At 42.2% G+C, this 114,604-nt stretch overlaps 2 protein-coding genes and 2 non-coding genes across 9 annotated transcripts; 3 read left to right on the forward strand and 1 right to left on the reverse strand.

Moving 5' to 3' along the window:
- Window positions 1-46,431: 46,431 nt before the first annotated feature.
- On the reverse strand, window positions 46,432-81,103 carry BTG4 (BTG anti-proliferation factor 4). Of its 2 annotated transcripts, none has more exons than XM_024975740.2 (6): window positions 80,895-81,103; window positions 63,789-63,892; window positions 61,314-61,512; window positions 60,526-60,663; window positions 50,797-50,995; window positions 46,432-46,937 (listed from the first exon to the last, which is right to left on the reverse strand). In XM_024975740.2, exons 3-6 carry the CDS (start codon window positions 61,484-61,486, stop codon window positions 46,758-46,760), a joined length of 690 nt encoding a protein of 229 aa, XP_024831508.1. In that variant the 5' UTR covers window positions 61,487-61,512; window positions 63,789-63,892; window positions 80,895-81,103; the 3' UTR covers window positions 46,432-46,757. The 2 variants fall into 2 exon arrangements, with proteins under 2 accessions (XP_024831508.1, XP_059731066.1); XM_059875083.1 differs by lacking the exon at window positions 80,895-81,103 and adding an exon at window positions 75,562-75,660.
- On the forward strand, window positions 72,880-112,182 carry HOATZ (HOATZ cilia and flagella associated protein). Of its 5 annotated transcripts, none has more exons than XM_005215872.5 (7): window positions 72,880-73,263; window positions 77,624-78,097; window positions 78,563-78,601; window positions 79,104-79,174; window positions 106,800-106,859; window positions 107,865-107,917; window positions 111,986-112,181. In XM_005215872.5, the coding sequence occupies exons 2-7, from the start codon at window positions 77,872-77,874 to the stop codon at window positions 112,041-112,043; spliced, it is 507 nt and encodes a 168-aa protein (XP_005215929.1). In that variant the 5' UTR covers window positions 72,880-73,263; window positions 77,624-77,871; the 3' UTR covers window positions 112,044-112,181. The 5 variants fall into 5 exon arrangements, with proteins under 5 accessions (XP_005215929.1, XP_005215928.1, XP_059730973.1 ...); XM_005215871.5 differs by lacking the exon at window positions 72,880-73,263 and adding an exon at window positions 75,253-75,401; XM_059874990.1 differs by lacking the exons at window positions 72,880-73,263; window positions 111,986-112,181 and adding exons at window positions 75,253-75,401; window positions 111,645-111,973.
- Window positions 75,873-75,956, forward strand: MIR34B (microRNA mir-34b). The gene has a single exon (NR_031292.1). It is a non-coding gene; the product is annotated as a microRNA mir-34b (primary transcript).
- Window positions 76,574-76,650, forward strand: MIR34C (microRNA mir-34c). The gene has a single exon (NR_030942.1). It is a non-coding gene; the product is annotated as a microRNA mir-34c (primary transcript).
- Window positions 112,183-114,604: the final 2,422 nt, after the last annotated feature.

Here is a 114,604-nt window from a genome sequence, read left to right on the forward strand (position 1 = left end):
CTTGACTTCACATTCCAGGATGTCTGGCTCTAGGTGAGTGATCACGCCATCGTGATTATCTGGGTCGTGAAGATCTTTTTTGTACATTCTGTGTATTCTTGCCACCTCTTCTTAATATATTCTGTTTCTGTTAGGTCCATACCATTCTGTCCTTTATTGAGCCCATCTTTGCATGAAATGTTCCCTTGGTATCTCTAATTTTCTTGAAGAGATCTCTAGTCTTTCCCATTCTATTGTTTTCCTCTATTTCTTTGCATCGATCACTGAGGAAGGCTTTCTTATCTCTCCTTGCTATTCTTTGGAACTCTGCATTCAAATTGGTATATCTTTCCTTTTCTCCATTGCTTTTCACATCTCTTCTTTTCACAGCTATTTGTAAGGCCTCCCCAGACAGCCATTTTGCTTTTTTGCATTTCTTTTTCTTGAGGATGGTTTTAATTCCTGTCTCCTGTACAATGCCACGAACCTCCGTCCATAGTCCATCAGGTACTCTGTCAGATCTAGTCCCTTAAATCTATTTCTCACTTCCACTGTAGAGTCATAAGGGATTTGATTTAGGTCATACCTGAATGGTCTAGTGGTTTTCCCTACTTTCTTCAATTTAAATCTGAATTTGGCAATAAGGAGTTCATGATCTGAGCCACAGTCAGCTCCCGGTCTTGTTTTTGCTGATTGTGTAGAGCTTCTCCATCTTTGGCTGCAAAGAATATAATCAATCTGATTTCAGTGTTGACCATCTAGTGGTGTCCATGTGTAGAGTCTTCTCTTGTGTTGTTGGAAGATGTGTTTGCTATGACAAGTGCGTTCTCTTGGAAGATCTCTATTAGCCTTTGCCCTGCTTCATTCTGTACTCCAAGGCCAAATTTGCCTGTTACTCCAGGTGTTTCTTGACTTCCTACTTTTGCATTCCAGTCCCCTATAATGAAAAGGACATCTTTTTTGGGTGTTAGTTCTAGAAGGTCTTGTAGGTCTTCATAGAACTTTTCAGCTTCTTCAGTGTTACTGGTCAGGGCACAGACTTGGATTACCATGATATTGAATGGTTTGCCTTGGAAACAAACAGACATCATTCTGTCGTTTTTGAGATTGCATCCAAGTACTGCATTTTGGACTTTTTTGTTGACCATGATGGCTACTCCATTTCTTCTAAGGGATACCTGCCCACAGTAGTAGATATAATGGTCATCTCAGTTAAATTCACCCATTCCAGTCCATTTTAGTTCGCTGATTCCTAGAATGTCTATGTTCACTCTTGCCATCTCTTATTTGACCACTTCCGATTTGCCTTGATTCATGGACCTAACATTCCAGGTTCCTATGCAATATTGCTCTTTACAGCATCGAACCCTGCTTCCATCACCGGTCCCATTCACAACTGGGTGTTGTTTTTGCTTTGGCTCCATCCCTTCATTCTTTCTGGAGTCACTTCTCCACTCATCTTCAGTAGCATATTGGGCACCTACCAACCTGGGACTCAACCAAACTTAAAAACTTTTGCACAACAATCATCAGCAAAATTAAAGACTATATACAGAATGGGAGAAAACATTTACAAACGATGTGACTGACAAGGGTTTAAAATCCAAAATATACAAACAGATCATACAGCTCACTATTTAAAAAAGCAATCTAATCAAAAATGAGCAGAAGACCTAAATAGATATTTCTCCAAAGAAGACACAGATGGCCAGCAAATACAAGAAAAGATGCTCAACATCGCTAATTATTATAGAAATGCAAATCAAAACCACAATGGGGTATCACTTCACACTGGTCAGAATGGCTATCACCAAAATATCTGCAAATAATAAATACTGAAGAAGGCGTAGAGAAAAGGGAATCCTTGTACCCTGATGGTAGGAATGTAAATTGGTGCAGCCACTATGGAAAACAAATATGGAGGTTCCTTTAAAAACTGAAAATAGAGGTACCATACCATCCAGTGGGCTTCACTGTTAGCTCAACTGGTAAAGAATTCACCTGCAATGCAGGAGACCCTGGTTCAATTCCTGCGTGGGAAAGATCTGCTGGAGAAGGGATAGCTACCTACTCCAGTATTCTTGGGCTTCCCTGCTGGCCCAGACAGTAAAGAACCTGCCCGAAATGGGCAAGACCTGGGTGCAGTCCCTAGGTTGGGAAGATCCCCTGGAGGAGGGCATGACAACCCACTCTGATATTCTTGCCTGGGAAATCCCCATGGACAGAGGAGCCTGGCGGGCTACAGCCAATAGGGTTAAAAAGTCAGACACAAGCAACTAAGCACAGCACAGCAGCATACACACACATACACACAGGTATATATACCATATACAGTGGAATATTACTGAGCCATAAAAAGGATGAAATATTGCCATTTGCAACAACATGGATGGACCTAGACAATATCAAGGTGAAACAGAGATAGAGCAAATCAGGTAGAGAAAGACAAATACTATATGGTACTACTTATTTGTGGAATCTAAAAAATAATACAAATGAATCTATATACAAAACAGAAAAAGACTTAGAAAACGAACTTGTGGTTACCAAAGGGTAAGAGGGAAGAGGACAATTAGGAGTGTAGAATTAAGAGATACATAAAATAGGTAAGCAAAAAGGATGTACTGTCTAGCACAGAGAACTGTATTCAATATTTTATAATGAACTATGATGGAAAATAATCTGAAAAAATATAGAACTGAATCACATTCCTATCTACCTTAAACTAACACAATATTGTAAATCAACTATACTTCAATTTTAAAAGATGTGACATGTATATTAGAGTTTTGAAATAATAATGGGCTATTGTTCAATCAAGAGAATAAAGGAAACCCTGCCTTTTGTGACACGGATAAACCTGGAGGACACTAAGCTAAATGAAGCAAACAAGATGGGGAAAGACGAATACTGCATGATCTCACTTACATGTGGAGTCTCAAAAAAGTCAACCTCAAAGAAGCAGGAAGCATGTGGTGATTATAAGGGGTGGGAGCAATTGGGAAATGTTGGTCAGAGTGTACAAAAGTTTCAGTTACGTCGGATGAATGAGTCTAACTAATGCACAACGGGATGACTATAGTTAACAACACTGTACTGAATACTGGAGACAAGTTGAGAGAGTAGATTTTAAGAGCCATTATCACACAGCCAAAAAAAAAGGTAACTAAGTCAGGAAAAGTGAAGTGCAGTGAAAGTCGTTCAGTTGTGTCTGACTCTGCGACATCATGGACTCGTCCATGGGATTTTCCAGGCCAGAATACTGGAGTGGGTAGCCTTTCCCTTCTCCAGGGGATCTCCCCAATCCAGGGATCGAATCCAGGTCCCCCCCTTGCAGACGGATTCTTTTGCTTAATTAGCTTAACTGTAGTAATCATTTTACTATATGTGTGTATCAAATCATTTTGTACATCTTAATTACATACAATTTTATTTAAATATATATATATAAATAAAAGAGAAATATGTAAGTAAATAAAAATTAAAATTTTAAGTAAATATAAAGATCACCTGATGATTGGTAGTGATAGTCAAGTTTAAGAAGAATGTAAAGCACTGTACAGACATTAATCTTAATTTCCACCAAAATAATTAAAGTAGTGATGCTAATTTACGTATACATATGCACACACACTCTCCCTTGCGACTGCATTTCTCCACTTTCACCACTCCCCTCTCCCCATCTCACACACACACACACACACACACACACACACACACAGTTTCCCGTGAGCTCATAGAAAGAAAAGGGCAGGAGGACTGTGCCATTCAGCAGAGATCAAAGCAGATGACAGAGGAATGTACTGGGCAGGGGTCCCTCACAGGCCTACAGAACCCCTGAGAGAAGTGACTTTGGAAGATGTCATCTTGCTCTGTTCACTTTGGCAACCACTAGCCCAATGAAGCCACTGAGCACTTGAACTTGTCCAGATTGAGTGTGCAGTAAACATAAAATGGATTTCAAAGATTTAATACTAAAAAAAAAAAAAAATCAGAAATAACATTATTTTTATACTGATTACGTGCTGAAGTAACAGTTTAGATACATTAAGTAAAACATATTATGATTCAATTTATCTGTTACTTTTTACTCATACTGTGGCTACTAGAAAACTGTAGAGTACTTGATTCCCATTGCATTTCTATTGCACAGCATTGATGTAAGCTATGTTGCTTCAGAATACATGTTCCTAGGAATCTTAATTTCTTCCACCTTCAATATATCTGCAAAAGAGGCTTTGCTTCTGCACCCCAGTAATTCTCCTTCCAGCCCCAGCTCCACAAGCAGCATCCAACTATCCTTTGGAGTTTGCAGCTCTTTCTGTTAGATACCAGGAGCCCAGGAGCCCCAGAAGAGAGTATGGAACACAGTTAAGACACAAGAAATATCTGTGGAATGAATAATGAATAATAAATAAGGGAGCAAGGAAGGCACTCCACCGCACAGGGACACCTTGTCCTAGAAAACAGATCCCTTTTTAGAAGCAATCAAGCCAAAAGTCATTCAGGGGAAAATTTGCTGAATTATATCAGATACACAATTTACTATTTTCAGAACCAAGGCCTGATTACAAATCCATGCAACAAGTTCTCTGAAGGCTCTCCCAATGCAGCACTATTCAACCTTGAGATCAGGGATCTTATTTAACAATTTAAGTTCCGAGGACAAGTCGGGTGGCCTCGAAGCCCTGGAGCTTCAGTTAGTTCCCTGTCCCTGGAAGCCACACCTCCTCTTACAACTGACTTTCATTAGCACTTTATGGCTTTCTAAGCATTTCCTCACCTGTTAGCTTGATGATTTTCACAACTGTAAGGAAGAAAGCCACAGAGTACTATTTATTTCCATGTTTTTTATAAGTCTTAAGTCAACTGATCATCTGATTTCCAAGGGTAATTAACTACAAGGCCAGGATGGCCCCTTCTCTCCACCATATGTTGTGTGCTTTATCCATCACATCTCTTGGGTATTCCAAGGGCTCACCTGCTGTTTTATAGGTTTCAAGTGCTTCATGGACGCATATTCCTTAAGCACATGGTTTGACAGGTTGTGTAAGTTTGTTCAAATTTTCCATCTTTCTGACCGCAGTCTTCTAATCTGTAAATTGGGAGGATAGAATGAAATGATCTGTAATGTTAAAATGGTATGTATCTCTGAAACTGAGCAGAAGCCTTGGGTTTCATTTCCTTGTCCTCTTGCAGATTTTGCACATGGAGAGTGCTTAAATGAGGTTGACTGGCTTTGCCTTACAAAGGGAAGGAACTGAAATGTTCCTCCCCAGCATACAGCCCAGTTCTAAACACACACACACACACACACACACGAGGCTGCTTTAGGAAGGAAAATTGGAGAGAAGAAAAAGAGGGTGGAAATATTTCAGTGTCTGGGCCAAAGCCTCCCAGAGGACCGGTATCTCAGATTTCCTTTCATGAAATATTCAGTGAGTGCTTCCCCCAGCTCCTGTGAGTGGCAGAGGCGACCCTCCGGGGCACTTCTCTCTGCCTCCCCGGTCCAGGCAGGTCTCTCTACGCCTCTCCTGTCCTGGGGAGGCTCTGTTACTGTGTCTTTGCCTTGTGCTCCCCTCTCTCTCCCTGTGTCCCCAGGGGTCTTCCGTGGTGTCTGTCCTCCCCCACCTCCATGTCTGCCTCCCTCCGTGCCACCATCGCCCTTGCCCAGAAGGTGAAGATTCTCCCCTTGCGGAGCACCCCAGGGACATGGACCTGCGTGCTTCTCTTTGGCGCCGCCCTCCAGAACTCCATGTGCCTGAGCGGGGAGAATCCTCCGGACTGTGGGGACCAGATGCCTTGTGCAGAAGAGCCGGACCCACCAGGGTGCCCAGAGGGTAGGGGCTGGGGCTGCATCTGTGCCAAAGGAGTTGGGGCTAAAGTTGAGGAGGGTGATGAAAAATAGCCCTGAGGGAAGATGATGGCTTCAAGAGACCCCTGGGCTGGGCGGGGGTCAGAAGCCCTTTAGTGGGGGAAGAGAGCCCCTGGAGGGAATCAGCAGGGGATCCCAGCCCTAGAAGCTTGGTCTCAGCCCTGACTCCTGTTTGCATATCACTCCACAGGTGGACTCTGTCCTGATTCCCCACCTGCCCACTGCCCCCCCGGAACGTTCTTTTCTGGAGCCAGTCCCCACAATGCCTCCTTCTGCCACCTCTGCCCTCAGGGATTCTTCAACCCCTGGCCTGGCCAGGATGCCTGCTTCCCCTGTGGCTCAGAGGCCACCCAGACAGAGGAAGGCAAGGACACGTGTGTATGCCTGGGGTCTGGCCGAGTGTTCCAGGTATGTCCTCTGGCAGGGAACCCAGGAACAGGCTGCATTGTCGTGACTTGTTCTTGAGTCACGTGCAGCTCAGGAGTAACCCGATCAGGGTTGTTAGTTCAGGTTTCCAAGTGACAGGGTTGCCAGGTTAAATAGAGGATGTTCAGCAACACTTGAATTTCAAATAAATTATGGATACATTTTTAGTGTGTCTCAAACATTGAATGGCACACACTTATGCAAAATTCAAGTTTGAGAGCTCTATATTTTTATTTGCTAAATCTGACAACCCTACTTGGAGAAAAGGGCAGACTTTTTGTTGCTCAAATTTGCCCTATAAGCCAACAAATGCGCGTGCGAATTCTTCCTTTCCTGAACTTTCCATGTCTTATTGACTGAAATGATAGCATCACTTGGACCCTAAGAAGCATGTATCAGTAAACTCGCCTCTAATCCGACCCCCCTCCACCCTGGTGATCCCTTACTTCCCCTCCCCCTGCCCTTATTCTCTGGTCTATCTCGGGCAGGGTCACAGCCAAAGAGTCCTGTGTGGTCCCTTGGTTTCACAGCAACCAAGTACCACCAGCCAACCTGAAATTGCATCCCTTCCCACCCAACCCCCAGCCCAGTGACGGGAAGTGCCCCTGCCTCCCAGGCTACCAAGATGTTGGAGAGCCAAGGGGCTGTGTCCAGCGGGAATACAAGACTTGTAAGCATGGGGCCACCCGGAACCAGGAGGGGCTCTGTCTGACCAAGGATCAGTGGAATGACCACTGTGCCCATGAGGTAGGAGGCATCCATATAGGGCACCTCCCCCACTCCTGGACCTCTGCCCACCTGTCCACCTGCCCAAGCTCCTAGCCACTGGAGGCTTATTCCTCTAGTCCTCCCTCTGGGGAGCCAGAGACCTGTGCTCTGCACTCTGAAGCTGGAGAGAGTTGGGTGCAACTTCCCCCAGGGACATGTCACCAAGAAGCTTAAGCCTTTCTGCAGGTTTGCGCCGCTCCAGAGGACGCACGTGGCTATGACCCGGGCCTGGGGCTCTGTCTGTGCTGGGGACCTCACTCAAATGAGATATGCGGTCCCCTGTGCCCCAAGAGACAGAGACAGGTCCTGCAGCTCAGCTGCCCCGAGGGCAACCCGCAGATTTCCATCACTGAAGACACCGGAAGCCAGGTACAACGTCCGGGTCTCATGTGGCTGATGACCGCAGACCCAGCCCGGCAGGCCCTGCCTCTTTCCTAAGAGGGGGTGGGTGACATGCTTGTGCACTGGGTCTAGGGTCCTGCCCATTGAGCCACATCCCTGACCCAGCCTCTGGTGCCAGAGAAAAGTCCCAAATGTTGATTTAATTTCATCCTAGAAGACGGCTTGGAAAAATCACTGGGAAAGTGTTATGGAAATCTTCCCACATGGAAGCAAGGGACCGTATTCAGAGTCATGACTCGAGGTTACCCCTGCCGCCCCCAGGGCTCGGAGACTTATTTCCACTGCAGCCTCCCCTCCAACCCCCTCAGGACACTCGGACAGGGCTTGAGAAAGGACCTGTACTCTCCCTGCCTCCCTGCCAGGTGAGGGGTTACTTGCCAGGTCTTAAGGGAAGAGCTGACACCGCACCTCCTTGTTCCCAGGGGTTTTTCCTTCCAGACGGGCCTTCTTCACCCCGTGCTGTGGGCCACCCCTGCCACTTGGACCAAAGGCAGAATCCTGTCCCGCTGTACATGGTCAGGGTGGATGGTAAGAGAGCAGGATAGAAGGAGGCCCCAGGAAGGCCCACGTCAGCAAGTCTCGCCCTTTCTACAGCATGAGCGTGGCCCTTGCATGTGGCAGCTGGGGGGTAGTGGGCAACTCCTACCCCAGAGAGGGCTCCCCAAGAAATGCATGTGGATCCTGACGTGCTTCCCCTGGTTTTATAGAAAGTCGACTCCTGCCTCGTGCGAGTCAAGGATGGACAGCTTCTGCTGTATCCACGCGCCAGGGCCAGCTCTCTCCCCAGCCCTGCAGGTTCAGGAAGATGCCCGTCTTGTTCCAGGGATCGGCTTCCTAGGCCTGACCAGACCTGGCAGGGAACTACTGCGCTCTCTCGGCCAGCCCCTCGGAGACCTGGGGATCCTGGGCCAGGAGGCAGGTGAGCATCAAGGCTGATGCATGTTGCCTCTCATCCCCCTCCTCCACCCCCCTCCAGGCCCCTGAACGATGACTGCCCTTCCTCACGTTCTGAATCTTGCCCAGGAAAGTCAGGGGATGCACACCTGAGCTCTCCTTCATCCCTAAGCCTCAACTCCTCGCACCCTGGGAATCTGTCATCCCCAGAGGCAGGCATCCGAAACCCCACGGTCTGCCTCCAAACCAGGGATACACTGGCCTTCCTGGTGACCCGTGAGCATTACCCTGAGTACGACCTGTGAGTGTCAGAGGGCCCGGCTCCACTCCCACCGGAAATGCTCCTTGTGTCTCCAGCCAGGAGACAACATGCCCCCTCCTTCCTCTACCCCAGGGGCCACTTCTACAACACGCTGGGGCAGTTTGACTGGGGGCGCTTTCGGGCCCTGGCTGAGGAGTCCCAGCTCCAAGATCAAAGCCCCCACCTCTTTCTGCAGCAGTTCCAGGAGCCTGGGGTCTATGTCTTTCGTCTGAACAGCAACTGGCATCGGAAGATGGTTTGTCTGTGATGGTTTGCCTTGTTTAAGACATTATCCTGACATTTCCCCTCTCTCTCTTTCAAAAATAGTGCCTCATAACTACCAATGGCAACCCACTCCAGTATTCTTGCCTGGAGAAGCCCATGGACAGAGGAGCTTGGTGGGCTTCCAGTCCATGGGATTGCAAGAGTCAGACACAACTCAGCAACTAAACTGCTACTGCTAACCACCCCTAGATAGCACTCCAGGGAAGGAGGTGCCCCAAATACCCGTACAACGTCTCGTGGTCTCACGGCCCTAACTGATAATTCTGGGGATGCCAAGATTCATCCCACGGCAACCCAACCTGTGTGTATAAGGAGGGGATGAGTGTGAGGATGCTGAAAAGACAGTGTGTCTCAAAGGACATCAGAATGTCTAGCCATCTCTCACAGCTGTCTACTTCATATCCCAGGCCAGTCTATGCAGGGTTGTATCTACATGACCTCTGCAAGATGCCACCACTGAGCCAGAACTGGTTACACACAAGATTTAGTATCTCAACCTGTCAGTTCAGCTTCCAAGAGGTTGTGCTGATGTAGCCCCAGAACATGCAGACTGCTTCCCCAGACAGCTATCTGATATGAATTCATTTCCCAGGGAAAATGCAAGTATGCACAAAGATCTGGGCTATTTGGTGAATGTCCACAGGCTTGGGTTCCCACTCTGTCCCCCAGCCAGGCTCCGGCAGACAGTGGGACAAGGACTAAACAGATTTCTTTCCACCCAGTACGTCCGCACCCTCCCACCAGGTGGCCAGTGCTTTGGGGAAGGGCCCTTTGTCCCCACAACTCCCAGGTACCTCATCCAAACTGGTATCGCCAAGACCCCCAGGCCCCTGAAGAGGTCCAACTGGCCAGGAGTCCTGGGGGAGATTGTCCTGCTCCTGGGGCTCTGCCTGCTTCTGTTGGTAAGTAAAGCTGGACAGATGCTCTTAACCGCTATGTGGGAATCCCTCTCCAATGCTGTGGAAATGGGTCTTCCACTTCCCATCTGCAGTAGGCATTATCCTAGTTGCTAAGATACCGAAGCGATAAAGGTCCAGCCTCTAGCCTCAAAGTTCAATAAGGAGAAAATAGACAAGGAGACAAATAAGTGCCAGCGAGTGTTGTACAGCTCTGGTGAGGGTGTACCAAGGGGCCCTAGCTGCACAAAGGAGAGGCATGACCGTTCCCCCTGGGTGGTAAAGACAGACTTTCCTAAGGAGGTGATCCCTGAAAGAGGCTTGAAACATGTTTGGATCCTTGACGGACAAAGGGGTTGGTGAGTTGCGGGTAGGAGAGTAATGAGCTTGGGAGGCGAGGTGGGGGTGAGGAAGGCAGCGTTATGAGTCAGGCAAAGTGGCATGAAACAACGTTCGCCTGCTCAGGGAGCCACACTTGGTCCCTGGGCCTGCAGCTTCGGGCACAAGGACAGGGATGAGGCTGAAGCCAGGAGGGAGACCAGACTGTGGGTGATCTCATGCACTTTACCCTCTAGGCAGTGGGGATCAATTAAGAATTTTGAGCAAGGGAGAAAATCTGGTAACACTTTTATGCTTACTCTAGCAATATGGTGGAAGATAGAGATGGATTACGGAGAGAGGTGGATTAGAGAGAGAGACAGGCTGTTAGAATGGTCCAGCAAGAGAAGATGGGGTGCTCCCTAAGCACACTGAGCAGGATGCTCCTCCTCTAAGAGTCTGAGGGAAGGATGCTTCTCCCTTTCCTTCACATCACCTGTGATGCACCCTATAGATTCAGTGTCACAGCCTGAGCTGGGCCCGGAAGGCTGCTCCCCAGCCCATCTTCAGGAAGCATCAGCAGGGCTACAACCTGGATGCCTACACTTCCCCAAGAACCAGGATAACATCAGTGAGGCGAGGCCAACCATGCCAAGACTCTGATGACCCCAGGGTTGAGGGAGGTCATGGTGAGTGAAAGGCTTGAGCTGGAAGCCCAGAGATGCCCCCACATTCAACTGGCCAGCTCCTGCTTCCTTTGTTCACGGTTCCATTCCCCTCCACTCATTCATTTATTCAATGAATAAGGCAATGTTTACTGGGTAGCCAGTGTATGCCAGACACTGCCAGGTTCTAGGGGTGTACAGTGTAGAAGGGCACAGAGACACCTAAGCACAACTTGCCAAAAGAAATGTACTTGCTGGGAAATGACCAGTCCCTCTACAGATGGTGTTATGAGTCATGCGGAGGTGTTCTACCTTCTACTGTGGCTACTCCAAGCATGGGCCTCAGAAAGAAGTAGTTTGCCTTTCACAACTTCAGGATGATTATGAATTAAGTGGGGAACTCCTGCTATCATAGGTCTGGGACTGCTGCTGCTGCTGCTAAGTCGCTTCAGTCGTGTCTGACTCTGTGCGACCCCATAGACGGCAGCCCACCAGGCTCCGCCGTCCCTGGGATTCTCCAGGCAAGAATACCGAAGTGGCTTGCCATTGCCTTCTTCGATAGGTCTGGGACAGGGGCCTGTAATTCTACATTTTTAGCAAGCTCTTCAGCAAAGTGCTCTCTGAATACCATAATTTTAGCAGTTAAGACTGTGAGGCAGGAGGCAGATACACTGGGACTCTGTAGGGAAGGTGCTAATTGCATTTCAGGGGGAATAATCCTGCTCCCTGTCCCCTCCCACCCCCTGCCCATAGGTGGGAGCTGGGAGGCCAAGGACCAGGTGGATCTGGAGGGGTTTGACACAGAAACCTTCTTCAGGATCTTGCTCAGGCAGTCTCTGTCAGTGACGACCAAACTCAGCCAGACCAAGGAGGAGGTGAGTGGGGAAGATGGGCAAGCCAGCGAATTTGTCTCTGGGAGAGTTGGTGATGGGACAGAGAGCCTAAAGAAATCCTTAGTGTATCCATAATGAACCGGGGCGGGGCGGGGGGGAATTATTCAGGGAGGAGAAATAGAAGATTTCAGACTAAATTTAGGGGTGAGCCCTCACATCACCGGTAGGAATCTAACCAGGTCATTTCTTGAGTGTCTTAAGAGTCCCACTCGTGATCCAGGTAGCCCACCCGGGTGAGCTAATGCAGACCAGTAAGGGACAGGTATTGGGAGCAAAATGATCACACTAGAGTCCAAGTCCCTAAGCTGGACCAAGGGTTCCCTGGGGGAAGGTGCGAATTGTGTCTTGCCCGGGGTGGGTCTTCACCACATCTCCCAGTGGAAGGGCACTTTGTCCCCTGCAGCCCCACCCCAACCTGGCAACAGGGGGCATTGCGACCACAGCCGTGAAAGCGGCTTAGCGCCTCGGAACGAACTCTGTGCTCCCTCGCACAGCTCAAACTCCTCTGCCTCCAACTGGGAAGCGAAGCGCGGTCTCTCCAGCAGCTGTGGGATCCTGAGCACCGCATCGCAGCCTCCGCGGGCCAGCTTCTGGGGAGCCCCCAGAGAGAACAACAGCAGGTCGGACCGTGTTCACGCTTCCCACCTCGTCCCTGTGCCCACATGCAACTCCCCCTCCTCACTGAGGCCAGAAGCCCCTCAACACCTGTTTCCCATCTCCCGGGCCCCGGGGGTTTTAGCCCCTCCCGCTGCGCCCCCGGAGCCTCTGCTGCACGCCCACTCGCAGTGCTCCGCAGCGCTCAGGAGGAGCGCTCAGGGGGAACCCCTGAGCCGCGGTCCCCGAGGCTGTGGTGCCTGCAGCCTTAAGCAGGCAAGGTGGTCTCTGACCCCAGGCTGCAGAGGCAGCCGCCAGGGCCGCGGAGGAGGAGGCCAGACGGAGGGGGCGCCTGGCAGGCGAGTACGCAGCAGCCCTCGGTCACCAGCTGGTGCTCCTTCGCCAAGACCTCCGTGCAAGGCAGGAGCAGTGGGGCTCCTTCTGCTCGGCGCTGATGGCCGCTCGGCGGCTGCTGAAAGCACATTCAGGCTCCAGGCCCGCAAAGTCCTCCCAGGCTGGGCAGAACCCAGAAGGGTGTGTACCTGGTAACTCTGAGTCAGGCTGCGTGGGATCAGGGCTAGGGAGGGGCCGCGTGGCTTCGTGGGGTCCCAGGGCTGGCCACGCCAAAATGTCCTTCTTGCATCCCTAGTTGTCCCGCCCTCTGATTTGGTCCTCCCCCACCCCCACCCCCGCAGGGAAGTCCCCCAGCTGGACGCTCTTCTGGGCAGCCTGTCCCAGGTCGTGCTGCAGGAGGGCCACCGCCTGAAAGCCTGGGGCATCCTAGGCACAGGCACTGGGGCGGAGCTGCTGCAGCCAGGTGAGCCCTGCTCGGACTCAGCCAGGACCACCCCCTTCCCCAAAGAAACCTGGCCCTGTATCAGGTGGGAGGAAGGCTAAACCAAGAGGAAATCCCCAAGGTTGGGAGGGGCTTCCTGTGCAGCGTCCTGGGCAAACGGCTGTGTTACAGAAGAGGGAACCTCCGCAAGGGGAACAACAGAAGAGGAGACAAACAAAACCGCCACAGAGCATAGCTTTACATATAAGGTAGCACTTCCTGAGAGCAAAAGCCTGACTATTGAATGCAAAAGGTCAGGTTTGGAAAATGCTGGACTTGCCATGAAAGAAAGACGTGGGGGGTAGGATCCTACAATTTGATGATGTCAGGCTCACATCCCAAATGTGGAGCCCTGACCTGGACTCGGGAAAAAAAAAAAGTGTCCTTCCCAAGCACCTGCTACACCCTCGTACCAGGGTTGGTTTGGTTAGGGGGTCTCACCGGCTCCTTCCAGTCCACTCCCCCCAAGGGAGCCCCTGACCTCTCAGATGTGGCCTCAGACCCAGGGCTAAGCCGGTGTTTGCATTCCTGCAGCCTCAGCAAGCTCTCCAGGGGGTGCCAAAAACATCGGTGTGCATCCTGTCACCAAGTTGATGGTCCCTGGCCCGGACTGTGTGATGCTCCCAGCCAGTGGCCAGGCAGCGCCCATACCCCAAGGCTACTTCATCCACCCTGACACGGGGCGGGTGCTGCCCGAGGCTGGAAATCTGGGTTACGATGTGCAGGAAGCAACCCTGGTGCCCACCACTGACTGCAGTTCTGGTGAGACTCCTACCACTCTGTAACTCCACCCAGTGTGGGCTATCCGGAATGAACCCGCCCAGGGGCACAGCATGGGAAGCAGGGCTCTGGCCTTGGGCAGTGGGGCTTGGGGACACAGAGCAGTAAACACCTTCTCCCCCTCCCTCCCTTTAACATCCTTGCTACAAAGGTACCGTGCTGGAGAGAGCAGTCAGATGAAAGAAACTCATGCCAGAGGCTCTCTGCCCCTGCCCTGCTGGGCTCAGGAGGGATGCAGACAGGCCAGCGTGTGTTAACACCTCCTTGTCTCCCTGTCCAGGTGGTGTCCGAACCTCAGAAGCTGCCATCCTCCCCTACGTGCCCTACCCAACCTGTCTTGCCACAGGCTCCCTGCCAGCCACCCGCCTGCCTGTCCTGCAGCCGAGAAGGACATCACAGTCAGGGGCTCTCATGACAGACCCCATAACGGGCATCGAGGTGCCTGTGCTGGCTGTGACTCTGCACCCACAAACAAGGCAGTGGCTCACTCTTGGGGGGACATACTGCAATCCGCTCACCCAGACCCTGGCCCCTTTGGAGCTGGGGGGCCCCATGGAGGATCCTGTCACAGGAGGCATCTCGCCAATCCTGGGAGTCGGGTTGGATGAAAACACAGGTCTGCTGGCAGCCCTCGTGCCTTCCTTCTGCCCTTCCTCCCTCTGGTTTGGCTTCCCAAGCCCCTCCCCTCAGTAGCCCAGACCCTCCACATTCTGGTCCAGTCTTCAGCCTCCACCCCAAGCCCACCTGTATTTCCACCCTTCATGCTCTGGCCACCTTTCCTCTCCTTCCCGGTTTCCCTCACCCTCATCTTCAGCACAGTGCCCCCGCCCCGCCCAGGGTGGGAGGCAGAGACGAGAACTGAGCTGCTTCTGCAGTAAAAGCATATGGATGTTTTTCCATCAAGAAAGACATTCCTTCTCCCCTCTGCCCTCCCTTCTCCCCTCTGCCCTCCCTCACCCTAGACTCTGCCCCATCCCTGACCTCCACCCGCATCCTGTCACTCACTCTGTCCTGGCCCCCCGGTTCTCTCTTTTGCCTCATTCACCCCCATCCCTTCCCGCATCCCCCTCTCTCTGGTTCCTGCCTCCAGGTCAGGTGCTTGCACTGGGAGGACTGCAAGATGCCTCGGGGAACCTCCTGCTGCCTGGTGACAGCTTTGTGGAGCCACTGAGCAGGAAGCCAGCCCGGCTCCAGGGGGCTTCCCTACAGGAGGGCCGGACTGTGCCCCATACAGGAGGGCCCCAGGACCTGCTGGATGCCAATGTGCTGGCAGCCCAGAGGCGAGTGATTACAGTGCTCCGGAGCTCCCAGGAGAGGCCAGGGCCGAGGGGACAGGGGCTCCTGGAGGCTGCTATCAAGGACATGAGACAGGCGCTGGCCCTGAGCCTGCACCACCTCCTGCAGCAGGCCTGGCGGCTGCAGAGACAACAAGAGGCAGCAGAGAGCCTGGAGGCCAGCGGCGGCAGGATAGGTACGGCTCCCCGGCCTCGAAAGCCCAGAACCAGAACGACCTGGTGCTTTACTGTCCCTCAGCCCATAAGCTCAGAGACAGGCCTGCAGCTCCATTGGCCAGTCACACATGGGATCGAGGGAAGAGAAAGAATTTGGTGACTTCATGCTGTGAGCTCAAGAATGCTTGGCTTTCAATCTCAGTCTTTTAACCTCTGGCCAATTCCACTGGGTCTTATATTTGATGTTAGTAAAGTGGATATTCTCTGGTAATTTCATAGGACCCCCAAGCACCATAACATGTGATGACGCCCACTTTACATTGCAGAATCTGAAGCCAAGGGAGCTTAGAGACTCACCCACCAGGGTCCCATAGCTAGTTCAGTTCAGTTCAGTTCAGTTCAGTCGCTCAGTCGTGTCCGACTCTTTGCAACCCCATGAATCGCAGCACGCCAGGCCTCCCTATCCATCACCAACTCCCGGAGTTCACTCAGACTCACGTCCATCGAGTCAGTGATGCCATCCAGCCATCTCATCCTCTGTTGTCCCCTTCTCCTCCTGCCCCCAATCCCTCCCAGCATCAGAGTCTTTTCCAATGAGTCAACTCTTTGCATGAGGTGGCCAAAGTACTGGAGTTTCAGCTTTAGCATCATTCCTTCCAAAGAAATCCCAGAGGGGCTGATCTTCAGAATAGACTGGTTGGATCTCCTTGCAGTCCAAGGGACTCTCAAGAGTCTTCTCCAACACCACAGATCAAAAGCATCAATTCTTCAGCGCTCAGCCTTCTTCACAGTCCAACTCTCACATCCATACAAGACCACAGGAAAAACCATAGCCTTGACCAGATGGACCTTTGTTGGCAAAGTAATGTCTCTGCTTTTGAATATGTTATCTAGGTTGGTCATAACTTTCCTTCCAAGGAGTAAGCGTCTTTTAATTTCATGGCTGCAGTCACCATCTGCAGTGATTTTGGAGCCCAAAAAAATAAAGCCTGACACTATTTCCACTGTTTCCCCATCTGTTTCCCATGAAGTGATGGGACCGTAGCTAGTTAGCCAGGCCTAAAGCCTGAGTCTCTGGAGTCCCCAGTCTCCTTGTCAAGAGCCTTCAACTTCCCGTGAATAAACTCAGGAAAGGAGCCCACCCAACTCCTGTACCTCCCCTACAGCATCAGCACAAGGAAAGGCAGGGAAAGGAAGTAGCAGTGGCATCTTCCTGGAGCTTATCTCACACACTCCTAGAAACTTCTGCCCAGGATGTGTCAGAAAAGAACCAGGCTTTGGGATCGGAACTGACTTGAGTATGAAGACCTGCCCCACCGTTTATAACCTCTTTTACCTTGGGCAAGTTACTAAACCTCCCTCTGCCTCTGTTTACAGCATCTTTAAAATGAGGATTAAAATAGTACATCCTTTAGAGATTTAATTGTAGTACCAAATAAAATACATTTTATATGGAGTTCTGAGCTAAGATTTTGGCACATGTAGGTGTTTCAAGAAAGTCTGTCCCCTGTCTTCCACCTTTTCAGCCTAGCCTAGAAATTGTTCTCAGCTCCTCCCAAAGACCTCCTGCCTTGTTTTTAAGTATTCAGTCCTTCCTTGATGAATTCAAAATGCTAAGGTGGGCAAACAGAGGCAGTCTTAGCAGGGATGAACAGAGACACAGCCACTCGAACCTTGGTGTGGCCCTCCACCCTCACCTCCTGCCGCTGTGTCCCTCACCTTGTTTTAGGGGTGATGCGCTATCCGGGGACAGCACTGTGGGTCCCTGCCCTGTATGGGATGGAGATCCCAGACCCTGAGGGCTCAGGGCTCATGGTGCCCATCCTGGGCATGGAGAGTGACAGGGATGCTGGCCCTGCCACACCCGTGGCAGGTTCGATGGAAGATGCAGACGGCAAAGGTAGGAGGGAACCTGGGGGTCTCTGAAAGCTCTGGGGGAATGTGACTGAAGACCCTGTAAAGCTTGGGAGGGGGTGCCTGCAGCCTGCTCCCTCATGAGCCAAGGAATGTGGTCATTCTGATGCTACCACCAGGGCTGCTGAGACCCAAAGTAGAGGAGCTCAGAGATTCTAGAACCCTGGGACCATAGATCACTTACCCCCCACTGAGAAAATTCAAAGATGAGCACTTCAGAAACCCCACTCCCCCCTCACCCTCAGGGACCTGTGGCTTCCAGGAAACCCTCTAATCCAGCTCGGAGCCCCTCAAAGGATCAACATGTTTCCTGGGGCTCCTTTAGCTCCCTCACAGCGATATTTCCTTCTTCCCATGACTACCCCTGCCTTCTTTCCCCATCTCTGGTTCCAGAAACCAGTGGTGGGCTTGGCATTCCACAGGTCTGATCCCAATTGCAATTGGGGCACAAGCCATAGACCCCTTGACTGGGGAACCTGGTCCCGTCATTGGCGCTCAAATGGACCCTTCCACCGGGGTTGTGGTGCCCATTGTCCAGGTGCTGGAGGCCTTACCCCGGGGAGTGAGAGACCCTGGTCTGGTATGTAGGAGGCATTTACCCTATTTCTTCATTCACTCAGCAAATACACATCAAGAACCTCCTGTGTCACAGGCACTGTGTTAGGTGCTGAGAAGCAGGCAACTAGACGGGGCACTGGGCAGCCATAGGTGCCAGCCATGGCCATGGTTCACAAGGGTGTGAAGGGAGCACAGAGGAGGGACATCTAAATCACAGGGTGAGAGTTCTAGGAAGGCTTCCCAAGGGGCAGCCCTGCTGAAACCTGAAGAAGGACTCAGAGAAGGGCCTCAGGGACCAGCAAGAGTAAAGGCAGCAGGTGTGAGACCATGAGTGTTCCAGGAGAATGAGGAAGGCAGAGGGGCAAAGGCAGCAGGTGAGGCCAATGGGGAAGGCAGGAAACGAAGCATAAGCAGCCTTGGGTGCTTGGCTGAAGCCAAGAAATGTGATTTAGCTTGAAAGCCATTGAAAGATTTGAAGTTGATATGATCAGAATCCAAGTGAAATGATCAGACATGCATGTTTTCAAGGCCGTTAAATTTGGAAATTTGGGGACAACACAAAAGGAAAACAAATTACTCAGAAACCTACTATTAATACATTGTTTAAAGTATCCAAATAAAGATGAAAGCGCTTCCTGCTCCCAGTTCCTCTCACTCCATCTGCCATCAACAACTCCCTCCCCGCAGTTTGCTCCTCTATCCAGACACTACACACTTCTCCTCCCATCTCTCCCTCCAAATGCAGCCACTGTTAACAGGTTGGCACACCTCCTTCCAGACATTTTTATGCTTGATATGTGTATATATGGGGCTTCCCAGGTGGCACTAGTAGTAAAGAACCCGCCTGCCAATGCAGGAGACATAAGAGATGTGGGTTCAGTCCCTGGGTTGGGAAGATCCCCTGGAAGAGGGCATGACAACTCACTCCAGTATTCTTGCCTGGAGATTCCCATGGACAGAGGAGCCTGGCGGGCTATAGTCCATATGGTCACAAAGAGTCAGACACGACTGAGGTGACTTAGCACGCTCGCACATGTGTACGTATAGTCAGCATTCTAGAAAGTTCCCTCTGGCAGCAGTGCAGAGAACAGATGGGAGCAGGGCCAGACTAGAGCAGGAGGTCCCTGCAGTAATTCAGCCTTTGGCAGGTTCTCCACTGAAATGAAAATGATTTAGGGCCCTCCCATGCATTCTCAGCCTAGTTACACTTTCAGAAACAAAGATGGACAAGTCATAAAAGATTCTGGTTAGAAGCCAAGAAATTTAATGCTAGCCCCGACTCCCAGGGTCACAGATGAGCATTAAGGGGCAATACAAGCATCCGAGAACAGTTTCCCGCTGCCTCCTGCCCATCCCTGGCTCCCCAGGAGACAGGTGGGCAGGGGACAGTGACCCGGGAGAGTCTAGGTGTTAGAAATAGGGACGGAAGGCCTGGGAGCTTGCAGAAGGTGCATGGTGATTATTTTTCCATCTCCCACGGAAGCAACTGCCTCACCAAGCTTAGTCATGGATGCCCAGGAGGGGGAAAGGCCAAGGCTTAAGAGGCTTTGAGGGGTCTGAAGCCAGACCCCAGGCTGGGAGGAGAGAAAGTGTCCGGGCCCTAAACAAGCTGAACGTTGTAGCTGGACACCCTGGAGAAGGAGCTGAGAGCGCGGGAGCAGTACTGGCGCTGCCAGGAGCAGGAAGAGGTTCGGCTGGCGGAACAGCTGGGCGCCATGAGCCGGGGGCTGCTCTCCACGCCCGGCGAAAACCCGGGGCTGCAGGTGAGCCCAGAGGCCCCTCCTCCCGGCCCCAGACCATACGGGTTTCTCCTAGAAGTGGGGAGCATTTTTCTCCAGCCAACTGCAGAAATGGAATCCATCTCAGGGCAAAAAATGTCCCCAGCTCCAAGCCCAGACTTTGGGGCTTTTGGTGGCTCAGACGGTAAAGCTTCTACCCTCAATGCGGGAGACCGGGGTTCGATCCCTGAATCGGGAAGATCCCCTGGAGAAGGGAGTGGCAACCCACTCCAGTATTCTTGCCTGGAGAATCCCATGGATGGAGGAGCCTGGCGGGCTACAGTCCATGGGGTTGCAAAGAGTCGGATAGACTGAGCGACTTCACTTTCACTTTTCTTTCCTAAGTGTCTCAGCAGGATTGGCTGGGAGGGGGGTCGGGGGGGAGGGGAGCTGGCCCAGCCCCCAACTCCTGCCTTCCCCTCCTGGACCCATCGCTCTGTGCCCCTCATCTCCCCCTCTCTCAGCTGAGGGCTGCTGAGGAGGCCTGCGCAGCCCTGGAGGCCCGCTGCCTGCAGGAGACTCAGAGGAGAGCTGGAGCCCTGAGCGGCCAGAGCAGCCAGAGAGAGCGGGACCTGCTCGCTCAAGGTGGGGCGCCCATCCTCGATCGGAGCAAAGCCTCCCGGGAGGGGTGCCACCAACCCCAGGTCCCCAGCCGGGGTCCCTCCTGCCCTCTCATGTGCTTCTGGGCCTCCCAGGTATCCAGCCAGTACCGGGCTCTGACCCTGCAGGTTCCTTCCCTGGGCTCCAATAAACCACCGTGTCTTTCCTTCTCCTCCCTCCCTCCAGAGGGAGGCGCTGCCACGTGGCTCTTCTCTCTGCCCCTTGCAGCAGACAGAGAGGAGTGGGAGCAGGAGGCGCAGGTGATGCTGGGCCTGCAGCAAGTCCTGCAGAGTTTAGGGCAGGCGGCAGAAAAGCTCAGGCAAGCGGCAGGCCGGCTGTGGGCCCAGGAGGAGGAGATGCGGCTACAGTGCAGCAGGGATCAAAGCCCACAGGTCTGGAGCCGCTCCAGGAAGGTGAGACTCAGAGGCTGACCAGGGGATCGCGTGAGACAGCACGTTCACCTGTGACATCAGATGTGGCTCTTCAGCGGTGGGCTGGGAGGGGAGCAGGGAGAAAGAGAAAGACTCTCCCTTCTACTCAGAGCACTTCACTTCCTGTGTCCTAGGTGGTCCAGCATCTCTCCGATGAGCTTCAGAAGGTGGTGAGGGAGCGGCAGAGCGTCCTGGATAGGGCCCTTGGTCAGCTGCAGTACCAGCGGGAGCTGAGCCGCCTCCAACTCTTGCACATCCAGGTACTGACCTCTGGCCTTGGCCAAGGAGATGTGTGTGTCCAGCTTTTGTTGTAGGCTCCCCAACAGAGAGAAGCTCCAGAGAAACCACATGGAGCCAAGCACAGGACTTGCTTCTGACTGTTTCATCCTAGATTGTTGCCTCGGGGACCCCTGTATGTTTGGAGAACTACCCTGGAGACAGGTTTTATGGAACCATCACCACTTCTCCCAGGGACCAGGCTGCTGCCTGCCCTCTGCTGATTCCCTTCCTGAAGAGCCTCACTGCAGCGCTAGTGGGAGATCAAGGCCACGGCCTAGGACTGGAGGACAGGGGACCAGGAACAGGTGAGGTGGATTATGGGGCCAGCATTTCCTTTTGCTGCCAGTCCTGATCATGTGTCATAAAGCGCTAACACTACAGTTAGAGCTTCGAGCTCCGTAAGAGTGTGGCGATGGCAGGTTCTTTAAGACCTAAAAGAAACTCAATGTATTATTTATACATTGCTGTGAAACAAACTGCCCCAAAGTTGTGTGGCTTGAAACAATGAACATTATCTCACAGTTTTTCTGTGGGTCAAGAAGCTTTGCTAGTGGCCTCTGGTTCAGGGTCTCATACCAGCTCCATCAAGGGATCAGGCCAGGCTGCCATCATCTCCAGGTTTGACTGCACAGTCCGAGTTCACTCTCATGGCTGTTGGCAGAACTCAAGTCCTCAATGACTTGTGTCCAGAGACATCAGTTCCTTGCCACAAGGACTTCATAAGGCATTCACAACATGGCAACTGGTTTCCTTCAGAGCAAGTGAGAAAGGCCCCCCAAAAATTGAAACAACAGCCTTTTTGCATCCAGATCTCATCACTTTTGCCATATTCTATTCATTAGGAGTAAATCAGTAAATCCAACCCACACTCAAGGGGAGGAGATAACCCAAGGGCACGGATACACATAGGGGTGCATGGAGGCCACTGTAGAGCCCCCTGTCACACCCGATGCTCTTCTTGACTTTGGCCACAGTCCTCTGCCCTTACTCACAATAGCTACTTTCTTCTCTGTTCAGATGCAGATAAAGTTGACTTTATATGGGCCTCACCACTCTTCTCTGCCCTGAGGAAAGTAGACATCAGGTCCCAAGCTCACAAGGATGAAGCTGAACTGCAAGGACAGGTGCATCACAAACCAGGTGACCTCCTCCCCCTGGGGGCCCTGGTTTATAATTACCATGACACACTGAAGGTGTTCAGTGGTATAACCCGCAGGACCAGAAGTACCAGAATCCCAACTTACCAATCATCCCTTTCTCCCCACCCCCATCCTAAGATCCAAGGAATTTTCCATATGAGGAATAATGAATAGAAATCAAAAGTCCCACTGTAATTAAAAACTTGGCCATTTCCCCAAAGGGAATTCCTAAAGGCCCTCTATCTACCCACTAAACACTGAATCTAAATCTTGAGATTCTGTCCCAGTCATGTGTTACAAGCAGTTAATGGAAGAGTGTGAGATACAGGGAGATGGAGGAGACAGAGAGAAAGAAGACCTTGCCCCAGAAAGGGACTCCAGATTACTTTACCAAAACCACCCCCTTGAAACTGGAAAGGGAACATGGCTGGCCTATCTGAACTGAAGACTCGAGTCTGTTTCAACTCACCTACATCCCAGGTGGGAGAGGATTAACGGGAAATGAGTGTATGTCTTTCAGCTGACTGTGATGCAGGCCACTAGTACGCACAGTTCCAAAAACATCTTCGAATCTGACTTCACGTCAGCAAACCATTGCCCACAGGCCAACTCCAGCTTGCTATCTGTTTTCATGTGGTCCATAAGCTTAGAATGGTTTTATATTTTTAAATGATTAGAAAGTGAAAGCCAAAGTGGCTCAGTCATGTCCGACTCTTTGCGACCCCATGGACTATACAGTCCATGGAATTCTCTAGACCAGAATACTGGAGTGGGTAGCCTTTCCCTTCTCCAGGGGATCTTCCCAACCCAGGGATTGAACCCAGGTCTCCCGCATTGCAGGCAATTCTTTACCAGCTGAGCCACAAGGGAAACCCAAGAATACTGGAGCGGGTAGCCTTTCCCTTCTCCAGGGGATCTTCCCAACCCAGGGATTGAACCCAGGTCTCCTGCATTGCAGGCGGATTCTTTACCAGCTGAGCCACAAGGGAAGCCCAAGAATACTGGAGTGGGTAGCCTATCCCTTCTCCAGGGATTAGGGAAAATGTCAAAAGCATAACATTTCTACAGAGTGCTTTACAATATACCCTGTGGTATTCTAAATCTTTGGTTCTGTTAGCTCATTAAATCTTTACAACAACCCAGCCAAGTACGTGGTGCTAGCCATTTCATAGACAAGGAAACTGAAGCTTCTGAATAGGTCAAGTAAACAGTCAAAAATCATATTGCTAATGAGGAGTTCAGCTGGAATTCAAGCCCAGATTCTCACCCCCGAGTCTGTGTTCTTAACCTCTTCCCCACATGAAAAATTATCCAACATTCTAAAGGCAGTGCTGCAAGGGAGATGAAGGCCGCAATTTCAGTGAGTGCTCAGGAGGGCAGATCTCCGTGTCAGAGAAGCAAGGGAAGGTTTTGTAAGGGAATAAAGCCACACTTCTACCGTGATGATCGGGAACACTAAATGTGAACCCCAATCTTGTCTCTTGGTTGTAAAAGCCTAAAATATTTACTTTTTGACCCTTTACAGAATTTGCTGTCCCCAGAACTTGATCATTCTCAGTATTAATTCTGCCTCCCCTTGGGGTAAACTAAGAAGAATACAGGCAGAGAGTGAGCCTTCCTTTGAGGGGTCCCACCACTGCTTCATCATTCATTGTCTTTATAATGAAGTCTATATTGACTTTATAATGTAGAAAGCAATTTGTATACATCGTCTTGTTTACACATGGTAACCCAAATTCTGATTCTATGAGACAGTGGAATATTTTTTTAACAGTGGAATTTTTTTATAGATGAGATAACTGATACTCAAAGTGGTTAAGTGACTTTCCCAGAGTCTTACCAAACCTGGACCAGAACCTCTGACTGCTCCTTCAGCATTCTTTCCTATACCATGCTACTCAAGTCTTTTTTTTTATTGTCCTCTCAAGAATAAAAAGAAAATAGAAAATGTTTTAAGACCCAAGGCTCAATAGAGACAATTTTGTGGGGAAGTGAGACTGTTAATACAATTAACATTTACTGAGTGCTTACTGGGTACCAGACACTGTTCTGAGTATATTACATTTTAATGCTCCAAACAACCCTATGAAATAGAAGAAAATGCGTTGCCATCTTTTCTGGACCCTCACTCTGTTGTTCTGGTGCCTTTGTTCCTAATGACTGGGACTCAAGTTTCTTTTCCATGAAGACTGGCAGAGGGCCTGAGCCACAATGTACATATAGGAGGCTTTAGCACAGGAGGATGGATGGATGGATGGCTGGATGGATAGATCCAAATACACCTTTTCCTAAGTTGAATTGCGTCGTTGTTGTTTAATTAGTGTATTGTTACTGCACAGAATAGTCAGTGAAGTCTTACTGTCTGCAGCCCTCAAAAGCTCTTTGCAAGATCTCCCCAAACCTCAGATAACGCAGAAGGAAGAGCTGATACCTGTGCCGTCCACAGACCTCTCTGCCAGGGAGTTCGTGGTTTACCAACATGGCCTGTCCATCCTCCACCTCCTCAGCCCCCAGCTTCAGGTGAGTCTGGTTCTGGTCTCTGTGGAGCAGTCATCCATGGAGTTTAGAAGGGCAGGGTCACCAGGAAGGAGGCTTTGAGGTAGTAGATATTCCTTAGGCTGAAGCACCGGGGACAGAGAACATTCTAAGTCTCTCTTCTGAGTGAATCATTTTACCAATTGAAAGCCTAATCTCTCAAATGATAGGATAATGGGAAGAAGAATACAGGCAGAGAACAGACTCTCCTCTGATTTGAGAGATCCCACCACTGCTTCAACATTCATTGTCTTTAACATGAAGTCTGTATGGACTTTATAATGTAGAAAGCAACTTTGTATACTTTGTTTTGTTTACACCTAGTAACCTGAATTCTGAGTCTATGAGACAGTGGAATGTTTTTTTGACAACAGAATTTTTTTATAGGTGAAATAACTGATACTCAAAGTGAATGACTTACATGACACAAAATGTTCTATTGATCATGCATACGCATGCTCAGTCACATCCAACTCTTCTGAGACTCCACAGACTGTAGCCCACCAGACTCCTCTGTCCATGGGATTTCCCAGGCAAAAGTACTGGAGTCGGCTGCCATTTCACTGTTATATTAATCTGTCTGAATTAACTCACTTAATCTTCACAAAATCCAAATGGCATAGATACTATTTTTTTTTTTTCTCATTTTAAAGTTAGGGGAAGAAGATACAGAATGGGTGAGGAAACTTTTCCAAGAACACACAACCAAAAGGGTTAGAAGGCAGGCATCCTGGCCCAAGAGCCTTCATGCCTAATTGCTACTGAACCTCTGTTTAGAAAAGTGGCAAATCAAACCTTGTAGTTAGCATAAATTTCCATCACCAAGTTAATAAATACTCCTTCCACTTTCCTGTAGTCTACACTGAATCCACTTATCCTGTTATAATTTAAATTGATACCCCGGTTCATTTACTTCCCATTATTGGTTGGTGCTATGAGAATGTTTTAGCAGAGGGATAGGTTTCGTTTGTATTTGTTTTTATTCTTTTCAGGCTCCAAAAATCACCCTGCAGATTGCTTCTCGTCTTCCTGCCATGGGAGCCTCAGACAATGCCTTCCAAGGTTCCTTCTTCTTTCAGGTATTTCAAATTCCCAATCCCAGGTGTGAGGTTTGTCAAATTCTAGGTTTAGTAAAGACAGGAGCAAAAAAGAACAAATGTTATAGAATATTTTTCTCTCTAAGTTCTCAGATGTTTTACTCCCTCTAGGTAATAAGTCATCTGGCTAAGGCATAATAAATGTCCCCATGTAAGAGCTTTCTCTAATTAGTGAAATGGCTATGTCCTGGCTTGTGCCCAGAGAATCACAATGGCTTTGTGCCCATTAATGAATCTGTCCATATCGAAGCCAGTGGTTCCAGACTGGTGTTTCCCGTAGGAGGCATGGTTCCAAGCTCAGGAAATCCTGCACAGTCAGCATCTTTCTATGGAGAAGGATCTAAATTGTTCCTGTCCTGGTAGTTCCTCCAACATGTAGACTGGCAGTGCCATGGTGGTCCGCTCAGCTGGTGTATATGGACCTTAAACACTATGACAGAAAACAGTGATTGTGAGAGGGGACTGCTAACCAAGGTTAGAAGACAAGCAAGTGGCTTGTACTTGGCTAGCAAGTTGTTCAGTTCAGTTCAGTTCAGTCGCTCAGTCGTGTTCGACTCTTTGCGACCCCATGAATCGCAGCACGCCAGGCCTCCCTGTCCATCACCAACTCCCGGGGTTCACTCAGACTCACGTCCATTGAGTCAGTGACGCCATCCAGCCATCTCATCCTCTGTCGTCCCCTTCTCCTCCTGCCCCCAATCCCTCCCAGAATCAGAGTCTTTTCCAATGAGTCAACTCTTCGCATGAGGTGGCCAAAGTACTGGAGTTTCAGCTTTAGCATCATTCCTTCCAAAGAAATCCCAGGGCTGATCTCCTTCAGAATGGACTGGTTGGATCTCCTTTCAGTCCCAAGGGACTCTCAAGAGTCTTCTCCAACACCGCAGTTCAAAAGCATCAATTCTTCGGTGCTCAGCTTTCTTCACAGTCCAACTCTCACATCCATACATGACCACAGGAAAAACCATAACCTTGACTAGACGGACCTTTGTTGGCAAAGTAATGTCTCTGCTTTTGAATATGCTATCTAGGTTGGTCATAACTTTCCTTCTAAGGAGTAAGCATCTTTTAATTTCATGGCAAGTTGTTAGGGGATTTAATAAGACCAAAAATTACCCATGTATGATATTCTCCAGGTATTATTTCACTTGATCCTCAAAGCATCTATGAAGTAAGCAATCTTGACTCCCATCTTACTGATGGGGACACAAACTCAGGAGTCATGGAGTGTCATGTGCCAGGAACTTGGCCATATGTCTCACATGCATTATCTCATTTATAATTTATAGCCACCTAACCCCAAGGGTTGGGGAAGAGTACTCCTATTGTTTCCATTTTATGCATTAGGAAATTGAGTCCCAGAGAGGCCAAGTTACTTGCCCAAGATCACAATGTGCCAAGAGTCAAAACTCAAGTCCAGATGAATTTTACACCAAACTCATTTTTTAACCATGCATCTGTGCTGACACCTGCAGCTAATTCCAGAAACTGATCTCAGACTATCTGATTCCAAATTATCTAAGGTTTTTCCATGCCAACCTATCACCTCTTAAGAGAATTAACAAGGAGTTATTTCAAATCAATTAGGCAAGACAAGAGATTTGAGAACTTGATTACAAAAAAGGCATGAAAGACAAAGAAAATCTGAGAGCCCCATAAGACAATGCTTCTCAAACTGTGGTCCTTGGACCCTCGTCTATCAATCACCTGGGGAGTTTGGTAAGATGGAAATGGCGAGTCCACCTAAAGCCCACAGAACCAGAAATCCTGGGATGGGTCCCCAAAATAGAATCACGCCCAAATGATCCTTATTCACACTAAGTCTGAGGACCACTGAGTAAGGAAACAGTACTTGGAGTTCATGGATTAAAAATAAATAAATAAACAGAGATACATGAATAGGTTTTCTCTGAATTTGCAAGTTTGTTTTCTGTATTTCTGTAAGCCAGGCATAGGAAAAAAAAAAAAAAGATGGGAGATGATGGAGAAAATGACTTATTCAGACAGTTAAGCTAAAACAATTTTCCCTTGCCCTCTGAATCTTCCCTTCAATAAATTTGCACTTAACCCAGAGAGTCTCTAACTTTATGATTCCCAAAGTTGTTTTAGATCAGATAAAACTAGAAAAAGAGAGAGGCAGTGGAAATATTCCCTGAGGTTGACATACCCATGTTTGGGTATTTTCTCCACTCAGAGAGCTGAAAACACACTGTTTGTTGGGAGAGAGTGTTTGGCGTCGGTGGGAAGCTTTGTTCTGCTGTTGATCCACTGTCTGGCCCACATCGCTGCCGATGACCTCCACCAGGACTCCAACCCTGCCTTTCTGAGGTCATTTTACAAGGTATTTATAACATGCAGAGGGATTTTTGCTTCTCTTACTTTATGACTCACACCCATTCCCCAAGATAGTAAATGCTATAAGCTTTGAAATATTTCGGATCTACTTAAGTCCCACCGGTGGCCCTTGGTTCCTACTGCCTGGCTAAGATTTTCCCAAACAAATTTCCCATGGCAGCATATGAAAAATGCATACAGCTCTCTAAGAATTCTGGAGAGAAGTGGCCTTCCTCTGAGAACAGCATCACCCCTTCCTGTGGATATTTCATTGACAGTATTTGAACCTCACCAGAATTACAAGCGGGCGAGTAAAGATGGTCCATCTCAAGCCCCATTTCTCTTTCAACTGTAATTTTAAAGCTTCACCTGCCATTTCCTAGATGCCAGACTGATCTGCCGCTCTCACTTTTCCCGACCAGGGGCTGAAGGCCTATTTCAGGGAAGCATTCTCTATCACTCTGCGAATGTCGACAGTTTCCCAGGACAGTAAAATTGGCCAAAGCATAAGTGCTCTTCTGCTGGGAGAGCAGCCCATCTCTGAAAGAGGAAGAGACCTTCTCTCTAAACTCATTGTAAGAAAGCATGAGCCCCACTTGGAGCCAGAGTCGTCGGAGGAGGTAACTGACTTTAACTTGTGTAGCCCGTGGTTTTGTTTTTGTTTGTGCTTTTTGTTTACACTTTCTATTTTATATTGGAGCATAGCTGATTGACAATGTTGTGGTAGTCTTGGGTGCACACAGAGCGACTTAGCCATACATGTACATGAATCCATTCTCCCCCAAGCTCCCTGCCCATCCAGGCTGCCACGTAACACTGAGCAAAGTTCCCTGGGTAGCACATGGTTTTAAAATTGACTCCTTCACAGATTAAATGCCTCCGTGAATGACCTATGCAGGTGTTTCTTGCTTCCCTAGATGGCACATTGCCTTGACATTCAGGCTGCTTCTCAAACCACATATGACAGTATTTTTTAAACCCTGTGTTCTACAGGGCAGACAGGGGGGACCTGGCTCATGGGGATTGCAAATATGGCTCCACAGTTCATTCATGTCCCATTAACATATTATCAATAAATAAGCAGAATTCCATCTATAAAACTTGCTGTGACTTAAAGACTACATTTAGATGCCCAAGTGGTAGCTTGTTTACCCAAACTTACTGTATGCTCTTTTCTGCGCAAGTTTGACAATGGCATTCTTAATACTTATTAAGTACTTTTATAACAATATTATCTCAGCTTTTTAACTATTAAAATATAAAATTTGAATCTACGATGTTAAAAAGACTATCTTCTATTCTTCCATTAAAGGTCAATTCATTGAGTTATAAATGAGCATATCTTTTTTTCCTTATGTATATAAAATTTCATACATTTTCAAGGCATATATATGTGTGTATACACGCACACACATACATAGTCTCATTCAAGCCACCGAGCAATCTTGGTAGCCTACATATTTTTAGTCACATTTGTATTTAAAGGTAGATTAAGCAGTTTGCTCCAAACCATACAGCTATTTGTAGTGGTAGAATTGAGACTAGATTCTTGATCACCTAAATGCTAAGGAAATAGTCCATATACATCTCCCTGTAATTAAATCTCCATTAGTTACTGATTTATCTTGTGGCAGTTGATGGTGATAGTGATGTTGGTCATCCAGATTACAAAAGGGTTGCTGCTGCTGCTGCTAAGTCACGTCAGTCGTGTCCAACTCTGTGCAACCCCATAGATGGCAGCCCACCAGGCTCCCTCGTCCCTGGGATTCTCCAGGCAAGAACACTGGAGTGGGTTGCCATTTCCTTCTCCAATGCATGAAAGTGAAAAGGGAAAGTGAAGTCGCTCAGTCATGTCCGACTCTTCGCGACCCCATGGACTGCAGCCTACTAGGCTCCTCCATCCATGGGATTTTCCGGGCAAGAGTACTGGAGTGGGGTGCCATCACCTTCTCCTACAAAATTGTTACTGCTGCTGCTGCTAAGTCGCTTCAGTTGTGTCTGACTCTGTGCAACCCCATAGACGGCAGCCCACTAGGCTCCGCTGTCCCTGGGATTCTCCAGGCAAGAACACTGGAGTGGGTTGCCATTTCCTTCTCCAGTGCATGAAAGTGAAAAGTGAAAGTGAAGTCGCTCAGTCGTGTCTGACTCTCCACGACCTCATGGACTGCAGCCTACCAGGCTCCTCCATCCATGGGATTTTCCAGGCAAGAGTACTGGAGTAGGGTGCCATTGCCTTCTCCTACAAAATTGTTACAGTCTAGCACAAATCTCAGAAAACAGTCAACGCTCTGTCCTCACCTAATAGCAGCATTTGACACACCTGATCACTTTCTCCAATTCGATCTACCTTCTTTACTTGAGTCCCAGGACACTGGCCGCCTCTAGTTTTCCTGCTCCTTCTCTGACTGTTCCTTCTCAGTCTCCTTTGCTGATACTTCCTCCTCTCCCTGGCCTCTTAATGTTCAAGGGACGGGATTCAGTCCTGTACTCTTCTATATTCACTCCCCTTGGGGATCTCATCCAGTCTTCTTACTTTAAACCTCATCTAAATGAGATCTATATGTCATCTAAATCTCATCTATATGTCAACAACTCTCAAATTTTTTCTTCACCCTCAACCCAACTCTATCTCAGCTCATATATCCAACTGCTTACTAACCATCTGGGCTTCCCTGGTGGCTCAGTCAGTAAAGAATCTGCCTGCAATGCAGGAGACCCAGGTTCAATCCCTGGGTCAGAAAGATCTCCCGAAGAAGGAAATGGTAACTCACTCCAGTAGTCTTGCCTGGAGAATTCCATGGAGAGAGAAGCCTGGCTGGCTACAGTCCATAGGGTTACAAAGGGTCAGACACGACTGAGTGACTAACACCCACACTAACCATCTCCAGGGGAATGTCTTATAAGTAGCTCAGACTCAACGTGCCCAAAGCCAACCTTCTTTCCAAAGCTGCTCCACTTAAAGGGTTCCCCATCTCCACTGATGGCAACTGTGTTCTGATTTTTCAAGCCAAAGTCTTCTCTTCAGGCCAAACGTCTCTGTTACATACACCCCACAACCAATCCATCAGGAAATTCTTCAGAAACTCATCCTTCACAAATTGTACATTCAAGTATATCTATAATTGATCACTTCTCATCACTTGCACTGCTGCCAACCTGATGCAAGGCATCTCTTGCTTGGACTACCATCAGACCTACTAACTCATCTCCGAGCCCAGGCTCGTCTCTCTTCAGTCTATTCTCAGCACAGTAGTCATAATCATCCTTTGAAAATAAAAGTTGGGATTGCTCAAAGCCCTGCTGTGTTCTCTCAGTTCACTGGGGTAAAAATTAAGAAGTCAGGTCCCCTTTGTGTCTCACTCTGTCACTTTCTACTCTTCCCCTCATTCATTTACCTCCAACCACATTTTCCTCCTTGCTGTTCTTCAGACACTCCAGGGACAGTGATCTTAAGGGTTCTACCTGCAATGCTCGTTCCTCTAAGGCAGTAGCTCCCAACAGAAGCAATTTTATTCCTGACAGGACATTTGGCAACCTCTGAAGACACTTTTGATGGTCTGACTCAGAGGAGCTGGTGCTACTGACTATTAACTAGTGGCCAGAGGCCACGGATGCCCCTAAACAGCCTACAGTGGATAGGACAGCCCCACAACAAAAAGTCATCCATCCCCAAATGTCAGTAGCACTGAGTTTAAGAAACGCTGGTCTATGCCTGACTCCCTTGTCTTCTTCATGTCTTTGTTCAAATGTCACCTCAGTGACTATCCTGACAAGCCTGTCTTACTCTGCCACCCTCTTTACCTTGTTCATCAGCCTCTCTTTGCTCTACTTTTCTTTATCCTATATCATGTCCTAACATAGTACAGAATTTACTTTTGCCTGCACGTGTGCTCAGTCGCTCAGTCATGTCCAACTCTTTGCAACCCCACGAACTGCAGTCCGCCAGGCTCCTCTGTCCATGGGATTCTCCAGGCAGGAATACTAGAGTAGGTTGCCATTTCCTCCTCCAGGGGATCTTCCCAACCCAGGGACTGAACCCATGTCTCCTTTGTCTCCTACATTGGGAGGCATATTCTTTACCACTGCACCACCTGGCAAGCCCCTCAGGATTTACTTACATTTGCTTATTCCATTTTTCCCCTGCTAGAATATAAGCTCCATGAGGGCAGAGTTGTTTGCTTTATCTGATATAACCCACATCCCAGCCTCAGAGCAGGCTTTTAATATGTTTACTGTGCTAATGAATAGATTTATGTGGACACTGATGCTATGTCACAAAACTTTTCAATCTAGGAGGCAGATACTAGCAAACATTACACATTTGCCATGTGTCAGGTGTTCTGTTGAGAGTTTTACATACATTATCTCATTTAACCTTCCCCATGCGACTTCACTTTCACTTTCATGCATTGGAGAAGGAAATGGCAACCCACTCCGGTGTTCTTGCCTGGAGAACCCAGGGACGGGGGAGCCTGGTGGGCTGCCATCTATGGGGTCGCACAGAGTCGGACACTACTGAAGCAACTTAGCAGCATGCTCTTATAGGGTAGATGTTACTTTTATTCTTAACTTACAGATGAGAAATCTGAAGCTTAGAAGTATTAAAAGCCTCTTTTCCAAGACAGAGATAGTTGTGGAGCTTGTATTAATTAGTACTCTGCCAACCACCATTTATGAAGAGATCTCATTTTATTTTAAGAAAGCAGAACTGTATATAGTACTCTGAGGTACTGGCGAGAAGATTCAAGAGTGCTTAGAATAAATGAGAGCAAAGATCTTAAGTTTATTATAATTCATCTTTCATACTCTCTACAGTATATTAAGAAAAACAAAGATCTTCTCCTTTTTACCCACATGGAACACTTCCTAAAAAGCATCCTTGCTGCAGAGCAAAAACTCCCAAAAGAAACAAGAGATCAGCTTGCAGATGAAGATAAGGTGAGATGTTCGGGTGACCTACAGCACTGAGACCATACTTTGCTATATACTTTGCAACATTTTTGTTGTAAAGTATTCTGTGGTACAGACATATCTTAATTTATTCACCATATAGTGATCTACAGGTGGGTATTTTCCAGCTTGGGGTTATGTAAATAGTTCTGTGCACCTTTTGATGACTCTACCTGGTCAGGTATTAACTTAGGACAAGCCCTGCATCTGAGGATATGGAGATGCTCAACGCTAGTACCTACTATCAACCGGAGTTCCGAAGTGATCACACATGGCCACCAGCCGTGGATCAAAGTTCGGACTGCTCTCCATCCTTATAAGAACTAGCATTTCCCGTCTTTTTTACTTTATCCATTCTCCTGGGTGTGTGTTTTTAATTTGCATTTTCCTAATGGCCAGTGGAATTGAGCATCTTTCATGTATTTATGCAGCATTTGAAAATCCTCTCTCTAGAGATGCCTATTCAAGTCTTTTGCTGATTTGTCATTGGATCAACTCTTTTTAATTGATTTGCAGGAATTTTTTATTTTGCAACTATTTTTCCTCATTCTGTAGACTGCTTTTTTATAGAAATAACTACATGTTTCTTTTACTGTTTTGTTTTTATATCTAGAAAAATAAAAAATAAAAGTCTGCATATTAAAAGTTGTTAAATATGTCAGTATGCCATCCAATGAAGTTGTTAAGAGAACATGAATGTAAAAATCACGTAAATATATATTATAATTTGGGGTACATATATAACATAATGGGCTAGTTCTTGACACAGAAGAAAAACATGCTATTTTCACTATGACTAAAAGATTAAATCATGTATATTATTATTATATTCACTTAAAGATATAGGCTAAACCTCTTTATAAAATGTAAAATTTGTATATATCATCAATTTTCAGGCTGACTAACTTACTTAAAATTGTTTGTTACCAAGTCACACAAAAGGAGATGGATGTATTTGGAAAACATTTGGTGATATGTACTGAGAATACATAAAATATAGCCTTTGTGGCATGTGCAAAATTCACTTTGGAGGCCCTGACTGGAAAATTTCAAAGAGATAAGCAGTTATCCAAAACGGAAGCTTCAGGGTAGATTTGAATACTAATTAGGAGATATACAACCATGACGAATTCAATGGAAGCCAAAAAAATTTTTATACAGACTCCAAACCTCAGATTACAAATCTGATGTCTGCAATTCAAGCTGTTTCTCACATGGATAAATTTCTCATTGTATTTCAAGATGAGTAGCAAAAGGGTTTTTTTTTTTTAATATCTAAACTGTTACTGAGTCTCTGAAGCAATGTAAGGAAGGCAGACAAGTGCAGAATTAAGAGTCTAATTTAAACAAGCATTATATGGGTGGATTATTTAATTCAGTGACTATCTTATAGTCAATATTTTTAGTCCTACAGGTCTTTGTCCTAATTACAACATGTTCAGATATGGCTAAGGATTTAGCTCTAAATCTAACCAATCAAAACACTAATAGTAAATTACTTTAGAGAAAAATCAAATCACAGACAACATGACAAGAAAATTTATAATTAAGTTCTAAATCAAGCCATAAGGAACATCTGCTCAGAATCAACTCACTGTATGTAGCTTCTCCATTTCTTCCACCTTACACTATCATTGAGTTCTCATTATTGGTTGCTAGAGACTGGTCACTTAGGCTTCCTAAATGATTTTGTTTAAATCATTAGATTAACCATCAGGCAAAGTAAGTACAAAATTTGTCAGCCTTTAAAACTGTTTCATTAGTTACGATCTCAATTAAAATTCCGTGCTCCCTTCATAGATCAGATAGCGATAAAATGATAGTCACCCTTAATAATGGACTATGTGGCAACTTTCCTGTCTCTTTCATGAACTGGGAATTCTTATGTAAAGCATACTCCCCAAATCATTGCATAGTAACTGCATAAAATTAAAGACTTCCCCAATACTTTGAGAAGGTAAATCTTATTTTGATATGATAAATATTCAGTATGTGTCAAGAACGTCATCTACTCACATAAATTATGAAATGTATTTCCCAGAAAACACAGTAAACATTAATTAAGTCAGACATATAAGACTATTTAGAATAGTTAGGTTAAAAGTCCAAGTCTTCAGAGAGGTGGCAAGGAAAAAAGTCGTGAAGAAATTAAAGATCTTTTTCCTATGTTCTTCATTCTTTGCTGAACAAAGCACCTACTAAAACATGATTCTATTAGCTTCCTGGCTGACTTCTTGGGTCCTCCATTTGATTCTATTAGTATACTAACAGCTGGGGGTTTTACTAAGCACATGCTTTTTAATGGAAATGCCACAGATTATAAGGCAGGGATCATGTTCTCCTTCCTGCTGCATTATGCGTTTATTGCTGAATCAAATCAATAGTACATTTTTGAAGTTTTGAGACTCTAATTATCTTTAAGGAATTAGTAGACACGCACAGCCCACTGATGAGAAAGAATAAGAAAACCTCAGTAGACAGAGAAGCCATATTTTACCAACTACCAACGAAAAGAATATTTCCCCAAAAAATACAATGCTTAAAATAATTCTTTTTAAAACCATTTTTATTTCAAAAGTGGTACAGACTTCTGTTTCCAGAAGGATGAAACAGATAAACTTTTCCCTACTCCTCCCACCAAGAACAACTAAAGCCTCTGGACATTATTTATTAAAACAAACAAGCGGATTCTGAAATGTGTAGAGAAGAAAATAGACCAGCTAGGGACTTCATAACTCAGGGTAGGATATGGTGGTGAACTTCACAGATTCCCTTTTCCCTTAATATTCCAGACTTGTAAATAAAGAAATCAGCAACCCATAAATACCAATAAGCACAGACCAAAAAGCCCCCCAAAAACCTGCTCTCTCCAGCCAAAAGACTACGGAAGGGACAGCTTAGCAAGACAGAAAACTTTGAGACAGTAACTGCTTTACTCCAGTTAAATATCAGAAAAAAACTGACTCCACCCATGCCAGCAAAAGTTGAGTGGGGAGTCCAGACTTCCACTCTTGCTAGGCTGTAATGAAGTACCCCAGTCTCCTTCTGGGATAGTGCCAGAGAAGACAAAGCAGATAACTAGGAGGTTTTTTCATCCCCTCAAGGCAGTAACAAGCCCCTCTATACCCTATGTTATCAGTGGTGACCACATGGAGAATCTACATCTACCAACATATGGCACCACCTCCCTGCTGGAGTAGCATGGGTGGAGGCCAACTGGAGGACTGGAGACTCAAGACTTTTACCATTGCACATTATTAATGGGATCACCCTCATTTAAGTATTAAAGGACACCTCATGAGGAGCTGGAATTTATGAGAAACCCCTTCCCTGCGTATCAGTGGAGACAAAATGGGGAACCTGGATCTCTGTCTCTCTAATCAGGCAGGAACAAGGCATCATCTTCTACCCATCCCCCACAGTGGGTGGAATGGTGTCAAAGGAAATCAGGTAAAACCAAGCTTAAATAGGCTCTCAAACCTTATAATATCAAAAATGTACAGGTTTCAATCAGAGAACCAGAAAGATATAAAACTGAGTGAAAAAAAGACAACATATGCCAAGACCAAAAGGGCAAAATATTAGCATTATATTTCAAAGAGTTTAAAGGAGCCATCATAAAATTCTTTAACAAGCAATTATGAACATTCTTGAAACAAACGAAAAAAAAATGGAAGTCTCAGCAACGAACTATAAAGTTAGCAAAAGAAATAGAAGATGGAGAGGAATCAAATGAAAATTTTAGAACTGAAAAATAAAAGCCAATGAAAACCTCAATGGATAGGCTCAACAGTAAAGTGAAAGGGATAGAGGAAAAAATGTGAATTTTTAGACAGAATAATAGAAATGACCAAATGTGAACAACAGAGAGAAAAAACCTGAACAAATGAATTCATCAGTGCCTCAGGGACCATAACAAATAATCTAGCATTCAAGTCATCAAAGTCTCACAAGGAGAAGAGAAAGAAGACAAACTATAAAAGTATTCAAAGAAATAATGGCTAAAACTCCTCAAATCTGGAAAGAGATAGAAATCTACAGATCCAAACAGCTGAGTGAATTCCAAACAAGATAAATCCAAAGACATCCATACCAAGATGCACCATAATTAGACTTCTGAAAATTAAAAGCAGAGAAAGACTTTTGAAAGCAGCCAGAGAAAAATAATACCTTACCTATAGAGGGAAAAAAAAATTATATGACATTAGACTTCTCATTAAAACCATAAAAGCCAGAAAGAAGTGGCACCTTTTTCTAGCACTGAAATAAAAGAACTATCAACCCAGAGTTCTATACTTGGTGAACATATTCTTTAGGAAAGAAGAGAAAAAATCAATACATTCACAGATAAAGAAAAACTAACCCAAACCACCTTAAAAGAAAAGCTAAAGGAAATTCTCTAAAAATAAAGGAAACAAAAGAAAAGATGTTGGAACAGCAGGAAGAAAACACAGTAAGCAAAAATAAGGGTAAAAGCAATCTTTCTTTCCTTCTCCTTTAAGTTTTCTAAAATTATATTTGACAACAGGATAATGAAATGAAGGGGGTTCAGATTTCTGTACTTCATTTGAGTTGATAAAATAACAATGATAGACTATGACAAGTTATATGCTTATAAATGCAATACCTAAAGCAACAAATGAAAAAAGAAAGCGAGAAGACAAATGAAAACAGAAAACAAAAATTAAACAGCAGACTGAAGAACTACTTATAATTACAATAATGTAAACAGTCATTCAGTCATGTCTCACTCTTTGGGACCCCATGGACTGTAGCCCTCCAGGCTCCTCTGTCCATGGGGATTCTCCAGGCAACAGTACTGGAGTGGGTTGCCATGTCCTCCTCCACAGGATCTTCCCAACACAGGGATCAAAGCCAGGTCTCCAGCATTGCAGGTGGATTCCCTACCTTCTGAGCCACCAGAAAAGCCCCATACTACTGGAGTGTGGTTGCCATGCCCTCCTCCAGGGGATATTCCCAACCCAGGGATTGAACCCAGGTTTCCCACATTGCAGGCAGATTCTTTACTGACTGAGTCACCAGGGATGCCCAAGAATACTGGAGTGGGTAGCCTATCCCTTCTCCAGGGGATCCTCCTGACCCAGGAATTGAACCAGGGTCTCCTGCATTGCAGGAGGACTCTTTACTAGCTAAGCTACCAAGGAAGCCAAGATATTAAGAAGACGTGGCAAGAATACACAGAAGAACCATACAAAAAAGATCATAATGACCCAGATAACCACAATGGAGTGATCACTTACCTAGAGCCAGACATCTTGGAGTATGAAGTCAAGTGAGACTTAGGAAACATCAATATGAACAAAGCTAGCAGAGGTGATGGAATTCAAGCTGAGCTATTTCAAATCCTAAAAGATGAAGCTAGTAAAGTGCTGCACTCAATATGCCAGCAAATTTGGAAAACTCAGCAGTGGCCACAGGACTGGAAAAAGTCTGTTTTCATTCCAATCCCTAACAAGGGCAATGCCAAAGAATGCTCAAACTACCACACAACTGCACTCATCTCACACTAGCAAAGTAATGCTCAAAATTCTCCAAGCTAGGCTTCAAGAGTACGTGAACCGAGAACTCCCAGATGTTCAAGCTGGATTTAGAAAAGGCAGAGGAACCACAGATCAAATTGCTGACATCTGCTAGATCGTAGAAAAAGCAAGAAAATTCCAGAAACACATCTGCTTCATTAACTACGCTAAAGCCTTTGACTGTGTGGATCACAACAAACTGAAAAATTCTTAAAGAGATGGGAATACCAGACCAGCTTACCTACTTCCTGTGAAACCTATATGCAGGTCAAGAAGCAACAGTTAGAACAGGACATGGAAAAATGTCCTGTTGGACTAATTCCAAATTGGGAAAGGAGTAGATCAAGGCTGTATATCATCACCCTGCTTATTTAACTTATATGCAGAGTCAGTTCAGTTCAGTTCAGTCACTCAGTCATGTCCGACTCTTTGTGACCCCATGGACTGTACCACACCAGGCTTCCCTATCAATCACCAACTCCCAGGACTTGCTCAAACTCACGTCCATTCTTTGCATCAGTTGACCAAAATATTGAAGCTTTAGCTTCATCATCAGTCCTTCCAATGAATATTCAGGGCTGTTTTCCTTTAGGATTGACTGGTTTGATCTCCTTGCTGTCCATGGGACTCTCAAGAGTCTTCTCTAACACCATAGTTCAAAAGCATCAATTCTTTAGCACTCAGCTTTCTTTATGGTCCAAATCTCACACCCATACGTGACTACTGGAAAAACAATAGCTTTGACTAGATGGACCTTTGTCACTAAAGTAAAGTCTCTGCTTTTTAATGTGCTGTCTAGGTTTGTCATTGGAGAAGGCAATGGCACCCCACTCCAGTACTGTTGCCTGGAAAATCCCATGGATGAAGGAGCCTGGTAGGCTGCAGTCCATGGGGTCACTAACAGTCGGACACAACTGGGCAACTTCACTTTCACTTTTCACTTTCATGCATTGGAGGAGGAAATGGCAACCCACTCCAATGTTCTTGCCTGGATAATCCCAGGGACAGTGGGGCCTGGTAGGCTGCCATCTATGGGGTCGCACAGAGTCAGACACGACTGAAGCGACTTAGCAGCAGCAGTAGCAGCAGGTTGGTCATAGCTTTTCTCCCAAGGAGCAAGCATCTTTTAATTTCATGACTGCAGTCACCATCTGCAGTGACTTTGAAGCCCAAGAAAATAAAGTCTGTCACTGTTTCCATTGTTTCCCCATCTATTTGCCCTGAAGTGATGGGACTGGATACCATGATCTTCATTTTTTGAATGTTGAGTTTTAAGCCAACTTTTTTACTCTCCTCTTTAACTTTCATCAAGAGGCTCTTACTTCCTCTTCACTTTCTGCCATAAGGGTGGTGTCATCTGCATATCAGAGGTTATTGGTATTTCTCTCAGCAAGCTTGATTCCAGCTTGTGCTTCATCCAGTCTGGCATTTCACATGATCTACTCTGCATAGAAGTTAAATAAGTAAGGTGACCAATACACAGCCTTGACCTACTCCTTTCCCAATTTAGAGACCAAGCCATTGTTCCATGTCCTGTTCTAACTGTTGCTTCTTGACCTGCATACAGATTTCTCAGAAGGCAGGTATGGTGGTCTGGTATTCCCCTTTAAGAATTTTCCAGTTTGTTGTGATCCACACAGTCAAAGGCTTTATTGTAGTCAATGAAGCTGAAGTACATATTTTTCTGGAATTTTCTTGCTTTTTCTATGATCCAACAGATGTTGGCAATTTGATCTGTGGTTCCTCAGCCTTTTCTAAATCCAGTTGAACATCTGGGAGTTCTTGGTTCATGTCCTCTTGAAGCCTAGCTTGGAGAATTTTGAGCATTACTTTGCTAGCGTGTGAGATGAGTGCAATTGTGTGATAGTTTGAACATTTTTTGGCATTGCCCTTGTTAGGGATTGGAATGAAAACAGACCTTTTCCAGTCCTGTGGCCACTGCTGAGTTTGCCAAATTTGCTAGCATATTGAGTGTAGCACTTTAATAGCATCATCTTTTAGGATTTTAAATAGCTCAGCTGGAATTCCATCACCTCCACTAGCTTTGTTTGTAGTGATGCTTGCTAAGGCCTGCTTGACTTCGCACTCCAAAGTATCTGGCTCTAGGTAAGTGATCACTCCATTGTGGTTATCTGGGTCATTAAGATCTTTTCTGAATAGTTCTTCTGTGTATTCTTGCCCCCTCTTAATACCGTCTGCTTCTGTTAGGTCCATACCGTTTCTGTCCTTTATTGTGCCCATCTTTGCATGAAATGTTCCCTTGGTATCTCTAATTTTCTTGAAGAGATCTCTAGTCTTTCCCATTCTATTGTTTTCCTCTATTTCTTTGCATTGATCACTGAGGAAGACTTTCTTATCTCTCCTTCCTTTTCTTTGGAACTCTGCATTCAGATGGATATACCTTTCCTTTTCTCCTTTGCCTTTCACTTCTCTTTTCTCACTATTTGTAAGGCCTCTTCAGACACCCATTTTGCCTTTTTGCATGTCTTCTTCTTGAAGATAGTTTTGTTCACCCCCCTCCTGTACAGTGTTACAAACCTCCATCCATAGTTCTTCAGGCAATCTGCCAGATCTAATCCCTTGAATCTATTTGTCACTTCCACTATATAATCATAAGGGATTTGATTTAGGTCATATCTGAATAGTCTAGTGGTTTCCCCTACTTTCTTCAATTTAAGTCTAAATTTTGCAATAAAGAGTTCATGATCTGAGCCACAGTCATCTCCTGGTCTTGTTTTTGTTGACTATATAGAGCTTCTCCATCTTTGGCTGCAAAGAATATATCAATCTGATTTCAGTATTGACCATCTGGTGATGTCCATGTGTAGAGTCTTCTCTTGTGTTTTTGGAAGAGGGTGTTTGCTGTGACCAGTGCATTCTCTTAGCAAAACTCTGTTAGCCTTTGCCCTGCTTCATTTTGTACTCCGAGGCCAAACTTGTCTGTCACTCCAGGTATCTCTTGACTTCCTACTTTTGCATCCCAGTCCCCTATGATGAAAAGGAAATCTTTTTTGATTTTAGTTCTAAGTCTTGTAGGTCTTCACAGACCATTCAACTTCAGTTTCTTCTGCATTAGTGGTTGGGGCATAGACTTGGATTACTGTGATATTGAATGGTTTGCCTTCTAAACAAACAGAAATCATTCTGAAAAACCTAGACAGCATATTAAAAGCCGAGACATCACTTTGTCATCAAAGGTCCATATAGTCAAAGCCGTGGTTTTTCCAGTAGTCATGTATGGATGTGAGAGTTGGACCATAAAGAAGACTGAGCGCCAAAGAATCGATGCTTTTGAACTGTGGTGTTGGAGAAGACTCTTGAGAGTCCTTTGGACTGCAAGGAGATCAAACCAGTCAATCCTAAAGGAAATCAATCCTGACTATTCATTGGAAGGACTGATGATAAAGCTGAAGCTCCAATACTTTGGCCACCTGATGCAAACAGCTGACTCATTGGAAAAGACCCTGATGCTGGGAAAGATTGAAGGCAAAAGGAGAAGAGGGCAGGAGAGGAGGAGATGGTTGGATGGCATCACCTACCCGATGGACACGAATTTGAACCAACTCCAGGAAATAGGAAGGACAGAGAAGCCTGGTGTGCTGAAGTTCATGGGGTCACAAAGAGTTGAACATGACTTAGCAACTGAACAACATAGTGTCTATACATGTAATTATATATTTCTGTTACATTTTTAAATATATATATAATTATTATTATTATTATTACCCTGATACCAAAACCGAAGACAGCACAAAAAAGAAAAACTGCAGACCAATATCCTTTATAGTATAGATGTAAAAATTCTAAAGATACTGTTAATATCTAGAATATACAGCATCTAGGAAATATAAATAACTCTCAAACTCAATAACTAAAAATTTAAAAAGCAACAATCCAATTAAAAATAGAAAATATGCACAGACATTTCACCAAAATGAAGATACAGATGCAAATAAGCACATGAAAAAAATTGTTCAACATCGCTAGCCATCAGGGAAATGTAAATTAAAATTACAATGAGATACCTTTTTAAAGCCATTCTGATATGTGTAGTGACAATACCACAGACTGGCACAGATGTGTGGAAAAACTGGTCACTCATGCATTGCTGGCATGAATATAAAATGGTACAGCCACTCTATAAACGGTAATTGCACTCTGACACATTTATAAAAGAGAAATAAAAATTTAGGTTACACATTATGTACACAAATGTTTACAGCAGCTTTATTCATAATCCTCAAAACTAGAAACAACCCAGTTGTCATCCTTCAGAGGCAAATGGTTATACAAATTATAGTACATCCATACCATGGAGTATGACTCAGCAATAACAAGGAATGAAGTACTGCTACACACAACAATCTGGATGAATTTCCAGAGAACTAAGCATAGTGAAAAACAGCCAGTTCCAAAATGTTACAGTATGATTCCATTTATAATATTTTTGAGACGACAAAATTATAGAAAGGAAGAATAGACTAGTGACGGCCGGGGGATAAGGGATGAATGTGGGAGGAAAGTGGGTGTGATGGTTGTGGTGATGGAAATGTTCTGCATCTTGACCACATCAATGTCAGTATCTGCTTGTGATGTTATAGTACAGTTTCATGAAATGGTATCATTGATGGAAAGGGGTAAAGGACACACAGGCTCTAACAGCAAGTGAATCTACAGTTCTCAAGAATTTTAATTTTTTAAGAGAAAAATGTAGTACATACTCAGTTCAGTCCAGTCGCTCAGTCATGTCCAACTCTTTGTGACCCCATGAACTGCACCACACCAGGCCTCCCTGTCCATCACCAACTCCTGGAGTTTACTCAAACTCATGTCCACTGAGTCGATGATGCCATCCAACCATCTCTGTCATCCCCTTCTCATCCCGCCTTCAATCTTTCCCAGCATCAGGGTCTTTTCCAATGAGTCAGTTCTTCATACCAGGTGGCCAAAGTATTGGAGTTTCAGCTTCAACATCAGTCCTTCCAATGAACATTCAGGACTGATTTCCTTTAGGATGAACTGGTTGGATCTCCTTGCAATCCAAGGGACTCTCAAGAGTCTTCTCCAACACCACAGTTCAAAAGCATCAATTCTTCGGCACTCAGCTTTCTTTATAGTCCAACTCTCACATCCATAAATGACTACTGGAAAAACCATAGCCTTGACTAGACAGACCTTTGTTGGCAAAGTAATGTCTCTGCTTTTTAATATACTGTCCAGGTCCATATTCAGAGAAATTCAAAATGAAGATTAGAAAGACCCAATCTGGTTATTATATACTGATATACCAATAGATGTATTCACTTATTTGGGAACTTGAACTATACGGACTACTTTTAATCACAGAAAAATATATGTTCCTTTTATTTTCCCCTATACATTTGCTTCAGGGCCACATGAGAAACTCTAGAGAATTTTATAGGGCTGGAAATCACAGATGGCTCATTCTGGGTCAAGTCCTAAAGTAGTGATGGGATTGATTCCTTCTTGAAGACTGACTTGGAACAATGCATTCAGTGGCTGTCTCTGGTACTGTGTTACACAGAACTGTGAGACAACCTCTGTAACCAAACTAGAACACTGTGGTTGATTAGCACATCTATCATGGGCAAGAGCTACAGGAGCAGCAATACATGTGATGGTAAATACAGAGATTTACCATCTCTGTTCACTACAAAGTTCTTTCAAAACAACCTCACGAATTTCAAGAGACACTTTGCTAGTAAAATTCTCTGTATAAAGGTTCTTAGAAACCCATTCTCTGTCACAGCTACATATTATGTTTTAAATAGAGTAACTTTTACACAGTTTTCTTTCACTTCTCAGTCCAACAAATTTTACATGTGAATAAAACCTACAGAAAAAATTGTTACATGAAATCCAAAATAACATTATGGAATGTATAAGATAGAAACAAAAAAGTCTAGACAGGACTGAGAATCAGATTAGTAGTAAGAAAGTTTAAAAAATCATGGTTTAAAAGGGAAAGATATGAAATCAAATAACAGTTATGACAAAGCAAGTGATCCAGCATAAAGTGTTGGTATCCCCGAAATGGACAAAGAAAGCATTCAAATATAGTATTGCAAAAGAATGCTTTAGAAAAATTAAAATCTACAGATCAGAAAGAGGCACAATGCTTCAGGAAAAGAACGATACAGAATGAATGACTGAGACGTAGACTCCAAGTACAGAGAAAGAATTTTTCAGACTATCAGGCAATGGGGAGCCACCTACAAAAATAAATGCACATGTTTCTGTGAGTGGTGGGGAGTTGCAGAAATCAGGCAGCTCTCAGGTTTCTCCATGGCGGCGTATAATGCCACAATCATCAGATTGGAGTGATGGCTATGAAGCTACAAGGGAACGAAAACATGACCTAAGATTTTTTTTTAATTATGTATTTATATTTTGGTTGCACCGGGCCTTCATTGCTGCATGTGGGCTTTCTTTAGTTGTGGCAAGTGGGAGCTATTCTTGCTTGCACTTCATGGGCTTCTCATTGTGGTGACTTTTGTTGCAGAGCACAGACTCTAGACACACAGGCTTCAGTAGCTGAAGCACACGGGCTCCAGAGCACAGGCTCAGTGATGGTGGCGCACAGACTTAGTTGGTCTGCAGCATGTGGGATCTTCCGGGACCAGGGATCAAATCCATGCCCCATGCATTGGCAGGCAGACTCCTATCCACTGTACCATCAAGGAAGTCCATGACCTAAGATTTTAATACTCAGACAAGTTGTCCTTCAAGTATAAAAGAACAAAGAACCTCAGGCATAAATAACCCCCCAAATAGAACACCTATGAGTCACCTGTGAAAAAGTTGCTTAACAATAAAATGCAGTTAATCAAAGATGAATCAAAAGAGATTTCACATATAGAAAAGACTGATGAGCATTTATTGAATCAGTTGAAATATACAACTAAGCAAAAACACCTGTGGAGAATAATTATTCCAGGAGAGAACATAAAGGTTAAATCTTGACATTAAAAAGTGTCATATTTGAAAGCTGCCAAGAGTAAAAAAAGTTCCCATTACAAGAAAAAAAAAAAGTACTTAGGCTGACAGTTAACTAGACTTATTGTGATAGTCATTTCACAATATATAAATAGTAAATCATGTTGTACAAATGAAACTAATATTATATGTCAATTATACCTCAATTTTTAAAGTGACATGGAAAATAAGGGGCAAGGAAAAAATGAAGAATGCTAATTTCTGCAGCTTTCATAGCAACAAATAAGCAATACAATATTTTTTTTCGAAGTTTTAAAGACTATTCTGGCCTTCTGGTGTTTCTTTTTTTAAAACCATAATAGAAATCTTTCAAAAAATAAAATACTTTGTGGTAGACAATCATATGAATATTTCAACAGCTTCAGTTTCACTTTAGGTTTCGTTGTTTTTCTAAGATCAAGTAAAATTAAATCCAAATATCTAACAAATAGCTCATGTAGTATAGTTTTCTTGTTAAATTGTCTGTATATCAATTCTTACATTTATATGTATATTAAGAATGACTGGAAAGATGGTCATCATTTAATGTTAACAATGGTAATTTCTGGTTGGTGGGAGGGATTTTTATTTCCTTGGTATTTGTATTTCCTGCTTCACTTGAATTCTTCATAATGAGAGCACTCATTTATAGCACTCACAAAATGCCATAACTAAGGCTACTAAGAGGCTTAGTAATAAACCAAATGTTTTAAAGGGAGTTTCGTATTTTAAAATGTAATTTTCAAAGATGCTCTAATTGACCTTATGAAACAGAAGAGTTATGGCAGATAAAAGAGTAGAACCAGAATACTATTCACATATTGTGAGGATCACTCTTCCCCAAATGAAGGTCTACTTTTTTTTTAATGGCTAATGAAAAACAAGAACTTTTAAAAACTTTCTTGCAACAGACTCAACTAGGAAGGTATTAAAAACACAGCACATTTATTTAAACTGTTACTTTTGATAATTCATTGACTCTTATGACAGGTCAGTATCTTCATTCTATTACCTTATAGGGGACATTCATTAGTGTTACATAAAATTTCAAGTAAAATTAAACAATTAAAAGTACAGTTAAGAACATAGTCGATCTGCATGAGAGGATTCACCATCATGTACCCTAGTCCCTAATGCAGTTATTTTTTCTGTTTCCTGGGCCTCTCCAGCTTAGACTCATTTTCATTTCAGAGAATATAAAAGTGGCTCCACTGAGCTCTCGCCCATGAGGGCCCAGCCGCTGCATATCAGTGTGTGTTGACCCAGTGGTACCTGTCCACCCGGTGCCCAGCAGTAGGCCTGTGGCCTTTAGGGGTCTTATGCAACGCATGATAAGCATTTCCTAGGAGGCCCATCCGGCCATCCCTCGTATTCTTTTTTCGGGGAATTCGGAACCAAGATTGAAAGGGCTGTTTCAAGTTTTCAACCTGGGGAGAAAATACAAAGGACCATGATGATTTGCTAATCATCTAATAAGCCAGCTTTAAGGATTAACTATAAATGCATAACTCACAGGTATTAAAACTTTTAAAAGCATAGCAAATACAAACATACAGAAATCAAGTTAATTATCATCTTTGGAAAATTGACTTGATGGAGGTTATGAAATAAGTCACTTCATGTCTTTTAACAAAATTCTTTACTCCAACTAAAACTTTTAAAAACACATGTATTCAAATTAGTATATATTCTGTATTCTCACCTATCCAACCCCCACCTCACTCAATCCAAACTGTTTAATCACAATCTCTGGGGCTGAGGTGTAGAAACACCCATCTTAAACATTCCAGATGGCCAATACAAATGTTTTGCAGACCACACTTTGGAAGGACATTGCTCTGAAAGAATATAGCTGACTACAGATCTGATCCTTAGATGAAGATGATCTTTCTAAGGATCAGAATAGAATTAAGGGCAAATATTTCACTACATCATTTAAAACTTATATATTTATAGAGGCTTCCCACCTAGCTCAGTAGGTAAAGAATTTGCCTGCAACGCAGAAGACCCTGGTTCAATTCCTGGCTTGGGAAGTTTCCCTAGAGAAGGGATAGGCTACCCACTCCAGTATTCCTGGACTTCCCTTGTAGCTTAGCTGGTAAAGAATCCGCCTGCATTGTGGGAGACCTGGGTTCGATCCCTGGGTTGGGAAGATCCCCTGGAGAAGGGAAAGGCTACCCACTCCAGTATTCTGGCCTGGATAATTCCATGGACTATGGAGTTGCAAAGAGTCAGACATGACTGAAAGACTTTCACTTTCACATATAGAACTAAATGCTATGCTATGCTAAGTCACTTCAGTCGTGTCCGACTCTGTGCGACCCAATAAATGGCAGCCCACCAGGCTCCCCGTCCCTGGGATTCTCCAGGCAAGAACACTGGAGTGGGTTGCCATTTCCTTCTCCAGTGCATGAAAGTGAAAAGTGAAAGTGAAGTCGCTCAGCCATGTCCGACTTCTAGCAACCCCATGGACTTCAGCCTACCAGGCTCCTCTGTCCTGGGATTTTCCAGGCAAGAGTACTGGAGTGGGGTGCCATTGCCTTCTCTGATAGAACTAAATACAAACAATATATATAATTTAGAAAACTAAACAAGCTAGGGGAAAAAAAAAATTGCCAGTAATATGACCAGGGGTTAGAGGGGTTGAACCTGTGTCTCTTATGTCCCCTGCATTAGCACTTTCTTATGTCTCCTTAATTAGCAGTTGGGTTCTTTACCACTAGTGCCAGCTGGGAAGCCCCAAAAATATTCCTAACCCTTGAAAAGCCTATAACAACACATTAGGACCTCAAATGATAAATGGGTGAAGAAAAAATTCATTAGATAGTACCTACAACATTTAGGTACATGGAGTTTTTGTTTTAATGTTTAATTAGTAATATAATCAATATTGTAATAGTCAAAGCTATGTTTTTTTCATGTAGTCATGTATGGATGTGAGAGCTGGACAATAAAAACAACTGAGCGCCAAAGAATTGATGCCTTCAAACGGTGGTGCTGGAGAAGACTCGAGAGTCCCTTGGACTGCCGGGAGATCCAACCAGTCAATCCTAAAGGAAATCAACCCCGAATATTCACTGGAAGGACAGATGCTGAAGCTAAAGCTCCAATACTTGTGGCCACCTAATGCAAAGAACTGACTCATTGGAAAAGACCCTGATGCTGGGAAAGACTGAAGACAGGAGGAGAAGGGGATGACAGAAGATGAGATGGTTGGATGGCATCACCGACTCAATAGACATGAGTTTGACCAAACTCAGGGAAATAGTGAAGGACAGGGAAGGTTGGCGTGCTGCAGTCCATGGGGTTGCAAAGAATCAGACATGACTGAGCGACAGAACAACATAATTAATAAAATGCTATTGTTCAAGGAGAATATCCAATCTTAGGGAAAATGATAAAACAAACACTTTCACATAGAGCTAGTGAGACTACAAATAAAGACATCTTTTTAGAAAGTACTTTGCCATGGGTTAACTTGTAAAATGCCCATACTCAATGACCTAATAATTCCGTGTCTGAGAACCAAATCAAGAAACAACTTACAATTCAGACATCTCTGTAAAAATTAGCTTTTTTAATACCACAACAATGTGAAAGCAACCTAGATGTCTGCCAATAATGTGTTAGCTAAATAAACTATAAGGGAAGCAAGTGGTTTAAAGTGTTAAATAGTTAAATTGCTTTAACGTGTCCACACATAAGTGGTTAAGAAAACAAATTACATACAAAGTGTCAGAGAGTCTCCCTAAATCAGTGTTTTTTCAACTGTAAGTTGTCACCATTAGTGGGTCATAAAATCAATTTAAATGGTTGATATTAATTTATCAAAGATTTGAGGCATTGTGCCTAGTAAGTATGTCATGAAACCTATTTCTAATATATAGATATGCATATCCTCCTATGATCATGATTGTGACTTAAAAAATAAAAAATGTTTGTTGGGTTTTTTTTTTGAAAACTGCTCTGGTGGTGGAGTCACAGCTCTTTGATCATCACTTAATATTCCAAATGTTCTACAGGTGGTATGTTATTTTCCATTGTCAAAAACTACTAATTTTAATATCTAATTCTGAAAGAATTTAGGTGAAAGGAAATTTGTGTTGTGTTGTGTTTTGCTTAGTCACTCAGTCATGTCTGACACTTTGCGACCTATGACTATAGCCTGCCAGGCTCCTCTGTCCGTGGGGATTCTCCAGGCAAGAATACTGGAGTGGGTTGCCATGCCCTCCTCCAGGGGATCCTCCCAACCCAGGGACTGAAGCCAGGTCTGTTTCATTGCAGGCAGATCCTTTACCGTCTGAACCACGAGTGAAGCCCAAAAGAAAATTTACATATGTTCAAATACTATATGGAGAAATTCGACTAGAAAAGATGGTGTATATCCTGAGCACTCAGCCAAGTTGAGGGAATAAAAAGAGAGAAAGAAGAAAAAAATAGAAAAGTTTTGCAGCAAAAGAGACACTGATGTATAGAACAGTCTTATGGACTCTGTGGGAGAGGGAGAGGGTGGGAAGATTTGGGAGAATGACATTTAAACATGTAAAATATCATGTAAGAAACGAGTTGCCAATCCAGATTCGATGCACGATACTGGATGCTTGGGGCTAGTGCACTGAGACGACCCAGAGGGATGGTATGGGGAGGGAGGAGGGAGGAGGGTTCAGGATGGGGAACACATGTATACCTGTGGCGGATTCATTTTTATATTTGGCAAAAATAATACAATTATGTAAAGTTTTAAAATAAAATAAAATTTTTAAAAAAAAGAAAAGAAAAGTTTTGCCAGAATATCATTATTGTGATTTAAATCTTCATAATTTGCTTTTCCATGTTTTCCAATTATTTTGTTTCTTTGCTTTTACAGTGAGCGTACTCTTTTTTTTTTCCCCCTATTTTAATTCTAAAAAGTGGGCTTCCCTGGTGGCTCAGGGGTGAAGAATCTGCCTGCAGTGCAGGAGACACCCGTATGATCCCTGGTCTAAGAAGATTCCAGGTGCCTGGGGGCAGCTAAGCCCCTGCATCACAACTACTGAGCCTGTGCTCTAGAGCCTGGGAGCCGCAACTACTGAGCCCATGTGTGCAGCTAATGAAGCCCGAACACTCTCGAGAGTGTGCTCCAAAACAAGAGGAGTCACCGCAGTGAGAAGCCCGCGCACCACTCCCAGCACCACTCCCAGCACTAGAGAAAAACCTGCGCGGCAACAAAGACCCGACACAAATAAATAAATACAATTATATTTTAAAAGACGGAAAAACTACAGAGGAGAAATGGAAACACTTTACCTGATAAATACTCTTTGGATTGCTGACTTTAGGAATTATCTGAGGTTCTTTGTTACAACTGTCTTCATCAGAGGAAGCGCCGGAGGAGTAGTCTAACGTGGCTCTATTAACAGCATCACTGATTTGTTGGGATAATTTCCATTCCTCCCATCTGCCTTTGAAAGAAGCAATTGTAAATGGATGATTTTTCTCACCATACCTAAGAAAGAAAGGAAAATAATGCATTCATTAGGGACTCAAATTCTCACAGGTTTTTATTTCTAATCTTTTCTGGAAACAGCTCAGTAACTTACAAGAAGAGTTACTTGAAAACAACAACAACAAATTGTGAGAATTAGGCCAAGAATTAGTAGCAAGACCCTGAGCTTACCTTCTCTCCTGAGCACACCAAGATTACAACTATTTAGACAGCAGTTATTGATGACAGACTGAAATCTAGCAGAAAAGATCTTCTACAATTAAAGTGATAAAGAAGGAACCACAAAGAGACAGGTAAGAGGAGTGGAGTACAGTCCAGACGCATACCTGCAGGTGGGCAACACACAAACAGGGGGATAATGACAGCGGTTCTCCCAAAGAGCATTCAGTGGGTGAGCCCCACATCACACTCCCCAGACCAGGGAGCCGACCCCAGGAAGACGAGCCCCCAGAATGTTTGGCTTTGAAGGCCAGGGCGCTTACTTTCTGGAGAGCCAGATGGCTGTGGGAAACAGAGACACCACTCTCAAAAGGCTCACACAAAATTTCACATGCTCTGGGACCCAGCGCAGAGGCAGCAGTTTGAAAGGAACCTGCGTCAGACCCACCTGCTGATCTTGGAGAGCCTCCCACAGAGGCAGGAGGCTGTGGAGCTCACCCTGGGGCCACAGAAACTAGCAGCAGCCATTCCGAGGCGCTCGTTCCACCATACGAACACTGGTGCTGGCGAGGGCCGCTTTGAAGTCCTCCCTCTAGCTGACTAGATCTAGGACCCAGACCCGCCACTAGCCCATCAGCACCAGTGCTGAGCCTCAGCCCAAACACCTGGCCAGGTGGGGAAACAGTCCCACCTACTGTCAGGCATAATGCCCAAAGACGAGCCCACAGCCACCCCAGAATACTACACTGTCCACCAGAGGGCGCAGCACCTGGCCCCACACACCAGGGCACCAGCACTAATCCCAGGACCCCCAGGGCCCTGCAAGCAGAGACCTAGGACCCAGCTCTGCCTACCAGTGTTCTGGAACCAACCTCAAGACCTCCTGACCCCTGGGCCCACCTGACAATGAACCAGCACTAACCTGAGGGCCAACTTCACACACCAGTGGACATCAAGACCTCTGGGCCCTGGCCTTACCCACCAATGGGCAGACACCAGCTCTAGGACCACTACAGGCCCACAGCCTACTATGACAGGACCAAGCGCACCCACCAGCAGGCTAACACCAGCTCCAGGATCTCCTGGGCCAGGCCCCACCCTGGCTCTGAGACACCTTGGATCCCTCAGTCAGCCAATCAGATATCTACCCCACCCACCAATGAGCCAAATCAAGCTATGGAACACCCTGGACCCTGTAGCTGGCTATCTCAAGTTGCCACCAGCAGACCTGCAGCAGCTAAATCCAGGACCCCCAGGGTCCTGCACCCAGAAATCTCAAGACATAGCTCCACCCACCAAATGAGCTAGCACTAGCCCCAGGGCACGCTGGGACTCTGGGACCCCCCATCCGTACCTCCTAAACCCCCATCAACAGCCTGCCACCAGTTCTGAGTCCCTTGTAGCAAGAGAACTCAGGCCCTGGTTCTGCCTGACAGTAGGTCAGCACTAGCCCTAGGATCTGGCTACACTCTTCAGAGGGTGGGCACCAGCCCCAGCATCCCTTGGGCCTTAATCCTGCCCACCAGCAGGTGGACACCACTTCTGGCATACCTTGGGACCCTCATCCAGCAGCCCCAAGACACAATCCCACACTCAGTGGGCTAACACTAGCTTTGTGACCCCCAGGCCCTGCAGCCAGAGATCCCAAGACACAACTCTGCCCACCAGTGAACCAACACTAAGCCCCAGCACCCTCTTGACCATCCCCCACCCACCAGCAGGGCAATACCAGCTCTAGGACATCTTGAACCTCCTCAGCCAGCCACTGTGGGATCCAGCCTTACTCACCAATGAGCCAGCACCAGCTGTGGGACACTCCAGAACCCACAACCAGTTGTATCAGAAAGCAACCCCACCCACCAGCAGGCTGACATTAAAATTAGAAACCCCAGCCCTGCATCTCTACCACCTCCACCCCCCAGCCCCAGAACCCAGCTCTGCCCATCAGTGAGCCAGCACTAGCCCCAGGAGCCCCTTCCTCAGGGTTCCACAGACAACTGCCTCAACCCAGCCCTGAAAACCACCAGCTGGCAGCTCCATACAAGGCAGGGCCTGGCAACCAACCAGACCAGGGGCCAGCCACACCTACCAGACCATCCACAGTAGTCATCCCACCACAGCATAAGGGCCCACATAGGGGCCACCCCTAGAGCATACAGCACTGGTGACCAGAGGGGACAGCACTGCTGCGATGCCCTGGATGTCTCCTACAAAAGGCTACTTCTCCAAAGTCAGGAAATACTACCAACCAACCAGGTACATAGAAATAAAAACAAATTAGGCCACAAATGAGGGAACAAAGAAACATGTTCCAAATGAAGGAACAGGATAAAACCCCAGAAGGTAAGTGGGAAAAGGCAATCTACCCAATAAAAAGTTTAAGGTAAAGATCATAAAGATAAACATAAGAACTTGGGAGAAGAATGGAGGAAAATAGTGAGCAGTTGGGAGAAGAATGGAGGAAAATAGTGAAAAGTTAAGAGTTAGAAGATATACAGAAGAATCAAACAGAGCAGGAGAATACAGCAACACTAGAGGGACTCAACAGTAGGTTGGGTGATACAGAGGAACAGATCAGTATGCTGAAAGACAGAGTAATAGAAATCACTGAACCTGAACAGAAAAAAGGAATAAAAAGAAATTAGGATACTTTAAGAGATCTCTGGAACACCACCAAGCACACTAACATTTGCATTAGAGAAGAAAAGGGTCAGAGAACGTATTTGAAGACATAATAGCTGAAAACTTCCCTACTTGGGAGACGAAACAGACATCCAGGTCCAGGAAGCATAGAGAGTCTCAAATAGAATCAACCCAAGGAGGACCACACCAAGATCCATTGTTATTAAAATGGAAAAGACAGAAAATATTAAAAGCAAGAGAAACGCAACAAGTTGCATGTAAGGGAATCCCCGTAAGGCTATCAGCAGATTTTTCAGCAGAAACTGCAGGCCAGAAGAGTATCATGTAATATATTTAAAGTGATGAAATGGAGAAATTATGGCCAAGAATACACCACATGGCAAAGTTTACTATCACATTTGCAAAAGAGATCAAATGTTTTACAGACAAGCAAAAGCTGAAAGAGTTCAGCACCACCAAACCAGTTTTGCAAGAAATGTTAAAAGGGATTCTCTAAGTGAAAAAGGAAAACCACAACTAGAAACACGAAAATTACAAAAGGAAAAAGCTTATTGGTTAAAGGAAAATATACACTAAAAGCAGCAAGATGAACCACATACAAACCTAATAGGAAGACTAAAAGACAAAAGTAGTAAAATTGCCTAGACCTGCAGTAACTAATTAAAGGATACATGAAACAATTAGATGTAAAATATGATGTCAAAAACAGTAAGCATGAGAGAGGAGGAGTAAAAGTGAAGGATTGTTAAAATGCATTTAAAATTAAAGAGATCAGCAACTTAAATAATCACATTTATACACACACACTTTTTTTAAAAAGCAATGGAATTCCAGAAAAACATCTACTTCTGTTTCATTGACTATGCTAAAGTCTTTGTGTGGATCACAACAAACTGGAATGTTCTTAAAGAGATGGGAATACCAGATCAACTTACCTGTATCCTGAGAAACCTGTTGCAGGTCAAGAAACAACAGTTAGAACCTCACATGGAACAACTGACTGGTTCAAAATTGGGAAAGGAGTACGACAAGGCTGTATATTGTCACCCTGTTTATTTAAATTATATGCAGGGTACATCATGTGAAATGCTGGGCTGGATGAGTTACAAGCTGGAATCAAGATTGCTGGGAGAAATAAACAACCTCAGATATACAGATGATACCACCCTAACAGCAGAAAGTGAAGAGGATCTAGAGAGGCTCTTGATGAGAGTGAGGAGGAGAGTGAAAAAGCTGGCTTAAAACTCAACATTAAAAAACAAAGAGTATGGTATCTGGTCCCATCACTTCATGGCATACAGAAGGGGAAAAAGTGGGAGCAGTGATGGATTTTCTCTTCTTGGGTTCCAAAATCACTGCAGATGGTGACTGTAGCCATGAAAACAGAAGATGCTTGCTTCTTGGAAGCAATGCTATGCTAAGTCACTTCAGTCGTGTCCGACTCTGTGCGACCCCATAGACGACAGCCCACCAGGCTCCCCCGTCCCTGGGATTCTCCAGGCAAGAACACTGGAGTGGGCTGCCATTTCCTTCTCCAATGCATGAAAGTGAAAAGTGAAAGTGAAGTTGCTCAGTTGTGTCCAACTCTTAGCGACCCCATGGACGGTAGCCTACCAGGCTCCTCCGTCCATGGGATTTTCCAAGCAAGAGTACTGGAGTGGGGTGCCATTGCCTTCTCCGTCTTGGAAGCAAGGCTAAGACAAATCTAAACAGCATATTAAAAAGCAAAGACATCACTTTGCCAACAAAGTTCTGTATAATCAAATCTATGGTTTTTCCAGTAGTCATGTATGGATGTGAGAGTTGGACCATAGGAAGGCTGAGCACCAAAAAATTGATACTTTTGAACTGTGGTGTTGGAGAAGACTCTTGAGAATCCCTTGGACACCAAGGAGATCAAACTAGTCAACCCTAAAGGAAATCAATCCTGACTATTCATTGGAAGGACTGATGATGAAGCTGAAGCTCCAATACTTTTTGGCCACCTGATGCAAACAGCTGACTCATTGGAAAATACTCTGATGCTGGGAAAAATTGAAAACTAAAGGAGAAGAGGGTGGCAGAGGATGAGATGGTTGGATAGCAGCACCAATTCACAAACCTGAACTTGGACATGAACTTGGGCAAATTCCAGGAGATGGTGAGGGAAATAAGGAGGCCTGGTTTGCAGCAGTCCATAGGGTCACAAAGAAACAGACACGACTCAGAGACTAAACAACAAAAATACATATAAAATACATATTGCTATATAAAAACCTCATGGTAACCAGAAATCAAAATATATCATAGATACACACACAAAAAGAGAATGAAGTGTAAACATCATCCAAACATAATTTGAAGATAGTTAACTAACAAGGAAAGAGAGCAAAAGAAAATGAATTACAAAAACACCAAAACAATTGATAAAATGACTGTAAGTACATACAAAGCAATAATTACTTTGACTGTAACAGGAGTAAGTGTTCTAAAGACAGAATGAAGATACAAAAATAACACCCATATATATGCTATCTATAAGAAACTCACTTTAGATCTAAAGACATATAGACTGAAAGTGAGAGGATATAAATAAATATACCATGTAAATAGAAATGAAAAGAAAGCCATGGTGGCAATATTTACACCAGAAAAAGTAGACTCTAAGACAAAGTAGACTTTAAACAAAGACTGTCCTACTTGGTGATACCTATGAATGAGAACACAAGAGTATCAGCTAAAGGCAGGTGGAGTTATGCTCTTATAATGTGATGATCTGTTGTCTTTTTAATGAATATGTGTAAGCCAACATCCAATTTCTCTTATTACAATTAGATTTCTTGTAGCTGTTTATGTTATTATGAAGAGGGAAAATATATTGGCCTATTTTTCTGACTTTTCCCTTAAAAGCAGAAAGCTGGTTTTTTTGTTTGTTTGTTTGTTTTGCTTTAGTTAGAAAGAAGAGGGAATACATGATAAAGTAACAGTTTGATTTCTCTTTTATTGTACACTGCTTCTGAACATCTAATTGTTTTTAGTTGTCTCAATAAAATGGCTCTAAAAAAAAAACAAAAAAAACTGTAACAACAGACAAAGGAGGACATTATGTAATGATCAAGGATCAATCCAAGAAACTAACAATTATAAATATATATGCACCCAACATAGGAGCATCTAAATATGTAGGCTAATATTAAGAGATAAAGGGAGAAATTGACAGTAACACAATAATAGTAGGAGACTTTAACACCCCACTTTATCAATGAACAGATCATACAGACAGAAAAATCAAGAAAGAAACACTAGCCTTAATTGACATAAGAGATCAAATGGACTTAATAGATATCTACAGGCCTACCATCCAAAAGCCACAGAATACATGTTCAAGAGCATGTGGAACATTCTCTGGGACAGACCACATGCTAGGCCACAAATCAGTTCTCAGTACATTTAAGAAGATTGAAATCATATTGAGCATCTCTTTTGATCACAATGCTATGAAACTAGAAGTTGCTATAAGAAAACTGCAAAAAACACAAATACATGAAGCCTAAACAATATACTTCTAAACAACCAATGGATCACTGAAGAAATCAAAGAGAAAATTCAAAAAATACCTATAGACAAATGGAAACAAAAACACAATGATCCAAAAATCTATGTGATGCAGAAAAAGTAGTCCTAAGGGAGAAATTTATAGTGATACAAGCCTACCTCAGGAAATAAGAAAAATCTCAAGCAACATAACCTTACACCTAAAGGAACTTTAAGAAAAACAAAGCCCAAAGTTAGTAGAAGGAAAGAAATATAAATATCAGAGCAGAAATGAAACAGAAACAAAAACAGTTTTTAAAAAAAAAATGAAACTAAGAGCTGGTTCCTTGAAAAGATAAATAAAATTGATAAACCTTTAGCCAAATTCATCAACAGAAAAGGAGACAGCCTAAATCTATAAAATCAGAAATAAAAAGTTAACAACAATACCAAATTACAAAGATTGTAAAGAGAGATTACCATGACTATAGTAATCTATATGCAAATAAAACGGACAACCTAGAAGAAACAAATTCATAGAAATGTACAGTCTCCTAATACTGAACCAGAAGGAAATAGAAAATATGAACAGATCAATTACAAGTAACGAAATTGAATCACTAATGCAAAAAATACTCCCAAGAAACAAAATTCCAGAACCAGACAGCTTTACAGGTGAGTTCTAACAAACATTTAGAGAAGAGTGAACATCTATTCTTCTCAAATTATTTCCAAAAATTTTCAGAGGAAGGAACACTTCCAAACTCATTTTATGAGGCCACATCACCCTGATACCAAAATCAGACAAAGATATCACAGGAAAAAAAATCACAGGGTCAGTATCATTGAAGGAAAGTTATGACCAACCTAGATAGCATATTCAAAAGCAGAGATATTACTTTGCCAACAAAGATCCATCTGGCTGAGCATCGAAGAATTGATGCTTTTGAACTGTGGTGTTGGAGAAGACTCTTGAGAGTCCCTTGGACTGCAAGGAGATCCAACCAGTCCATCCTGAAGGAGACCAGTCCTGGGTGTTCATTGAAAGGACTGATGCTGAGGCTGAAACTCCAATACTTTAGCCACCTCATGTGAAGAGTTGACTCATTGGAAAAGACTCTGATGCTGGGAGGGATTGGGGGCAGGAGGAGAAGGGGACGACAGAGGATGAGATGGCTGGATGGCATCACTGACTCGATGGACGTGAGTCTGAGTGAACTCCGGGAGTTGGTGATGGACAGGGAGGCCTGGCCTGCTGCAATTCAAGGAGTTGCAAAGAGTCAGACATGACTCAGTGACTGAACTGATCATTGATGAACAGAGATGCAAATCAATAGAAGAGAATAGAGAGCCCAGAAATAAACCCATGAATCTATGGTTAATTAATCTATAACAAGGAGGCATGACTATCCAATAGGGAAAAGAGAGTCTTCAATAAGTGGTGCTGGGAAAATACAGCAGCTACTTGTAAAGAATGAAATTGGAGTTTCTCATGCTATTACAGAAATAAACTCAAAATGGATCATAAACCTATATGTAAGACTGCAAATCATAAAAACTCTTCAGAAGATAGCATAGGCAGAACTCTGATATAAATTGTAGCAATATTTTCTGGATGTCTCCTAAGGCAAAGAAAACAAAAACAAATTAACGTTAAAAGCTTTTGCACAGCAATGGAAACCATCAACAAAAAGATTACCTACTGAATGGAAGAAAATATTTGCAAGTATAACTGATAAGGGGTTACTATCCACAATATATAGATAGCTCATACAACTTAATATCAAAAATTTTTCATTTCAAATTTTAATTCAAAATTGATTTCAAATTTTAATATCAAAAAAATTTAATTTCCAACCTAAAAATGGATCTGAATAGACATTTTTCCAAACAAGACATACAAATAGCTCACGGGCACATAAAGAGATGCTCAATATTTTATATTATTTAAAGAAATGCAAATCAAAACAATGAGACATTACCTCACACTTGTCAGAATGGCTATCATTAAAATGTCTACAAATATCAAATGTTAGTGATAACATGGAGAAAAAGGACCCCTTGTACACTATTGGTGGGAATATAAATTGGTGCAGCCACTATGGAATATGGAGATTCCTCAAACTAAAAGTAGGATTACCATATGATCCAGCAACTCAACTCCTGGGTATATATCCAGGAAAAATAAAATCATTAATTTGAAAAGATACATGTACCCCAGTATTCAGAGAAGCACTGTTTACAATAGCCAAGACTTGGAAGTAACACAGATGTCCATCAATAGATGAATGGATAAAGAAGATGTGGTATATGTACGTACACACTAGAGTACTACTCAGCCATAAAAAAGAATGAAATTCTGCCATTTGCAGCAACATGGAAAGACCCAGAGAATATTGTGGTTAGTGAAATAAATCAGAGAAAAGTCAAATACTGATGATATTATTTATAGGTAGAATCTAAAAAAATAAAATATATGTATATAGCAAAAAAACTGACTAAACGGATACAGAAAACTATTGGTTACCAGTAGAAAAGAGGGAAGTGAGAAGGGGCAAGGTAGGGGTAGGTACAGACTACTATGTATAAAATATAAGAATATATTGTACAACACAGGGAATATAGCCAATGTTTTACAATAAATTTAAATGGGGGTATAATCTGTAAAAAAAAAAACTTTGAATTACTATGATGTATACCTGAAACTAATATAATTTTGTAAACCAACTATAGTTTAAGAAAAAAATTGAAATGGCTTGTCAGCAAAGCAAATTGAAAGACATTATGACCTTTTGCTACTATACTGTCATAATTGGTGGAGATCAAGGATTCTATAAAAGCTTTCTAGGAATTAGCTAAGGAAAAGACAAACTTTTTTTGATTCAACTAATGGACTGACTGGCTGATGACAGATAATTCCTCTTTCCCCTTGATACTGCCTAAAATGCTTGGACTTTATGCAATTGGAAATAGGATGCCATGTTTAAAGTCAAATTTCAAATACTATGGAAAAATCTTTGTGCTTCCCACCCCATCCACCCTAAAATGAAGTCTGTGTTGTCTGATATAGCTTGCATCTAGTCTTAATGGGCTTGTGCCCTCATTGCTAATCCAGGGATTGGTAGCATCACCTTTCACAAAGATGCATAGACTAAATAACCTAAGGTTCCCAAGGGTCACAGACCACACAAACTGGCTCCAATAAGATTACTCACCGGCAGCACACTTCAAAGGGATCTACCCATATGGTCATCTCCTTTGGAAGTCCCAGGTAAGAAAAATCCACGTTACTTTCAGCACAAGCCCTTTCTAGAATAGGATCTTTATTCTGATTATTGTTTATCCGGATACACCTTTAGAAACAAGAAAAGGGAAACGACGTGGTGATAGTTGGAGAATCATGCAGCTGGCAAGGGTCTCCAATACACACAGCTCCCACCTCACTCCTGTCTTCCCTCAACTGCTTCACCACCCCTCAGAAGTTTTACAGTAAGAGTGAAATATCAAATTTTTACACAATATGGATTCCATTACTAAATCACACAATTAGTTCACCAAATGTGCTCACTCATGTTCAACTCTTTGCGGCTCCATGGATTGTAGCCACCATGCTCCTCTGTCCATGGGATTTCCCAGGCAAGAATACTAGAGTGGGTTGACATTTCCTACTCCAGGGATCTTCCTGACCCAGGGATCAAACCCTCATCTCTTGTGTCTCCTGCACTGGCAGGTGGATTCTTTACCACGAGAGCCAGCTGGGAAGACTAAAGGTTCTCTGTATATCCTTCACAGTAAACACAAGTAGAAATTCTTTAATCCACAGCACACAAGGAGGTTTGCTCTATAGTTTTCAAATTGTGCTATAATCTACTACTCTCCTTTTTTCAAGCCCAAGTTCAAACAAATAAATTTTCATTAATTATAGGTGGCGAACAGTCATTGCAGGCGGTAGCTGCTGGCTTGTTACTGCCCTTTGCTATGCCTACCACATCCTAGCTCTTACCTGAAGGCTTGCCCTTTAGAAGGGTGGTCAGAGTGCCAGTGATTTCTGTATGTTTCAAACAAGACTGTCATCAGCTTTTCTGCAAAGTCTTCTATTTGCTCTTTATTCAGTTTATCATGTTTTTTCACTAATCTTGTCACAAAGAAGACTGTTGTTGCTATTTCATCTCTCATGATTCAAGAAGAGCCTACAAGGAGGTCTGAAACCATTGAAAGGAAGCAAGAAGAAATTAAACAGAAGCAAGAGTCTAACTTATTATCAACATGTAATTACCATTTGGAAATTTTATACACGTACCTTAAATTTAAAACAGAAGTCACTTGCTAATCCTTAATGAACTTAAAAAAGCACATCAATAGTATCAACAAAACAACCAAGCAAACCAATTCCTCAACTAACCTTTAATGATTCTCAAAGAAAAAAAAATTTTAAATACTGTAATATACTTAACAAATGATTATGCAAATTAAATGTTTTTAAAGTCCAGATCCAGGAGAGTAAGTTATACCAAGCACTACTGTTTGAAAACATAGTTACAAAGAGCAAAAACATTTCAGGATATAGTCATCCCTAAAATTGTGGCTCTCAGGTTGCACATTCAAAAGTTAAGATTAATCAAATATATTTTATTATACTTGCCAGCAAAAGATCTTTAGCCCAACAGGAAGGGGGCCAGAGTCAGAAGCCACTCTCACCACACCTAGTTTGTCAGTTCCAGGCTGCAGTTTATATAAACCTGGGTCCCGAGGCCGGATAGGTTTTTTACCTTACACAGGTGCTGCCCTTTAGGATAATTGACAGCTCTTTCCAGGTCCCCATCAAATTGCTCCTTGGCATATGTAGAGGATATTCATTACGTAAAGTGTTTAAAGATTTTCAATGTGGATTTCTATCTTCTGTTTTGCTATTTAAGTCCTATCTTTTATGACATAAATAAGAATCAATCCTTCTCCTTCCAAATCCTAAGAGCCTACATTCCAGTTATTTTTGTCTCTCATTTTATCTCTCAAAACTGTCAACATATTAAAGCATTTTGTCTTGGATCTTTTCTAAAATTAAACACAACTTTCTTTGAACAGTCATTGTGTTGACTCCACACATTTTTCACTGTAAAATCAATGGAAAAGACCTCAAAGTATATCTAGTCTTACTAGTTCTCAAAGGGTAGGTCACTGATCACCTGATTTGGATCCACTGAGCTGCTTGTTAAAAATGCAGATTCTAGGACTTTATCCCAGATCCACTGAATCAATACCTCTAAAGGCAGGTCTGGGAATCAATATTTAACATGTTCCCCTGGGTGATTCTTATACCCACTAAATTTAAGAACCATTACACCCAGAATATGTCTTTAACACTCATGGTAAGTGGTCAGTCAGGTTCTTCGTCAGTGAAAAAGAAGTTTTCTCTTATGAGGAAGCCCATTTCTTTTCTAAAAAGCCCCAAATGCCAGGCAGTCCCTCTCCTTGAGAAGCTACAGGCAACTCTTTATTCTCTATCTGAAAAGCCTAGTTTTTCCCTCTGGAACCGTACAGATTTTATCTAATTTTCCACCACAGGAAGACACTTCAAATACTAGCTATTGAGCCTTCCCTGAGCCTCCTCTTTAGGAAGAGAGCTAACCATTCTTAGCTTTTCAGTTCTTCCCACAGACATGTTACTCAGACATGTCATCACTCACATCTGAATGAGTTTCAGGTGCGTCAGTAATCCTCTGTTAAAGGCTGGAGCCCAGCCTCCCACACAATGCTCCAAGTGTGTTCTGCCATGATGGAATAGAGTGGACTGTTACTTTGCTCTGAAAACTGTGTATCTGGAACACAGCCTCAGGTGGCATTTGCCTTAGTGGTAGCGCCATCACGTCTCTGCTTCATGCTGAACTATTAACAGCCAAGCAGTCTTTTTCACTAATGCTATTGTTTTGTCACATCTTTCCCTCCTACACAACATAATGTTTAAGAATATGAGCTTTGAGAAGAACTGAGTAGAAATTTCTACCCTGAGTAGAAATTTTTTCAAAGAGAGAATACAGATGGCCAACAGGTATACGAAAAGATGTTCAACATAGCTCATCGTCAGGGAAATGCAAATCGAAACTACAGTGAGTTATCATTTCACACCTATCAGAATGGCTATCATCAAAAAGAACACAAATAAATGTTGATGGGGATGTGGAAAAAAGGGAACACTTGTACACTGTTGGTGGGAATGTAAATTGATACAGCCACTGTGGAAAACAATATGGAGGTTTCTCAAAAAACTAAAAATATAACTACCATATGACCCAGAAATTCTGCTCCTGGCTATATTAAAAAAAAATCAAAAACATTAATTTGAAGAGATAACATGCACCCCAATGTTCAAAGCAGCATTATTTACAATTGCCAAGATATGGAAGCCACTTAAGTGTCCATCAACTGACGAATGGATAAAGAAGATATCACACACACACACACACACTGGAATATTACTCACTTATTAAAAAAAAAAGAAGCAGAACTTTGCTACTTGCAGCAACATGGGTAGACTTGGAGGGCAGATAAAGACAAGCACTGTATGATGTAACGTATATGTGGAATCTGAAAAATACAACAAACTAGTGAATACACAGAAAAATGCAGCAGACTAGTGAGGTGGGGGGAAGAGGCAATACAAGGGTCGGGGAGTTGGGGGGCACAAACCACTGGGTGTAAGACAGGCTCAAGGATGTATTGTACAACACAGGGAATCTAGCCAATGTTTTGTAATAACTGTAAATAGAAGGTAATCTTTTTTAAATGTATTAAAGTATTTTTAAATTTTTTTAAAATAAATTAAAAAAAATAATAATGGGCTTTGGAGTCGGACCTGGGTATAAACTGCAACTTTACAATATGCATGTAACCTTGGGCAACTGGTTTAACTTCTCAAACTTCCAGTTTCCTGAAAGGAACAACAGCGACCTCATAGGGTTGTTAGTGAGATCACAATTAATAATCTTGTTTTAAAGCATCTTGTCTAGGGCCTACCCAGCAGTTGTTAGAGGAAGGCAGTGCAGCAGAGTAGCTAAGAAATAAGCTATGAAATTAAGCATCATGAAATTGACTCCCAGCCCTCTAGCTGACTAGAAACCTAGAGCAGTTTCTCAACTTCTCTAATTTAAAAAAATCTTTATCTATAAAAAGGTGGGTAAGACATGTACCTAAGGCCTTGGAATCAGACTGCCAGATGTGGATCCTAGCTGAATTTACTGGATATAGTAAGTGCTCAAAAGTGCCTTTCTTATCATTAAATATGTTGATTTATTTATTAAATCATGTTAATCAACTTTATTTTTAAGAAGTTATTCCTTGCCCAAAGGGTGGCCTGCAATCATTGACTGGCTGGTGTGAAGGAAAAAAACCTGGCCCTCCTGCCTCAATGAGCAACAACTCTGAAGAGCCATCTCATCTCCAGAGCTCCCATAAGATAGGGCAGAGGCCTCAGCAACAACCAGATCACTGGCCCTCCTCTCGCTCTCCCCAATCCTCTTTCTCACTCCCTTATGGGTGTATCTCTCAACAAAACTCCCCAGTAAACCTTCTGCATGAAACTCCCTATCGCAGACTCTATTTCTAAGAAGCTCAGTCTAAGACAGTTTGTATCAGGAATGTTTAAGGAAGCAGACTCTAAAATGGGATTTGGGGAGTAGGTTACAAACCTACTGGCTGGAATAAAAATCTTATCCCTGGTGGTAGCAGAATATGGATATATTTGGCTCCAGGCATGCTGGAGTGGTATGATTATTACAAACCTCGCCAGTGATGAACTGAGATCGAATACAGATAATAGGAGGTGCATTGGCTATTGTAGTATCTTTGATGCTGAAGAGGTATGTGAAATGATAATACAAGGACTGTGGAAACAGATGGTTAAACACCTTGATGTCTCGTAACAACATGATTTAATAAGACTAGTTCAGTTCAATTCAGTGAGTATTTAAGTGGTGCTAGTGGTAAAGAACCCACCTGCCAACGCAGGAGACATAAGAGACATGGGTTCGATCCCTGGGTCGGGAAGTTCCCCTGGAGAAGAGAATGGCAAACCACTCCAGTATTCTTGCCTGGAGAATCCCATTGATACAGGAGCCTGGTGGGCTACAGTCATGGGGTCGCAAAGAGTCGAACACAACTGAGTGACTAACACTTCATTTCACTATAAACTCAGAACATATAAAGGTGAGACTCGTCCTTCCATTTCTACAGTATATGACTTATTTCAGCTGCCATGATGTGTTACTCATTCCCCTTACTCAATGGCAGGAGTTTTCAACCTGCTGTACTTGGAATCACCTGAATATCTTTTTAAAAATACAGATGCCTAGCTCCTGCCCCTAGATATTCTGATTTAATTGATATGGAGTACAGCCTGGGGCTTCAGGATTCTTTAAAAATCTCCAAGTGATTCTATCGGGCAGCCAAGTTGGAATATCATTAAGATAGATCTCCTCTAGCTATCAAGGAGATTTTAGCTTTATTTTACACTTTTGAATGCTTAGTAATGCCTTAAGTTTAACAAAAATTATTATGCCAAATTTGCATCATTTATTCTCATCTTTTCTAGCTTTTGCTGAGATAACTTTTGCAAAGTTTTTAGTTTTTTTAACTTAGAGGTGACAGAATTGAATATCAGGATGGTTATTCATACATATATTGCTAAAATAAAATTTGCTTCAGAACCAAAGGTAACCTGTGTATTAGCACATACTCAAATTTTTCCTTTTCAAATGGTTTGGTTTACATTCACAATATTAAAATGGTATTGAATAATTCTTCCATTATTTCACCTTCCCGGATGACAAGCCATTCTACTGCACACTGAGTTGGGGAAACACATTAGCTGATGAAGTTTTGAACCCTTTCCTTGCATTATTTTCTGCAACAGGTCCAGGCAGGCCTTGGAAGTTATGAATAGAACAGTAGAACAACAATGTACTTAGATTTCAGGAAAGAACAATCAAATAGAAACTAAACATCACACAAGACTTCCTTCAGTTACTTACTTATGATGATCTTAAACACCATATTTAAATCACCCCCTACGCATTAATGACAATTATCCTTTCTGTTATAACTAACATTTACTGTTTTCAGTAACTATCTACTGAACATCCACTACATATTAGCACTGCTACACTGCTGTGGGCTTAAAAAAATTTCAACTTTCAACAGGTTTGTTCTCTAGAGAAAGAAATCACCCAAGACCATTTGGATGCAGAGCTTGAGAAATGGAATACTCAAAAATTACTTCAAGTTTCAAGCATTAGTGACCAAGACAATAATGTTATCATTGAAATAACTGAGTTCAGCAGAATAGCCCAGAAAAAAAGAACAATGGTTGTTTCAGAATGAGGTCTCCTGAGTTTCTTTACAGCAATTAAATACACAAATAGTAACGTCCATTCAAATCGTACTATAATTTAGCGGAAGGTTCAGCCTGGGCAAGCCTAAGTCAACTTCATATTTAAGTGGAATAGAAAATAGCTATTGAGTTTTGAAGACAAAAAAAACTCAGCTCTCTCATTATTTTTGTGTAATATATAAAATTCCCACTATCAAACGTTCATTCCTTTGATTTAGATACTGTCTTTCCAGGATTTCCAGATGGGTTACCCATAGTAGAAGGGGCTTCCCAGGAAGCTCAAATGGTAAAGAATTTGCTTGCAATGCTGGACACCTGGGTTCGATCCCTGGGTCAGGAAGATCCCCTAGAGAAGGGCATGGCAACCCACTCCAGTATTCTTGCCTGGACAATCCCATGGACAGAGGAGCCTGGCGGGCTACAGTCCATGGACAAAGAGTCGGACACAACTGAGCAACAAACATACATTCATAGCAGAACAGAAGAATTGTGTTCCACCTGGCAAAGTTTGGGAGAGCAGAAAAAGTCTGGAGGAGGCACCACAGAAAATGGCAGCTACATGAGGTTTCTGGTCATGCAGGATAAGGATGAAGAACAGAAGAAAAGAGAGCATCAAAGACAGATTTTACCTTATTAAACCTGAAACACAGATTCAAATAGTTTAAAACATGAAAATAACCCAAAAGATCTTCTAGAATAACAGTTTCCAGAATCACATTTCTTCATTTTAACATGAGGGAATTCAACTCGCTTCCTACAGTATCTTCAAGCCCCAAGGTTCACCAACAAAGATTTATCTTAAAATCTGTCTTCCTAATTTTAGCTGAACTTCAGCTATACAATAAAACTATTTGTGCATGTAAGTTTTCAAATAGGCAAAATAATTTTAAAATATCATCTAAATTGGACATAAAATTGATTGGACTTTTGATGTCATAGATAGTAGCCTTTTTAATCAGACCTCTGATTTCATTAGCTTCCCTTCCTTAAATTGAAAATTACATCCATAGACTCATCCAACTGTTTGCAAAGGCACATCATTGCTAACAAAGGAAAAAATACAGATGCTTTACCAAAACTCCCACTCAAGCAGAAAGTATATTTTTGATAAAGGCAACTAAATAGCACCATTTTTTTAAAGCAGTGAACTAGCCTAGAAACCCACACAGCAAGTCACTCCTGTTATATTTGAATTACATACAAGGGAAGTCACATTAATTGTGGAAACGAAATTGCATATGCTAAAACGTTATCTAATAAAAATCTGCGGTCATGTAATGTTCATTTGAATCTCAAAGAAATTAAGTTTAGAGCTGCCTAATCCACTAATGAGTGAAACTCATTTGCTGATCAACTAAATGAACCTTAAACTATATGCTTCTTCGTTTTGATAAAGTTACCTGCAAGTGTTTTATTTACCACAAGCCTTTTTCCTACTTTACGTATATTTTCCATGTGCATGGTCAAGCACACATAATGGTTAAGTGGCATTGTCCTGGAGAGCACAAAAATGTCTGTAGCCCGCCAGGCTTCTCTGTCCATGGGAGTCTCTGTATCACGCATCAAGGTGGAAACCAAGTCAGCCCACTAAAAATAATTCAGGGTGTAAGAAATTCTATAGACAAGATTCTGTGCTAATATAATAAATCTGTGTTATACAGAACAGCATTCTCTAATACTGCGTCAGCCAAAAAGTTCCTTTGGGTTTTTTCATAAGATATTACAATAAACCGCTGCATTTTATTGCAATATTAATTGCAACATTATAATTACAGACTGATTTCAAAACTGAATTTGAGTATTGAATAATAATATTATCTTACTAATGGAAGATACAAATCATAGAGTGAATATATTAAGTGCAAAGAGATAGAAAAGGGAAATACCAAAATTAGCTAAAAGCACCAGGAAAGATTTTACCCAGGAAGTAGAAGCTGAGCTTGAGATTTAAACCAGCAGTAGATGAGCTAAGCAGAGAAGGCAATGGCACCCCACTCCAATACTTTTGCCTGGAGAATCCCATGGACGGAGGAGCCTGGTAGGCTGCAGTCCATGGGATCACTAAGAGTTGGACACGACTGAGCGACTTCACTTTCACTTTTCACTTTCATGCATTGGAGAAGGCAATGGCACCGCACTCCAGTACTTTTGCCTGGAAAATCCCAGGGACGGAGGAGCCTGGTGGGCTGCTGTCTATGGGGTCGCACAGAGTCAGATACGACTGACACGACTTAGCAGCAGCAGATGAGCTAAGAGAAGGACAATATGAACTTTACTAAATGTAAGCAAGATGAAATCCTTATGATATATTCCATGTTTGCAGAGGAAATAAAGATAATAAATGTTATGTAATTCTTAAAAACTAAAGGATATAAATTCTGCCTAGAAAAAAAGACTTAAGTACCAAATGTAGGGAGTAGAAACAAAAATAAGAATAAGTCAACATAGAGTGATGCTTAAAAGAATTATACTTTAAAGTATTTTCCTTCTTGTAAACCAATTAACAAGATAGCCAATTTCTTCCTTTTGGTTTCATAGAGCTCTTAAAGAGAATAGACTTTCTTCAGCTGTGCACTCTGTTTACTTGTTGGCTATACTGAATCCCTAGAATTGTCAAGTTATTTCTAAAAATCTTGAAAATCTACCTGAGGTTTTTTGGTTTGTTTGTTTTTTGAGAGTTGACAGAGATCAATCAGTGGTGAAAAGCAGTCAGGAAAGTTAATCTGTTTAGTAATAGCCTAGAGAAGTTCATTGCCCCTTGAAAGTCCCACTGAATCAAGCCCTGAAGCAACCTTCTGGTAGAGCCAGTGAGGTCACCCTCTGCCCTCTGGCTAATTCCACTGATAAACTTTATCATGCAGTGGTGTCAAGGCAGCAGTTTCCTTTGAATTCATTTGTGTCTATCGGTTCAGTTCAGTTGCTCAGTCGTGTCCAACTCTTTGTGACCCCATGAATCACAGCATGCCAGGCCTCCCTGTCCATCACCAGCTTCTGGAGTTCACTCAAACTCATGTCCATCGAGTCAGTGATGCCATCCAGCCATCTCATCCTCTGTCATCCCCTTCTCCTCCTGCCCCCAATCCCTCCCAGCATCAGAGTCTTTTCCAATGAGTCAACTCTTCCCATGAGGTGGCCAAAGTACTGGAGTTTGAGCTTTAGCATCATTCCTTCCAAAGAAATCCCAGGGCTGATCTCCTTCAGAATGGACTGGTTGGATTTCCTTGCAGTCCAAGGGACTCTCAAGAGTCTTCTCCAACACCACAGTTCAAAAGCATCAATTCTTCAGCGTTCAGCCTTCTTCACAGTCCAACTCTCACATCCATACATGACCACAGGAAAAACCATAGCCTTGACTAGATGGACCTTTGTTGGCAAAGTAATGTCTCTGCTTTTGAATATGCTATCTAGGTTGGTCATAACTTTTCTTCCGAGGAGTAAGCGTCTTTTAATTTCATGGCTGCAGTCACCATCTGCAGTGATTTTGGAGCCCAAAAAAATAAAGTCTGACACTATTTCCACTGTTTCCCCATCTATTTCCCATGATGGGACCAGATGCTATGATCTTCGTTTTCTGAATGCTGAGCTTTAAGCCAACTTTTTCACTCTCCACTTTCACTTTGTGTCTATGACCCCATCTAAAATGTTTTGACTTTTGTTGAGAGTCCGCTCTTCTGCTTCTCTTGTGGACCAACCCTCCTCAAGGTTTATTTCCACCTTCCAGCCCCTTAATAGGAAATAGATGCTCTCAAAGTTGGTCCTGAGCCTTTCACTTTTCTCACTCTATTCAAGAAAAGCACATTACTGGAACTTTCCAGGGGTCCAGTGGCTAAGACTCTGCACTCCCAATAACTGGCACAGCCAAGTTAAAAAAAAAAGAAGAAAACAATTTTAGCAAATTAAAAGGAAAAAAAAAAAAGCACATTGCTGAAGTCACCTTCTCCTGAGTGAACCACAGCATGTGCTGGAGGTTCAGTGAAAAATAAGACAACATACCTCTCTTGGCAATCTAATTTAGCCTCATGACTTCAACTACTACAGCTTCAGAAAAACTGCTAAATTTCTCCTTTCAGTTCTGGTCTTTTTCCAGAGTTCCACCTCCAAATAACCCAACTCCATCATAATGTCCTTCCATTACTTACAACTATACACACCTAAACCTAAAATACCTCATAATTCTCCTCTAAGTAGATCTGCCTGCCAACATGTCTACTTGTCATGGAAACCTGCAGGTTAATTCTGTCCTCTAACTAGTTACCAAAGCCCCGTGAAGCTCCCTTCACAAAGCCTCTCTCATTCAGACTGTATATTCTATGTGACTCTATGCCTGGGCTATTAAAATAATCTCCTAAATGGACCTTCAGTCTCCTCTGTATCTCCCTCTTCTAATCTATGTCACTTCATTAATCTCCATAAAACAACATGTCATGTAAGTCATAGGTCCCTCAGACAGAAGAATAAGATTAAAATCCCCTGGCCTGACACCTAGAGTCCTCCAAGATCTATCTCCTACTTCACTGCCTCTCTGATCTTATTACTATTTCCCCAATGGGGATACATTCACTGCTCTCCCATCCACCATGTGTATTACAGTCTCTATGAATTTGCTTGTGTTTTTTCTTCATAAGTTGCTCCTACTACCAAGAGCATCCTCTCCATCTTCTCCCTTTATCTATATCCTACTTTTCCTTCTCAGACCCATATTTTCCACATAGCCTTCTCTGTGTGCCAATCGTTGGTGTTTTTCTTCTTTCCTTTTTCCTAAATGCTTGACAACAACAAAGCTCACATTAGTATTCAGGAGTCTTGAAACACTTATTAATCTAACTATCTTAGTACTTAAGATAATTATATAAGTATATAAATAATACACAACTTATTATATTGTATATATTAATAAAATTAATATACTATCACTACCTTAATTATATATTGTAGAAATTGTCTTTCTATTACTAGACCATAGATCCCTAGATTGTGTTCTCTAAAGATGATAAATATGCAACAAGCTTGCTCCTGCTGCTAAGTCATAACCAAGAGTTCAAGCAACTCTAATTATAAAGCTTATATTTTAGATTGTTTGATTTACTAAAAGATAAATCAATTTAACGTTTTCATATAGAAGGCAACACTATTGATTAATCAATAAATAGAAACTGAAGATAATCAAGAATCTGGTGCACTCTTACTAATGAGAGTACAATGAAATGGAATCAGAAGTATAAAATTAGAAAAGTTGCTGGCAGTTCATTTTAGCTCAAAAGAAAATCTCCTCTCATAATTAAACAGATTCATTGATTTTTAGTTCTTCAAAGGCACCATGCTGACTTCAATCTAGTCTTGCTTCAACAAATAAACTAGTTCTTATTTATAGTATCATGAATATTAATAAAATATTCTAATAGTTATTGATCTATATAAAAATCAAAACATGGTTTTATATTTCTTAAAAGAAAATGTACCCTTTAAAAAAACAGGTTTAAAAAGAAACTGCTAAACTCCAATCATTTCTCCTCAGTCTGATTGTTCACGTCTTCCTCCCTGACAAAAGCTATGGAGGACTTCCTTGGTGGTCCGGTAGTTAAGAATCCACCTGCCAATGCAGGGGACCCTGGTTCAATCCCTGGTCCAGGGAGATTCCACATGCCACGGGGCTACTGGCCATTGAGCCACAGACACTGAAGCCCACACGCCGTAAAGCCCATGCTCTGCAACAGGAGAAGCCATCACACTGCAACCTGAGAGCAGACCCCCGCTCACCACAGCTAGAGGAAACCTGAGTGCTGCAATGACAACCCAGCGCAGCCAAACATTTTTTAAAAATTAAATGAAAAAAAAAAAGCTATGGAAGTTAGAAAATGTCCAGACAGCAATTTGTGTATGTTGAAAGCAATGAATAAGCTTTCACCATCTTTTGTAATTCCCAACTCTCATCACTCTAGTTTTTATTTAGGAGTCGTAAGTTTACAATATAATAAATTTGCTAAAGCAGGATGTATTTGTTTTCTACACTCTTCTTGCTTTCCTCCTAACAACCAATTTCACCTCCTTTCCTTAGTACACCATCCCCATCTCCCTAATCACCAAACGCCCAGAAATCAAATACAACAGTAAACAAGCCGCTGAATGGTACCTTCCTGGTGCTGTATAAAACAAATGCAATCTTCTGTTTGGGCGTTTAAAAACACCACAAGCATTCTTACTTAGATTAAATCATGGATCTCCCTGGTCTCCAGGCATGTCTAGACATGAACCATAAAGGGAATGAGATCCTTGGAGTTTCTCTAGTAACTGCAGGCCAAACCAACAGCAACCCTAAGAACAAGCATTCTTTATTTTTTTAAGCAAAACTATCCCACACACATTTTGTCTCGTTATTTTAATTTTTTAGTTGCACTACCTACAAAATAAACTGCATTTTAAATGTTTGATTTCAGTAGGCAATGCATATTGATGACTTTTATATATGAATTTTCTTTTTTTTTTTAATCATCTTTGAAGAAAAGTTTTTAAAATCTAAATTTCAAGGCATCTACCTGCAACCACTGCCTTGGATGGCAGCAATTCAGCTCAGGTAAGACATGTAAAATGCAGCTAATAATCATAAAATATCAATCAGGAGGAAGTATTAAATATTGTATTGGGTAAAAATGACTAACAATTTGAAAGAATTGCCTTTGTAACCACATCCTAACCAAGACTTATAAGATTGCATATGGTTAATGGAATGGAAGCTATTTTATTTATACATGTATATTTAACTAGAAAGTACAAATTGAACTCTACAGTTATCTCTAGAGAGTTTAGAGGTTAGCTAACTCTGATTACAGCATGTTGCCTGATAATGGCTTGGTATACTGTACATGTTAAAGGTTTACGAAGGATTTATGTAATGTATTCAACAACATCATGCTCTCCCAAAGATATGATGAATACAAATCACTTGTTAGTTGTAAATAACCTGCCTTTTGCAATTTAACAAGTTAATTTTTACAATTAACATTTTCTGTATTGTACATTTTATACCTTGGTTTCTTACTCTTCACTTTGGTGTATACAGAGCAAATGATGCATTTAACAAAAAAAGTACTGTTTTTCATATTCAAAGATAATGCTATAACTTACTCAAATTCATCCTTGAGAAGATGTTCTGGTGTTTTAAGAATGTGAGTTTGGAATGTGTGTTGAATGATCTAGATCATCTGGGCCTATGCATGTTGAGTGGCATCTGTGAGACCACTTGCTGGGCAGGGAATCAGCCTATAGCTGGGGAGTTTTCCTTTGCGGACAATCATTTAGAATTAAGATATTTGGGTCAATAATGAGTACTCCATCCTGGGTGCATAAAGATCAAAGGGAGGGCTACTTCCAGTTGAGCCCTAGAAGGTGTGTAATCAAACAGTGTTCTTTATTCTCTCCTGATTCATGCACTGAAGAAAACAAAGGGAAGGAGTAACTAAGGGAAAGAATTATTAGTAGAGGTCTCCCAGAAATCCTCACTCTCCTCTTTGCTCAATCTACTCCAAATGCACACATAAACACATGTACATCCTCAAATGTGGAACTGAGAGAATAAGACAATGCAACTGGTCACAAAACACTGTCTTTCTTCCACAGCCCTCACCGTGAACGTCCGAAACGACGCTTACTTCTAGGACCTACTTATAGTTCTCCTCCATGCCCCACCCCGCTCACTTATATTTCTACCCGCCCTGGACATTTACTAGGCACTGTCTTGTATAGTAAATAATGTGTGTTCATTTTGTGTTACCATCTAGGTTGTACATAGAGAGGGTGGAACGACCCTAGGGGCTAAACATACAGCAGGGATTGAAATAAACAATGTACCAGAAGTAGGAATAGTTTTGCCTAAAGTTGACCCGGGCTAGATTCCTGGGTTGGGAAGATCCCCTGGAGAAGGAAATGGCAACCCACTCCAGTATTCATGCCTGGAGAATCGCATGGACTGTAGCCTGTCAGGCTCCTCTGTCCATGAGGTCGCAAGAGTTGGACGCAACTTAGCGACTAAAGCACCAAAGCTGACCTAGAGGGTGCGAAACTTTGGCCTCGACCTTAAGAGGCCCACACTCCCATCTAACTAACGAGCTGGCCGGCTCCCTCTCTTGACTAAAAGAAGATCTGGCTCCCACCCCCACTGAATGGCCCTCCGACAATGGGAGAGCACCCAACGGGAACACAAGAGGGCAGACGGGACCTCAGAGGCACTCCTCCGGCATGTTACAGAAAACTGGAGCCAACCAGCTGATACTCCAGCGAGCTGTTTTCCCTGACGGGGATGGGTTTTGAAAACTGGCGGGAGGGCCTGGGGTTTTTTGGAGAGGGGATCGGAGAGAAGGAGCTCTTCGTCCCTCCCGATAGATGAAGAAAAACAACTTCCCAAGATCCTTGCCTCCTCGTCCGGGGCCTCGTCCCGACAGGCGCCCGCCCCCCGCCCCTTCAGGCGGCGTCCTCCCCGCCCCCACCCCGCCCCTCCCCCCACCGCCCCTCCCCGCCCCTCCCCCACCCGGCCCCCCTCGCGCCTGCCCCGCCCCCTCCACCCGCGGGGTTCTGAGGGCGGTTGGTCGGCCACGGCCACGGTCACTTGGCCACTCGGAGCGGCGGGGCACACGAGGTCGAAAGAGCCGGCTCGAAGGGTTGGGGCCCAGACCTGAAGAGAAGTTTCCTGGGGCTGACCCGGCCCGGCTGAGGGAGGTGGGAGCCGGCCCGAGGAGAGCGGAGGGGAAAGGGAAGGGAAGGAAGGGAACCTGAGAGGCAGAGCCCCGGGAGGCGGGGAGACCGCTGGCCAGGGACGCGGGGTCGGGGGCTCGGTGGCCCAGGTGGGGCCAGCCGGCCGGGCACCCCCGGGAGTCACCTGGGCCTGGGGTGGGGGCCGAACCCTCGGGCGGCAGGTTCCCGCTGGAGCGCCGCCCGCCGGCCTCGCCAAGCGTGCGCGGCACGTCCGGCGGGGGCCCCGCGCAGCCCCACGGGCCGAGCGAGAGTCGCTGGGGGGCGGCCCGGAGGCGTCCTCTGGGGACCCGCATCCTGGGCCTCGCGCCCCGGCACTGTCGGGTGTCGCCCCCGGGGAAATGTGGGGTCGCGGCGGGCCTGATCCCTCCCGCCCGCCTGCTCTGGGACACCGCGTCGGCGCTGCGAACCGTCTGAGAGCGAGCCCGCGGGCGCCCGGTGCTCGGTTTGTAGGCAGTGTAATTAGCTGATTGTACTCTCATGCTTACAATCACTAGTTCCACTGCCATCAAAACAAGGCACAGCATCACCCGCCGCCCTGCCGGCAGGAAGACGCCACCCTCGGCGGCTAACCGCCGACCTCAAGCGTTCGAGTAGAGTGCCCAGGGCTTCGAGATCTGATGCGTCAGCGTTTAGCGCTGCTGGCGGAGCACGTTGTCAGCTTGCTAGTAACCCCCTTGCAAACTCCTTCAAGCTGCTGCTTCTAGATACTGTTAAAGTGTTAGCCATCTCTAGGACTAAAAGCAAAACGGTGCAATCCCATGTAAACAAAGCGAAATCCGTGGTGTTGAATGGCCTTAAGACTTTTTAACTGCTGGGTGGAGCCCCCACGTAGCGTTTAATGCTGTTTGTGCCTGTTTTTCATTATTTAGTTCAGTCACTCAGTCGTGTCGGACTTTTTGTGACCCCATGGACTGCTGGCATGCCAGGCTTCCCTGTCCATCACCAACTCCCAGAGCTTTCTCAAACGTGTCCATCGAGTCGGTGATGCCATCCAACCAGCTCATCCTCTCATTATTTAGTAGGGTATTCACCAAGACACCAAGTGAGCTACTACTGAACTAGTACCTTGCCTATTGCAACGTATGGAGCACCAACCTGAGACACAGTTTGTAATAAATGTAAACCTTTTTCCTGTGAGTCTAGTTACTAGGCAGTGTAGTTAGCTGATTGCTAATAATACCAATCACTAACCACACGGCCAGGTAAAAAGATTTGGGAATTCATCCAAATGAGCTGCATGTATATATCAATGTGGGGGGCTTGGCGAGGAGGATTGGAATTTGCTGCTATTGCCCATTGCTTATTTATCAATAGCTTAACCAAGAGAGAAGTCAACATTTTAGGTGCTAAATATACGATGTATATTTTATATGTGTATATATATATATATATGATTTTTCAATATTCCTTCAGTCTCTGAACCAAAAAATGTTCAGATATATCGGAGAATAGAATTTTTTTCCTTAGCTGTCATTGTATAGATTTGTAATTATCTACTTTTGAACTGTATTTTTGTGAGAGACTGTATTAATATCTTGAAAGAATAGTGTCATAAGGAAACGAAATTGTGGTTATTACCAATACGTTCATGTCCTTTCCTTAATTGGTTTTATGATTTCCATCTCAATTCCTCCCACAGTAATTACAACTTTCCTATCGCTGAAAGAGTTAAATTGTTCCTAGATTAACCAGATCGCTGGGGAAAGCTACACACATAACATTTGTAAACATTTTTGTAGAAACATATTAACAAAAATGTTCATAGTGTATTTTTCATCACACTTATCCGATATATTTAAGTAATCATTTACAACACTTGCCGTAAAAGCAGCTTTTAGTGGGACTGACAATCTAAATCAAGCTTCTTTCCGTAAGATTGGCCTTACAGATTCAGGGGGGAAATGTGTAAAAAAGTATACACGTGGGTACCTATCAGCCCCGTTCCGACCTCTAGCTACCATAGGCTACGATGTTAGCTGCCCTGTTGAATTCATCAACCAATGCAGGCCCAGAACCTCCCCATAGAGGGTGCTGCGCTACAGCAATCTGGTGTGGAAAAGGGTTTGGGGCGGTGGAACTAAGGAACTGAAAGCTTTATTTGGGGTAAAGGAAGCTGGTGTGGCGGGGATACGAGGAAGGAGGCTAAGGATGAAAAAGCTGAAGTGCTCCCCCACTGACTCCAACAGGACAAGACGCCCCAAAGTGGATGCTTTGACTCCTATTTGCACCCCAAGACTTGGACAGGTCCCAAAGCCTGTGATCACTGCAGAAATGGGATTCAGGTGACCCACAAGCGCGCGCCAGACCCCATCATCTACCGAGCAAACCAAGGGCTTCCGGCCGTGGCGCTTGCCAACTTGGCGGGTTTCCGCGGTGAGGGCGGGGCGGGGCTGAGAGACCGGCAAAGGAGCTTGGAGAAGCGTCCTGAGTTGCCATGGAAACGAGGCCCAGCAGCAGTCTTAGCAGCCCAGAGGAGTCCTGTGAAGCTTTTCCCCAAGGATTGCTAGTGTTCACCGGCTCTTCGGATCGCGATGCCAACTTGGCCAAGCAGTTCTGGATTGGGGCGTCAATGTACCCCCACAACGAATCTCAGCTGGTGCTGTCCAGAGGTAGCAGCCAGCGTCTGCCGGTGGCGCGGCCTTCCAGGAGCAGTGCACCGGGTGAGTAGCTCCTCTGTAACCCACGGGGAAGATACTAGAGCCCCGCCCAGGAGAAACTGCTGAACCTAGTTCTAAAGAACCTTTCAAATATCTAAACCTCTATACAAATAATTTTAAAATCGTCTCTGCAATTTTTCCACCCCAAAATGATTGGTGGTGTCTTTGTTATATCTAAAAGCACATCTGAAAATATCACCTGGGTTATGACATCTATTTGTCTAAACAGTGTAGAATAGTCTGGGCAAATGTTGGCTGAAAGAATATGAAAGACAGTCGTTTACAATTGAGTTCAAACATGAAAGCCCTAGAGAAGGTTGAAGGCAGAGTCAATATTAGGAAACAAGTTCCCTGACATGTAAGGCTTAAGATGGGGAAACTGCAATTTTTATAGGTATAGAAAACTTAAATACCTTTAATGCTATGGGTTTTCCAGATACCTCTTTACTTCCCTTTTGTATTTTTTAGAGAAAACTTACTTCCAGCCTTTTTTCCTTGAGGAAAGCAGTAAGTACAAAGTTTTATGCCTTTCAACATCCTGATTCCTAGATTCTTTAAAAAAAAAATCTAAGAATTTTTTAAAAAATTTTTAAAAATATAGATAATAAGTATAAGGATACAACTTCATACTTTGGCATAACTTTATGAAAGCATACCAGGACCCTGCCTCAGGGACCAATTCATTTATCCAGAGGAAAATGCCTAAATTCCTGTAACACTTTGAATAGGAACTGTAATATCTAATACTACAAGTTTGTTCTGTTTAGAGACATTTTCTTATCTCTGGACTCAGGCTACTCCTCTTCTAAAGAAATTAAAGCTTCCTTGCGATCAGAGCTAATTAATTCAGTCTCCAGTTATTTATGAATCTGGTTCATAAAGTTTCAAGACAGTACATATTTATGTTACCTTCCTACTCTGTGTATTACCTTTTAACCTTTAATTTTTATCAACATTATTGTAAAATCATGATAAATTATTTCAGATTGAATTTGACTGTTTTCTTTAGAGAGTAGAGATGTCACTGCTGAAACCCTAAAGATTCAGGAATCCGAGGAGAAAAAAAAGTATCTCCAAAAGGTAGGCCAATATTTCAGAAAATTATTTGATTTTCATTAAAATTTCATTATTATTTTCTGTGTGTGTTTTAGTTGCTCAGTCATGTCTGACTCTTTTTGACCCCATGGACTATAGCCTGCCAGGCTCCTCTGTTCATGGAGTTCTCCAGGCAAGAATACTGGAGCGTGTTGCCATGCCCTTCTCCATTATTTTCTAAATCATCCCAATATTCTTTTTTTTAATATACATATATAGAAATTTTCTGCTTCTGGTATATCAGCTTGGGCATTGAAGAATCTTTATTAGAACTTTAATTGAAGATTAAGAAATTCTTTTAAACTTGGGCAGTTCTCAGTCTCTGCAAAAGCCCAAGGATGTATAAGAACAATGCAATCAGAGGGAAGTGGGGAAAAATGGATTCACATAGTTTCCATCCAATAAGGCCCTAAATCATATACAAAGTTGTAAGAAGAGAAATAGTGTAAGAACAGGAAAAAGTGAAGAGAATTGACTGTCTTGCTGTGCTGCGCTGTGTCACTCAGTCCTGTTTGACTCTTTGATGAACCAACTATCTTAATAGGTCAAAATTAAATGATCAGAGGAATGAGTCTGTCATCTCGAACCATTTTGATTAAAGGCCACAATTCAGCACATTGGTGTTGTCAAATCAACTGAACATGTCTCTTCTTGGCAACCTCCCTTGTTGCTTTTCTTGTTGTAGGCACAGACTTTAACTCAATAATTAGTACAGTGATTTATAGAAACATTTTGTTTGGTTAATGGGGAGATTCCATTCCTGTAACTGTTCCTGTACTATAAAAGCAAAGATAGAGGATTTGTCTGACCAATGTCTTTAATCACTGAATCTATTGGCAAACTCCAAAAGACTTATTGGGAATTCTACATAAATTACAGAACAATCATTTGAGTTAGCTGATCACATTAGTTCCCTTTGTGGACTCTTGGTGATGCCTCCAAACAAATTAAGTGATTAGAAATAGTCAGCATTTTCTTCTCTCCTGGGGATACTATATACGTATATTTATACTAGAACTTAATGAGGGGGAAGAGAACTTAATTTTCAGTGAGGCGAAAATCATTAAAATTCCACCTCTTCAGCATATTTTGATTTCATTTTTGGAAGAGATTAGAAGTAAAATATTAAAGGCAAACTATTTCCAATTTTTATCATTTTTTTGTCAAACAATTTAAGACAATTTGAGGAGTTACATGTGAATTTTCTGTTAACGGACTATTAGTAGTCTTAGAACTGATTTCCTTGCCTCAGGTTCTTCTATTATTTATTAATTAATACCCAGATATCTACTGAGAACCTGTCACGTGCCAAGTACTATCGTAGATGCCGGGAATATAAAGATGTATTCTCTGACTTCCAGGAATTTATAATCTGGTGTGGGAGAATACCAATTAAATAATGCATTATTATGATAGATTATGCACATAATACATTATTATGATAGAGATACACACGTAGAACTATAGGAATACATTGAAGGACATCAAAGTCAAGCTTAAGGATTCAAGAACTCTTCCCAAAGGAACTGCGTTTCAAAGAATGTATAGAGTTGACCAATCAAGTAATATCCTCCATGCTAAACTAGTTATCTTCCTAAAACCCAAGTCCTTTTATGCTGCTTTCTTACTGTATTCGTCTGCCAGGGTTGCCATAACAAAATACCACAGAACAGGTGGCTTAAATAACAGAATCTTATTTTCTCACAGTTGTGGAGGCTGGAAGCCTGAGCTCAGGGTGCCTCCAGAGTTGGTTTCTGATGAGGCCTCATTCCCAGCTTCTGCAATAGATGGTCACTTTCTCAGTGCATTCTCACATGGTAGCAGGAGCTCTGGTGTCTCTTCATCATCTTATAAGGACATCAGTCCTGTTATATTAGAACCCCACCATTATGACCTCATTTAACTTGAACCACCTTCCTGAAAGATCTGTTTCCAAATAGAGTTACACTGAGAGTTAGGGCTTCAACACAGAAATTGCAGGAGTGGGGATGGGAATGATATATTTCAGTCTATATATCTGGTTTCATTTTTCTCCCTGGCTTTTCTGCAGCATGGAGACCAAACTCTCCAGCAAGGTATTCAAGTTCTTTCCCAGTCTGACCATAACCTGACTGTCTTCTACCACTCTCCTTCCTTCCCCTATTCAGCACCCCCTACCCCAAAAGCAGCATCCTCTGTCCAGCTGGTGCTCAGCCACTAGGCTAGGGCACACTGTGTACCCTTTGCCATATGTGCTGCGATGGTAAATGGGTAAATGTTAATATATTTTTGCTAAACCTAAACACACACATTATCCTGTGATATCTGCCAAATTGTACATTAAGTCAAATGGGTTCTGCAAGGCAGTATAAACAAGACTCTATCTGTTGAGAGTAGAAGAGGCCTAACCAAGCAGCAAACCAGCAGGACAGAAAGAGAATATTAATGAAACTGCCTTGTGAGGATATAGGAGAGCTGAGTCAGCATGGTGCTAAAATTAAGAGAATAGTGTAATAATTGAATGCTCTTATAGATATCCTCTTTACCATCTGAGCCACTGGGGAGGCCAGTGGATGTGAACTTGGACAAAATCCAGGAGATGGTGAGGGACAGGGAGGCCTGGCATGCTACACTGCAGCATGGGGTCATGAGGAGTTGGACATGACTTGGCAACTGAACAACAGCAATAGATGTCCTCAGATACCATTGTGATATAGTACTCATAACACCCAATTTAGTGAGTGCATACCATGTCTATGTATACTAAGCTAAGCACTGTATATGCATCAACTCATACTCTCCTTAAAATAACCTGATGATGATTATTCCCACTTAATCAAACAAGGCTTAAATGATCTTCCAAAGTTCGCACAACTGGAAAGTGGCTGAGTCTATATTGAAAGCCTGTATCCTAATTCCAAAGCCCATGAGTCTCATTTTGTTGTACTGATTGATGGCCACACTATTGTTCAAGTATGCTGCTGAAGATTCTAAAATTCAAAACTGTGGTATGAATACAAGTGTGAGAAACAGTGTTTCCAGCCCTGTGGAACGGTACACTCTCTTCAACCTGCAGTGCCCTTTTGTGTGTCTTCCTAAAACGCCGTCCCGCATTTACCTTCAAGTTTCAACTCAAATACAACTTCTCTCTGAAGCCTTCCCAGAGGTGACCTGGACACTACAGAATGAATAGCTCCCTTCTCTGTGCTCCCAGAGCAAGTCATGATCTGTGTTATAGCTGCATGTGGATGTTTCTGTCTCTCCTGCTGGATTCCAGGCACCATAGTGTCGTGGACTTCGGAGACAACCTGGGTTTGGACGTCTGACTCTGCCACTTACTATCTCAATGACCTTGAGAAGCCTACTTAACCCCTGTAAGGCTCAGCTTCCTCAGACGGAGAAGCAGCAGTGATAAAAATATCCCCCTCATCCAGCTGGTATAAGACATGTAAAACACCTGGCCATCGTTTGCTCTCAACAAAGGCCAGTTCTCTTTTCCTCCATGAGGGCAGAAGTCATTTCCTATGTGCTTGACCCTGGTACTCATCTACCTATTGAAACTCAATAACTATTTGTTGATAGAATAAATAATTGCATAATTGAGTTAACGAATGAATGGACATATGCTCTATACAGTGATAATGTCATTTTGGTTAGCCTTTTGCACATGTATACACCTGACAAATTTTTCCAGGCTGACAGTTTTTGTAAGAATATTCTCCAAAGCTAGTCTATTTGCAAGTCTACTTTAGGATCAATTTAGCACATGCCCTCGCTTCTCAGTTTTGCTTTTACCTCATGGGTCTATATATGATGGGAGGAAATGTGACTCCTTGTAATTACTAAAACTTAGACTCTATTTTTGGATGACATTGTTTTTTTAGGATTGTAGTACTCTCTCTACATTGCCGCCACCACAATTCTAGAATTTTCAGCTTGATGGCAGAAAATAAATGGGTTCTATTTAACACTAGTTAAATAGAACATTTATAATGATCTATTTAATTTGCAGATCTTCTACATATTTTGAACATATACATTTGTAAGTAAATTCCTGGTATAATTTTCATTCTAAAATGGTAAAAAATATTCCCCATCAAGTCACTTAAAGTTTTTTTTTCTTTCACAGTCTCCTTAAAATTAAGGAAAATCTAAAAATTTATCTCTCTCTCTCCTAAAAATACCTTTATAGCTTTTCTCCCCAACTGATATTGATTGATTTTTTTCAGTTGTTGAACTTTTAAAAAATTTTAATGTTATCCTCCATCTTGGAATATCTTCCAGATATACATTATAAATACTTTGGTTAGTAGAAAAAATGCTATTAATCACAAGTACTATTTCTGTGATGGATAGCCATGGCAGAAAATCAAGAACAATTTGAGTCCATCAAGATTAAATGGCTTACTCTGTCCATAAAGGAAACCTTATAGTTCTGTACTGGCCCATTATTCTTCCTTTGAGAGTTCTAAAGTAGTCTGAAAACATTATAATAAATGAATAGTCAGCTAATTCTTTGAAATCATAAAACTAATTTGCTTTTTAGTTTTGCCACCTTTAAAAAAGCTCTTTACCTGATTATCTCTTTATGAAAATGATTATAAATAATTCATTTTCTGGGAGGGGAAGTAAAGATCAGAGCAGTACTTTAAGGCATGTATATAGACAACATATTCATAAACATCCATCAGGAATCAGAGTTTAATGTGAGTAAATATAAACTAAAGGTTTTTAGAAGGAAAAGATCCCATCTGCGAATCAGCAATAAAGATATGCTCTTTATCAGGCTTCCCTGGTGGCTCAGACAGTAAAGAGTGTGCCTCCAATGCAGGAGACCTGGGTTCAATCCCTGGGTCAGGAAGATCCCCTGAAGAAAGAAATGGCAACCCTCTCCAATATTCTCACCTGGAGAACTCCATGGACAAAGGAGCCTGGTGGGCTATAGTCCATAGGGTTGCAGAATCGGACATGACTGAGCAACTAACATTTTATCAGGAATGGGGTTTAAATCTGTTCAGTCTCACAACCTGTACAACCAATGCTAACTATGGGGTAAGTCTTCCTCAAAAGTCAATTTGCAGGCTTCTCTGGTGGCTCAGTGGTAAAGAATCTGCCTGCCATGGCAGGAGACACAGGTTCAGTTCCTGATCCAGGAAAATCCCACACGTCATGGAGCAACTAAGCCTCTGCACCACAACTACTGAGTCTGTGCGCTAGAGCCTGGGAGCCACAAGTACTGAAGCCTGCGTACCCTAGAGCCTGTACAGCCACAGGAAAAGCCACTGCAGTGGAAAGCCCGCCCAGCAGCAGAGACCCAGCACAGCCTAAAATAAATACATAAATTTTAATATTTTTTAAGAAAAAAGAAATTCCTATTTCTTAAACAAAAAAAGTCAGCTTGCTATATGACACTTCAGTGAACCAGAAGCAAATCATTCTATGATGAGATCATGCTTAGAAGAAGAATCTAAGAAATTTCACAAAGATGCGTTTTTAGATACCAAATCACAAAAGTGGAAACATTTAACATTATCCTCCATTATCTTATACTTTTAAGGGACGCACAGAATCACTGTTAATCAGTTTTGTAGAGCCAAACCAAAGATGTAAGGAATTTCCTCAGTGTCATTGCCCAGGATGTCCAGTTAAAAGAAAATCCTTTTTGGTATCAAATTGCCCAGGAATGGCTACCCAGACAAATCAAAATTTTCTCAGTCTCAGTGTTACCTGGCTTTGTTTTAATTTTGCTTTCTTGCCCTTCAGTTCAGTTCAGTCACTCCGTCGTGTCTGACTCTTTGCAACCCCATGAATTGCAGCACGCCAGGCCTCCCTGTCCATCACCAACTCCTGGAGTTCACTCAAACTCATGTGCATTGAGTTGGTGATGCCATCCAGCCATCTTATCCTCTGTTGTCCCCTTCTCCTCCTGCCCCCAATCCCTCCCAGCATCAGAGTCTTTTCCAATTAGTCAACTCTTCGCATGAGGTGGCCAAAGTATTGGAGTTTCAGCCTCAGCATCAGTTCTTCCAATGAACACCCCAGACTAGTCTCCTTCAGGATGGACTGGTTGGATCTCCTTGCAGTCCAAAGGACTCTCAAGAGTCTTCTCCAACACCGCAGTTCAAAAGCATCAATTCTTTGGCTCTCAGCTTTCTTCACAGTCCAACTCTCACATCCATACATGACCACTGGAAAAACCATGGCCTTGACTAGACCTTTGTGCCCTTATGTAGTATTAAAATTCCTTTTCCTCCATTAGGAAGTGGTGGGTTTCTCCTTCACCAACAAGATACTTATTTAAATTCTTGTTGTTGCAAATTTGTCAAAGGATTCAAGTGGAAGAATAATAAAAACAGACTGTGTATTCACCGTAGCAAGCAAATATTTTGGTAGCAAATGATAATTAAAAGATTGCATAAATATGAATTACTCTTTTATATCCTCTGTTGTACCACTTTGTCTTCAAACATTATTCAGTCTTGGGAAACATTTAAGGTTGACAGATAAGGTTTCCCTCTTAATCTTCTTTAGTAACATCTACAGTCCACCAAAGGCTTCCCAGGTGGTGCTAGTGGCAAAGAACCTGCCTGCCTGCCAATGCAGGAGACAGACACAGGTTTGATCCCTGAGTTGAGAAGATCCCCTGGAGGAGGGCATGGCAGTCCACTCCAGTATTCTTGCCTGGAGAATCCCATGGATGAGGAGCCTGGTGGGCTACAGTTCCACAGGGTCACAAAGAATCAGACACAACTAAAGGGACTTAACACACTACACACACACACACACACACACACACACACACACACACACGCAGTCCAGCAAAAGATGCCTGGGGTGAGAAATGATATTTGAGATCAAATAGTTGATGAATTCATTACCCCAGACAGACCTATCCCCAGAGTTGGATAGGGTCATGCCCCAAATGCATCTCATCTTTTTTTCCAAAGATCTGTATATCTTTTCTTCTGTATATATTCACTTTAAGAACAAAATAAAAGCATTTTAAGCCCTATAGTACAATTAGGCAAGGACCCATACTATTGCCTGGTAAAACATGATTAAATGAAACTATTGAACACAGAACAAAGCAAAGAAGGTCATGTATTTTTAAAAATTAAGTCAGAACTATTTGATTCCAGCTACATGAAGCCTTATTGTTCAAATTAGTAAACACCTTATAAGCAGTGAAAGTGAAGTCACTCAGTCGTGTCCAACTCTTTGCAACCCTGTGGACTGTAGCCTACCATGCTGCTCTGTCCATTGCATTTTGCAGGCAAGAGTACTGGAGTGGGTTGCCATTTCCTTCTCCAGAGGATCTTTCCGACCCAGGGATAGAACCCGGGTCTCCTGCATTATAGGCAGACGCTTTACCATCTGAGCCACCAGTAGGGTTAATCAAATAGAATTTTTTGAAGAACTGGGTAATTCTGTGGATCAGGTCACTCAGAAAATAATCACAACATACCTGAAATCAAAACCATAGTCTACCTTTTCCCTTTGCCTCTGCCAAAGGCAAGATAAAAAGAGCTGTAGGTAAAATATGTTGGAGCCAGATAAGAAAGTTTAAATTTTTCTGTATCTATATTTACTTCCTCATTTTATCATTTTCTGTGCTAAGGTGTTTTAGTCCCAGGAGGTATGGTCACGCATACTCTCAGAGCCTGATACAGCCGTTTGCCTATTTGGCTTCTGAGATTTTGCAGCTTCCCAAGCCACTGTGTTGGTGATGTAGTCAATCCTTCTTATTCACGATTCCATATTTGCAAATTCACTTACTATGCAACAGTTTATTTGTAACCCCAAAATCAATACTAGTAGCATCTTTATGGCCATTGGAGGTAATTCACAAAGCAGTGAAAATTTTGAGTTGCCCAACACACATGTTTCTAGCTGAAGCTAAACAAGACAATGTTCTGCCTTCTTGTTTCATCTCATACTGTAAATAGGTGTCCTTTTTGCAGTTTATTAAGTGCCATGTTTTTCACTTTTTTAAATGATTTCACTGATTTAAATAGCCTCCAATGCTGAAGGACTGCGTTATGTTCCTAAGTGCAAGAAGGTTGTGACGTGCCTTACAGAAAAAATACATGCTTTAGATAAGCTTGAATCAGATATGAGTTACAAGTGCTATTAGCTATGAGTTCAATGTTGGTGAATCAACAAGCTATTTTAAATAAGGTGTCTGTAAAGAGAAACACATAAAACAAAGTTGTATATTGATGAAATGTGGTGAAACATTTCACATTGCTGAAATGTTGAGATCAAAGGCAGGCAGGAGCCTAGAAGACATGGTCACCTCTGTGCTGAGTCGACAGTTTCTTCTGCTTGGAAATTCCTTTCTCCGATTTCTCCCTTTAGCCAATGCCTACTTGTATTTAAAAACACTTCAAAAATAATCACAAGCAAGTCTTTCCTTACACTCGCTATTCCCCAAGTTGATACAAATGCCCTTTCCTTTGTGCTTCCCTCAACCCTGTACATTCCCTGGTCATAGTTCCTGACACACAGTAGTATGGTGGAGTTGAGCTGTTTCTCCTGCGGGCTCTAAATTCCTTAAGGAAAAAGATCATGACTTCCTTGACTTTATAACCACAGGAACTGACAAATATAAGAACATCTCCTAACCTACCAAATAAATGCTTATGAGTGAACAAATAGATTATTTAACTTGTCTGAACCAGACACGTGCATGATAGCCCAGTTCCTTGAGCTAGATAGCTTATGAGGTATTCATTTCATCAGAGGATGGCCCAAAATAGAATTGACCAAGACTCAGAGCCTCACAGGCTCAGAAATACTAAATAAACATGTAGGCAGTTGCAAAAAAGGATGTCCAAGCAATAGACAAGAGTGGAAATAGTCTGTAAGCCACAGAATAAAGTCACAGTCAATGAGCATTATCTGTTCTCTGAAGGAACTGACACGAGGAAAAGGCAGTAGATAAACATTTAAGGTCCTGGTGCCAACAGCATGTAAGAGAAACCTTGATATGGGAATTAGAATGCAGCATCAAGACTAGAAAATAAGTCAAGGCCACTGTCCCCAACTGTCTGAGGGCAAAGATACAAGACAAAAACATGGGACACGACAATATATACTAGAACTCTGATACAGAGATAGACTTGGCTATAAAAATAGAAAGCAAATTCCTAGAAGCATGTATCTTTCACCCAAACTCCCATCACATTCCTAAACGTTTGTGTCATTCCCTACTGCCGTACCCAGATAGCTACTTTAGAGCCATCGCTGTATGAGACAAACAAATTCACCTAACTATAGTAATTCTTTCTTACAAAACCAAAAAAATATTTTTCAAAAGTCAGTTTACCAACAATTGATTTTATTGTTGAGATAAAAATCTGTTAAATAACTTTTTAAGAAAGGCAGTGGCATATTTTCATTGTAGCACTAATTCAGTAATTTATTTCAAAAAACTTACAATTTATCTAAACTTTGAAACTTGTATTATAAAGGATAAATTTTTAGAACAATGAATAAGTAAAAACATAAAGAAAAAAGAACATATAAAATACATTTAAAAGGTAATAGGAAATAGTAGGGAATTCCCTGGCAGCCCCGGTAGTTAGGACTTTACATTTTCATTGCTGTGGCCCAGTTGAAGAACTGAGATGCTGCAAGCCACATGGTACTGCCAAAAGAAAAAAAAAAGAAAAAAAACACTGTTGGCTATAAGTGTTCCAAACAGATATGTTGTAGTTGTTGGTGTAGCTATAGACATTAGTCTTTATGTGTGAAGTTGAATTGGACATTATATGCATCTCGATTCATACATTAATACAGGTGAGGGCCATCCAGTGAAATGTGGGGTCATGCGGCCAAGCTGAAATTTACAGAATGTTTGCCAAAAGCAGCTGAAAACTTTGTACCCTTATAAAAAGATGTCGGCAAGGTAAGGGTCAAAACTTAAGAGGCAGTGTACAGCTCAGGCATGAAAGGTCAGACAAAGCTATCAACAGGAGGATGAGTTCCAGAGTCAAAAGGTAGGAGAATCCAATTTGGAAAAGATAGGAGAATGCAATTTGGAAAAAATTGCACAAGATTTATTTGACAAATATTTGTTGAGAATCTATGTTAGTCTGGCATTGTGCTAGACACAGGAGTACAATGATGAACACCAACAAAAAAACAAGCATGAAAGTTACAAACTCTGCCCTTTTCTGAAACTTATCATCTAATCAATGAGAGAAATACTTATGAAAGAATTACGTGTGATGTTAGGAGAACATCTAATCAGGCAGTATTGATCCAATCAATGGAGTCAGGGAGAATTTCTGCAAAGATTCAGCTGAGATTTGAAGGAAGAATGGGCTTTAATTAGGCCAGAGATGGGGTGGAGGGAACATTAAGGGAACATTCTGGACAGCAGAAACAACTTAGTGCCTGTCTAAAGCTGAATGGCCAGTGTGGTGATGGAAAACTTAGGCCACAGTACTTAAACAATAAGAAGCCATTGTAGGGTTTTAATTTGGGAGAGGATAATAACAGATTTATTTGAAAAAATTCAAGAGAATAGGTTGAAAGTGGCCAGAAGTAAGGAAACCAGAGTGAAGGCTAGTGCAATCATTCAGTTGGGAGGTTATGATAGCTTGGATTAGGAAAAAGTAGATTGATTTAAGAGATATACTTAGGAAGAAAAATAATTAGGACTTGAATTGTATATTGAATATGGACAGTCAGGCATAGCAAGGTATAAAAGATAGTATCATGGTATCCTGGCTTGCAGAACATGATAGATGGTGCCATTCAATGAAACAAGGAACATTAAAGATCAGGTTGTTGGGGTTTTGCAGGGATGGGGAAAGGGTTGTGGTTTAGTCGTTAAGTCATGTCTGACTCTTTGTGACCCCATGGACTGCAGCACACCAGGCTTCCCTGTCCTTCACTATCTCCAGGAGTTTGCTCAAATTCTTGTTCTTTGAGTCAGTGATGCTATGTAACCATCTCATCCTCTGCCACCCTCTTCTTTTGCTTTCAATCTTTCTCAGCAACAGGGTCTTTTCCAATGAGTTGGCGGTTCACATCAGGTAGCCAAAGTATTGGAGCTTCAGCTTTAGCATTAATCCTTCCAATGAATATTCAGGATTAATTTCCTGTAGGATTGACTGTTTGATCTCCTTGCAGACCAAGGTACTCTCAAGAGTCTTCTCCAGCTCCACAGTTTGAAAGCATCAGTTCTTTGGCACTCAGCTTCTTTATGGTCCAAATCACGCATCTATTCATGACTACTGGAGAAACCATTTCTTTGACTATACAGACCTTAGTTGGCAAAGTGATGTCTCTGTCTTTTAATATGTTATCTATATTTGTCATAGCTTTCCTTCCAGGGAGCAAATGACTTTTAATTTCATGTCTGTAGTCACTGTCCACAGTGATTTTGGAGCCCAAGATAATAAATTCTATCACTGTTTCTACTTTTCCCCCTTCTATTTACCATGAAGTGATAGGACCAGATGCCATGATCTTAGTTTTCAAATGTTGAGTTTTAAGCCAGTGATTTCACTTTTCCTCTTTCACTCTCATCAAGAGGTTCTTTAGTTCCTCTTCACTTTCTGCCCTTACAGTGGTATCATCTGCATATCTGAGGTTGTTAATATTTCCCCTGGCAATCTGGATTCCAGCTTGTGATTCATCCAGCCCAGCATTTCTCATGATGTACTCTGCATAGAAGTTAAATAAGCAGGGTAACAATATGCAGCCTTGATGTACTCCTTTCCTAATTTTTAACCAGTCCATTGTTCCATGCCTGATTCTGACTATTACTTCTTGACCTGCATACACATTTCTCAAGAGACAGATAAGGTGGCTTGGTATTCCCATCACTTTAAGTAAAGTTAAAAAATAAAATTAAATTAAAAAAAAAAAAGAATTTTCCACAGCTTGTGATCCACATAGTCAAAGACTTTAGCATGGACAATGAAGCAGAAGTAGGTGTTTTTCTGGAATTCTCTTGCTTTTTCTATGCATCAACTAATGTTGGGCATTTGATCTCTAGTTACTCTGGCACTTCTAAACTAGCTTATACATCTGAAAGTTCTTGGTTCACTTACTACCAAAACTTAGTTTGAAGGATTTTAAGCATAACCTTGCTAGCATGTGAAATGACAGCAATTGTATAGTAGTTGGAACCTTCTTTGGCATCGCCCTTCTTTGGGATAGGAATGAAAACTGACCTTTTCCAGTCCTGTGGCCAAGCTGAGTTTTCCAAATTTGGTGGCATATTGAGTGCAGCTCTCTAACAGCATCATCTTTTAGGATTTGAAACAGTTCAACTGGAATTTTGTTACTTCCACTAGGTTTGTTTGTAGTAATGCTTCCTAAGGCCCACTTAACCTCATACTCCAGAATGTCTGGCTCTAGGTCCATGACCATACCATCATCATTATCCAGGTCATTAAGACCGTATTTGTATAGTTCTTCTCTGTGTCCTTGCCACCTCTTCGTATCTCTTGTTTCTGTTAGGTTATCATCATTTCTATCCCTTATCGTGCCCATCCTTACATGAAATGTTCCGTTGATATCTCCAGTTTTCTTGAAGACATCGTTAGTCTTTCCCACTCTATTGTTTTCTTCTATTTCTTTGCATCGTTTATTTAAGAAGGCCTTCTTATCTCTCCTTGCCATTCTCTGGAACCCTGTACTCAGTTGGGTATATCTTTCCTTTTCTCCTCTGCCTTTCACTTCTCTTTTTTTCTCAGCTATTGTAAAGCCTCCTCAGGAAACTACTTTGCCTTCTTGCATTTCTCTTTCTTCAGGATGGTTCTGGTCACCACATCCTGTACAGTGTTATGAACTTCTGTCCATAGTTCTTCAGACACTGTCTACCAGATCTAATCCCTTGAATCTATTCATCACCTCCACTGTATAATCAAAAGGGATTTTATTTAGGTCATATCTAGTGGCCTAGTGGTTTTTCCTATTTTCTTCTATTTAAGCCTGAATTTTGCAAGAAAGAGCTCATGATCTGAGCCACAGTCAGCTCCTGGTCTTGTTTTTGCTGACTGTACAGAGCTTCTCCATCTTCAGCTGCAAAGAATATAATCAATCTGATTCAGTATTGACCATCTGGTGATGTCCATGTATAGAGTTGTCTCTTGTATTGTTGGAAGAGGATGTTTGCTATAAATGTGTTTTCTTGTCAAAACTCTGGTAGCCTTAGCTCTGCTTTATTTTGCACTCCAAAGACAAACTTGCCTGTTCCTCCAGGTATCTCTTGACTTCCTACTTTTGCATTCCAATCCCCAATGATGAAAAGGACGTCCCTTTTTGGTGTTAGTTCTAGAAGATCTTCTAGGTCTTCATAAAATCATTCAGCTTCTTCAGCATCAGTTATTGGGGTATAGACTTGGATTGCAGTGATGTTGAATGGTTTGCCTTGGAAAAGAACCAAAATCATTTTGTCATTTTTGAGATTACGTCCAAATACTGCATTTCAGACTCTTCTGTTGACTATGAGAGCTACTCTATTTCTTCTAAGGGATTCTTACCCACAGTAGTAGATATAATGGTCACCTGAATTAAATTCACCCATTCTCATTTGCATTTTAGTTCACTGGTTCCTAAAATGTTGATGTTCACACTTGCCATCTCCTCCTTGACCACATCCAGTTTACCTTGCTTCACAGACCTAACATTCCAGGTTCCTATGCAATATTGTTCTTTACAGCACTGAGCTTTACTTTCACCACCAGCCACATCCACAACTGAGTGTCATTTCCCGTTTGGACTTATCCTCTTCATTCTTTCTGGAGCTGTTACTAATTGCCCTCTGTTCTTCTCTAGTAGCACATGGGACGCCTTCTGACCTGGGGGCTCATCTTCTGGTGTCATATCTTTTTGCCTTTTCATACTGTTCATGGAGTTCTGGAGGCAAAAGTACTGGAGCAGTTTGCCATTCCCCCTTCTAGTGGACCACATTTTGTCAGAACTCTCCACCATGACCTGTCAGTCTTGGGTGGCCCTTCACAGCATGGCTCAAAGCTTCACTGAGTTACGAAAGTCCATTCAGTTTAGACTCATGGAGTTTGAGGTGCCTTTGAGATAAGCAATGATAAGTCTATCTGAGTGTCAAATAGGCCTGTAAATATGTGAGCTACAGAAGTATGGGCCAGAGATGAGATAGAATCATCTAGATGGGGAATCCCCCACCTGCTCCTTGTTAGAACATAGTGGACAGGACAGACATACCTGAATGATGAGGTCAGTCCCATTCATCCATTCATCGTATCTGTATAACCAGCAACATGATAAAAACCTTGAAGATTCAGTAGTTATTTGTTTGCTAAGGATGAGTCTTGGTGATTATTGTGGACCCAGTCAGCAATAATATATAATTCAATCACATATAGAAGTATCTTTAAAATTGTTGTTGCTGTTTAGTTGTTAATTCGTGCTCTACTCTTTGCAACCCCAATAACTGTAGCCCGCCAGGTTCCTCTGTTCATGGGATTTCCCAGGCAAGAATATTGGAATGGGTTGCCATTTCCTTCTCCAGGGGATCTTCCCAACCCAGGGATCAAACCAGAGCCTCCTGCATTGGCAGGCGGATTCTTTACTGATGAGCAACCAGGGAAGCCCGTAGAAGAGAGGTTTCCCTGACCAGGAATCGAGCCTGGGCTGCAGTGGTGAGAGCACTGAATCCTACCACTAGACCACCAAGGAACGTCAGGTTGTCGTTAATATATCTTTACTTTACTGCATTTTAAGGGCTTCCCTGATAGCTCAATTGGTAAAGAATCTGCCTGCAATGCAGGAGACCCTGGTTCAATTCCCGGATCAGGGATTTGCTGGAGGAGGGATAGGCTACCCACTCCAGTATTCTTGGGCTTCCCTTATGGCTCAGCTGGTAAAGAATCCTCCTGCAATGTGAAGTTTGATCCCTAGGTTGGGAAGATCACCTGGAGAAGGGAAAGGCTACCCACTCCAGTATTCTGGCCTAGAGAATTCCATGGACTGTATAGTCCATTGGGTCGCAAGGAGTCAGACAGGACTGAGCCACTTTCACTTATTGAATTTAAAAATGTAATATTCATTTTATGATCATAGTTTCCTCAACATTAAGATTCAAGTCTCACTTATTGCTTTTTAAAAAAAAATAAGTGCCTTTTAAAGCAATATTAAAGCAGTTTTTCACTTTGCTGTACACGTGAAACTAACATTACAAATCAACTATACTCCAATAAAAATCTTTTAAAATAGAAATAAAAAATAAAATAAGCTGGGGAAATTTTTTAAAAATAAATAAAGCAGTTTTAAAAATCATTTATGCTTATTTTTTCCTGCATTTGTTTCGTGTGACACTTAAAACAAGAGCTATGCTCTTCAGGTAATTACTATTGGTTTTCCATTAAAATATATATAACAAAATTAAGAAAAAATATGTAACAGAACCAAGAAAATACACATTTTCCTTCTTTAAAACAGATAAATTCATATTTTACCAAAATCTACATTTAAGAAAAATTGTGTTGACTCCTTTTTATGTAATGACTGATATGTTTTTCTCATTTTAGCAAGCCATTATTTTTCAAATGAAAATTATATATGCCAGAGCTGGGAATTGAGCCAGGATCAGGCAATTTCCAGGAGGTATGAAAAGGTGCTTAGACATGCATTTTTTTCCTACAAGTCAGCATTCTTCCTCCCTCCAATTAATAATCGTCTAGCACCTTCCATCCACTCCCATAGATGACTGCCTTTAGGTCTACCTTCTAAATATCAGATTAAAGCTGGAGAAAGCCTTTTCACTGATTATTCAGGCTATCTTTTAAAGTGCATGGTAGACAATTTAAGGTCCAACATTTCTGTATCTTATTATAGTAGATGTAAATTTACTGTATGAAATTTGGAGAATCTACATAGCAGGTTTCACTTAATAGACATAAGGGATGGTAGTAAATTAATAGTTGAAGCATTTTGTTATCAAAATTAAGAGGCACATACTGCCTTTTGGAATCAAGCCCAAGTGTGACACATCAGTTCAGTTCAGTTCAGTTCAGTCGCTCAGTCGTGTCCGACTCTTTGTGACCCCATGAATTGCAGCACGCCAGGCCTCCCTGTCCATCACCAACTCCCAGAGTTCACCCAGACTCACGACCATTGAGTCAGTGATGCCATCCAGCCATCTCATCCTCTGTCATCCCCTTCTCCTCTTGCCCCCAATCCCTCCCAGCATTAGAGTCTTTTCCAATGAGTCAACTCTTCCCATGAGGTGGCCAAAGTACTGGAGTTTCAGCTTTAGCATCATTCCTTCCAAAGAAATCCCAGGGCTGATCTCCTTCAGAGTGGACTGGTTGGAACTCCTTGCAGTCCAAGGGACTCTCAAGAGTCTTCTCCAACACCACAGTTCAAAAGCATCAATTCTTCGGCGTTCAGCCTTCTTCACAGTCCAACTCTCACATCCATACATGACCACAGGAAAAACCATAGCCTTGACTAGATGAACCTTTGTTGGCAAAGTAATGTCTCTGCTTTTTAATATGCTATCTAGGTTGGTCATAACTTTCCTTCCAAGGAGTAAGCGTCTTTTAATTTCATGGCTGCAGTCACCATCTGCAGTGATTTTGGAGCCCCCCAAAATAAAGTCTGCCACTGTTTCCACTGTTTCCCCATCTATTTCCCATGAAGTGATGGGACCAGATGCCATGATCTTCGTTTTCTGAATGTTGAGCTTTAAGCCCACTTTTTCACTCTCCACTTTCACTTTAGTTTTACCTTAAACCAATAGTAATTTTAACCTTCCTTAAATTGCATTTTGTAACAGAATAGAAATGGAACCTATTCAAGATTAAGACCATGTAGACTAAGAACTAAGATTCCCTAGTGATCCCTTTGGGCATTTAACTTGAAATTCTTGGCATAGAAATAAAAATTAAATTCTAGAGCTGCAAGAAAAAATTTTGATAATGTTCTCTAATCTCTGTAAAACCACAGAACCTTGGTTCTGCTTAGATAGTATTCTAAAACTGGAATGTAATTCTCCTTGTATACTTAACTTATATCAAAAGTCCTATCATAAATATTTGCATGCATGCTCACTCAGTCATGTCTCACTCTTTTTGACCCCATGGATATAGCCCACCAGGCTCATGTCCATGGGATTATCCTAGCAAGAATACTGGAGTGGGTTGCCATTTTCTCCACCAGGGGATCTTACTGATCCTGGGATCAAACCTGAGTCTCCTGCTTGACAGGTGGATTCTTTACCACTGAGCCAGCTGGGAAGGCTTATCATAACTATTTAAAGTACATTAAATAAAATGTTAGAAAATTCATCAGTTTATAAGTACCCGTACAGTTCAACTATTCTTTCCCTTGGACCACTTTTTGCAAAGTGCTACATGATCCTATAAAATAAGTAAATTAGCTTTTTATTGGAATATAATTGTTTTACAATGTTGTATTAACTTCTGCTGTATAATGAAGTGAATCAGCCATATTCATACATAAATCCCCTCCCTCTTGAGCCTCCCTTCCACCCCTCCCATCCCATCTCTCTAAGTCATCAGAGAGCGCTGAGCTGAGCTCCCTGTGCTGTATAGCAGCTTCCCACTAGCTACCTATTTTACACATGACAGTGTCTATATGTCAATCCCAATCTCCCAGTTCGAGTCACTCTTTCCTTCCCCTCCTGTGTCCACATATCCATTCTCTGTATCTGCATCTCTATTTCTGCCTTGAAAATAGGTTCATCGGTACCATTTTTCTAAACTCCACATATATGCACTAACATACAATATTTTTCTCTTTCTGACTTACTTTGCTCTGTATGACAGACTCTAGATCCATCCACATCTCTTCAAATGATCCTATTTCACTCCTTTTAGTGGCTGAGTAATATTCCATTGTATATTTGTACCACATCTTCTTTATTCATTCACCTGTCATTGGACATTTAGATTGTTTCTATGTCCTGGTTATTGTAAACAGTGCTGCAATGAACATTGGGGTACATGTGTCCTTTTGAGTTATGATTTTCTCAGAGTATATGCCCAGTAGTGGGATTGCTGGGTCATATGGTAGTTCAATGTTTAGTTTTTTGAAAAATCCCACCATTGGTGGGATTGTATGTAGCAAACAGTATGGAGTAAGACACCTTTGATCAAGCAGACCTCACTCTGGATTAGCTCCCCTGCTGTGTATTCTCATAGCCCACATTTTCCACTAGAATGTAAATTGTTCTGTGAGAGCAGACTGTATTTGTCTCCTTCACCATGGTTAATCCTAATTAATTCTTCATTTTCATAATCAAGATTGATTAAAGAAACCCTTCTGTTACTGCATGTGTGTGTGTGTGTAAATGTACCACAGTCTCTAGTGTGTGTTTTAAGTATTAATATTTCAGCAAAAGAAGCCTGGAGGCAAACAACTGAGAATGAGTTTGAATCCTTTGCTCTGACAGTTACTAGTTACCTAATTAATTAATTACCTAATTTGAACTGAGGTGTTGGAGAAGACTCTTGAAAGTCCCTTGGACTGCAAGGAGATCCAACCAGTCCATTCTGAAGGAGATCAGCCCTGGGATTTCTTTGGAAGGAATGATGCTAAAGCTGAAACTCCAGTACTTTGGCCACCTCATGCGAAGAGTTGACTCATTGGAAAAGACTCTGATGCTGGGAGGGATTGGGGGCAGGAGGAGAAGGGGACAACAGAGGATGAGATGGCTGGATGGCATCACCGACTTGATGGACATGAGTCTGAGTGAACTCCGGGAGTTGGTGATGGACAGGGAGGCCTGGCGTGCTGTGATTCATGGGGTTGTAAAGAGCCGGAGACGACTGAGCAACTGAACTGAACTGAATTAATTAGTTAAGTGACCCTGAGAAAAGTTGTTAATTTTTATGTTGATTGAGTTCCTTCTCTCTGTTAAAAGATAGTAATACCATCTACTTCAAGATTTAGATGAATTACATAAAGCCTGACATCCAGTAGGTGCCCAATGAAAGTTTGTTTTTATCTTTTCTGCTTCCCCTCTTTTTTAAACCCGTAATTAAAAAATAAAATTTTAGGAGGTACAAAATAAGCTTTAGTATTAAGTGAAATGGTTTGACCAAAGTGGTAAATCTCAGAAGATGAAGAGTAGATTATGAAAGGCATGGTCACCCAGGTATCCACATCCTAATTAAAAGACACAGTCAAGATTGACCTGCTCATACTGTTCAAGAGAGCCTCATGTATTTCTCTTAATCCTGTCTTTATTTATAATCTGCAAAAGGACAAATTACCACCAAAGATATATTTTGAAATTTCAATATGGAGCAAACTGTGTGGGCAAAGTTAATTTAAATATCACAGATAAATAAAATATAATTAAATTTATCTTAATGCCTCTCTCTACAAATACAGATTAAGAGGTAAATGTAATGATAATTCTGAAGGTCTGGATCAGTGGTTCTCAATCAGAACCCTGTCAAAAGCCAAGTAAGAAAAGAATATTACTATATTCCAACTATATACACCCTTTGCAACAGTTCTTGGAAACTTAGAAAGAGACTCTAGTGTAGAAGAAAAAGCCAAGGCTATTAGAAATGGTCGGCAGTACAGCAAGCAGACCCAACTCAATCCAAGGCAAACCCAAATTATCAGCTAAATATTGACTAAAATAATTACTTGAAATGGTAACTATGACCTTAATATGCATATGTACTATAGGTTTAATTGGGTTGTTTTGTTTTTGAGTAAATAAGGCTTTTTTACCTTGAAATAATTTGGTAATTTTTTTAAATTTTATTTTATTTAACTTTACAATATTGTATTGGTTTTGCCATATATCAAAATGAATCTGCCACAGGTATACATGTGTTCCCCATCCTGAACCCTCCTTCCTCCTCCCTCCCCATACCATCCCTCTGGGTCGTCCCAGTGCACCAGCCCCAAGCATCCAGTATCGTGCATCGAACCTGGACTGGTGACTCGTTTCATATATGATATTATACATGTTTCAATGCCATTCTCCCAAATCATCCTAGAATTGAAAGAGACATGTGTACCCCAATGTTTATCGCAGCACTGTTTATAATAGCCAGACATGGAAGCAACCTAGATGTCCATCAGCAGATGAATGGATAAGAAAGCTGTGGTACATATACACAATGGAGTATTACTCAGCCATTAAAAAGAATACATTTGAATCAGTTCTAATGAGGTGGATGAAACTGGAGCCTATTATACAGAGTGAAGTACACCAGAAAGAAAAACACCAATACAGTATACTAACGCATATATATGGAATTTAGAAAGATGGTAACAATAACCCTGTATACGAGACAGCAAAAGAGACACTGATATATAGAACAGTCTTTTGGACTCTGTGGGAGAGGGAGAGGGTGGGATGATTTGGGTAATTTTTTTTTTAATCATGCATTTCATCTACATTTTCAAATTTATTGATATAAGGATTCACAGTGGTTTTAATCATCTTTGTAATCTCTGCTGTAGCTCTAGTTATTACTGCTTTTCATTTCTAATCATTCATATCTTTTTTTGTCAGTAATTATACCAAAGGATTATCTGTTTTAATAGTCTTTTCTAAAAACAACATTTGGTTTTATTATCCTCTGTAAAGTATTTTTGTTTCCTATGTTATCAGTTCTTGATTTTAATTATTTCTCCCTTCAGTTTTGAATTAGTTCTTATTTTCATTCTAACTTCCTTCCCTTCTCACTTTGTTTCTTAATTTTCTACCTTATCTCTTTTCTAATACTAGTATTTACAGTTGTAAATATTCCTCAAAGTACTATTTTAGCTACAACTCACAAGCTATATAGGGTTTTCATTATTACTCCATTTTAAGTATTTTTAAATTTTTATTTCGATTTATAATTTGTCTCATGAATTATTTAAAAGTATGCCTTTTAATTTCCAAATCTATGAAGTCTTATCTGTTTTTTATTTCCAACTTAGTAATATTGAGGTCAGAAACATAGTTCCTGTCTTCTGCTAAGTAAATTTAAACAGAGCTATCTTTATGTCAAGGTCCTCAGCGTGACGCCATTCAACTATCCCACCTATGTACCTCTATTCCCCAAAACACACATCTTGACCCTGTCAGGCCAGGGTTATTAAGAAACTTTATGCTCATTCCAGCCTCCGTGTCTCCATTTATTTTTAATCGGGTGAACTGATATCCTCTTTTCATCAGTGAGTGTGTTTTTTGTATCATGATCATTAAGCTGCTTCCCTAGTTGCCTTTCTCCCTTTGATGTATTATTTTTAAATCCTTAGATTGTTTATTTTGGAGCTCCCTTAGGGTTCTTCTAAAATTTTTACATGTTTTAAAGTTTTAAACTTATGTTAAGATTTTAGAGTCAGCAATGGATTTATATAAATATAATTTTCCTCTATGTCTTTTTTTTCACATACTTTGATGTTTGTGTCATATTGCATTGATAGTCAATGGAAAGAATAAGTGTTTTTTTAAATCTGTATTTGAGTGAATATATTTCCCCCAGTGCTTCCTAAGCCTATTTTCTTCATGTTTTTTCCTTTTCCGACTATCTGCTCCTTTCACCAGAGAATAGTAATATTTTTGAGAACTAACTACATAACATATACACACTAAGTTCTTTACTCACATTCTTATTTAATCATCAGAAAAGCTCTGTCTGAGAAGCATTATAATTACCCTTATTGCAGATGAGGAAACTGAAGCAGAAACCTGTAAGTGACTTTTTCAAGGTCACACAGTTAAAATATAGTAAAGACAGTTTGAACCTGGACCCATATGACGATGTAGCCAAAGTGCTTAAGTACTACCCCACACTGATTTCAAGAGTTTCTGGATTCTCTAAGCATTGGGATGGTTGCCAGGTAACTAAGCAAAGAGCATATTGAATTGGAACCAGTTCAGTACTCTCCTAAGATATTCTTAAGATTAAATTCAGTAATTAGACTCTTACACAATGATAGTCTAGAGAAAATTTCTTTTGGTAATGTAGATAGGTAATCAGTGAGATAAGCACTGCCATATGCTATCTTTGATGAATGTTTCAGTCAAAATGTTTAAGCATAGTAAAAGGAAGAAATGCATTCTTCATATGAGAACAAGTTCTTGAGAAGAAAGGATTTTTCTTTTAGAGTTTAGTGCTTATTAAGATCTTCTTTATAACTGAAATTTAACTAAGAAGCAAGTTTATAATATACTGGAGACTTTGTAACAGTGGGATTTCTACTGCATAAAAGATAAGTAATACCTTAGATGTCCCTTCTTGTTTCTCCCTTCTTCCTTCCAGCACTATTCACTAACTCACCTGAGGTTCAATCATCAGGAATCTTTCATGCCTGTACACAGAAGGCGGTACACCTCCTTCCCCTCTTTTTCCCACTTTTCACATTTTAAAAGCATTGAAAAATGTTTTTCCATACTAATAATAGCTGCCATTTAATAAATATCCACTATATGCCATGCATTGTTAAGCAATGTTTGATTATCTCCAGTTATCACACCTTTCCTTACAGATAAGAAATCAATACCCAGAGAAATGGTTCTTTGATTTACCCAAAGTCACAAACCTCTAACCAAATGGGATAGTGATTATAGTTAGAAGGATGATTAGTTAAGATATTAAAATCACACAGAATTGGGATTCACACCCAAATGTGTTTGGCAACTAATATATGTTGCCACCCAAACTGTTTGGCTCTGAAAAGCCAAAAATAGGAACTCAGCAACTTAATTCTTGAAGTGACACTAAAATTCATTAACCTTCTATGAGATATTAAATTTATATATTGTCAAATCCTAATTTCCTAAAATTTACTTTTTATTCTGTACTTTATTTTCTCAGGAGTAGTATATAAATATAAGTAATATAACTAAACTTTAGATTATAAGAAAACATCCAGTATTAAAATATTATGAATATAAGATATAAAGTCCTGGGGATGTAATATACAACATTATGGCTATAGTTAAAAAAAATACTGTATTGATGTATTTGAAAGTTGCTAAGTGAGTCAATCTAAAAGCTTTCATCAAAAGGAAAAAATTTGTAATTATATAAGGTGATGGATAGTAACTAAACTTATGTGGTAATCATATCACAATATATATGTCAAGTAATTCTGCTGTACACCTTGAACTTATACAGTGTTGTATGTCAGTTATATTGCAACAAACCTGAAAAAAAGAAAAAAGATTGTAAATATAAATTCTGACCCCCTCATGCTATCATTTTAAGAATTAATAAATTAAATGATTTAAAAGCCTTATAAAATTCCATTTATGAGCACAACAAAAGCACTGTGGTTAGAAATGAGAATTCTTTTGTTATGAAATTAACAAGTAAATTATTTATTCCAACTAATACGGTAAACTGTAAGAATTTTCTCTTACCACTGAATTTATTTAATTATCCTGGCTGAGAGTTCTTAGAGTAGTTGGAAATGTTTTTGTTCTGATGACACAGTTGCCTACAATAGTTTTGTTATTTATTCCCAGGAAACGTATCCAGGAAGCAAAAATCAAATCATATTTGAAAACTTTGTTTCTGGTGCATATTATATTATAAAACTGATTAGATATTAAAATCTATTATAATTAAAAAGGACATGAAATCAAAATTTAAATGAATGAATTTTACCTTACTATTATTTAGAATCTTATAACTAAATATTTGACCGTTTATACTAGAAGCATTATGACAATATATTAATATCTTGCCTGTGACTAACCAATATTTTCTATTACACAGAAAATAATCATATTAGTTTTGTTTATAGGGGATTTTAAGAACTAAACTTCCTACTGTTTAATTTCAATCTCTAAGACTTTTTTTTTGCTTAGACTAGTAATTGTGTATTAGACAATGTAATGGTTTCATTCATTCATATTTCATGACTCAATCAATTCAGCAGAAATTCATTGAGTATCATTGACAAGGCACTGCTAAGCTTGAAGGAAGGATAAAAGGATGAGTAAGACTTTGAAAGAGACATGGTAGCAGCTATGAGATAAAGCAGGCAAAGTAAGATCAATACTGTAATAAAAGTATAAAGTGCTATGTAATCACAGTATGGGAGCATTTAATTCCCACTGATTACATGTGTAATGGAAAAGTTAGAAAAGAAAGTTAATATTGAATGTGCTCAGTCATTCAGTCATGTCTGACTCTTTTCAGCCCCCTGGAATGTAGCCTGCCAGGCTCCTCTGTCCATGGAATTTTCCAGGCAAGAATACTGGAGTGGTGTATCATTTCCTACTCCAGGGGATCTTCCTGACCCAGGGATCGAACCCACATCTCTCACCTCCCCTGCATTGGCCAGTGGATTCTTTATCACTAGTGCCACCTAATACCTACATTGAAAGTATCCCAGGTCTTTTTCTATAAATGCTATTTTATTCAATCCTTAGCAAATTGACAGACACTTTTAAATTATCTTAGTTTGTCAGAAACAGACTCACAGACTTAGAAAATAAAACTTATGGTTACCAAAGGGGAAAGGTGTTTGGGAATGACATATGCACACTTAAAATAGATAACTAGCAAGGGCTTCCCAGGTGGCGCAGTGGTAAAGGACGAGGGAGATGAGGGTTCAATCCCTGAATGGGGATGATCCCCTGGAGGAAATGGCACCCCACTCCAGTATTCTTGCCTGGGAAATCCCACGGACAGAGGAGCCTGGTGGGCTGCAGTCCATAGGGTCTCAAAGAGTGGGACACAACTGAGCGACTAAGCATGTTAAGTGTGCAAGCAAGGGAATAGATAATAGCACAGGGATAATAGATAATAGCACAGTGCTCAATATTCTATAGTAACCTAAATGGGAAAAGAATATGAAAAAGAATAGATACATATATATGTATAGCTGAAAAAATTAGCTTAGTTTTTGAAGGACTCTGAATTTTTTTCTTTTATTATCTGTCATATATGATGCCTTTTCTTCTTTCAATACCTGTGATATATGATGCCTTAAATTCAAGTGAAAAATAGAAATCTTGCCCCAAAATAAATAAAACTAAAACTTTGTAGGTTCTTAGAAAGCAAGATTAATACGACTTGAATGGAATGAAGCAGAGCCAAAGCAGCAATGTGCCCCGCTGATTACTCAGGCCCAGCACCCCTCCTCCCTTCCACATCTGGGTGCAGTCTGCCTAAATTTTGCAGCTTCTCTTGTATCTGGACTGAAGAACCACCTTGAGGAATTACTTAGCAATACACAGCTTCTAGGGCTTTGCACACCTGTCTCCTCTGTCAGAGAAGGCAATGGCACCCCACTCCAGTACTCTTGCCTGGAAAATCCCATGGACGGAGGAGCCTGGTGGGCTGCAGTCCATGGGGTCTCGAAGAGTCGGACACAACTGAGCGACTTCCCTTTCACTTTTCACTTTCGTGCATTGGAGAAGGAAATGGCAACCCACTCCAGTGTTCTTGCCTGGAGAGTCCCAGGGACGGCGGAGCCTGGTGGGCTGCCGTCTCTGGGGTCGCACAGTCGGACACAACTGAAGCAACTTAGCAGCAGCAGCAGCAGCTCCTCTGCCTAGATGCTTTCTTCCCCATCCTGTCTGTTATTATCTGGTGACTATGCTTTCATGTCTAATCTTGGACATCACCTCCTCTGAGTCTCAGCCATAGATACACACCCTTGTCTGAATTAAGGGTCCCTCTTCAGTTCTCTATTTGCATCCTGTTCTAACCTCACTGTAGTCCTTTTCTCTACAAGTCTGCCACCACCTGGCAGGCAGGAATGGTATTTTATTTGGCCCAGCCCCTGTAACTGTAACTGTAACTGTAACTGTAAGTCACTTCAGTCGTGTCCGACTCTGTGCGACCCCATAGACGGCAGCCCACTAGGCTCCCCCATCCCTGGGATTCTCAAGGCAAGAACACTGGAGTGGGTTGCCATTTCCTTCTCCAATGCATGAACTTGAAAAGTGAAAGTGAAGTTGCTCAGTCGCGTCCGACTCTTAGTGACCTCATGGACTGCAGCCTACCAGGCTCCTCCGTCCATGGAATTTTCCAGGCAAGAGTACTGGAGTGGGGTGCCATTGCACAGTAATATTATATCGTAGGTGCTTATTATAGACTGAAGTGTTGTTCAGTTGCTAAATGTGTCCAATTCTTTGTGACCAATTCTTAGCAACGGATTGAAGTGTGACCTACTGAAACAAGAGATGTGTGGAAGTCCTAATCCCCAGTACCATCGAAATGTGACCTTATTTGGAAATAGAATCAAGGAGAAAAAGCAATGTGACAACGAAAGCAGAGATTAGAGTTACACAGCTGCAAGCCAAGGGATGCCACAGATTTCCAGCAAATGATCAGAAGCTAGGAAGAGGCAAAGAAGGATTCCCCTATAGGTTTCAGAGGGAGCATGGCCCTGCTACAGTTTGATTTTGGCCTTCTAGCCTTCAGAACTGTGTGACAATAAATATCTGTTGTTTTAAGCCACCTGATTTTTGATACTTTGTTACTGAGTCCTAAGAAAGCAGTGCAACACCTTTAAATGGATGACCTAGAATTTTTACCTGGCTCTGACAAATCTGTCCATTCTCAGTTTTATTTTCCTTCTAGCTTTGATCTAAGCTTCTCTCACTGTACTTGGCCATTTGAAGCTATGAGTTTCATTTGTCAGATTCTCAGGTTTCTTCTCTTGTTCTCAAGTATTCCAGATGCAATTTTCTGCCTGGCCATCTCCAACAGTGAACATATGTGGATTCTATGGGGAAAAAAATGTGTACCTATATTTGTCTCTTTGAATACAGTCTGAAAAAAGTGAAGTGAAAGTGCTAGTCTCTATGACCCTATGGACTATAGTCCATCAAGCTCTTCTGTCCTTGGGATTTCCTGGGCAAGAATACTAGAATGGGTTGCCATTTCCTTCTCCAGGGCATATTCCCAACCCAGGGATCAAACCTGGGTCTCCTGCATGGCAGGTGGATTCTTTACCACCTAAGCCACCAGGGAAGCACTGTATACTGTCTATATCTTGGTAAATCTTTGTGCCTGCACTTTTTTTTTTTTTTTACTTTTAAGAAAACTTACCTGAGCATATGCATGTCTCAATATCTAAGACAGAGGAGCAATGGGGTGTGAGGCTCTGTTCTGTATACAAGCTGCTCAAGAAAGCCTTCATGCCATCGCAACACATGCTGGCATGCTGTTTGAGCTGGCTGATGTGTCTTGCTACCTTTTAATGGCAATTTAGTGTAATGACTGATACCTTGAGTTTTGTTGTCAAGTAGAGCGGGTATCAAGTCCAATCCTGCCACTTTAAAGCTTAGGTAAATTATTCAACCTCAGTACTCTTCACATTCCTCATATATAAAGTAGATGACATTGGTGTCAAACTTCTAACTTATTATAAGAAAATAATGATATAATACATATATCAAGCTTTTAGCATGGTTCATGTAATAAAATCAATGAAAGCTATTGTTATATGGGCAAGAAAAATTCCCTCCATTTACGATCGAAATCAAATTTATTTTGTAAAGCAGCACCTCTGGAATAAAACTGAATTGTATAGATGAAAAGTATAAATCTATCATGGAAAACAACTGTTTATTTCTGCCCCAAAACACAAGAAGGAAAATGGACAAAAACCCATCCCTCCTCCCATTACACAAAGCTTTATTATCAAGTCAAAAGACTCACCCACTTCTTTTTCTTAACAGGCTAAAAAGAGAGATGAAATTATCCAACTCTTAAGAAAACAAAGAGAAGAAAGGATCTTGGTGAGACTGATAGTGAGGCATTAAGATAAATCTTTGGGGGGTGGCAAATTCTGAGAGGTTTTATAGCTTTATCCTTTAAATCTTGATGCCCATGGTCCAGAGTCTTCTATATGCTGGAGGTGGGGCAGGGCATAGACATCAGATAATTTGAGAATCCTTGATAAACCAAAGATATCTCCAGAGTGCGCAACTCTGCTGGCATGGAGATGGTGCTGTTGTCACTGGGCTTATTATCACCGGGCTTACTGTCACCTGTTATGAAGCTGTCAGATATTAACATGGGCTACTTCATTGCTAGTACATACAGACAAGTTCCATTCTGAGAGCACGTTTGTAAGTCCAGTTTGTTTGTCAGTCCAACAAAGTTAGCCTAGGTACCCAGTTAACACAATCAGCTATATAATACAGTACTGTAATGGGTTTATAAGACTTTTCACACAATACATTAAAAAAACAAAACTTAAGCATTTTTAATCCTACAGTACAGTTACCTTGAAAAGCACAGTAGTATAGTACAACAGCCTACAGGGGCTGGAGTTACTGACTGGAGGAGGGAGAGGAGGTGGGAGATGGTAGAGCTGAAGGATCGTCAGCCACAGGAGATGGAGGGCAAGCTGCAGTTTCACTCACACCTTCTGATTGAACATGCAAACACACATTTGTATCTTTGAAAGTTTGCAACTTGAAGGTTCACATGTAGGAGACTTACTGTATTTGTTTTATAATGATTGATCCTGCTTAGATCATACAAAAACAAATGCTAAATAAACAGTATAAACAATAAAAGCAATAGCATCCCATAGTCTTATGGATGTACAAACGCACTCTCCTGAATGAACCCCAAATGCCTTAATCTGGACCATTTCTAACACCATAGTCTCTAGGTTTAGGAAGATAGTGATTATAAACTCTGTGATAATTTTACTTCAGATTTTTCTTAAGTAAGTAAATTTCAGTCATTGCAAGAAGTAAAAATTTTCCTTTTTGATGTTTGTTTTGTTTTAGAAAGAACTGATTTCCCTTCCGCATAAACCAAAAGGCAAAGTACACAAAGCAAAGTAAGTTTACCTCTGTCAAAAATAGTCTGACCTTTCTGTTCAGTAGCTAAGTTGTGTCCGACTCTTTATGACCCTGTGAATTGGAGCACACCAGGCTTCTCTGTCGATCACTGCTTCCCTGAGTTTGCTCAAACTTCTGTGCATTGAGTCAGTGATACCATCCAACTATCACATCGTCTGTCGGCCCCTTCTCCCCTCTCCCTCAATTTTTCCCAGCATCAGGGTCTTTTCCAGTAAGTCAGTTCTTTGCATCAGGTAGCCAAAATATTGGAGCTTCAGTTTCAGCATCAGTCTTTCTAATAAATATTCAGGGTTGGTTTCTTTTAGGATTGACTCGTTTGATCTCCTTGCTGTTCAAGGGACTGTCAAGAGCCTCCTCCAACACCACAGCTGGAAAGCATCAGTTCTTCAGCGCTCAGTCATCTTTATGGTCCAACTCTCACATCCATATGTGACTGCTGGATAACCATAGCTATGACTATATGGATCTTTGTTGGCAAAGTAATGTCTCTGCTCTTTTAAACACTGTCTAGGTTTGACATAGCTTTTCTTCCAAGGAGCAAGCGTCTTTTAATTTCGTGGCTGCAGTCCCTGTCCACATTGATTTTGGAGCCCAAGAAAATGAAATCTGACACTGTTTCCACATTTTCCCCATCTATTTGCCATGAAGTGATAGGACTGGATGCCATGACCTTAGTTTTTTGAATGTTGGGTTTTAAGCCAGCTTTTTCACTCTCCTCTTTCACCTTTGTCAAAAGGCTCTTTAGTTCCTCTTCACTTTCTGCCATTAAAGTGGTATCATCTGCATATCTGAGGTTGTTGATATTTCTCCCAGCAATACTGATTTCAGCTTGCAATTCATCTAACCCGGCATTTTGCATGGTGTACTCTGCTTAGAAATTAAATAAGCAGGGTTACAATATACAGCCTTGATGCACTCCTGTCCAGTCTTGAACCAGTCCATTGTTCCATGTCTGGTTCTAACTGTTGCTTCTTGTCCTGTATACAGATTGCTCAGGAGGCAGGTAAGGTAGTCTGGTATTCCCATCTCTTTAAGAATTTTCCAGTTTGTTGTCATCCTCACAGTCAAAGGCTTTAGCATTGCCAATGAACCAGAAGTAGATTTTTTTTTAATTCCCTTGCTTTTTCTATGATCCAGCATTTGTTAGTAATTTGATCTCTGGTTCCTCTGCCTTTTCTAAATCCAACTTGTACATCTGGAAGTTCCTGGTTCATGAACTGCTAAAGCCTAGCTTGAAGGATTTTGAGCAAAATCTTGCTGGCATGTGAAATGAGTGCAATTGAATAGTAATTGGAACATTCTTTGGCATTGCTCTTCCTTAGGATTGGAATGCAAGCTGACCTTTTCCAGTCCTGTGGCCACTGCTGAGTTTTCCAAATTTGCTGGCATAATGAGTGCAGCATTTTAACAGCATCATCTTTTAAGATTTGAAATAGCTCAACTGAAATTCCATTACCTTTCTGGTTTCCCAGGAAGAAGTGCTTCTTTTTTCCTTACTCAGTTTTCTCCCTAACTTCAAATCTTTATAAAAACCCGCTCACCGTTTTAGAGATTTCTTGCTTTGAGAAAACTTTCTTCTTCTCATCTACATAGAAGTGTGTGTTCGCTTATCTGTGTAATACAAAAGCATAAGTAGATGCAAACAGGGGAATAGATCAGCCTTGAGCCTCTGTACACATTCCATTGCCCTCCCTTCTCACCCCAGGGAACTGTATCCACCTGCCCTCACACCCTCTCAGCTCCCCTCTCTCCCACCGACGCTGAGCCCTCTCATTTTTGGCAAAACACCATGTCTTCTAGATTTTCAACTCTGATACAACCAAAGGCATACCTAAAATTGCTAAATCTTAGTCCATGTAGCAAGGGCTAGCCTCACAGTTCAGGGTTAATCGCCTTATTCCCAGAATACTGCTACAGCAGCACCAGGCACAGGGTCCAGAAGAGTTTAAAGGAAACTGGCTATCACCTGTTAATGACTAAAGAATCCCTAATAAAAAATGTCTCCATCTTTGTATTATGACTGAAACCCAATGTGTCTAACTCAACATTAACTTGACAGATGTTTATTTGCATACTACATTCATGGATTAACAAGAAGTAATAGAATTTTTATTCTGATCTTATTGGTACTGAGGTCAACTTCCATTAATGTTATCAGATGTTATTAAAGAAAACATGAATATGTCTACCCTGATTTTTTTAAAGTTCTGAAAAAAAAAATTGGAAAAGTCACTTAATAACCTAATATTGTCTACACAATGTTTAGCAACTTAATTTCTTGCTTTTCAGTCAGATGATTTGATTTAATTTATAAGGGTGGAGCAAAGTTAGTTCAGTGAAAATTTCATTTACCTGATTCAAATAATAAAGATTGCTACTTGAATTGTATCAGCAGATCTGTCTGGGTACCGCAGAGAAAGTAAAAGTGTTAGTTGCTCAGTCGTGTCTGACTCTTTGCCACCCCATGGACTATAGCCCGCCAGGCTCCTCTGTCCATGGGATTCTCCAGGCAAGAATACTGGAGTGGGTTGCCATTTCCTTCTCCAATGCATGCATGCATGCATGCTAAGTCTCTTCAGTTGTGTCTACTCTGCAATCCTATGGACAGCAGCCTACCAGGGTCCTCTGTCCATGGGATACTCCAGGCAAGAATACTGGAGTGGGTAACCATTCCCTTCTCCAGAGGACCTTCCCAACCCAGGGATAGAACTCAGGTCTCCTGCGTTGCAGGCAGATTCTTTACTGTCTGAGCCACCAGGCAAGCCCCGGGTACCTTAGATTTCTGTGCATATTTTTATAGGGATGATCAGAACAGTCCTGTTACTACCCATGTGGATTCACCTAAGAGTAAAACATTATTCCACAACTTGGACAGATAATTCCCTTAATGATATAAGTGCTAACCTAATTCCTTCTGTATACCTGCTTGGCCTCTCTCCTCTGTTCTAAAGCCTTGAATTTCATTCTGTTTCACTGCGACATTTTCTTCCTCTGAGCTTCTTACACAGAAGAATCTGTGTCTGCACCGTTCTTTTGGCAATTAGTCATGCACTACTTTGTGCCCCTATTTTATAATTATTCAACTCTTCTCTACTATGTTGTTATTTAACTTTTCACCTATTTTTTACTTGTCTGTGACTGTATTGTATGCTCCAAAAGAAATTGGGTCTAGCACAAAATGCCTAACACACTGCCTCCCTGTAGGAATTCAGAAAATATTTGTAAAAAACTAAAAAAAAATTTGGCCACACCACGTGGCTCTCGGGATGTTAATTCCCCAACCAGGGATTGAACCCGGACCCAGGCAGTGAAAAATGCCAAGTCGTAACCACTGGACCACCAGGGGATTCCATGTAACAAAAAGTTTTAGCCAAAAAAAATGTCATGTTGTTCAGCATTAGCTAATTCAGAAAGTATTATTTCTATACTGTACATTAGTTTGTGAACAATTTTAAATTTGTGAAATATCTTAAGATTTTATTGTAATTTATTTTAAAGTTTAATTTTATTTTAATTTTACCCCCTTTCCTCTCCCTCCATCCTTTCTTGTCTACCCAAAACTTCCCTACATAAGCAGATCTGCCTTTACCATCACTCCTTCACCAGATCTTAGAATACTCCAGGTCCCATTCCGTCAGAAAGAAAGAACTAAAAAAGTGTGTACACAGTAAGGTTTTAGTGGCATTATGTTTTTTATCCACCCAGGAATATTTTCACTTTAAAAGAGGGCTGAATAGAAGGAATACTGGGTAATCCAAAGAGATCAGTCACCAGTGATGAAATCTCAGCAGTTTGACTCTTAGGTGAGCACAGTATATCTAACTTTAGGAGGTCCACTCCCAAACCTTTCAAGTCACTTCACAGTGGAATGACTGTTCCTCCCACAAAGAAATTTATACTCGGTTGCAAAATCTAACCCATAGTTAGAATCCAACACAGTAAATGTTTATTGGAGAAACTCTCAAAAGTTGTTTTCATGCCACATTGTGTTCATAACTAGAGAGTTCTGTACAGAGTTCTGAACTGATCCGTGTTACTGCCAACAGGAAAGTGATTTCAGAGTCAGACAAAGAAGACCAGGAAGAAGTCAAAGCCTTGGACTAATTTGATTGACACCTGGGAGAGGATGGCTCACTTAGACCTTCACTTTTGAAACAACCAGCTCTTACATCAGAATCACCGGAATCAATTAAATTAGACCAAGAAATAAAAGTTAAATATACAGCGCTTCTAGGAGTACCAGCTATTGAGTACTTGTGTCTGTTTTACTTACTGAAAACCACTGCATTTGATACCACACAGTTATCATCTGTCTCATTTTATATATTCTCAAGCTCCAACTTAACTTGCTTTCATTTGAAGGGTATTTCCAGAACTGCTATATTTGATCTATATTATGAATATCAGATAAACAAGAAACAAGGACTTTATATGCCTCAACTTGTAGACCACCATAAAAACAAGGGCTTCCCAGGTGGTGCTAGTGGTAAAGAATCCACCTGCCAATGCAGCAGACGTGGGTTCTACCTCTGGGTCAGGAAGATCTCCTGGAGGAGGAAATGGCAACCTGCTCCAGTATTCTTGCCTGGGAAATCCCATGGGCAGAGGAGCCTGGCGGGCTACAGTCCATGAGGTTGCAAAGAGTCAGACACGACTGAGCGACAGCACAAAAGGACTACATACTCCACAAAAGTAAAAACAATAAGGAAATAGAGATGAAAGATCAGTCCTGAAAACTTTAAAGTTCTTCTTGCTATTAAAAAAAAAAAATCCATTATCCAAAACTTGGTTTATTCAGCTTCTGGGACATGTCTGAAGTCAGAAGTGAATTACTTCCAGTTTTGTGAATAGCTGGCTCAACATCCCCATGTCTTATACACATGTCCATAATCCCAGTGCTAACCTACCTCACTTACAAAGGTGGGATACACTGGAAAAGAGAAGGTTAAGACTTTGTCCCTTCTGCATTGCCCAACTGGCAGGCCTACTCAGGATTGTACATGAGACTCCAGAGCTCACAGCTCTATTTAGAAGCACCATGCACTTTCCTGCTAGCCTCCACCTGCAACTCCTGAACATAAACTTCGCACAGTGCAGCTTCCATCCACAGGGCCAGCAGCAGAGCGGGTGACCCACTGGTCAGAACTTAATCATTAAGGGCACACCAGACTGCAAGGGAGGCTGGGAAACAGTCTTTAATGGGGGTGGATGAGGGGATACCTGCCTAGTTGGAGTTCAAGGACTCTATCACTAAAAGAAGTGGAGAATGGATATTAGCATTTCTGCTGTGACACTGTTTGGAGAAAAACGTTTTGAACAAAAAGAAAGGTAATCAGACCTAGAGAAGGGAAATTTAGAAAGTTACAAGTTGGCAATCTCATCTCAGCATTATCAAGATTAAAAATGACCCTGTCAGGATGATGTGTTTGTCTGCCGGACAGCTCTCTTATCGCGAAGATGGACATAGCTGGATATCAAAGCCTAAATTTCAAATCGTATAGCTGATTCCCTTTGTTCTGATGCCACACTCACTGAGAAATCTTTTCCCCCCAGAGGGTGAGTATGTGCTCAGAAGACTGTTTCTCAATGGGTGAATATATTATTCTCTTAGATTGGGCTTGAGCTTGTCAAACTAAGGATTGGAGCCTGGACCAAGACAATTTTACCAAGAAAAATTCCATTTTATGAGCTTTTTCAGCAACCAGCAGCATCGCTCTGTATTACCGGGTGTAATGGTCAGGTATTGCTGCAACAGCATTGCATAACAAAGTGATCTGAAACATTTATTATTGCTTATATATCTGGAGGTCAGCTGAGGATTTGACTAAGTCTGGCCAGATAGCTCAGCTTCTGGCTGCAGGGCAGCTCTGCTTCTCACTATATGTCTGTTGATTGACAGAGGCCGCTCTGCCCCAGGTGTCTTCTTTGGGTTCTACCTGGACAAGTGGGATATCTGAGCTCTCAAAGGGTGGCAGAGAAGCAAGAGAACAAACAAAACTATGTGAGGCCTTTTCCAGTCTAAGCTCATTCTGTTGGTCGAACACAAGGACAAGGGAGGGGGCAATGTACTCTGCTCCTTTAGTAATGCTAATGCTAAGTCACTTCAGTCGTGTCCGACTGTGCAACCCCATAGACGGCAGCCCACCAGGCTTCCCCCGTCCCTGGGATTCTCCAGGCAAGAACACTGGAGTGGGTTGCCATTTCCTTCTCCAATGCATGTAAGTGAAAAGTGAAAGTGAAGTCGCTCAGTCAGGTCTGACTCTTAGTGACCCCATGGATTGCAGCCTAACAGGCTCCTCCGTCCATGGGATTTTCCAAGCAAGAGTACTGAAGTGGGGTGCCATTGCCTTCTCCAGCTCCTTTAGTAAGAAGAACTGCAAATTCACCTAGTTAAAGGGTGTGGATATAAGGTGGGGTGAAGAATTGGGGTCACTGTTGTAATCTACATTAGATTGACTGCATACCTCAACAATGTCCATCTGGACCAAGGGCCAGGGTATCCAAGGGAGAACTCAAGGCACAATTCAATTATTTGGGCCAAGGTTAAACAGCTTCTCTAAGCTGTAATATATGCTGTAAGATTGGAAATAAATCCTTTGTAATTGCCATTAAGTGTCCAGCTATCTGCACACTTACATACCCAGTTGCCTTATCAAAACTTCACA

Source organism: Bos taurus, chromosome 15 (genome assembly GCF_002263795.3).
Source record: "Bos taurus isolate L1 Dominette 01449 registration number 42190680 breed Hereford chromosome 15, ARS-UCD2.0, whole genome shotgun sequence".
Lineage (NCBI taxonomy): Eukaryota > Metazoa > Chordata > Mammalia > Artiodactyla > Bovidae > Bos > Bos taurus.

Coding starts and splice junctions, on each gene's coding strand:
- BTG4 (XM_024975740.2), bottom strand. CDS start 61,486: ATGAGAGATGAAATAGCAACAACAGTCTTCTTTGTGACAAGATTAGTG. Junction 60,664..61,313: donor TCTAAAGGGCAAGCCTTCAG/GTAAGAGCTAGG, acceptor TTGTTTCTAAAG/GTGTATCCGGATAAACAATA. Junction 50,996..60,525: donor CCCTTTGAAGTGTGCTGCCG/GTGAGTAATCTT, acceptor TTTCTTTCTTAG/GTATGGTGAGAAAAATCATC.
- HOATZ (XM_005215872.5), top strand. CDS start 77,872: ATGGAAACGAGGCCCAGCAGCAGTCTTAGCAGCCCAGAGGAGTCCTGT. Junction 78,098..78,562: donor TTCCAGGAGCAGTGCACCGG/GTGAGTAGCTCC, acceptor TGTATTTTTTAG/AGAAAACTTACTTCCAGCCT. Junction 107,918..111,985: donor GGCAAAGTACACAAAGCAAA/GTAAGTTTACCT, acceptor TACTGCCAACAG/GAAAGTGATTTCAGAGTCAG.